The sequence below is a fragment of the Serinus canaria genome, chromosome 3, assembly GCF_022539315.1.
Source record: "Serinus canaria isolate serCan28SL12 chromosome 3, serCan2020, whole genome shotgun sequence".
NCBI lineage: Eukaryota > Metazoa > Chordata > Aves > Passeriformes > Fringillidae > Serinus > Serinus canaria.
This window is the reverse complement of record NC_066316.1, coordinates 58,765,092-58,909,270: the sequence shown is the minus strand read 5'-3', so window position 1 is coordinate 58,909,270 and position 144,179 is coordinate 58,765,092. Positions and strand designations below refer to the sequence as shown.

General features: G+C 38.9%; 2 protein-coding genes across 3 annotated transcripts; one reads left to right on the top strand and one right to left on the bottom strand.

The window, feature by feature from the left end:
* Positions 1-55,906: 55,906 nt before the first annotated feature.
* Positions 55,907-93,529, bottom strand: MED23 (mediator complex subunit 23). 2 transcript variants are annotated; one of them, XM_009095220.4, is made up of 30 exons: positions 93,382-93,529; positions 90,669-90,700; positions 90,478-90,565; positions 89,562-89,686; positions 89,310-89,421; positions 88,442-88,540; positions 87,793-87,894; positions 86,772-86,841; positions 85,093-85,205; positions 83,839-83,934; positions 83,284-83,301; positions 76,648-76,848; positions 75,121-75,264; positions 73,681-73,826; positions 72,867-73,112; positions 72,545-72,687; positions 71,845-72,019; positions 70,016-70,179; positions 68,789-68,913; positions 68,096-68,301; positions 67,004-67,184; positions 65,275-65,445; positions 63,789-64,005; positions 62,737-62,973; positions 61,480-61,645; positions 60,477-60,549; positions 59,132-59,346; positions 58,503-58,623; positions 57,698-57,829; positions 55,907-57,005 (listed from the first exon to the last, which is right to left on the bottom strand). In XM_009095220.4, the coding sequence occupies exons 1-30, from the start codon at positions 93,439-93,441 to the stop codon at positions 56,832-56,834; spliced, it is 4,152 nt and encodes a 1,383-aa protein (XP_009093468.1). In that variant the 5' UTR covers positions 93,442-93,529; the 3' UTR covers positions 55,907-56,831. The 2 variants fall into 2 exon arrangements, with proteins under 2 accessions (XP_009093468.1, XP_009093469.1); XM_009095221.4 differs by lacking the exon at positions 83,284-83,301.
* A 7,008-nt stretch (positions 93,530-100,537) lies between these two features.
* On the top strand, positions 100,538-135,328 carry ENPP3 (ectonucleotide pyrophosphatase/phosphodiesterase 3). Its single transcript, XM_018919892.3, has 25 exons — positions 100,538-101,028; positions 104,083-104,161; positions 106,151-106,273; positions 107,496-107,621; positions 108,705-108,765; positions 110,096-110,193; positions 112,723-112,802; positions 113,354-113,473; positions 114,842-114,951; positions 116,343-116,408; positions 117,262-117,334; positions 117,793-117,901; positions 118,055-118,183; positions 119,555-119,586; positions 122,325-122,452; positions 123,360-123,426; positions 124,858-124,945; positions 125,697-125,866; positions 125,979-126,036; positions 126,792-126,946; positions 129,341-129,476; positions 129,988-130,065; positions 131,384-131,516; positions 133,071-133,227; positions 134,737-135,328. Exons 1-25 carry the CDS (start codon positions 100,912-100,914, stop codon positions 134,908-134,910), a joined length of 2,667 nt encoding a protein of 888 aa, XP_018775437.2. The 5' UTR covers positions 100,538-100,911; the 3' UTR covers positions 134,911-135,328.
* The last annotated feature ends 8,851 nt before the right edge of the window (positions 135,329-144,179 follow it).

Here is a 144,179-nt window from a genome sequence, read left to right as displayed (position 1 = left end):
CTCAGTCAAAGGTGCAGACAATAAAACCCCTCAGTTATCACCATTAGCCACAGTCCTGGTGGTGGTCAAACCCTACTAAAACTTTCTGGGCTTTGTGAGAATTTTTTTATAACCCTCACAGAAACAAACAATAATTTGGCACAAAATCTCCTGAGAAAGAAATTAAAAATCTTCACTCCTGAGGATAGCCAGACACTTCTCACCCACTGGATGCCTCACCCATGGTGAGGGCTGCCTCCTCCCGAGCTGAGTGGGTGAGGGACAGCCCTGGCACAGAGCAGTGCCAAGAACCTTTAGCATCTGCAGAGGGAATACCCATAATTTGATTTCCCATGGAGCCTACACAAACAAAACCCCTAAAAGTAAAGACAAGGGTGAATGATGCTGCAAGTTCTGTCCAAGCTGTCACTGAGGTTCTGTTTGGTCCTAGGGTTAGGGTTGGCAGACAGAAGAATACCAGAAGGCTGCAAAATGATGAAGGCTGGGATTGATGACAGCCAAAGGTTTTGCCCCTTGTGAAGGACAGGATCTGCTTCCTGAACTTAGGAAGATGCTCAGACCAATTTCCTCTTAGGTCTGGAGAGGTCCATGAATGTGTTAGCCTGGGCTTTTCTGTTGTTTGGTTTTGTGCAAGGTGTCTGCACATTGTGGTGGAGCTATGACCACTGGTGGCATTAGGCTTAGAGTAGAACTTGGAAGATATTTCCAGAGAGAGGTGGGGTCTGCTTCTTCTACAGGATAAAGTGAGCGATGCAAAGGTCTGGCAAAGTTTAGGGCCTGAACACTAGTTGTAAAAAAATTCAAAAAGTATACTTGGATATTTTGCACTGACTCCAATGCTTTAGAATAATTTGAACAGAAGTGTGTATCAAGCAGAAAAATAACACATCTGTGTGCTGTGCAGGCTGAACATGACATGGATGTAATTACAACTCTGCACCTGCTGCTCAAGGGATTGTATCAATCTGATATGAGCAGCATTAGAGCAGGTAACAGAGGTGCTCAAGGCACAGAATTTCTAAAGGTGATGCCAGCTCTGCTCTGACCCAAGTGGGTGGGGAGGAGAAGGTGGCCAAATGCAGGGCAAACACCCATGGCCTCCTTGCTTTCCAGGGAGGGTTTTGAGGCACAGGCAGTGTGTGGGCTGTCTAAACTGGTGCTCTCCAAAGCAGGGTGTGCTCACATCAAGGGTGCACAATACAAGCCATGAGGGGGCAGAAAGAAAATGGTTTTTGTGAATTAATTAATTCAATTTTTAAAAAATTACCTTTATTTCATCCTAGTTTTATTTCTGTTGTTATGATATTATACAGTCCTACATTTATTTATACATACGTACATACATACATACATACATACATAATTAAATAAATAAATAAATTAATACTGGAGGGAGGTGCTCAAAATTCTTTTACTGCTCAAGCAAATTAGTTTTGGCCTCCCTGGTCTAATTTCTCATGAACAAATGCTAGGGGAAGGAGAGCCTAAAATCCTGCTTCTCACTTAACTTCAGCCATGCACTAGCAGCTTACATGAGACAAAACCCCATGGTTTTATTTGGGTCCCAGCTTGCTGCACTGGCCACAGATACCACTCTGCTTGTTGTCAAATGGCCTCTGTTCTACTGCATGAGGAAATTTACAAAAGACAAAGAGAGAACAAAATTTTCTGTCTCCTTTAGTTTCCCTATGTTTCTTTCCTGCTTTTTGGTGCAGCCACAGATGGGTGCTACTGGCTGGCTGCTCTGCTCTGTCATATAAACAACCCTGACACCAAACATAAAATGTGATAGCATGGCCAGCATCTGTTATTTTATAACAAACATTCCAGGAATAGGTATGTGACCTGCTGCTGACAAATCCATGATACCCATGACTGGCATTGCACTGGGCCACTGTTTCCATGATTTACACCTTCTGAAAACTCTGCACCAAGTGCTGCAGAGAGCCAAAGGACTTTTTGCCTTTATGACAGAAACAGAGGGAAGACAACAACAACAAACACATGTGAAAACTTAAAAGACATTTGAGAAAAATTATAGCTAACACTGGAGATTAAAAATTGACAAATGTATCGTAGGGAGGAACAGGGCTTTTTTGTTTTACACTGACTGCAGCCACTGGAGCTGCAGCAGGGAAAGCCCTGATGGGACCCGTGAGCCATGGCCAGAGCCTTTGCAAATGAACAGACAGTGCAAAACCAATCAACTTGGCTTTTTATTGTACAGATAACCATGGCCATAGGGCTGCATAATGAAGTGATTCTTGCAGCGTTGCAGCATTTTGTCTTGGCAGCCCTTTCACCATTGTTAGCAATTTCTGCATGTTTTCCTACAGGGATGCTGCAGGGATTAAATCGGTTGTGTGTGGTGTGTCAGTCTGTGTCAGTAATTCCCTACAATTGAGAAAAACTATCTACAGTTTTCTCTTTTTTCTTTTCCATGCATGTCAGCCCAATATATAAGTCTGTGAAATACATCTTACTCAGTTTTTGATGCATGCTCTTTACTTTTCTGCTCTTCAGCAGGTAGAAAATACAAGCACCATTCCAGAAACTGCAGTGAAAGTAAACCAGCTATGACTAGTTCATGAGCTAGCTATGCATTTTTGTACTCCACATTGCATTCCTCATCTCACAACTTGCTGCATGCAAGCATCTCATTTATAATTTTGTTATTAAATGAATCTCCACAAGGAATCTTTCTCATTCTCCCTTTCCCAGCTGATGAAATGCAAACTGCAGTACCTGATTTATAAATTTTATTCTCTCTATGGAGCCAGAAAGCAGTAGTCACACATATGAATCTCAAGACGATTCCTGTCTAGAAAAATTAAATTAAAGCTTTTCAGTTGAAGATGCTTACAGTACAGAAATAGATTGTTTCTAGTCAGCGGGATTAAAGGAAAGAAAAGCTCAGCAAGAATGAAGTTGCATTGCAGAGTTATCTCTATCTAGGCAGCAGACTGTAATTTCCATAAACTAAAGAGAAAATTCTCTTCTCATCACTGCTATTCAGGTCAAAGATTAATTTTTAAATTCCCTTATATTCTCTTTCTTTTCCTTAATTCTCTCCCTGTCTTCTCTTTTGTGCTTTATTTGAGAATCAAAGAACAGTAAAGTGTAGAAAAACAGAGTCAATGATTTTATGGCACATTTAGTTATTTATTTAATAGCATAGTTTTGAAGTGCAAACTTAACAGAGAGGGGGAAATGCCCTTTAACAATGCTACCAATTGCAAGCCATGCTCTGAAAGGATGTTATTTTCTCTTGGTCTCTTAAAATCAATGCATAAGCTGTTTATGACTAAACTGGCTGACCTGTAGACCTCACTAGCTTCTCCTTACTCTCTTGAATTCCTCCCTTGACCCAGCCCTTCCTTTGTGCTCTCAGCTGCTGGAAATTAACTTGTCACTGGCAGTTACAGAAGTCAAGTTCAGCTTTGAGGCAGATAAACTGTGGGATCCAGCTCATTGCACGGCCATGTGAACACTGGTACCAGTTGGAGGGACACCACAACAACATGGGGCCAGTGGCAGGCTGAAAGGTGACTGAGGGAAGATTGAATCACCTCTTTTGACACTAGCCCACTCTTAAATCAGCTTTCAGGGATGGCAGAGCAGAACCTTGAGCCAAGCAATGGGAGTGCAGTTCCCTGCTCCCCTGTCAAAGCACAGCTTGTCCTGGGCTGTTTTCTACTGCATGTTGTAACCGGTGTCTGAGCTATCACAGGCAGTCAATTGTCCTGAATGTGGTAAGAGAAGAAACCACCATTAACGAAACACTGAAACTGCAAAAAATAACTGCCATTCTAGTCTCTGATTTAAAGTCTCAAGATGAGGAAAATTAAAAATAAGGAGTAAAATCCTGGATCTCTTACCAAAGGAGGTAGCAATGCAGAGTCAGGTTTACACTCCTGAAGCAGTGGTATGAACATGGACAGTGTAGGGTATGAAATTCATGGCTTTTCAAAAATCCACTGAGATTAACCAAAAAATGTAGATGAATAATTTTTTTTCCCTGAAGTCACAGGAGGAAGTCCTGGCAAACCAGACTTGTCACTGTCTCCCTTCTCTTTGCAGAGCAGCCATATGACAGGGTATTGTATCCTAGGCTATGCCATCCCCTGGCAGTGAGATACAGCACCCTCCATCACACTGCAGGGGATCCCCAAGACTCCCTGCATTATTTGTTAAAATTATTATTTTTGCCATTTTTATCATTATTTTTTTACCACTACTATTGCTTTTACTGTGATGATTTTTAACATCTCAGTTCTCAGTAAGTAATTAAATAGCATCTTTGCCAATTTCTGAATTTCACTGTCATAGTTCAAAAGAATAAATACAGGAAATGTTCAGTTTCTATTTTTCCATGATAAAAAACAATCTTAAGAAATTGTATACATACCTTCAAGAACAATACCATTGGTAAGGTTATCCAAGCATAGAGAAATGCAGGCAAATGCTCATGCCTTTCCTGTGCTGAGCATGTGATATAACCATATTTTTGATGGAAAAAGTGTTGCAGAATACCTACAGTACATGAATACTCAAAACTTAATTGCACTCCTATGTTTTATCCCAAAAGTATATGCATGTGAACAAATATCAAAATATATAAGATATTAACTGCAATGTTATTGCATCTTTATGCAGAAGGAAGGAGAAATACACATGCATATGTTATGCATATTTTTATTATGCATATTTTCTAAATTCTTGCTCAGTAGTAAATCTATTTATCCACATGCCTTGATATCCAAAAAACTTGTTCAATTAAAATACCATTGGTTTGTCAAGCTGGCACATTTTCAACTAAATGAATAGCAGAGTTTTCGGACTCAGCCTCATTAGCTATAGTACTTTGCACCAAGGAAAAGTAAAAAATGAGAAAACGATCCAAGCAGCCTGCAAGGCTGACTGCTTGTGAGTGCCAGGGTAACCACCACACAGCCTCCTACCCCAGCTCCAGAGCAGCTGAGCTGGGGGCTGCCTCTCTGCCTGCCTCATTCAGGAAGCTGGCAGAGCAAGTCTTTTTCCTTGCACAGCTTTCCATCATGTGGATGAAGACATCCTCCCATTAATGCCATCCCATTTTTGTCATGACACAGTTTTGCACATCTCTCTTTACTATGGGGGGTGTCAGGGCAGCCTGGGAGCTGCTGTGGCCCTGGGAGTTGGGGTGAGCAGCACCCACAGGGACAGGGGAGCCCATGGGGGCTGTCACTCTCATGTACCCATATGCCAGGTCTCAGGGGCCACACTCATTGCAAGCCCTTGGGATAGCAAGAGAAGACTGGTTTTGCTGGCACTGGTGTTCTGTTCAACTAGAAAAATGAAAAGAGAAAAGCAAAATATTACTGCAATAGCAAGAGAAAACATAACCATATTTTATACTAATGAATGCTGGCTGGAAACCCCTTTGCATTTACAAGCAGTTTTTAAACATGTCAGATATTGTATTTCTGTATACTACCTGAATTCTGCACAGTTTTCACACAGTGCTTGCAATGAAATTTTGACAAGGTTATCTGGGTCTTTCTATGCATAATCAGTGGTGATTGACTCACAGCTTCTGGGGGTCTCAAAAATATATACATGACACTTTTTGTAGGTCTTCACTTTAAGCACAGTTACAGACATTTCTGTATGTTTGTATCAGTATGGCTGAAAACTAATGCAAAAAAGACTTTATTCTTATGCTAGATGTTGCCACTATAAAGACATCACACGCTTGTTCTGCAATGAAAAGCAGGACTATATGGCATATTTGTAGGTTAAGCTCTGAGCAAAAAGCCTGTTTGATAGAGCTTTGCACATAGCTGTTGTAAATTCTGTTTTATCCTTGCTAATTTTGTCTCTGCTTTTGACTAAATAATAAATCCCCATTGAGTATCTGAATCCTTAAATGCTGGCAGAACTTGTTGAGTGGAATAGCTACCAGTGTTGTCCATCCTGCCAAAGTGAAAAGCAACTCATTTATGCTGTATAGCTCAAATCCAAGCAAAGCCTCTTCTCCAAAACCTTTCTGAGACCAATTACAGGTATTTGTCAAGCTCAAGCTAATGAAATTTAACAAGACCACATTGTTAATAAGATGCAAATTTGGGCAGAGGTCAGAGAGGTCTGGTCCTATTCCTCACTAACACACATCTCAGGGCAGAAGGAGAAGTGTCCTTTGGGCTGTCTGTGGGGAGACATGGTTGCTTTCTAAGCAAGTCTTCCCTTCTCTGCCCTGTGCAATTCACAGGGAGCCTGGTGCCAGCCCAGCTGTGAGCAATGGGCAAACCCATGGCCTTTCCCCTTCCACACACAAGTTTTCCTTGGCCAACAGCCTTAATCAGGGAGCCCTGGAGTGTAAGCCTGGAGTCAGATTTAGTGCCTTTTAACCAGCAGAGAAAATCTGGCTTCAGCTTTTTTCTTTGCCCCCCCCCCTTCAATTCATCACTGACTTCTTAAGAGCAGCTGGTATTTACTGGTGGAGAACATGTTGGCATTGGTCAGGGAAGGCAGAACAGGCTCAGAAAGAGAAAGAAACACAGGAGGCAGGCAGCATAGATGGAAAAGTAAAGGTTAAGATCGTAAGGAGGAAGATATGAAAGAAGTTATTGTGATGTTTAACTCTGTAACACTATTGACTGTGTTCATTCAGGAGGACATACTGCTATTAAAAGGTTTCTAGTGTTTAGAGGTGTCTCCTGCAGAGCTTTTTTCTTTCTTCCCTCAACAAGCAGTGTGCACATCCTCTTCTCCATGCACAAAAAATTATCTTATGCTTACTAGGCTGACACGAAGCCTTTAGAGCTGCAGTTTTCTCAGGAAGAGTCAGCAGCACCTTCGGTTTTGTGTCTGCAGAGGAGTAGCCTGAGAGAAGAAGCAGCAGCAGGAGAGGCACCCACAAATCTTCTGTAAGCTATCTGCTGGGCCCACTTCGTAGGCTGATGAGTTTTTGAAACAAGGCTTGGTTGTACTGTGGCTCTGGGGTGTCACACAAACAACAGAATGGCGAAGGCTTTGCACCAAGAGGGAGAATTTGGGCTGCACCCCAAGTTCATCCCAAAGGTCCCAGCAGCCTGCAGGTGCCTGTGCTAGTGGGGCTGAGCTCTCCAGAGACTTGGAGAAACTGTCCTGCCCATCTGCCTTGTGAACTTCCTGTGTTTCAGATGCAATAGACAACTTTTTGCAATGTTCCTAATTCCTATTCATTTGTGTACATTTATAAGAAAAAATATACTCAAGAAAATAGGTCACACAAAACTACCCTGCCACTCTTCAGGGCTTTGTTGGTTTTTGCTCAGGACCTGGCAATAAGAGCTGCCTTATCAGCAGGGTGGTACACTGGGCAGAAATGAACATTTCATGTCTTAGCCTGAGCCTGAGTTGATACCTTTCTGCACTGGGCTCATCCTGAACCAACCTCTCCAGGACTGCATTTCTGGAGCAGTGACTGGGCAGCTGGGGTGTACATGACTTTCCTTCATGGAGCCCTGCAAGACTGGGTTACAAAGTGCAGGAGTGTAGGTGCCACCATGAATTCAGAAGCAGCAATACCTGCACTGTCCAGTTTTTTTCCATCATTTTCTTTGGCTTTGGATGGCAGTTTTGAATTCCCATGAATAGCTCAAGCTGGGAGATCAGGTGGAGCAGGCCCTACAAAACTACAATTTCCCCATTTCATATATAGAAAATACCTGAGGTAACATATTGCTCCAAAGCCAGGCTTTTGAATGGCAGTAAACAGCCTGGCACCAAAGTCACACCTGTGTACTCAAGTAAACCCAGTCTGTCACTGCGCCTACGGCGGTCCCAGCACCCTCAATTCTATTTACTGAGTGCTTGTCTGAAAAGGAAATGGAATAAATCTGTCAGTGACAGTCTTAAATTACCTCTCACTGTGTTCTGAGCGAGTGCTGGATGCTGTTTCCTGGTGAAGGAGGTTGTGCAAACCCATACTTTGTCTCTCTTGAAGGAGTCTGGCTGTGGAGCACCCACAGGGCCAACTCCTCACCAACTCACCCACAGCCCCAGCAACCCAGGGTGCTTCCTTCTTCCTCTGCAGACTGCTTTCCAGGAGAAATATTCAGGATAAATGAAATGCATTAGGGAGAATTGCTTGCTTACTGTATGAGACTCTGGTAGGACATGCCCCTTTGACACCTGTGACTGCAGGTCCTGTAGTTACACCTAAGTGCTAAATGGGGCAGCTCAAAGACTGCTGTCATTGAAGCACTTGTTCACCTGGGCTCACTGCCTGGGGGCTGAGAATCACATCTGCTTGCAGATTTGGCTGACAGTGCTGCAGCACAAGTGTTTCATGCCTGGCTCCAACCTCCTTTACATCCTGGATTCTCAACACTTTGCTCTTTCCCTTGTATCACCTACTCTCTGGTGCTGGCACTGCCTTAGTTTTTATGAGTCAAATGGTCAGGGATTCAGAGACAGTGAAGCCAGAAAGGCTACCACGGATATCTACTTTGATCTTCTATAATAGGCCACAGGATTGCTCTGATTCAGTCTTTGCTACACTCAGGCTTTCAGAAAAATCTATTCTGAGCCAAATGCATCATGAACTGGCAAATAGAACAGCGTGTGTGTGTGTGTGTGTGTGTGTGTGAGCACTGACCAGATGCTTTCTGTGCCAGACACCATGAGACACAATCACAGCTGCTCTCCTCTGAGTAAGGACACGACTCAGCACAGCGCTCTGCCCCATTGCTGGGTGTCAGGACACTTATGGACTTGTCATTTCTTTGAGATTTCTACTTTCCCACTGCCTCACCCCAATAATGCTGGTTGTAACCGGATAAACACGCTAAAGATATTTTAAATATGCCTGAGTGGAACTGAAAGATGCATAGACTTTATTATACCTAGGAGAGCATGTGAAAAATACCCTGTATTTGGCCAGCTCGATTTTCCTTCTTTTGTATTTGTTTTCCAGTGTGAAGACTAACTATCATATCTCTCTTCCCCGCGTTTAAAAAGCAAACAGCTCCCTGGCCAGCATACATCTGAGTAAACTAAATAGGTTCAATCTCTTGTTTTCTTTGTTGAGAGACATGTTTTTCAGTCCCTCAGTAATTTCTGTGGTCCCTTCCTGAATCTTCTCCCATTTCATCAACATCTTCCTTGAATTTGTAGGCATCAGATGAGACAAAAATTTCAGCAGCAGCCTTCCTGTGGGTATGACACAAACCCCTCTGTTCCTTTTGCTTTGTACTGTAATAATCAGGATATAGGAAAGACGAGAGCAAGTGGCTTTGCCATCATCCTTCTGAAGCTCATGTTCAGCAGGTGATGTGCCAGGACCTCCAGCCTCCACTACAGCCCTCCCCCCCCAGAGCTCAGCTTGCAGTCTTTTAGAGACATGCTGCCATTACAGGCCACACTCAAATATATACTGTATACTTGTATCTTATTTACTGACAGGTTCATATTGCTCTGTATCAGAGACCTGTTTTCTTCATAATTGATTAGTGCACCTTTTATTTCTTTTAACATTTACAGATGACTGCATTTCTCCAGGTTGTTGCTGAAGAGCTTTAAATGGCATAATGTTAAAAATTTATCTCTGTGGGAAACACTAGAAATGGAACCATGAAAACAAAGGTCCCCATTGCATTTTGAGACCTACCAGTGTATTTTTAATACATTCTGCCTCTTAATCAAAATGCCATGCTGTGGCGCATGATACACCCTGCAGAGTCTGTTACAGCAACCTCAGTTGGATTCTTCGATCAGTCTTGCAGTATTATCAACAGATAACAAACCACTTTTTCCTAATTGCACTTTTTTCAGCATTAAATATACCACTTTAAAAAAAAATTATTAGTTGACTCTTGGATCAGTTATAAAGTATTTTACCTGGATTCATTTCAGGCCATTGAACTTATAATTGATGGACTCTTTTCATTGTCCAGGGAAGATTGGCAAGACATAGCAAATAAATATAAGATATAGCCAACATATATATAATATAACTGATTACCTGGGATTTTTTTTCCACAGGTGCAGCAATAGATGCTTATCCAAGATGTAATGTGACCTTGGCTGGACTGGTGTGTGGAGACATCTGCCTTTTTGTCATCTGGAAGGCTGCTGTGTTTGGTCCAATGCACAGGTCCTTTGCTTTTCCTGGGCTGAAAACTTTAGAAACCAAATGTTTTGATCTCCAAGGTCAGACAGGATTTATCCAGAGGGAAAGGAATGGAGAGAACCTCAGGCCTGATACCAGGAGAGCAGGAAGAGAGTATGCAGGGAGGTTGAGATGCTGCAGAGAGAATGGCTGGGAGCCCCACACTGGCAGCATCACTTTTGGGGTGCCTGTGCAGGACACAAATTCCTCCCATCATGGTCATTGATGAGCATCCATGAGCTCCTGTTCTCTGTGCTTCCAACATTTTTGTGGCAATGTAAAATTCCTGTGTGTATCTCTACACTCTGCTCCTTTTTGTCCACTTTAGTTCCTCATTAACCAGTACTGGAAAGGATAGAAATCACAGCTTGTTGTCCTTCTGCTTCTTACTCTGGTTCAAGAAAAAAGACCTTAACTCTACTGAAGAGTTCAAGTTCTGCTGAGATTTCCTGAAAAAACAAACTTTCTCCCCATGAAGGTCATGGATAGAGGCTGCTGCCTGCCTGAGATTCGTCTGCAAAAACAACAACGTGGCTCTTCTATTTTTACCTTTGGTTTCCTCAAAAGGGATTTGACATACAACACAATTGCAGAAGGGAGGGGGCTCTTAGCTAGAGCCTGAAGCCAAGCACAATGGTTTTGGTGAAGCTGTGAGCCTGTATTTATTTTCATTAACAGAGTGTGGAGTAGAGCTGAAGCTGGTATGCGTGTCTTCAATGCACCTGTCCCTGGCAACATCTCTTGTGCCTCTGATGCTGAAATGAAGGACTGCTATACAAACAGATAGGGGTGTGATTATTTTTTCTGATGAATAAAAAAAATAGAGAATAGAGTTGGTCCTTTATATAGAAAGAATCAAATAAAGTAGCTGAGATAACAAATGTGCCCTTTAGCCCTTCACAGACATGTGGAAAGTAAACTCAGCTCTTTCATTAAAACGATTTGGCAGTAGAACTGGATTTGTTGGGTCCTTGTAGTCACGCCTAAGACCTTGTCCCAGTTTCTTCCTTTCCCCATCTCCCTGCTCCTTTAGTAGGGGCCTGAATAGTTGTACAACAAAGACAGGGATGAAAATCAGATGCATTTTTTTCTAAATAAAGCAGCAATTTAAAATCCCCTACGTGAATGAATAATCCATATGTTTCCTGAATCTTTTATGACATGAATTCCAAAAACCAACTTAAAAAGCTTTCTCTGTTGTTTTGGAACTGGGTCAGAAAACTCTCTCAGGGAATTTTTAATGAGCTAGGCAGCCTCCCAGCTCTGGGTTACTGGTTCAAGCATGAATCAGGTTAGTAGGCAGCAGAATTTGTCACTGCAGCTGAAGAAGCCAGACACACTCCTCGCCCTAGACACCCACGTTGCCATGGGCAATAGTGGCATGATTAGAGCACAAAATCACAGGGAAAAATGGGAAAAGGGTCTAGGATACAAGAGCTGCTGAATCTCCTTTCATTCAACACCTGCCCTTTAACCCATGCCTCAGCTTGGACATTGCCCTCCTGTGTCCTTAGTTTCTTCTAGCACTTTCTCCCCTACCTCCAGCAGTAAAGGGACCATTAACCTCAGCTGGCTCACAGATAATGAAATAACTGCTTTTGTCAAGGGAGACCTTAATACACATAGATGGGCATCCGTTAACAAAAGCTGAAAATATAATTTTTTCTGGAGCTGTGAATCTTCTGGAACTGTTGACAAAATTACCTGTCTTGATGTTGTCTTGACCAGCACAGACAGCCTATTTTTGACTCTTTATCATTGCTCTGTAGATCTTCTATAGACTAACTGTGCCCAAGTTTTTCAGTGTTTTTCTCAATAATTTTACTATGATTGATTCTTTCATTATTTTTTTCCTCCTTTCTTTACCATGCTTACTCTGTCCTTTTAATTTGCCAGCTTTTCCTTCCTAATTTTCCTAATTCTCAAAGGAAGACTGTGCTGCTAGGGTCACATTTCTTTCACCAATTCTGACCATAGCAACTCTTGCTTTCATTCCAGGCTCTCCCTTCAAACTGCTCAAACACTTCTGTTTCCTTCCCGGCTTTCAGACATTGAATGCAACCAGTCCCACTGGTTATCATTCCACAGTTCACCCCCAACGTGTTTTAATAAATATCTCAGCTATCTCATCTTAATGTTCACAGGCTGGGTCCCACAGCCTTCATGTCCCACATGGATGCAGTAAAGGGACCATGGAAAGGACATGGAGATATGAGGAGCTACCCAAGGCACAGCTCTTTAGCAGCTTCCTAGTGCCCTGGCTTCCCTGCCTGGCTTCCCATCTCAGTTCCATCCTCCTTTTTTTCTGGAAAGTGGGGTTCTGCCAAAGGCTGCAGTATGCTGGAATTCGTAGCAATTTGGTACGAGTATTTGAGTCACACCATTGTAATATGCTTTTTCCTCTTTCTCCTATATTCCAGACATGTGTCCTGGTAAAAGCAGAAGAGGAGCACAGGTACTGCGTGAGGCTCTGTCATGAAACAAATGGCCTGCATGGGCTGTGAGTCCTCCTTAAATGTTTCTCCAGCCCTGGCCCTGCTCGGGCAATTAGGAAAGCAAAGGCTCAGACAGGAACACCTATTTTATCCAGTTACACCTTTTTATTGTGAAGGATTGATAAGTACGTAAAATATATCTTTCACAAGTTAGAGGAAAACAATTAAGAATTAAGCTGTGGACACAAAATTATATTTCTTTCGTATGTTCTACAAAATAATAAAAAACACTATTGAATCGCTGAGGCTGCTTCACCAGCATGACCCACAGAAGAGCCTTAAGGAAAAAAGATGGAGCAGAAAGAAGGGAATCGTGGAAATGCATTTGATCAGATCTGTACTTTTTGGTATTTTTAGACATACCTGCAAATACATACAAAGCAGCTCTTAGTGCTGTCCCTCATGCTATCTGACCAAGACACTAATTTTACAGAGTCCTAAAAAAATCAATAGTAAAACTTTCAGACTGTGCTAGACAGGATGGCTATCTGCTCACAAATCTCATTTTCCAGCTGTCCAGCTGGTGGGAATGAGAAGATCACCAAACAAAACAATTTCTGTCAGGTTTAAATACTTCCCTTAGCTGTATTTGTGGAGCTAAGAGAACAGACCAGTTAGCATAGTGGGAAAGTAAAGAACTTCTTTTTTCCAGGATGGAAAAAAAGGTAAGGTGTCTTTCAGACACGACAGCCAGAGGAGTTGCTGCCTTTGGGAGTTAACCCCATCATTAGAAATCACACTCCTCATGCACATTTCACTGGAAACTGTGATTATGCCCTAAATATCCAAACACAACATTTTTCCTATGCTGAAAGAAGGCTGTGAATTACACTGGAAAAATTTTAAAAAGAAAACTACTAATAAGAAATAGAATAGAAATAAGAACAGACAATAACTGGTAGTTTATTTTACTTCCTACTGTCACATGGTATTTACTGAAAAGATTATTTTCTGTACACTGCAGATAATGCCAAAATATGCACTCCTAATGCAGTGACCCGTCTGTATTAAGAAATATGTGTGTTAGTTAGGGTGAAATAGAAAGAGTAAACATCTTCTCACTCCCAGCTAAATCAGTCAGGCATTTAAGATCTTTTGGTGTACCTGAAAAGAGAAAAGCCAAGGTTAGGGTTGGGTGAATTACTCAGAAAATGCCATTTCTGGAAGAAGGAAGGAAGGAAGGGAGGAAGCCCTGAGGAGACAAGCACTAAGGACACTTAAACATAAAGGTGGAGGAAGGCTGTGAAACCTTGACTCCATTTACTTTAGGGAACTGGTTACAATAAATAAGCTATACACCCAGAAGAACAAAATGTTATTTGGACAGGGTCTGGGTATAAACAGATTATTTCTGAAGCTCAACAAGGAACGTATTTGACTGATCTCCCCCTGTGAGGGCCCTTTGGCACCAAACTCAGTGTTATTAAAACTTAGGGGGAAATAACTTATAATAGCTTATTTAGAGATGCAGAAGATGGTTAGTAACAATCAAAAGGCTGTTTGAAGAGACTTGGAAATAGTGCAAGGCTGAAGGAAACTGGCAAGGTCACTGAACCACAGATCTCAGCAGTTGCATCAGGTGATCCTTTTCTTAAGTACTTTGTTTCAAGCCTGGTTAGGTTCAGGACCAATGCAAGTATTGGTCATTCCCTATCAGGCAATTTAAATAAGGGAGAACCATTTACACAGATTACATATATTTGATTTCTATCTCTGTCACAGTTTGACATGTATTTGGCATGCATTTGGCACACATTATGATGTGTTGATGACACATGCTGAAATGCTGTGAGGGAAAGAAACTTCCTGGGGAGTGATTACCCACAAACAATCCTTTGGCAATTTCTCAGAGATATGTGGTGCAATGGAGGACATTGGACTGGTCTTGTATCAAATTTTTAGTTCACATCTGCTTTTCTAACAGAGAGAAGTATATTTCTAGGCAGTAAAGATTAGTATCTCAGGTAAATATTTAATGATAAGAAAGTTTCTTTCCTCTGGTCCGGCTCTCTGGATATGCCGCACAATAGCTCTGTAATACTTAGTTACACAAATGAGCAACTGATGAAACACCATGACTCAGAGGTGGACATATCTCACTGAATTTTGGGTTGCCTGACTTGCTTTTACTTTGAGGGGTTTTTCTTCAGCTTTCTGCAAGCTCCAAATTTCTGTTCCCAGAAAGGACCTTGCAATCTGATACGTACAAGCGATTTGTTCCAGCACTGCTCAGGCTAAATGCACGCATGTTTTGTTGTTTATGTTTCAACAATGGAGGCTTTGTGGTCAGGCATGGCTCCCTGCCACCCAGGAAAGAAAGGACAGAGCGAGCCCAGCGCCGGTGCAGCCGGTGCAGTGTGGGTGAATGCCGCACCAGGCGGCGCTTTCCGGGCACTCCCGGAATGTGTGCCAGGCATCCATACCTGCTGCACCTCTGAATCCATCAATGTGACCTACTGCTGCTCTGAAGGGCAAGTCATGGTGTTTTAAAGAATAGGAGTGGGATAGGAGGAAACTGCATTGACTTTCTCAGAGCAAAATTTTTGTTTAAGGAATTACGGATGACATTTGGGAAATTGTCTGACACTGCCATTGTCACCACTGCTTCCAGTTGCTCTGCAGTCCCTCTGAGGAGGACAGCAGGCTTCAAAACAGGAAGGCAGCTGAGGGACTGTAGCTACAGACAAAGCTGGAGGAGATTAGTCCTGAAAACTCTTCTGTGATCATTCTTCACAGATAATTTTTAACAAGTGTTTGCAGGAGAAAAATATTTTCCTTCTTGGAGCAGAAGGATGGCTTAAGCCATGTAAACTCAGGGAAGGTTTTTCTTTCTTTCTTTCTTTCTTTCTTTTTTTTTTTTTTTATGGTGGAGATTTTCTGGGGGGGAGACAAAGAAAAAGATAACTGATCCCAAAGTTTCTTCTAATATTTTGAGACTGAAACATAAAAATATCAAATGTTAAAACTTTCAGACTGAAACACCAAAAAGCAATCACACTGAGATACAACCCATTAAGTCTGTTCTTCACCTCTCTATTTGCTGTCCATTTTCTCACTTGCCTCAACCCAGGTGTATTCTTGCCCTTCTCCAAGGTGTATAATTACACAAGGATCTTCCTGGGCCTTGGGGTGCAGTACCCACCTCAAAGTATTCAAGTACCATCTTTAACAGCAATTTGAGTTTTATCCCTCACTACTGTGCAGGAATTCAGAGCAGCACTTCTCAGCTTGGATGCTTAGATGCTTTGACCTAGATTCAAGGTAATGGTTATAGATGGCTGGTTCCTGTCTGTATATTCTTGTGACAACACCATCCTCCAGCTTTAGTAACCCTTTTCATGGCTGTATCATGTTGGTATCTCATAGCCATGAATGCACCAAGGTCTTGGTTAATGATAACATGTAGTGAAAATGTATTGTCAGCTTTAAATGTCTGTAGCTGCATAGTAGGAAGGACATTTAGGAATAACTGTTCTCTCAATGCTTTGGGGGTGAGATATCTTTAAATAGACACAAGTAGCTTAAAATACCATATGGTATCTTACAGTGTTATGCTCTACTGTATCAAGATTCGTCCACCTGACAATGAACATTTTTCTCTTCTTACTTTATTTCTGTTTCCTCTTCCAATCTGATGGTTTCACAATTTCCCTTTCTTTTTTCCTCTTTGTATTCCCTCTATCCTTTGTACTTGTGGTAGAAGACGATGAGGAGGTGCCCTTCCAAAATCTCCTTACCAGAACCAAGAGCAACAGCAAAGCTAAAAATTAACAAGCAGCAGATGCAGAGATGAAGGCAGATGGAGAATGAATATAGCAGGAAGCAAACCCAAAAGATCTCTTCAGAGATCGTTAACATACAGAAACCTATTAAACTTTCACTGAAAACCCCAAAAAGAAACAAGAGCAACAAAACGAAGAAACCCCCAAACATACAAAAAATCCAACACCAAATTAAAAACAAACAAACAAGCAAACAAACAAACAAACAAAAACCCCCAAAAAACCAAATGCACATAAAAAACCCCCAACAACACCAAAAAAAAACCACACAACATCAAAAAACCCATCAAATTAAAGAAAACCCCCATGAATAAAATGTCTGTGCCAAGGAAATAAGGACTCTGGATTAGCTATGCAAAGGCTGTGTGATCCATTGAGGTTTCCAGTATTTCACTTAAAATATGGCATTAATTAGCAGTTGTACTCATTAGAAAATGCAAGCAAAACTTGTGCCTAAACACCCAAGCTGCTAATCATCAACAATTCACAGTGAACTCCCCTCTTTTCTGATGCAGAACTGTACACTGAAGATCAAATCAAACACTGGTTGAGAAAGTGAAACATAAGTAGCTCCAACATGCACTAAAGAGCTTCTCTTGCCTCACAACCCATCATCTTTGCCACAACGAGGCAGAAATTTAAAACTGTACCATGACATGCATTGCACCACCTGGGGGGTGCCAGGGGTGTTGCAATCTAGCACAAATGATGACCAGGGGACTCCTTTGGCTTTGAAGTCTGTCACTGGTGTCACACCTTTACTCTGGCTCCAATCCTTCTGGTTTAGGAATTTGTCATGAGAGATCAGAGTTAAAGACATCTTTGCATGAAAACCTGCATGCATTTAATCTGAGAGAGAAGTGTAAAACTGATTATCACTTCACAGTCTTTGAAGATAAATGGGCTCTGTTGTTTTGCTTTTTTTTGTCCTTTTATGACCATTATGAATGTGTCATAGATTTGAAAACACAGTCAGACTGGATCTGACTGAGTAAAAAATCATTTTGACATAAACGGGAATTTTTTCCCCTTGAATCAGTGCCGCAGGATTGGCCTGACATCTGGATCTGTGGGATTTCAGATAGCCCACTTATCTATCCTGCCTTCTTGACAGCTATTTATACCATTTTCTCTTTCTGAAGGATCAGCAGTTTAACTTAGTAGGACATGGGACTGGATTCTGCAAGATGAGCATAAGCCAAAGGGTATCAAAAGGAAACCAACCTAACCCAAACCACAAATGAATGAACCTGAATTCAAAAGCAGTCTCTATATCATCCAAACCAGTCACAAGTACAAAGCTTCTCTGGGATATTCTGAAACAGTGCACCTTTTTGTGGAAAATTTATACATCCTTCTTGACCAAAGCCTATCATTCCTAGGCTTCAAATTGTGGACTCAGATATCTGCAAAGTTTTCTTACTCTGAATTCAAAGGGAATATAACATTACACAGATTTCGGCTTCTGCTCTGACAGTGCCTGAAGAAACATTTTTAGGATTAAATATTACATAAGAAAACAATCCCTATACCTGTCACTGTTACACCACCCATGAGTGACATGCTGCTGACTTCTCTCCCACAGGGAAGCAAATAGCCTATTTATTTAGAGATCTGTTATATGACTCAGTCAATAACTCCTCTGTCTTGTTCCCTTGACTATTCATTAGTTCTAATTAGAAATAAAAGCCCGGAAGATCAAACTGGCTCTGCTCAGTTAGTTTATTGATTACAAAACTTAAGAGAATAATCAATAAAGACATAAATTCATTTCTAGAGACCTAAGGCACTTCATTGCTCCTAAGGGCTCCTGCTCTTTATAGCTGTTCCACACTCCAGACTCAGAGAACTCTATTCCAACATGCTAAATATCCCCTACTTCCTGTTACTGGGATTAATTAAAGGTTGGAGTAGCCCAAGTGATGGTAAAATCAGTGTGCCAAGGACAGCAAAACAGCACCTGACAGCATCTCCTGACTCACTGTGGTGCGGCGAGGACTTATCCCGGTGAGGGATGGGATCACCTCCTGGTCCCTGCACACAGGCTGGCTGAGGGAGCAGCAGGGTCACATCTGTGTCCTCTCTGGGGCACTGGGATGTTTTGGGCAACTCATTCGAGGATTCAGATTTGTCAGAGGCTGAGATTTGAGTGGTGCTGGCAGAACATTCCCCACTTTTGCCTCCTAGCCAAGCCACTGGTCTCAGTTCAGTGAAAGTTTGACATAAATAAAAGAAGCAATCCAGGATCCTGACCCACACTGACAGTGTTTAGTCTAAGTGTGAGAGAATGGGTTTCCTTCTGCATATATCCAGGGAATTCAGAGAAAGTAGGGCTGGATTATTGAAGGCCCCGTTAAAGACTATGTGAAAGACAAGTGTGAAAAATACACAGCATGGGTATGTCAATCCCTTAATTCAAACAAAATGTTCAGCCAGATTCATGTAATACTGACAAGTCAGGAATTTAGGTGGGAAGAGGAAGTGCTTCTGTGAGTATGTCCCTTGTAAATAATTTATCCAGCTAAAAATAACATTAATGATGATGTGGTTTTGTCTTGAAAGCCTGACTATCAGGCTTTAGATTTAAGATTTAAACTTCAAGTAGTCTGGAAATAGCATATTCAGAACCAGGAGTGATGGAAGAAGAGTTCTACATATGAAGCCCTATGTATTACTGGATTAGAGTTTGCTTAAATCAGACAAATGAAATTTTATGCATTTTAAGTAAGCTGTCTTGGCTTTTGATGTTAGCCACCTAAAACATTAGAAAGGTCATCAGTCACATGGTCCATGGGGGTGACCATAATCAACAAATGTCTACTGGTATTGTAACATCTGCCTTTGATAGCTGAAAACATATTTTTAAATGAGGTTTAATTAAAAACATGAAGCCCTTCTACTCTCAGTGTAGTCACTGCCCTTGACAGGAAATTATACCTTTTCAGACAGCAGGCCTTCTGTGCAAGAAGCACATATATATTCTGGTGAGTAACTATAACAGCAAGTAGGACAAAAAAAAGCCTTAAGCCAGAAATAAATTGTCAGGACAACAAATTAGTCTGCTTTGGGTTTGAGGCCTTGAACAGAGAGCATTGCAGGTTTTTTTTACCAGCTTACTTTAGCTGGAATAAGGAGTCTAAAACCAATGAGCTGCAAGTTAGAAGATACAAATCATAGATTAACAAAAATGTAGGCCTGAACTACCAAGCCTCCTCCTTATCAGATATAAATTCCTCCCCAGTGATAAAATTTTACCAATCTTGACAGAGCAAGCAATATTGAAATAAGGTAGTCTAGTTTGATGCACCTTTGTTAAAAACGAAGCCCCATAGTGTTTTCCATACTGACTACTCCTTCACTGTAAGAAATCAGAAAAGAAGGGACTAAACTACATCCATTTATATGAACATGATTTTAATCACCTTATTACTAAATCTATGCAAAATCCAAAGGGCCTGCAGAAGCTCATGTAATTTCAAGCAATCTTGTCCTAAGTTTGTCAGATAGCTTTCAATGATGTCATGAAAGCATGTCTGGGAAAACCACAGTTTCCCTTTTTTATTCTTCTGCAAAATACATTCACTCACAAAGCATAAAGAAGTCCTCCAGGATCAGGAGGTTTCAGGGGAAAAATATGCTGCTACTTCTGCCCTCTTTCCTCTGGCACAGACATGACGTGGGCTACATGCACCTGTATTCCCTGTTTGGCACCTTTGCCAGTGTGTATGGGGGCGGGCAAAGAGGGAACATGAAATGAAGTGTCCTTTAAAAAGCCACCAAGCAGATCTGCTCTTTTCCTTCATCTCTCAAAGAGGAACCAGGACCCTTCATTCTGAGATGGTTTATGGTGTCTGATTTTTGAACATTTACATGAAAAGACAAGGGAAGGGAAGAAAAACAAAGAAAAACATTTCAATGTCAAGGCTTTTTGATAACACAGATGACACGAGGCCTTGCTGAGTGTTAAGCTCAGGATCAAGAAAATTATTGGTTGCTTGAGTTTTCCTGCTAGAAGGACCAGAACATTGCAGTGCACAGGGAGCCCTCCCCCAGCTGCTGGCTTGGCAGGAGAGGGAGCAACACAGCAGCATACCTACACTTCTCAAAAGGCTTGTAATTAAAAAAAAAAAAAAATTAAAGGGGTTGTATATTTCATCCACATGACACCAACACATTCATATGTGTCATATTATATGACACATACTTGGAATATTTACATGACTGATGAGCATAATTATAAGCCAGGCTTTGACAGGAAAATTTATTTTGAGGGTTAGATTTTTTTTGACATAAGAGTTCTTCTGTGCTAGAGATAATTAGTGCTGCCTGCTTTCCCCTTGTTCACAGTAGAATTTTTTCCCATATACAGAGATTAGTCAGAGCTTATAAAAATCCTGTTCAGTTAAACCTAACTAGTAAAGAATGGTAGACCACATGTCAAATAGGAGGCGAAGAGAAAATCAAAATAAAAGCTGATTCTTTTAAATAATCACTTGAAAATCAGTTCTGCATTTTGTTCTCAGTATGAAATAGTACATAATGAATATTGATTTTGATGACTAGTTTTACTATTTTTGCTAGACTAGGAACTGTATTAAATGTTTACCTCTGAATAGGGATGAGCAAACCAGCTTGGCAAAAAATGTGTTTGCTGCTCCGAGCATTCTCTGAATCCCTATTCATTTAGAGGATGAACCCTGACTGCATCCAGACTGAGAGTCTGAACTTCAGCATCCATGGGATCTTCTGGTTTAGTCCTCATATAAACTAGATCCACACCTTTTCTTGCATGGAGGCTTTTCCACTAAGAGTGTGGTATGCTACAAGAAAGCCAGACCCACTGTCTGTCATCTTGAGGGAGTGATAAGTGTGTAAATACATTTTTAGAGACTGAGATGGGATAGTTCTAGTTTCAGCTGCAGTAGTGATGGAGGCATCCCTCCTTTAGCATTATTTTTCTCTATTGCAGTGTTGTGCAGTTTCTCAAAGACAGAAGAGTACAAATATCTCATCCCATCATTACTTTTTTAATGCAATCACTCCCAAATTGTTGCAGTAGATTTTCTGGCTTGTTTCCTTCTGTGCAGACTGGTGGGGCCTGCTTTAGGTTATTCTGCAAACCCCAAAGAGATTGTGACAGAAGACAAGTGTGTGTCAGGAGCATTTCTGCAGGTCCAGATGGGAGTAGGTGCTGCTAGCAGAAACTCTGTGGCAGAGATCAGCAGCAAGATGGGAAATCCAGTGGGAAGGAAGAAAATATGTTCTTTCTTAGTAATTTTAAATAAAGTTGACTTTATGCATATTTAACTTTAATGAGTATGAGTACCAGTTTAATTTGTCTGCAACACCACTAAAACACGTAGTTAGTTCTTATTAAATCATCCGTCTCTCTTTATGGTGTACATCGTCATATGTCATGGAGCAGTACCCTTTACTCTGCCAAAGCACTTTATACTAATCTATATTATACTGACAGGAAGATATTTGGAAGTATATTTGGGGTTTTTTAAAATCAGACTTGACTCTTCATACTTTATGAACTTGACTTGAAATTTGAACATGAGGAATGCCTTCCTTATAACATGGTAAGGCCATTTTAATTTTTTTAAATGAACAGCCAGCAGTATCTGCTCACAGCTGAAGTGTCTCATTAGCATTTTATATATTTACAGCTATTTTCAATTTCTATGACAGAATCTCTTCCAGCTACATCCTATGCAATATCTTCTTGAAGGAAAATCCAAGATCTACTACTGAAGTTGGCATCAGCCCAGACTGATCTTTCTCCTTTCCCTGATGCACAACAGTTCCAACTTCATGGAATTCACTGGTGGATCTCATTATATCCATGTGTAGGAAAACCAAGTAAATGAAGCCAGGCCCAACCTGCAAACAAGCAAAGTAATTCAGGTTCACTCTTCTCCATGTAGGACTCATCCCCAGCCCAAATGCAAGTCTCCAAGCTCTTCCTGCCCCAGAGGGGAGCAAATGAACACATCACCCATGTACACATTTCTTGGAGCATCTCCTGACTCTTCAAAGCAGACTGAAATAAAATCCTGCCTTAGGCCAGTAATAACCACAGTAATTTTTAATCTTTCAAGATTGCTTTTAAAGCAAACTGTAATGTAACAGGGAATTGTGCTACCACAGGACAATTGGGCTGGAAGGGACTGCAGGAGGTCTTTGGCCTGTACTCTCTGAGCAATCTGCACCCCTGCATGACTGTCCTCATGGTGAAAACTGTTTCCAGCATATGTCAATTTTCTCTCAAGCTTCTTAAACCTCATCACTCAGATTGTCTCCAGTTTGAGCAGAAGATGCATGCTCCTGTGTGCCTTCAGCATTTCTACCAAATCCAAATCAAAGATGTGGCAGGGACACCTATTGTTATTTTTTCTGTCATAGGAACCAAGGTGCAGCATGGCAGGTGGAGGCTGGATCATGCCCAGTTCTTTCTCCAGCACAGGTAAGGAATAAGGTTGGTCAGGTTGGGTGCCTCACCCTCTGGACTCTTTGGAGTCCACCAGCATAGATGTAGGTCCTGAAAAGCCAGAGAGCTGAGAAAAGTCTGTGTTGGTGTCTGAGTGGGAGAGATATTTCAGAACAATGCTGCACCCAAAAGGAAAACCAGTAGGTCCAGTTCTGGAGAGATACCAAGTCCATTCACCAGGCACATATTGTTTCTTTCCTGGGGACTGACAGTAAAATGTTTGTTGACACAAGCCTCATATATTGTCAACTCATCCTTGTCAGGTAAGAAAATAAATGAAGTAAACAGAATAAAATCTGACTTGGCCCAGGCACAGGGGTTAACAGTCTTGGCAAACATACAGCAAACAGTGGTGGCATAAAAGACAGAAGAACTGTAGACCTAAATCACTCCTCTAGTGAGACACCTAATTCATCAGCAACGTCAGCCCTAAATCCAGGTGAGGGGAAGAGCACCATCTCCTGAATAACAAAGGCAGTTATTTTCTAACTCTTTCACGGGATCATTGGAAAAGACCACTAAGACCAGTGAGATCAGCCATTAACCCAGCACTGCCAGCCCACCACTAAACCATGTCCCCAAATGCCACATCCATTCTTCTTTGAAATACCGCCAGGGATGGTGACTCACCTTCCTGGGCTGGCTTTTCCAATGCCTGACAATGCTTTCAAGACATCTTTCCTTATATCCAATCAAAGCCTCCCCCAGTGCAATTTGACACCATTTCCTCTTGTCCTGTCACTTGTCACCTGGGAGAGGAGACTGGCCCACAACACATTACACCCTTCTTTCAGACAGTTGTAGAGAATGGCAAGACCTCCCCTGAGGCTCCTTTTCTCCAAGCTAAACAACCCCAGCTCCCTCAGTGACTCCTCATCAGAATTGTCCTCCAGATTTTTTACCAGCTCCATTGCCCTTCTCTGGACTTGCTCCAGCACCTGTCTTGTATTGAGGTTCACAAAACTGGACACTTTCAGTAGAGGTTGCTCGTTCACAGACAAACCAGCAGGTACTGGAGACTGTATGGGGAAGTTACTTAATCTGTATTAAAAATTGGCTGGATTGTGTTAGGAAGAAGAAAGGATTACATCCCTCTCAAATCATTAAGACATTGCTAGAACTCTGACACTCTCAGTAGCCATTGTGTCTGAATCCTGTCTTCCCTCTGCTGTCTTTTACAAAAATCCCAGAACAGTCTGTGTTGAAGGGGACCAGAAGGATTATCAAGTCCAGCTCTTAAGTGAATGGCCTATACAGGGGTCCAAGCTGGTGTTAGTAGCACCATGCTCTAACCAATTGAGCTAATCTCCAGCTAAGCTAACTCATTAAACTTTTAAAATATTTTAAAATAAGAAAAGGCCAAAAGGGGATTTAGTTAAAGATTAATCAATAATACTATTAATGTAATGGATTGTGAGTCAGCCAAGAAATCACTCATCCAATTTGACCTTTCCTACTATTGTAGTAGTGTGCTCTTCCACCTATCATCAATCCTTTGCTCTCCACTTCAATATTCTCTTAGAATAAAATAAGCCTCAGATTTATAATTCTAGACTTTTTTTTTGATCATGAGTTTAGGTTATTTCATAGTTTGTCTTTTTAAAGCACTTGCTAAATTTGCTTGTAATATGAAGCTACAGTAATCCACCATCCTCCCACACTGCAGTCTGTTCTAGCCTACACCACATAAAGACTCCTTTGCTGTCACAGGGTGGGAACTGTGCACTGAAGCACCTAAAATAGATTCAAGAGGAAAAGAAGAGCTAGAAAGAAAAATGGGAAGACACTCTGAGTGTTCTGTTCTGTACACAGCACAAACTGCATGTTCATATCACCATGTTTTTTTGACAAAACTGTCCCTTTTCAAGGAAATTCAGGGTAATCTCACCATTTTGATTCAATTTTTGAAAGACATAACCTTATTAAAGATTAACTTCTAAACTCTGGTCAGCTCAACAAGCACAGTATTACCAGCTCTGGAAAAAGGAATAACAGGTCTCAAACCTGCATGTATGCAGCCATTGTTTTTAAAAAATCTGTGTGTGTCAATTGCACAGTGGAAAGGACCAATCTCCACTACACAACCATTGCTAAAGACAGCATAATCACATAAAACCCCTCACCTGCATGCTTCCTTAGCTTCTGGTACTTCACTAAACATTTAGCAAAATTATTTTGTGACATCTGATTCACTCTCCCCATGATCCAAATGAAATCAATACGTGACATGGTAACATCATTTTTCTTCTTTTACTTGGAAGCAATTTTTAAACTACACTAAGGACTTGCCAAAGAGATGGTTTTGTTAGACTTGCAAATATAAGACACACCAGGAATGAACAGTAGGATTGTATCAGTGTTCTGCTTTTCAGAAACATAACTCATGCAATTTTGTAAGAAGTACAGAAACTCTCAGTTTAAGCTTTATAGGCAAATCAGGAACAAAGCCTAATCAGCTGGTCAGTTCAATGATGTACTGTAAATTAATTTCCCATTTCAAAAAGGCTGACACCAAAAAAAAATCATAATGAAAAAAAAATCATAATGAAAAATCATTAATTCAAAAAACCCATAATGTTATTAGTGATTATGTTTTGTTTTCAACAAAGTATTCCAATTTTAATTTGTCTAACAAGTACACAATATTTTATAAATTATACCAAAATGATGCCAAATGCTCATTTTGAAAGGGGGGAAAATGTGGAGAATCATTTCTATTCTTTCTGTTGAAATTAATGCAGTGCAAGATACTTTCAAGAAATGATTGACTTCTGACAGAGGAGCAACCTTCTTCAGAGGCATCTGGCTGCTATTGCCTCTGATCTCCCTGCTCATGTCCTGCTGGGTAGGATGTATTTCTCACACACAGCAATTCCACTGTCAATGCACTGACTGTTAGGGAAAGTGTTTGTGTGGGCTCAATGCAGTGATGCACAAATCCTTACCCACAAACTGCTGCCAATGGCGCTGGTGGCACACTTTTCTCTGTATTGGACTGACACAATCTCTGCAGCATGGCACTCCAGACATGCCCAGCGGGATCTCTGGAAAAAACAAACCCCTGCAGCTGTACGTGCCTTTGGGCACTTGTGCCATCTGGTGTTGCTGGCTCCAAGCTTGGCTCATACCATTTGATTTTTGAAAGACTGAAATATCAGGTCAGGCTTCTGAATTCCTTGGAAGGAAGTTGAGGGATTCTTATGGACTATGATCTGCAGAAGGCCATGGTGCAGATGTAGACACCTCTTCTGACACCTTCTGTAAAACTGATGAACTGCATTAGACCAGCAGTTCTCCAAGTATCTAATGTGGCACTTTGGTGGTTTTCAGTATTAACATGTGGAGGCAGGAGAATATATAACCTATGCTTTGTAACCTATCATGCTGAAGGAGGATTGCATTCTTCCTGTGGTAAAGGCTCTTAGTCCCTCTGGATTTAACCATTTCCTTAGCCACACTGAACTCTTGCTGGTGTTACTGGTGATATTTGTGGCTAGCAATGACACCCAGCTCACAATGTGGGACTTGGCAAGCAGTTCAGTTCCATCTCAGAGAAGGTAATGGCCCATAGCCTTGATGGCTTCACTCAGAGGACAGGGACAAGCACTTGTGGTATTCTGGTTTCCCCAGCTTGGGAAAGGAGAGTGATAAACTTTGTCCTGTTGAAGCTGACCTTTCTGTGTAGGTATCTGCACCAATTTTCTTCACTTGTGGAAAGCTAAGCAGACCTCTTCCCAGAAAACTTATCTACATGTGTATCTTCCAGATACCTGCAAGGTGCTTACATGCTCTCCATCCTCACAGGAAACTTGAGCTCAGCAGAAGTCCTGATTCTGTGATTGGATAGAGGTAGCACCCCCAGCACAGGGAGAACTGAAACACCCTGGTCTACAAAAGGAAAATAGAAAATAACTCTACAAATGTAAGATAATTTCTAGAAAAACAGAGCAAAGTGCAATTTAATAAGTGAAAAATTGTACACAAGAAAGCAATTGCCCCAGTACAGAGTAGGGGACAATGGTTAGCAGGTGGCCTGCAGAAAACAGTTGATTACAGCCTGAGAGCAAGTTAAAAAATAATCATCATCCTTAGGAAGAAAAAGGAACCTCATCCCAGAATGTAAAAAGGGAGTATCTGTTACCTATAGTAATAAATAATTCCTTTGTTTTACTCAGTACTGGTGAGACCTGACTATAGAACCAATCCCAGTTTTGGTATTTCAGGGAAGCAACTGATCAATGGAAGAAAGTCAGCCAAAGAGCAGCATTCAGGAATTACCAACAGTCTAGAAAGCACAAGCTGCAAAGAAAGTTGGAAGCCATGCGAATTCCTTGTCCTAGATAGTAAAAGAAGCAGAAATGATCTGACACAAGTCATGCTAAGAGAAACACAGTAATTTGCTCACAACACTCCCTACAGAGAAGGCAAGTAGCAAACTGTCTCAAGGAGACAAAAGATCAACATCAGAACATCAAAGGAGAATGGTGAAGCTCTGAAATTCATATGTTAATATTTCTCACTCATATCTATGCTGTGTGCCCTTATTTACAGGCACAGAAGGTCTCTGTAAGAAATTTCTACAGAAGCTTACTGCGAGATTACTTCCCATCCGTTCCACTGGCAGGTGCACTGAAAGATTGATCATGAAGCTAAAGCAAATGGTCATCTGTTTCTGAGGAGTTAGTGCTGCCCTTCACTATGCTACAGAGTGAAGCTTCATCACAGCAAAAAAAAACCTTACAGGACGATGTTTTTCTTACTGTGCACTGCCAGTGCGGATTTTGTTAAATGTGCATCCAAAGACCAGGCAGACACAGGCACATATGGCACCTAACTGCTAATGTTGCCACTCTTCCTAAAGGTGATTGACAAAAACAAGTCAGTGAAGCGAATAAATTGGTTACTGAGTAATGAAAATTAACACCTTTGGAGCCAAAGTCTGGAAAATGAGGGAATGCCTTCACTACTATACCTCTGTGGAAGAGACAGAAATTAATCCATGTGGGCAGAAGTGTATACTAGGTGAGAAAAGGCATATTAAGAGCATCTATTACCCTCTGTTACCACTAAGAGGATGGTAATTGATAGGTACAACAGATACTTTGCTTTAGCATCTTGCCTTTGTCACATGGTCGTAATAAAATAAAATAAAATAAAATAAAATAAAATAAAATAAAATAAAATAAAATAAAATAAAATAAAATATAAAATAAAATAAAATAAAATAAAATAAAGTAAAACCATCTAGAAATACACATTTCAAAATGAGATTGCGTACAACTGAATTTGGTAGTTCAGCTGCCCAGGAACTTGACATTAATCTGTTTTCTAGTGCAGTATTGAGATCTATCTTTTATTGTTCATGAAACAATTCATTCTGGGTGAGCTGGATGCTACTATTTAGTGCGGAGTACTTGCTCTAAAGTACAGATTTCTTCTTCTTCTTGTGTTTCGTCAAGTGTAAAATTCAAGCTGCTTTTTTAGAACAAAAGACTTAACAAAATGGAATGATTTGCTCCTTTAAATGTCCATTGACATGAGTGGAAGTCTTTTGCACCTTCCATAGTATGGCCCTCAACAGGTCTTTGCTTTCCTTTCTGCCAATCCCTCTAACTAAGGTGTTGAATCCTAAAATATGGATCTATTGTAGAGCAGATTTTGAACAGCAGCTCTTTCATACAAACTATTAACAGACAGGGTTGATTGAATATCAATCTTCACCCAGCAGCAGAAGAGTCAAAGCTGCAACAGAATTTTTGACCTCTGAATAAGTCATCACCAAATGATTAAACAAACATTCCCCCTTTCCTTCTATATTGGGAGCATTACCTCCTGATGGAATAATGATCCTAATTGTGATAGCAGCTGTGACAGTTACAGAAAATGGAGGTCACAACGCATCATTGCTAATTCTGCTCCAGTGTCTCTACTCTCAGTTGGAGGTTTTCCTTCATTTCAGAAGATGAGCATCACCCAATGAATAATTATGGCTTTACTACTATTCCCTGCACAGTGAAATGATTTAAACTGAAATCCCTGTGATCATTGTTTCATTTCAGGCTTTTGAACAAAAGCCATCTGAAAGGGCTAGGCAAAAATCCTGGTTACCAAAGGTAATATTTGAATGAAGTAAAATGTCAGCTTATATACAGAGGAGTTCATTCAGATTGTCAGCTAACTACATTTTAAATAATGTCCTCGGAGCACTTAGAGTCAACCTGCTTTTTGAAAACTCCCTTTGTTATTCTATCAAATGAATTTTACATCTTGGAAATGAGTCAGATTTCTGCTTATCTGGAAATAATGTAGCAGAGGTCAACATACTTGAATTAATGTATAACTTATTGTCTCTGACCTCTGAAGCCCTTTTCAGTTCTTTTTGGTGCACCCGCCCAATCAGATTATTTTCAGTCACTGGGTTTTTGTCCAAGCATCAGCCTGGCTGGATCGGGGCTGTCCCTGCAGGTGTCTCTGTGGGCTTCTGGGAAGGGTCAGGCCACGTGATTTTTTCACAGCTGCACAGACTAGAGCAGAACATGTTCCTTTGGCTCATGCAGTCTGTTGTAAGAGATTTTCGACCCTACTCTTCACCGCCAAGATTTCTGCTGAGAAATACATGTTGCCTCTCTTCCATTCTCTGTGAGCATCACTATTTTTGGAAACACAGCTCTGGAGAAGAAGCTCAGATCTCCATGCTGTGTGCTGCAGCCCACATAAAATAGTGTTGTTGTTGGGGGAAGGCAATGTCTGCCTCCAGAGCACACCATTTTGAACTGTCATCTAATTGGATGCATTCTCAGCCATAGAGCACTGGACTTGAAAACACTGAGAAATTTTGAGGACAGTAGGATAATAAAATTAATTAGACACTTAGACATTAACTTGTACTTCAACTAAATCCCTCTGGTCTTGACTCCTCTCTCTCTTACCACTACACTTGTTTGGCTGTCCGTCAATACATGAGATCTGATGATGGGATCATTGTTCACACAACCAGCAACACAGATTTACTTGTGTCCCATCTGGGGACTTTCCTCTTAAGCAGGACAAAAAATACCCCAATGAACCCTCAGCAGACTGGAGCTCAAAAGTGCAGCTCATGCTAATGTGGCTCCACACATCCCTCTCCTTGCCTGTAATGTCTGTGAATGGCATCCTTGCTACAATGAGTAGCCCAAAATCCTAACTCTACTTGAAGCAGGTGATGCCAGGAAATTTTTTTGTATCTAGAAAATTACAATCCAAGAGTCAGAAAAGGTTTTGTAGAACGTAAGAAGGCTCATGGTGGCTGCAGTCAGAAACAGGGATACAGGAGATATTTCAGCTGATGCTAAGGGATGAAAACATGGTTTTCTTGGGCAGGGACTATTGGCTGCAGAGTGGGGAAGACAAGCACCCTTGCTCAAAGAATCATCACAGCTGTGTGCCACGTAGATATATGTCTATATCTATCTATCTATCTATCTATCTATCTATCTATCTATCTATCTATCTATCTATCTATCTGCTGCTGTTCTTGGATCTGCCTCCAGGTTTTGGCCTTTTGGCAAGATGGACCCCACTGGGAAAAGAAAGTAGCCAACAGCTGAGGAGGAGGGAAAGGGATGGGAATGAGGAGTCTCTTTTTCACCATTTCTCCACTGCTGGTTTTGAGCTGTACAAATAAATTTATCATTAAGCTAGTGGTCCCCCACAGAAGTCCCTGGCCTTATCTCTAGCAGAAATGTCTGTATTGCAGATTTCAGGGGTCCCTGGTTGAGCAACAGCTGTTTCACAGACATAAAGAGGAGAACAGGCTGAAATACCTTAAGCTAAATGCACTGACATTTCTGTGAAGTGTGGTCTTGGAGTTATTGACCAGTCAACATAAAAAGGCTTTAAATGTCACTAAATCTATACAGAAAAGCAAAACAGGGTGTTTGTTGGGCATTTGCATTGCACAGAAGAAGTCTGGTTTCTCTTATCACAAGACTGACTGTATCTCTAATTTAAATCAGAAAGACACTGAATCATTAAATAACTGAATCTGAGAGTAATTTGTTCCTAATTTCCACTCAGAGAAAGGTTATCTTTAAAATTAGAGTAGATATCTCAGGGCTGCACCCATCTGAGTTTCAGTACCTCTGAGGATGCACAGCCTCTCTGGCATCTATCCCAGGGATTGACCAAACTTGCTGTGAAACTTCTTTCCTCCTATGTTCAGCAATGATTTTTCTTGTTGTAGCTTGTGTTGGTTATCTCTGTCTTTTCAGCATGCACCTCTAAGAGGAGTATGGCTGTGGGGCTCCTAACACTACCCATGAGGTGGCTGGTTGAAGGGCACAGCTCCCTCCAAAGCCATCTCTTCTCCTGGCTGAACAAGCCCATCTCTCTCAGCCTCCCCTTCTATGTCACATGCTCGTGTGTTCCTGACCCAAACCAAAAACATATATTCCTGTTCCAAACCAAGAGCATGCATCAAGCTCGTGTGTGAGAGCATCTCTCTGTGGTGTGAGCACAAGGGTAATATCAAGGAGGTATTAAACATATGGACAAAGGCTGAACAGAAAGAGAAGAATGGCTTCAGTGTATTCATTCTTCTTAAGGACCCTGATTACTGCCACTACTCCCTTGCAGCAGTAGGGTCAAGCCTGCTTGTTAAAATGTTACTCACCATATTTTACACTCTCTGTTGGCAATTCCTATGTGAACATATATTTTTCCTCCACATTTTGGTTAAGTAAATTATAATTTTAATTCTAAATTAATTCTGAAATACCTTTAGAAGCTTTACCAAGAGTAACACTCCATTTACCGAATAACAAACACAGACACCTAAAAATGGTCCTTATTAAATTTACAGGTACTTCGAGCAGCTGTAGGACCTCAGCCTGTAGGACAGTTTTGTCTCTGTGCAAAAAGGAAACTAATGGATTTGTTTCACATCAATACCTTACTAATGGCCATATCCACAGTCTACTGAAACCAGAACCCTGAGGGTTGCTGGGTGTGGTGGTCTCTGTAGTGGATTGGGCCTCCATCTACTGAAGTCTGAGTAATCTGTTAGAAGATAGAACATCTGAGCCCTCTGAAAGCTGCTTTGATCAAGTCTTTTAATAATCAAACCATCAATATCACCACTTTCTGCTTTCTACTTGACATCTGCACTTCTCATCACCATGACAACATAGCAATGTGACCTATTGTAGACCCTTCTAAAAATTTAGAGCAAAGTATTTTGCTCCATCTCAGCTTGCCAATGCTGATCTAAACCTTTCTAAACAAAGGGAACAGCAAGGCTGCTGTTTGCTAAAGTAAAGTGCAAATACACAGGGTTTCCAGGGATCCTGGTAACCAGAAGTCTGCAACACTTTAAGAAAAAAATGTTAATCAATATGAACTGCTCTCCTGTTCAGTGTAGAACATCAGAGAAGTGATGATGCTTCTTTTTCTTTCACTCTTTAAAATCTCTGCTTTTAGTATTTGAAATTGAGGGGTTTGGTATAAAAAATATTAGGAAACTACTACATTTTGGAAAATATCCATCATTTTAAAAGACAAGCTTGAAATGAAATGATTAATGGATTTTAAATATGATCTAAGTAAAATTATGCAATATATAAAGACTGTTAAATAGATTACTTTCTTCCCTGAAGTCCTATGTGCTATGTAGTACAATTTAAGAAAAATATTCTGGTTATTTATCTATTTATTTATATAATAAACAGGATCAATTCCAAACAAGGAGAGTGATTTCATGGATGTATTAACTGCCTGCTAAAATGTAAATGACCTTCAAAACCTTGATCACCGCAACCTTCCAAGCATCAGCCATTCCTGGGTTTTGACACTCCCTCTAAAAATCTCCTTGGATTCCTGCCTGGGGAATCGAAGCCCCACAAATCCCCCTTCTCAGGCAGATCCCCTCCCTCCTTGCTCCTGCTGTGGCACCTGCTGGGGTTTGTATAATCACTCTGTCACATCTGGTGAACAAGAGCAATTGCACAGCTGGAATCCTGTCCTATTTTTTGCCTTAATCAGTTATAAGAAGTCTCACCTGAGACGGGAAGAACAAGATTATTCTCTTTGGTGTTTACATCATGTTAGAGCCACATCTTCTATGTAGGTGTGGATAACAGTGGTGAGATACTCTGCAGTTTACCAGAGAGCCCCTCAAGCCTTCTGGTTTGAACTGCACCATTTGCATGGAGAGAAGAATTGTAAATGTCACTCATTAGCTATTTTACATCTCCCTTTCTGTACTATCTTGACCTAGATCTTGGATATTCAATCACCCCAGTGAATTCAATCAGAACTTTAATGGCCTAGAGAGAGACATGACTAAAAATTAGATATTGCAATGTCCTGTTGTCCAGGGATATTGTAGGTGCCAACTTCCACTTGGGTTCTTACCCAGAGCTGCTCTTAAAAGCATGATATTGCTGCTTTCTAAAAGGCCCCATGAGGGCCATGTGAACCTGAATGTTGGATCAGACGTGAAAGCCTCAAAAACTTCAGGGAAGATTAGACATAAAACATTCTTTCAACATCCTTGAATCACCAGCCTTTGCAATACCAAGTTATGGAAAACCTCAGAGGCAAGGGAAAAGTCTTAACATTTAATCTGGCACTTCACAGAATCACAGTAAAATTTAGGGTGGAAGTCACCTAGTCCAATCTCCTACACTAAGTTCAGCTAGTTGTCATGCAACTGCAGCACCTGCACTGAGAACAAGATCCTAAGGCAAACTTATCCTGTGCAGTGAAGCCTGGGGATTTCTCAGTGGCTTCCATCCTCACATGGACCAGACATCCAGTTCAGCTGTGTGGGCTCAGAGCTGAAGCATCAAACAGATGCTTGGATGGTCTGTCATTCTAGCATCAGCAATGCTGCTCAAAGGCCCCACCTGGGGAGTCTGCATGAATCCAATCTGCCGTGTTACTCTACTGCCTTTGGAAACCAAGCCTACACAGGCCAGGCCCTAAAAAGACCTCTGCCTGGACTCACTTGCAAACCTCCTTAAAATCAGTATTAAAGTATTAAACTTAGGTCAAAGGTTGGACTTGATGATCTCGTAGGTCTTTTCCAACCTTAGAGTCTATGATTCCATAATAGTGAGTAAAAAAAAATATTTCTATTGAAGATAAATGGGGAAATGGTTGGGCTATCCAATCTTTTACTTTCAGCTCCTGTTTAGTAAAGAAACACAAAATAAAGAAGTTGCAAGCGTCCATCTACACTTTGTTGTTGTTCCCATTTTTCTCTCATTTTTATTTTGTATTGTATTCTCAAATAATATTGTAATATCTCAGTGCTGAGATTTCAGCATGTCTGGATTCACATAGTGTGGTAGTCAATATACAGAGACTTTTGGCTTCTTAAATCTGGACCTAGTGCTGGCCCAGATCCCACTTCTGTTCAGGTGGGCCTTTCTGCAGATGTTAACCCTATGTGCACTGGAGGGGAACACCTTCTCACAGGTGAATGCAGGGTGAGAATGGAAGGCACAGCTTTTCTGTGCCTCAGTGGCTGCCGTGCTTTCCTGTGGGTAGAGCAAGGTATTTCAGCAGCTAGATTAAAAGTGATGATTTCCTTAAAATAGCTGTTTTGAGAGAGACAGGATACCTGGTACAAACAGAGGAGAAAAGTGGGTAGAAATGAGTAATGTCACAGTTTGGCTATCCAGAGCAAGGAACTCTGCCTGATACTAGGAAGCAGAGCAGATCTGTAGGAGTCAAGTGCACTGCACTTCTTTAAGAGCCTGTGAAGAAAAGGCTCAAGGGAGGTGTTCTGGCTGTCTACCACTGCCTGATCTGAGAAGACAGAAGACATGAGAAATTCCTGTTAGGTATTAGTAAAACATTTTTTTGACATGAGGATGGTCCTATACTAGAACAGGGCCCAGAGACAATGGAGAATCTCCATCCTTGGATGATCTGACTGGACACAACCCTTGGAAAAGCTAATCTGACTAGACCTCAAGCAGAAGGTCAGAGTAGAAGGGACCTTAGGAGACGCCTTTCCACCTAAATTATTCTGTGACTTTTCTGAGTCTTTGTTCCAAGACACACAGAGCATGTCAGGGATAAACCTTCTTTCCTTGGTCATGAATTGTTTTGATCCCTTTCCAAGTAACCTGGTCTAGTTGGTGACTCTGCCCATGGCTGGGGAATTGAAACTAGGTGATCTTCAAGGTCCTGTCCAACCCAAACCATTCCATGATTCTATGATTCCTTGATATGCTGAACACACTCCACTTTCAGCGTCCACACATACCAGTGGACGATCTAGACAAGCTTATGCTTTATTTTCTGTGAATATGTTCAGTGGAATCAATCAGAAAAATTTTAATTTCTGAATTTCTGAATTTCTGTGCAGTACTCCTGCAGATAATAGTGGAATGTTGATCCAGACTTTTTGAAGGTTAAAAAAATTAAATTAGATTCCAAGTCTGGATTTCCAAGATGAGACTTGGAGCCTGATAGAGACCTCAATAATTCTAAAATCTGAGTTTATTGTAGTTTTCAATGGCTTTTTGACTGAGGAATTTGTGGAAGTAATTTCCACACAGATATGCTAAATTTGTTGTTGGAACATTGGAACATTATGGATGAACTCCTGGTTATACTCCAATGCCCATTGCCATTTACATGCAGAGGCGTAGGATTTTGCCTCTTTTGCATGTTACTTGTAGGCTCTTATTGGAGGCCTACAGAAAATAAATTATATTGAACATGACTAAACAGTCACACTTTTGAAGTCTGTCCATTGTTCATAAGGCCATGCTGCAAAAATCTGATACAGGAGTAGACATCTGTTCAGAGGAGGCTGATATTCACTTCTCCCACAGCCTGTACCATGAAGGAACCTTTGCACCTGAAATCTTGTGGCTCCTGGTGGTCTCTCTTCAAGCTTATGAGCTGTGCCTGAGCTGATGCAGACACACAAAGCTTCATGTTCTCATCTGTTCCCATTCTAAATTAATGAAGCCTTAATTATACCAGCAGAGGAACAGAAACTATTTTTGAACAAATTAAAATACTCCATCATGTGCTTTGTGCTTTTTTTCTAAGCAATTGGGGTTTTCTTCCCTCCTCATTAATGCTTTTCACTGACGATGCTAATGACTCACTCAGCAACAATGCCATTGCTTTTAGTTAATCATTGAGTTAGCAGCCACTGCCGGTGTCGAAAGGAAACCAACCTCCCCGTCTCCCATTGAGAACAATTCACACTGTGAATGTTAAGCAGTGGAAATATCCACAAAGAAAACCGGTGTTGTATAGTAGCTTTTGCCAGATACTTTCCTCTTGCAGCCATCAAGTCAAACTCAGCCCGAACTATTAATATTTGTTCTCAGTAAGAATAAATTATTCTGCATTTTCTTCTCATCTGTAGAGGGAAACATTAACATAAATAGAAAGGAGTCAACCCCTCGATAAAATGGAAAAAAAAGTTGTCAGTTGAATAATTTCTCTAAAAATTATTTAACGCATGCAAGGAAACAGGCAACAGTAGAAACTTTTGAAGAACTGTGCATTTACATATTGGTATTGTCAAATTTTGACAGCTGGAACTAGGGATAGAGAACTTCACAGAATGACAGAATCACAGAATAACTGGGTTGGAGGAGACCTTTAAGATCATCTAGTCCAATCCATGCCCTAACAAACTAAACCATGCCACTGAGTGCCACACTCAATCGTTTTTTAAACACATCCAGGGTTGGTTACTCCACCACGTCCCCAGGCAGACCATTCCATTACTTTATCACTCTTTCCATAAAAAACTTTTTCCTAATATCCAGCCTATATTTCCCTTGGCAGAGCTTAAGGCTGAGTCCTCTCATTCTGTCAGTTGTTGCCTGGAGGAGACAGACCCCAACCTGACTACAGCCACTTTTCAGGGTGTTGCAGAGAGTGATGAGGTCACCCCTGAATCTCCTTTTCTCCAGGCTAAACACCCCCAGCTCCCTCAGTGTTCCTCACAGGGTTTGTGTTCCCAGCCCCTCATCAGCCTCATTGCCCTCCTCTAGACACACCCACACGTCTCAATGTCCTTCCCAAACTGAGGGGCCAGAACTGGACACAGCACTCAAGGTATGGCCTCACCAGTGCCAAGAACAGGGATGACCTCCCTGCTCCTGCTGGCCACACTATTCCTGATACTGGCCAGGATACCACTGGCCTTCTTGGTCACCAGGGCACACTGCTGGCACATGTCCAGCCAGCTGTGGATCAGAACCCCCAGGTCCCTTTCTGCCTGGGCACTGTCCAGCCAGACTGTCCCCAGCCTGTAGCACTGCAGGAGGTTATTGTGGCCAAAATGCAGGACTCAGCACTTGGACTTATTAAACTTCACCTTATTGGACTCTGCCCATCCATCCAACAGTTCCAGGTCTCTCTGCAGAGCCATCCTACCTTCCAACAGATTGATACACACTCCCAGCTTAGTATCATCTGCAAATTTACTGATGAAAGACTCAATCCCCTCATCCATGTCGTCAATAGAAATCTTGAACAGAACTGGCCCCAGCACAGACCCCTGAGGACACCACTGTGACTGGCCCTAGCTGGATGCAGCACCATTCACCACCACCCTCTGGCCCCGCCATCCAGCCAGTTCTGAACCCAGCAAAGAGTGCCCTGTCCAAGCCACGGGCTGCCAGCTTTTCCAGGAGTGGGAGACTGTGTCTAAACGCCTTGCTGAAGTCCAGGAACCCAACATCCACAGCCTTTCCCACATCCACCAGGCAGGTCACTTGGTTATAGCAGGAGACCAGCGTGGTCAAACACGACCTACCCCTGCTAAACCCAGGCTGGCTAGGTCTGATACCCCAGCCATCCTCTAAGTTCTGTGTGATGACACTCAATATCATTTGCTCCATTACCCTACCAGGTACTGAGGTCAGGCTAATTGGCCTAAAATTACCAGCATCCTCCTTCCCACCCTTTTTGTGAACAGGCATCACGTTGGGCAGCTTCCAGTCATCTGGAACCCCGCCAGTGAGCCAGGACTGTTGGTAAATGATGGAGAGTGGCTTCACCAGCTCATCTGCCAGCTCCCTCATCACCCTGGGGTGGATCCCATCTGGTGCCAAAGCTTTATGAACAAGCAGCTCAGCAGTTCTCTGAGTGCCTCCTCCTGGATAACAGGGCGACCATTCTTCTCCCTGGCACAATCTACTTGATACTCTCAGTTTTTTATTATGGTTTAGGTATCAATTTTTACAATTTAACATTAATAAAGATGAGAAGAATACTGATTTCAGATTACAAAAGGTTTGGGTAACACTGGCAGAATATGGTGAGGACAATTGGCAGTACTGACCCCTTGTCTCACCATCAAGGCAGACAGAGAATATGAAAAAAAACCATGAATCATTGAGGAATGGACTGAATTTTACCATTTGGTTCTCTTTTTATTGTTTCTATAGGTAGATTGGAAAGAAATCATTGATAGCAGGACTCCCATTCAATGCTGCAAGTATAGAGACACCCTGCATCAGGGAGAAAATGAAATGAAGTGCTAGCCAGAACACTGCCCTTGTGTTCCCCAAGCTCTGTGCTGTGCCCTTCAAGGGAAAGGATTAGATGGAGGGGAAGGAAGAGGCATGTTTGGGAGGTTCAGGGCAGGAATCATGGTCTTTGCAATCCCAGACCTCAGAGGTGCCTCAGAGGAAGGACTCCAAGTTGCTCCTCTGGAAGGAGGGCAGAAACACAGTCTGAGAAACACCCTCATATATAGTTACACTCACAATATACAAAAAGAGCTTTTGCTCTTGTAAGAAAGACATGCACAAAAATTTCAGACAAGAGTGTTTCCAGTGTGCTCACAAAGCACATTAGGTATAAATGCTGACTGGTAGTATTTTCCTTTTCTTGTGTTTTCTGAGTCATTTAAAACTGAACCCTAAAATTAGAAAAGTATTTATAGCTTGAAGAGTCAACCTTGCATCCTATATCAGGCTGGATTAATTTCAGTCTCTTCTACTTTGCCCCCATGAATTTGCCATTCTAAGTATAGTGTACAGCTCATTAGTAGTTGAGTGGTTGCATATTTCAGATTTTATTTTAGATTTTACCCTTTATTTCTGTAATTTGGACTCTTTGTGCTGGACTTCTCACATGTGTCTTCTTCCATTAAAATCCCATCTCTGTCCCAGGCTGAGGCAGACAGACAGATTGCCCATGAGTAAGGACTATACTGGAGGGTTCTGAAACTTTTGAGTATGTTTTTAATTCCAATCATTGTCTTCTGCCAGAGCCAGTGGAAAGACTCCCATGGACCAGAGACAACAGACAATCAAAGTTCATCAATAAAGAAGGCAATTTACAACTGATCTCAAGGGTACTGAGTAAACAAATATATTTAGTAATTGTTTGTAAGACAGCCCTATTTATTACTCAGTTCTGTCTGAACTTCCACACAAAATCTTTTTCACTGCTAGCTTTTGTTCTTAATGAAACTTGCAAAACAAAAAATAAAGCAACCAAGGGGATTGTTGACCGAGCATTCACTTGAACAAGCAGTGCCTTTTGAATGGTCTTTAAAAATACATATACGCCCCTTGGGACAAAGCAAGTCTTATACATTATTTGGTACCTTTAGAATAGTCAAAAGTATCTGTTTAGAAAGAAGAGCTACTTTGAGGATTGTGTGGAACACATCAGTCATCAATTCCTTTATCTTTATTGAGATGCAGTGTCTAAGGGAGCATTTGGGCCAGAAAGCTTTATCTCCCTACATGTATCATGTTTCCACCTCACACTTTCAGAGCTACTTGCCTTTGCTGGACCTTATAAACAAAGAGGTGGAATTCTGCCCCTGTGTAGCTTTGCATGAAATGATTGCATGTTCCAGCTCAAACAGGAACTACACCCTCAGAGCATTTGTCATCATCTCCCAAGGAGCCATAAAAGCCTGGTAGCTTTTCTCCACCATCAGACTGTGGTGCAGTTGGTCAGTCAGGCAACCTCTCTCTCTCTCTTTCTCTCTTTCTCTCTCTCATTCAAGGCACAAGCTATGAGTATTAGAACAATAACATAAAAGGTTTCTTCCTGACTTTGGCTTCTGGTGATATGGCTGCTGATGAATACAAACTAGAAAATTCACTACTAATTAACTCTCTAGGTAGCTGCTTGTTATATAACTTGCTCTATTTGTGATCAAAATTATTTAAGGATAAAAATAAGGCTTTTTTTTATATAATTTTTTTAAGCTTGATTGGCAGCAGTGCTGCTGTTGTTCTACTTCTCCGTGTCAAAAGCCAAACAAAGGCCCCCACTGAAAAAATGTTTAATCACACAGGACGTTGTTTGGTGAAATGATCTCACCAGGCAGGTTTAGGAGGGGCTGATCCTGACGGGGGAAAATGCACAGAAACCACTGCTAAAGAATGAGTCTTGTGCAAACAAATGTGTTCAGATAAACTCTTTAGTGTGCTCTCCAGCGCATAGCTAGTAACCATTGATTAGTCCAAGGACACTTGACTTGTTTTTAATGGTCCATTAGTTAAGGGCTGGTGAGAGGAAAGGCTCATGGGGAAGCATGGCAGAGTCAAAGCGCAGGGAGGTTTGACTGAGAGATCCAGAGGGCCAGAAGACCCAAACCAGACTTTTTTGGAATTTTTCAGGAAGGACAAGGAATGAGGGGGGGTCAGGTGTATAAATGCAAGGGCTTAGGTTCACATGTGAACTGCAGAGACTACTGTCCTTCCCCACTCTTTGTAACAAACACCTTTAAATACACCAAAACAAAGATTTCCCTCTCAGATAAAAAAACCTAAACAAGTTGACAATTCATTCAAATAAAACAAAAAATGTTTTGCACAATTAAACTCCTTTCAATTTTGTTTTTAATTTTGCTTCCTTTCTACATCAAAAACTGTTGCTTTGAATGAAACATCAAACCATTGTAGTCCAACATCACTAACATTAAACACTTTGACAATTTCATACCAATATTTTGTTTCCATGTCCCCCTTTTTTATGTTAAAAGATTTTGCAGGTCTATGTTGTGAGTAGAGCAAGTACAAGCAGAACTGACCTATATATATACATATACATATATACAATATATTATATGTATATTTATATTATATTATATTATATTTATATTTATATTTATATTTATATTTATATTTATATTTATATTTATATTTATATTTATATTTATTTATTTATATTTATTTTATTTATATTTATTTAGATATAAATATTTAGATATAAATATATACATGAGTTTTCTGAGGTACTAGTATGCTATAGCACTGAGGGCTATATAAAATTGTATGTGTGTGATGTACAAATAGATTTAGAGGAATTAGACAAAAAATTCATTAGTCATTACTGTACAGGACCCTATAAACACCACTTTCAGCAGCAAATTCTTAAATTGCAGGTTATGTTTTTATAGATATATTATTACATGCATAGAGGTATTAAATAGTGCACATTAAATATCCAATTATAGAATTATTTAAATAGAGATATAAAATATTTTACCAGGATTTCAGTTCTGCTAAGTTAATGATTTTTTTCCCCAGTCTGATAGAAGCCTACATGAAGAACCCTGACTTTGGCCCATCTGTTGGTAGAGGAAACCAACAGAAATGACTTTTGTGATTCTCGCACTGACCTGCTCTATTACCACATAGAAATTTGAAATTTCTCTTGCTCTCAAATAGCTTTTCCATAATCTGCCTTCCACAGCTTTTCTATTGACAGGGAAGTGTTTACAGAAATGGGAAATGTGCAGTGGCATGTAGCAGAAAAGGCTCCTGGTGAAGCCACATCGCATTTGTCAGAGCAAAAGGTGAATGTTCCTGGTTTGTATGAGGAAGATGTATGGCGTGATGGTTAAGCTCACACAGTGTGACCACCCTGAGCATGGCCCTGTGACCTCACAGTGCCATGGGCAGGACTGGGCAATGTGCTCTGTGGTCTCGGACCAGCCTGAAGTGTGGCAGGTCACAGGGATGTGACTAGACATGCCCACAGTGCTTGCTGCATTGCAGGTTTGCCCTCCCTGCTCTTCCACTTGTGACACCATGCTTGGCTGCAAGGAACAGCAGCATGGGCCACCAGCACCAGTCGTGGCTCTTTTTTGGCCTCTCATGCCAGTTCTCTTGGAGCCATCTCACAGTGCTTGTCTTATCTGGGGAGACTGGTGGGCATTGCCTGTACCCCTGCCTGTGCCACTCAGAGACAAGGTCCTGCCTGCTAACAGCTCATTCAGCCTGAGAAACCCTTCAGGCAGACCAGCCAGTGTTCAGGTGACAACAGACTATCCCAGAGAATCTCCAGTGCTCTGCTGGGTTTGCTCTACTCACCATGCTCTCCTGACCCCCAGCCACCACGGGAAAGCTCTCTGTTGAGCAAGAAAACACAGCAGTACATCTTATCTTCCTCTCTGTTTTGTTTTAAACCACACTGAGAAAGAACTACCTTCTGCTTTCCTTTTCATTTCCTTGCAATTCTAATTCCTAATCAAAGGACTCATGAATCCCCCACTGTGCTATCACAGTGTTTATGAGTTGGAAAAATTGTAATAGTCTTTCCCTAGCTGAGAAGTAATGAAGGAACATCTCTGATCTTTATTGCTAAAATAAACCCGAGAAAAGAAACTGGTGAGTATAAAATCTTGCATGTCATATACTTCCTTACCTTAATGTGGGATTTGCATTTGTGCCACAATTTGTCTGCTGTTCAACACATGTGTCTGACTTTTCTCCTTTTTTGGAGGAAAACTGTGAGAACTGTGCTGTTTGAATAAACTCCAGGTTTTCATCTGCAACTTTTGTGAGATTTTAAAAAATTTACTGCTATGCACAAATTTATGATTCTGCACGTTACTGAATACTTGCAACATTTCTACTTTGCTAAAACCAATTCCATATGGGTTTGAAACAGTATGGCATCAAGATTTTTTTATGTCCAGAGGACTACTTGATATAAAGGCCAACACCCAAGACTGGATGAGTGACCTTTGGAATAGATAAAATGAAAACATGACTAAATTGACATCTCTAATTTGCTGGGTTTATATGACAAGGATATAACACCTTGAAAGAACAAGCTTTCTGAGATGGAGCATGTACCCGGTTTCATTCTTCAAAAATACTCTTAGAGAGGCAAAATCCATTTCCTCTGGAAATCAGGCTTTTTATTGAAGTGGCAGCATTATCATTATGGTGAAGGTTGCTATGCCGGCATAAATACCTGGATTTAGTTCCCCCTCTTCTGGAAGCTATAAAAGTTCCTTCTAAATTTCAATTATTGACTTGGTTTCAAGACTCTTAGCTAAAAGCGTGAATAGCAGATGACTATCTCATAGCATTCTCAGTAAGACAAGCAAAGCTTTTGAGAGGTTCTGTGCAGACATCTCGAGGAAAGGGAAATGTCAGAATCTGCATATTTCTACATCTTTGAAGGTCTTGGGTTTTCAAGCACCTAATGCTGCAGTATAGCTGTGCCTAAAAGCCCTGCTGAGGGGAATTAAAGTTCTGCTTTACAAGTTACTGAGAACAGATGCAATAAGAAAGAGAATTTCTGTCCCAGGGAACTGTAGACCTCATAGCTGATGAGACACAATGGACAAACATACTAAATATGTAGGGAATTTGGCCAATGTAAAAAGATCATTTAGTATGAGCACGAATTGCATTTGAAAGATAGTTTAACATCTTACTTGTAAACTGAGGGGAATAGTAAAGCTGAGTATAATATTTCCATGTGACTACTGGGACTTCTAAAGCATCAGTCTGTTATCTGTCTTCCCTCACACACTCCTGAACCTCCACACAACATTCAAATGACACTGCTCAAAACTTTTTCCCCTCCACTGCCTGCTGATAGGAGCAGCTGCAGTTTTGGAAGTTGCAACTTTGGCAAGGTTCTACAGTACTCTGCAAATGAACTCTTCTTCTGAATGTTCAGAAAAGTAATGGAAATGTCTTTGTTATGAAAGGGAGAGGAGGAAAGGGGGAGGAGGAGAGCCGGTAGATTAGAAAGTTTCTCTGCCTTAGAGTTTCTGACAACAAATTCTCATTGATACCTGTTCATAAACAAATGGCAGCAGTGAGATGACAGAGTCTGGGGAAATCAAGTCTCAGCTCTTCATGTGATCAGAAGTGATGCTCTTCAAGTCACTGTAGTCTTGCATAGCTGCATGTGGGAAAACATCAGCTTTACCTGTGTAAGGGGTTGGAGGAAGGAAAGGGAGAAAAAGAAGGGAAAATGGGAAGATAAGTGTCTTAATCCCACCTTTCACTTGAAAGGGTAATTAAGTATTAGGCTTTTTTTTTTTCCCCCAGGGCTCAGCTAGGAAATACTTGCCCAGGAAAAATGCTGGTTTGAGAAACAGGGACAGTGCAACCTAAGGCATGATCCCTGCTACCTCTTCAGCTCATGTGGAGAAATCCTCCCCTGAATTGCTTCTTCACCACGAGTAAACAAGAAGGACTATTTTTATCCATGAAAAGAATCCATGTTATTGTGTTGAAAGAATAGTAGATATCCATGTTTTCCTGTCATGACTCACTTGGCAGCAGCCAGAGCCATCACATTGTCCTCAGCCTGACAGCAGGCAGAGACTACAGAGATATGTTAGCCACAGTCTGCTCATGCTCCCAGTTCATATCTGCCTGCTTGTTCATCCTGTTCACTGGAGTTCTAGCAGTAACACAGAAGTGCTTTTCACAGGAAAAGAAGCTCAATACAGAGCCGAAAAAATTATGAGTGTCCAATTTTTCCTCATTCGTAGCTGTGCTGCTGCTTTACCAGTTTGTAAACAATGAGGTTAAAGAAGCTTAAAAGCACCTTGGCACTGCACATGGAAGGACAAGGACAGTGGAAGGACAAGGACAGCAATCTTGCTGCAAGGTGGAAGAGCCTAACAAGGGGCATCATATATCATCCACTACATGAGCTATGGAGTTGCACCACTCTAACACACCCGCCTGGCTGAGCAAAACAAGCTCTGCTATAAACAAGCTCTCACTTGTGCTCTGGACAAATTCTTTCTGGAGGGGCTTGACTAAGTTAATACAGGGATAAATTTAATTGTTTGGTTGTAGAGAGGTTGTCAACAGTCTTCCCATTAAATACTGTCATTAATTTTTTTGTCTTCTCTCTGTCACCTGGCTGCAGGATGAAAAGGTCAGAAGTGAGGGAGCCATCATGTATCTCCTCTGGCTGAGTGGGGTTTCTTGTTGTGGCCTGAGGCTGGAGAGGGTGGGACATGTCCTGAGGGTGATAAATAGGATTGTGGACAGTGATTTCAGTCAGAAATGTCACTCACTTTGATGAACAAGGGGTGCGTGAAAAATACATAGAAGAAATATGATCCTGTCCTTTGAACACTGATGTCTCTATCTGAAACTTCTTTTTCTACTCTTCTTCCTCAGAGGAAAACAAAACCTACCTTCATCTTGATGGTCATTTTAGATTTTGACCTACCTGAATTGTGGTAGATTCAGTGTGGGGCACTGTTGGATTTTGATGCCTAATATTCCAACAGGGCACTTAAGCATGATTTCAGGAACCACAGACAACTGAAAATTTTCTCTAACAGGCAGAACCAGGGCAGCAGCTGACAGTGGCAGTGGTGACAGCACAGGAGCACAAGTTTGAGAACCTCTGCAGAAGCTAAGGGGACAGTACCAGGCTCAAGGGGAAGGATGCACTTAGCAGTTACTTCATGATTTTTCCTGTTATTTCCTTATGGCCACCTCAGGTCCTGAATTACTGCTATGTACATGAATATTTTACAGTCTCCATGGCCCAGCCAGGATGTAAGGAAGCATCATTTGCCAAGTTTTAACAGTGAATTCCAAAGCTTTGTTTAAGGTCATTTGGGAAGACTCTGTCAGAGAAGGAGAACAAACCTGCAGCTCCTTCCAATACCTCAGCCATGAACCTTGGTTGTCAGCATTTTATACTTTAATTTCTCAAATACTCCCACTCTGTAGTGTTTCATTCTAATGCTTTTTTAACGCTGTCCTACTTTTCTGTCTTTTAGTTTGTCTAATTTCAGGGAAAAATACAGACAACTGATGCCAAGGAAACCTATAAATCATTTTATATAATTTGTAACACTACTGAAAAATCTGTTTGGGATTTATGTCACTGTGAATGAAATGTGCCATTTGCAAGCTGCCTCTTATAATTTATTAAGCATGCTGAAATGTTTGCTAAAACAAGCTTTGTTAGCGTGTCATCTACTGGAGTAGAAGAAATATTTTGCTGACAGATCAAAGAAATTGGATTTTTATTGTCCCCCATCGACTTCAAAGTGTTTTCTTTCTCTGACAGGGTTGACACAGGATGCTACCTCAGAAGCATTGCATATGCTCTAGGGGACCATCTCTGTTTTTAATTCAGACAACAACCCATCCTGCATTTTCCTTGAGTTAACTGAATATTCTACATTCCAACACCTTAATCTGGAAAAAATAAGTTTATAGAAACACAGGTTAAATGTTTAAGGCTAATGTAATGCACACTTGGAAAATTTTAAATCAATCATTTATGCCACATAACCTGCTTTGGACCCTCACTAAATTGCAGGAGCGGCCAAGCAACCCCAGCAGTCAAACCTGGTGACTGAGCTGTGCGTGCCAATTTGAGAAGGGCAAATCCCAGACCCAGATCCCAGTGAAGTGATGACAGGATTTCCCTGGGCTTCACTGAAGCTGGACAGAGGACCCAAAGGAACAGACATCTGATCAATCTCTTCACTTCAAGACTTTCTTTTATGAGCCCAAATGTTGGGGAGGTGCCCAGAGTAAGGGCTGTCCTAGGGGCTGTACTGGTATTTTGGGATACAAAATTAGAAAAGCTTCCTGTGCTAACTTGAACACCCTGCATACAGTTTCCAATGTAAGGCCCAGACCAGGAATGTTCATAAATAAATGTGTTTCACAGCTTGCAGTGCTGCAGCTTCTGCTTTGCACACTGGCTGGAAATGTGCTCAAGCCAACATCTTCTCCAGTGTTAATTCCACACACTGAGAGAAAAAGAGAGTATAATTACAGCACTCTGTTATTTTCATTTTGGTGAAGAGTGGTCATTTTGAAAAGAAGAAAGAGGTGGCCCAAAGTGCCTCTGAGAGACGTTGGGAGCACCATCAATGTGCTCAATAAAACTTTTTGCAGGCTGGAGGTTGGACTGCTGCCACAGCTCGTGTGATGGCACATCTCTCAGAAAGCTATGGAAAATAAGATTAAATAGTGACATTCCTTTCCAGGTGCCAAATGTGTGACTGAGAGAGAAAAAAACCCCAAAGAAATGAATAATTTCTAATAAAGCTTCATGCATTTTTCCAGAATTCTCAAGGGATTTTGATATTTTCTCTGAAAATAATAATGAGAAATTATAGCTAATGCATCTATTATTTTCTTGATTGTTATAACTTCTCTTGTCCTCTTCTAAAGACAGAAAGTGCCAATTCTTCACCAAAGGGTTACTACTTTTTGCAACATGTATACTCAGCTCTTGGCTGATTCCCATGCTCACAGGGGTGACAGCTCAGAGCTGGGGGAGGTTGAATCCAGAGGAAGTTGTGGTTGCTGGCCACTGAGGTTCTGCAGAGGAAAGCTGTGATGACAGCACTGAGAGTGGGAGCATGGAAAAGTGAAGGAAATGGGATAATGCCAGCATGGAGGCTGCGGAAAACCACGAGACTGCATTGCAGTGGCTCATGCATGATAGGGCCACCCTTCATGGGTTGGTCTGGAATCTCTCCAGTTTCTCATGGGGTGAGAGAGGAGAAAGCTCAGGGGTGCAGGATCCAAATGCAGGGGAGCCTGGGGAGGCAGGCATGGAAAGGTGCCACGTGTCCCTGCTCTGCAGAGCTCTCCCCTGGTGTGCCTGCCAGTTGTGCCCCACATCTGGGGCAGAGCTTCGCGCAAACACTGAAGCACAGGAATTTTTCTCTTATATATGGCAATGCTGTGGGGAGGTCATGGAAGTCCTTTGGCCTTGATTTTGTGGATCTTTTCCTACAGAAAGTGCCGAGTGAAAAAATAAAGATAGGAAAATCCCCAAGGAAATCTCAAAGGGAATCTGAAAGCATTGCTAGAGTGCAGGGGTGACAGACTTGTTATCTGTCAAGGGTTATCCATCTTATTAAAGCAAACGCCTAAATCTACTGTAAAATGGAGCTGTTGAGGGGGAAAAGAATAAAAAGAATGAGAGAAAAAGAAACTTGACCTAAATTATAAATAGCAACATGAATCACAATCTGTGAATGCATTTTTCCTTCAAAGATACTCAAGAGGTGCTGTCCAGCATTGTGTGTCATGGAAACACTTATTTCTTAAAATCTGCTAAAGTGGCATTTCAGTCATATGACAGGCTGCAAAAAGACTGAATCCAAGAAAATAGTAGAACAATTGCTGCCCGGCAAAAAAGCTCAAGGACAAGAAAGCAGTAACATGTGCTGCTGGGTTTGTGCTTTTGTTTTTCTTGTGGATAAGAAAAAAACCCACATTCCTTCTTAGAGCAGCTTCACCTCTCTTGCAGGTGTCAAAATGAGTGTCAAGTTGAAGCGGTGAGCTGGAGTAATTGGGGCTCCTCTTTCCAAGGGACAGGCAAACAGCATCTCTGGCTTGTCAGACCAGCCTAGAAACACTTTTGCTCAGAGTGTGTGAGGCTGCAAGTGATTGAGTTGCCCCTGGCTGTGACCTTTCTTCAAGGCTGTTCATTCCTTTTGCACAAAATCTCCCAGAGCTTCATGGAAAATACGGAAAACTCTCAGCCACATTTTGTTATAGTGGGAGGAGAAGGAGTTTTGTAAATATTTCTTTCAGGACTGACATTTTTTGAACTTTCACAATTGTCTTTGCTTTGAACTTAACACAGGGCTTGATTGGGGAAATGGGGGCAGGGCGGGGAATGGGGAAAATGAGAATTTAGTTTTGCCCAGTGTTCAGGACAGTTGGGCACTTCCACAGTATCTCATCTCACTCCTCTCTTCCGGCTTGTTTCTCCAAACCTCAAACCTCAAAGGGGTCAGAAGCAGCTATTAAAATATATAAAACTGACTCTAAACATTAGAGAATTCATTTTTATTAAGAAAAAAGGGGAAGTTAAAATGAAATTACTGTGGTGCCTGTTCTCTCTCATCTGTAGTGTGGGAATTTTACTTATCCTAGTGAATAAAGAGAGTTTATCATTCTCCACTTGAAGAATGGAGACAGACAGCTGTGTGCCACAACATAATAAAATAATCTGATTTGAGGCTGCTTCTTCAGCTAGCTACGGCACATACAGCGCTTCTGACATATTAAATATGAGGCCCACAGGACTCCAGACAGCATCTGGGTGCTGTTCAGGCTTCCCTCAGTTGCTCCTTTAATTCTAGAGGCAGAAGGCTCAGAAAGGCTTTGTAGTGCACTGTCCAAATTCAGCTTGACCTGCAACACGTGAGCCCTCAGCACCCTCTTCCCTCACCTACAGCCAGGCTCCTCTGAGGGACAAGCAGGGCATGGGCCAACAGCCAGGAGGTAGCAGGAGAGGTGAAATCCATCCTGTCCTGTACTTGGGAAGGCTATGATACTTCCAAGGCATCACAAGTTTCAGTCTGAGATCATAGATAGGAAAGAGACAATAAAGACTCTGTTTACAGCTTCTCCTAGAATTTCTCTGGAAAAAATCTGATTCACCAGGCAAGCTCTCATAAGGAAAATGGGCATAAAGCCAAAGAAGAGGAGGTGGCATGGCTGATGTGTGACCTGCACTTCCAAAGCGTGGGCACATGCAGGCTGAGGGACCCATTACCAGTGTGGGCTTGGTCCTCTGCAATTCCACCAGCACCAGTCTGTGCTGTGGCTTAGTTAGATCAGCAATGCACTCACACTTCCTTTCCAACCTCACAGGGCTTCCCCGCACTGTCCCTGCTAAAGCTACTGAGTAGCCCAAACATTCCTTGTCCACACTCAGGATGTAGTTCTCCAGCAGCACCTCCATCCCATGTTGCACCTCCTGCAGCATGGAGGCTGGGAGATACTCCTGAGGCTGGGAGATGCTCAAGATGCTGCTCTCTCTCCAGGCCCTGGTGCTCATCCAGCCTCTCCCACGCCAGATCCCAGACAGGATTCACTCCCAAAACAGAAAAGCAATCTCAGTTTTTACAGAGTAGTTTGCACTGGGGGCACAAATGAATATAATAGGTGGGAGGGGAGGAGCAGAAGATAGTGCTGCAGCTGAACTCTTTTTATCATGTAGTTTAACATGGTTTCACCTACAGAACAATGCTATTTCTGCAGTGGTAGAGAGGACACATTCTCTGACTTTCCTCTTTCTATCTGCAGTCAGAGCACTGCTGCTGCTGAAGAGACTCAGTGCCTGCTGAAAACAGATGAGAATCTGCTCTGCAATCATGCATGGAGTCAATCTACACTCTAATCATTTTATCTTACCTTTTAAAGAAAGATAGCAAAAAAAGAGAGGAATCACTCCTCTCAGGGCCCTTAAAGGCTGGTTCAGCTGGGGCTTGATAATATGAACACACAACAGAAAAGATACTAATGTGATAAGCTCCAGCCTTTCTTCTAAATTACATCTAAGCAGAAACAGAATCAAGGAAGGAAAGAACCTATGAGGATTTTTCTTAGAGAATTTAATCTCTCAACTCTTCAGAAAACATTAACAGTTTTCCATTCCCATGCTCATCTCATCCTCACCTCTTAAGGCCTTTCATCATTTGCCAAACACCTCCATAAATTCATTCAAAAGTATCACACATAGATACTGCTTTTGCAGTACTCACAGAAAAATTTATATTCTAATAGGAAAAACCAACAAAGTTTTTCTTCCTGAAGTATATGATTTTTCTCTTTCTGCACACTGTCATTTATAGGTTGAAAGTTCCCCAGGGCAGCGACTGGCTCTTTCAGGACCTTGTTTTGTGCTCTTGACTTTGACATATTTACTAAATAATTGCATGCCTTGGGTTATAGCTGCAGTGGGAATTGCCACTGAATTTCTCAACTCCTCTCAAATCATACAGATAATGCTATGCTGTCATTTCACACAGAACATGCAAATTTTATTTTATACTTTCAGTAGAAAATAAAACTTTCAGTAGAACTTTACTAATTTTAAATATACCTGCTGTTAATGTCATGACAGATACAGCCTTCAAATCAGCGTGGAACAGGCCACCTCAGTACAAATGTTATGCAGGACTGTCAGAGTGCTTTCTGCCTGCTCATTTTTCACTGTTTGTAGCCACCTATCATCTGTTTATAATGACATGAGACATAACTCATTGACACTTGCATGTCCTCTCCTTGCTTGTTTTGCAGTATTTAACATGACCTAGAGCTCACTAGACATTATGTCCCATCAGCAGGACCATAAAAACATAAAGTATATGAAAGTTGTTTTGTACATGTGAGGAAGGAATAGCACCTGAGGAATAGCACCTGTGACAATGGCTCTTCTGGATGTGCAGGCTGATTTCACTGTAGGCTGAGCTGAGCTAAATCAATAATGGAATCCTACCTTAAATCTGGAACATCAAAGTTTCAATTTCTTTTTAGAACAACAATATGATCAGAGCCTCACACAACATGTAAATGATATACCTAGGAACTATTTAATAGTAGCTTAATAATGGGGTTTGTTCCTTTGCCTGCATGGCCTTCCTCACTCTCTCCTCCTTTATGCAGTATTTTGAAGCCTTTTGATTCAAAGGTGCCTGGGTTGCTTAAGAACTTCCCATGTAGCACTGATGTGGGGGCAATTAGATGGAGGGACTTTTCAGCTTTTTAATTAAAAATTAAACTGTAAAGCAGCCTGGGCCAGCTGAAGCGGGGTTAGGAAAGAACTATAGATCCTCTACCTTTGATGGCTGAGAGGAACCAGCTGTGTTCCTCTCATCGGGACCCAGGATTCTCTCACAGTTCAGGAGAAAAATATTAGAAGGTGCCTGCTTACCTTTGAAACAGCTCACTCCTATTGAATCTGACCTCTGATGCACACATCAAGTCGTAGAGCGGTCTCTGTGTGAAACACTAACGAGGTGAAGGACCAGACCGGAACAGCAACACAGCTCACGAGACCTTATGCAGAACAGATATATGGGGGAGGGAAAGGAAAAAAAAAGTAAGAGAAACCAAGAAAAAAAGATCAACCTCACCTCCTCTGACAAAGACCTTTCTTTAGATGGAAATGATTATAAGAATTATTATATCAATATAAGAAATTCTTCCTTTCAGGAAAGGGAATGAAATCTTGAAATCGGAGGACAGAGTTGAACAAATTCTCCAGAAAGGAGACATGGTCCATCAAAAATGAAATTGAAAAATCCCGAAAATTTAGAATGGAGTGACTACAACCAATTGTACTGAGATGAAATGTGCTGCAGGGAAAAGGACCAAAACTTGCCCAAATTATTCCCTTTGAAATCCCTAAAATCAGGAAAGAAAGGGAAACAAAGAGACAGAAGAGAAACAAAAGAATTGAAATTTCAAATGGAAAAATAAACCAAAACCTGCAACGACATGAAAACAAGAAAAGCCAATGGGATGACCTGAAGTGCAGGAATATGTCCCAGTTGATCCTCATTGAAATCACAAGATCTCATTCCCTTTCCTGAAAGGAAATTCTTCCTTGTTTTGTATTTCAAGTTGCAGGTAGCCAGTATGGAAGAGACATAATAGTATCAGACTTCCTCCATCCCATGACTCTCACAGAGTAGGACTTGAAAGTCTATGAGTGACTGGCTGAAAAAAAAAAATTAGGTCAGGAAAAATTAGAATTCCCTTTTTAGCCACCAGAGGGAGATTTCTTCAAAAAATATAATCTGGTCTTCAACCGTTTCTGTACAATACCATATTCTGAACACTCAGATCTTCCTCGAATCTACCAACATTTTTATCTAAGATTTGTCAATCTTATAGGCCACCTTACACTGCTATCCTTGATGTTTGAACTATGTTTTATTTATCTTCCTCAAAAGCTTGCTGGAGGACCCCAGAGAGATGTAGGATTTGCAAAATCTTCTAAACAAATTCAAAGATTTTTAGTCTTTCAGAATTTTTTTTTAATAAAAGCCAATTACTTGATTCATTCAATGGCTACCAGATTTCATGACCAAAAAAAAAAAAAAAAAAAAAAAAAGCAGAAGAAGGGAAAGTTTGATTTTTAGCATGAAGGCTTTTTAGGAAATAAATGGTAGCATGAAGGCTTTTTAGGAAATAAATGGGTACCTGTGGCTGGCAGGCTGTACCTGAAATCATGCAGCCTTTTCTGAAGGTGAACCAAACAGGGGTAATGTCTCTGCAGATCTAAAAGTTGGTGAATATTTCTGGCTTTCCCTGTGCCTTTGTTCCTTCATCAAATACAAGCACAGTAGGGATTCTTTCTCTGGTTCAGGATCCAGAAAGCTAACATGGAGAGGTTCCCATCCAACCCCACTAGTTATTCACTTGTGCACCTGCTGTTAGCCATAACCAGAGAGATAGTACTGTGCTTCTTAATCCATTCTTATAATCATTGTAAGATTTATCATTGTAATCATAGTATCATTCTTAATCATGATTTGTTTATTGATTATAAAAGTCAAATCCTGAACCTCAGACTTACTTTACTCCTCACTACTCTCAAGTACTTTAAGTTCAGCAGATTGACAAATTTTGCCTGACATATTTTATATTTTAAAACCCAGGCATATGACAGCCATAATCAATAACAAACATATGTCTGAAACGACATTAGAATTTTGTCTTGCTGTGTTAGCACTTTAGAAATTGGTTAGCTGGACTTTAAAGGGCAAGATGTTTAACTCAAATAGCAAGCATCAATAAGAATTGATTTTTAGACCAGTACTGCTGCTAAAAATGGAAATGTAGATTATTGCAGAAGAGATACCTTATTCCAACCGGTGAGGGTTAACACCTTCAGAAACTTAGTGATTTTTGCAGAGAGAAAGTGTGCATGCTGGGGAGAACAGATGGTCTTCCTTTGCATTTTGCAACATATAGAACATGTAAACCCCTAATCCTACTAGGTAAGCAAGGGTCCCAGTTCACAGCACTGTTAGTAGGATGCACAGCCTTTAAGCTCTGGGACAAAAGTTAAAATCGAGTCCAGTACTGATGAAACCCAGGTTTTTCATTGATTTGCCAATGCCAGTTTAGTTGAGGCAAATCCCACCCCCATAGTGCCAAACCAGCGTTCCAAAGTCAGCTTAACTACACATGTGGCAAAGACAAGAGCACAATAAGGGAGCTTTAAATAATTCCAACAGGTTTCAGGATTTGCTGCTGATGAGTTACCCAACTTCCTCAGTACACTCTCTGAAATCCCTGTGACTGAAAACAAGTGCTAGTTTAAATATTAAAAGAGATACTCTGGGTGCTGCATAAAAGCACAAAAACTGTTTCAATATGAAATAAGACAAATCAGGAAGATGCTCAGAAGAACAGTTAGAATGCAGAATAGCAACAAAACACTCTTTCTAGAGGCTTTTCGATTCACATGCTGCAAAAAGTGCTTAAGGAAGAGAAGTCTCACTGCCAACAAAAGTCTGCAAACCCAGAACCAAAATGTTGCTTCTTGAGTCTGCCCAGAAAGCCTTTGGGAAGGCCTGCACAGAACAGTTCACTAGATTTTTGGAGACCAACTATTTGACCAATTTGTTTGTTTTGTTATCAAAATGGAGCTAGAGTGATCTGACTCTGGAAAGGAATACAAGATGAATCAGAATACAACACCAAATCATAGAACTATTAAGGGGTGAAAAGACCTTTAAGATCTTCAAGTCCAACCTTTGACCAAGAACCTCTGTGCTCACCACCAAACCATATCCCCAAGTGCCACATCCATGAGCTTATTAGAACACTTCCAGTGATGGTGATCCCACTTCAGGAGTGTATTTCAGGGCACGAACAACCCTCCAGTGAAGGAATTTTTCCTAATACCAAATTTGAAACTTGAAACCTCTCCTGGCACAACTTGAGACCTGTCTTGTCGCTTGTTACTTGGGAGAAGAGACCAATCCCCACCACACTAAAGCCTCCTTTCCAACAGTTGTAGAGCCATGAGGTCCCCCCTGAGCCTCCTCTTGTCCAAGTTAACAATCCCAGCTCCCTCAGCTGCTCTTTGCAAGACTCCAGACACTTCACCAGCTCCACTGCCCTTCCCTGGACATGCTCCAGCACCTCAATGTCTGTTTTGAGCTGTGGCCTCCCCAGTGCTGAGTACTGCTGACACTGTAGCATCCCCCAGTATCCTGTTGAGGCCTGGGCAGGATACACTACTCCTGATCTAGGCCAGGATGCCATTGGTCTCCTTGGCCACCTGGGCACAGCTGGCTCATGTTCAGCTACTGCACCAGCATCCCTAGGTCCTTTTCTGCAGAGCAGCTTTCCAGCCACTCTGCCCCAGCATGTAGCAGCCATTGTTGTGACCCAAATGCAGGATGTGGCACTTGGCCTTCCTGAATCTCATAGAGTTGGCTTCAGACTATGGATCAAGCCTGTCCAGACCCCTCTGCAGAGCCTTCCCGCCCTCCAGAAGGTCAACATTCCTCCCTAAATTGGTGTTATCTGTGACCTGACTCAGGGTGGCCTCCATCTCTTTGTCCTGATTACTGGTACAGACACCAAGCAGGACTGGCCCCAACAACAAGCCCTGGAGAACACCACTTGTAACAAGCAAGGAGCAGCCTAAGTGTGGTTTTCTGTCAGACTGCAAGTTCATTAAAGAGCACTTAGAGTTACTCAAATTACACTTGGCAGAATTTAGGATCCAAGTTTAAGAACAGCAAAAAAGCAGACTAAAGAACTTCCACTCACCGAGTCACCAACTTCTTTCCATAACTGTTACATTTTTAGAGAGATATATCAGGTCAGACCTGAGTTTATTAACCTGGACTCTATTTGTAACATGTTAAAACTGTCATTAATGCAAAGCTGATAGAGAACCTGGGACATGGAAGTACCTTCACTATGGTCAATCCTTATTTTTAAGGTAATGAGTATGGAAAAGAAATAAATTTAACAATATGGACTTTTAAACTGAGGGTTTTTTTAATTACAAATTTGCCCAAAAAGATGAGTATTTACAAAACATTGAGCCTTTCAATTCTGTTATCAAAACCTGATGAGCCCAGTACAGAGAAACCCCAAAGCAGAATATTATACAAATCCAAAATATAGTAAGATCAGTAAAATTGATGTAATTAATAAAAACCACACCATTTCCCAAACAGAAAAGATCAAATATGAACCAGCACAGCTTGAAGTGAATATGCCGACTGGCAACATATTCATTGGAGACAGCCTCCAGGATGTAATCCAACAGTTTAGTAACTGACACTACATCAAACCCATTGAGGTATGTTTAATGAAATCTATACATACAAAATTTACAAATATTTTCAAAGGTTCATTCTTAGTCTTTGGAAAGATGTCATAATTAACTCAATAAAATTGATGTAATCTCTCTGTCTAGGAGTGTTTCTGTATAAGGGCTTAAACAGTCTTCCCATAAGACAAAAAGGATTTAAATTCTTCTGTTGGATGAAAAAATAGAAATTTTTAATAAGGCAGAACCCAAATTTTAAAAGGCTGTTTTACACACAATGAGTGTCTTTTCATATCACAGGCAGAAAAAAGGAAAAATCCAGATGACTCAAACCAGGATAGGGAGCAGAATATGGTCAACTCTTCATAACTCCATGTATTTGCTTGCAGAGGGTCTTTACTCAATGCTTTCAGAGAAAGACAACTTATCTCTTATCTAGTGCCTAGCATAAATAGCTAAGAAGACTGGCATGCACAGAGCTAGGCAGCTTCATGATGCAAAAGAAATCAAAGCAGAAGTCTGTGTGTGGTTCTCAGTCCAAAGCACCCCAGAATTCAGATGAGATGCTGTTTCCCTTCAGTCAGTAAGAGGAAGCCCTCATACTGAGGTCAGCCCAGCACTTCATTTCACTGGGATACTGGCAAGGCCACGTTGACAGGCACTTGGCTGGGCTGTTGTGCTGGGGACCCATTGCTGAGAGGCTGCTGTGAAACAGCAGCTGGCTCCATTTTGCTGATGTGTGTTATAAAGCGCAGCCGAAGTTTCAAAGCTGGTCTTAAATTACAAATTATCTTCTCAACCTGTTTTGAAAAAAGAAAAAAATGCATTCAATAAAAAACAGGAGTATTTTTACATGCCACTACTGTACACAAACATCACATCAGCACAACAGAAAATGGGAAAAGTTACAGTAAATAGAGGTATTTACATAATTATTTAATTACAAATGCTAACTTTAGGACCTCTTCTGATAACCAATCTTAAAAAACCCCTTCCTGTTGTAAGAGTTGTGCACCAAAGCTTTGTAAAAAGTCACACAACTGACAGTTTTAAAAGTGCATACTGTTATACACTAGAGATAAATTGAGTGAATGATTTTTCACTGAACATGAAGTCTTCCTTTTGTCACATGTCAAGTTACACTACTGAATCAGAAATTAAGTAAAACTTTAAAGAAATAGATTTAAATGAATAAAAGGTATGAAATATCCAATAGCTGTATTTTTAGCAATAGCTCTAAAAATAGTATTTAAAGCAACCTGAAGCTGTATCTTAAATTTCAGACTACATAAATTAATCTTGCAATCTGAGATATCTAATCTAGTCCATCTGAAGCTTTTCCTGTACCAACTTCCTACTTTGTATATAGAGACTAAATCAATTGTTATGCAATTTGTTGTACTGCTACCTATGACAAATAGTTCACAAAAAAGATTAAATTATTATATGGGAAGAAAGGTAACTAAAATATCAATATCTACTGTTTACTTACTTGATCTTTCACACTGTCACCTGTAAACATGTATTTCATATGATACAAGAAATCACAAATGGGATCCATGTAGTTCAGGTGGGAGCTGTACCGATCTGCATTCAGGAGCATTTCATAAAATGCCACTCCAATCTGTTTACATGAACACAAAGAGCAACCCAAATGAAAACAGGTTTTAAAATGCTTTAGATTAGCAATACAATAAATATGTACTGCTTTTTAAGTAGCTGTGATTCCTAACAATTTACTTTCTTACACAAATGAATGGACATCTGTGTCCAAGGTCTAAGCCATCCCATAATGCTTCTCTAAATGATTCTGAAGTTAAGCTCTTCTTTCTAGCAGGGTCTGTGATATCTGACATTTTTCAGCTCATCTCCCTACTGGGGAGCTCCATGACTTTTTTCTTCCCCTAATCTTATCCACACTGATGTGAACGTAAGAAACAGTTCATGTTCCTCCATCCTCACAATTCACCTCTTCACCTCCCAGTCAGTAAGTCTGATGGATATTTTGCAAGTAGTTTGAGAGACAAAGAAAGCATCTATTGCTTTATATTTCTGGGGGTTTACTTCTTTTCTTGCTTAAAAAGAAATGTACTAGGTGTTTTATCCAACAAGATTTCAGTTAACAGGGAAAAGTGAATACCAACTCAGCAACTCAAATCCTTGCAATTACTGTTTAATCCGTATAGAATTTAATTCTGAATATCTATTACAGATTTCTATCCCATTCTGATTCACAAGTTAATTGCAAAGGTAAAATAATCCATACAGTATAAAGCAAACCATGAGCCAGACTTTACCTCTATCATGCACCGTGTCCTCTCCTGCTGGAACCGTTGCAGGAAAGGGCCAACGAGGTGGTAAACGTAGAGCAACTGGAACTCTGTTTTCACAATGGGTATCAAAGCTTCCGTGAGGAACCTGCAGAATGTTAAGACGTGTACTACATCAGCTGTTTGGTTATTTGGGGTTCTTTATTCCTTTCACCTATGCCAAATTCTAGCCAAAACATCACAGTCTCTCTCACAGATTCAGACCTTTATTTCAGGAAAATACCAGTGTGCCTCTGGAAATATGAGCTATTTGAAGTAGGGCAGCTCTAGAATTAAGAATAATATTTACTGTTACAGTTACAGATGCTTTAGGAACATTCTACAGTTCATGCTTTAAGAAAAATTTAAATTAATAAAAGCATAAAAACTAATCTAGATTTAAAAAGGCTTATTAAAGGCAGTCACACCACATGACAACCAGAGTTATGTCAACGGAAGAGGGAGCTGGAAAAAACCTTGTGATCCATCTGGCAAGTCTTAGAGCTCCCCTGTACATACTTATTTGCTGGTATAAGTGCTATAGGTGGAGTTTTGTTATCCACATTATGTGTGGAATTTAAAAGACAAATCACATTATCAAATATCATTGCACCTACTTAGGAATGAGAGAAAGCTGTCCAATGCTGGAATGATGCCAGACTGCATGTGCCAAAGCCAAAGTGTAGCTACAACTCATCTCGGAGTAAGACTGGTGACACGCTGTGAAGTCAAACAGCTGAAATGGGTAACCAACCCACTCTGTCTCTGATGTCAAGCTGGGACTGTTGATGACATTCACAATGCAATCATGGAGAACAATCCAGTATGGCTCCTGGGGAAAAAAACAAAACAACTGAACAAACCTAAAAATTCAGAATTGTTTATAAAAAGAACATCACCTAAGACAATGCTTGCTCAGCTCTTTCTGCTATTATGGCATTTCTAAAAAGTGTATATACAAATATATATGTATATATGAAACTGTTTTAAATGACATATGGTATACAAATGGTAGCTCATAACCATGGCTGATGAAGATGAAAATTAAAGACACACTATACAGAAAACACCCATGTTAGTGGCTATGGCATGCTCAAGGGTGTGGCATTATCAAGACATATCTCATGAATTATTTATTTAATCACCTGATATAAAGGTCTCTAAAAGATGCAAAGACAAGGTAAAAAGCCTTAGTGAAAGAGGTCTGAGATTATCTAGTTTTCTGAGTGAAGGCACAAACAGACCAAAAAATCAAGATGGAAACAGGAAATAAAAAAAAGATACAAAAGACAAAGAAAATAGATGAAGATACAAGGAAATGAAACAGGAAGAGTAAGTAGCATTATAAAAATAATAAGGATTAAATTCATGTTGGCTTCCTTCCAAGAAGAGAAACCATTTTATTGGGGAAGAGAGGTCACAAGCTGTGACACACAGAAGTAACACATATGGCAAGATCAAAATTACTCAGGCAGTCTTTGTCAAGTACCAAGAGTAATGATATTCAGAAATTTAAAGCTTCTACTGATACACAAACTACAGTACTGCAGACATTTCCTTTTACAATCTTAGCCACATCTCATTTACATGGTTTAAGAACTACAGGATGTGAAAGCACAAGCAATAATCAAAAAATAACTTTGTATTAGAACCTTTATAGATCATCCTATTACATAGCTCCAGTTCTCAATACTACAGATTGGCATTTAACTATGTATTTGAACAGGAGTGATTTACATCTTTTCATCCCAGCCTCAAAACATGATAGAAAAACAAAACACCTGGTCAATTTTTCTAAGCTGGAGGAGTAGACTTTTCTCTAACATGCACACAGCCTTGTAAATAGCTTGCAGTGGAATCTACAGATGTTGGCTGTAAGCTTTTACAATGTACTCTAGAAAGATGATAAATGTTTCATGGAAGAGTAATTTTTTTATTTTAAAATACAACATATTGACTCACTGGTAAGGCTGTGATAATCAGTCCAATCGCATTCATCCAAGCCGTGATGTTCTCTCTTGGCACCAGGGGCTGACTAGAGACAAAGAAAAAGAAAACTAAAGCTCTAAAGTACACAACTGCAATTTGTGCTTCTTGTGAATCTACAGACCAGGTGTACTTACACCAAGAATGTTTGTTTACAGAGCAAAAAGATGGTGTAAATACTTTGGGGATGTTGTGTGCAAAACTTTATGCATGTGTGGCTTGCATTAGCAGCAGGTTTCCTTCAAAGGCTTCAAACTTCTTTCCTTCAGCTTTAGTGCCTAAGGGTTGTTTGTCCCTTTATTGACTCCTTACCTTCATATGCCCCAAACAGAGCTAACAATAATATATTACTAAGCCAAATGAGGCTATACCCAAGCAATTCCAGTTTGTCATTGCTCAGTGACATCAACTGAACGGCTTCAAGAATACCGGGTCCTGTCTCTCACTGAAGCTTTTTCAGTGGTTGCTCAAGAAGCAGCTATGCAAATTTAATGCATTGTGACAAAAGGTCAGCCTCGGCACATCACTCTTTCAAAGTACCTCTGATCTACATCACCATCAGGAAGATTCAAAGTCCTGCCAATGATTCCTCTCTCTTTGCACTCAAAGATGCTGAGATATCAACTGTTTTCCTTTCAGCACAGCTAAAAGAATAACAGACTTTCTCCTGGCTTTCCTGTTAAACCAAATGGATAAGAGCTTTGCCTGCATGATGTCTTCCCTCTAATTTTTATGGGCATCATGCCATGTCAACTACTCCTAAAGAACACAATCCACTCCACCACAAGAATCTAACACATTATTTTTCTGCTTGATCCCTGTCACCTTGTTTGTAATCCAAAAATACTTTATATATAAAATGTTACCTATATACACTTACTTATCTTTTTTAGTAAGAAATGTACTATTAGAGACTACCTTAGCAATCTCTAATTATGTATGATATATTGCAGAAAGCCATTTCAGAAAGCCAACATACCTCTTCAGCACAACATTCAGCAGAGCACTGCCCACCTCCTTCCCTGGAACAGCCAGAGCCATGAGCTCTACACAGGTAACATGCAGAGCATGGGCAGCTGGGTTAGGAAACTCATTGAATCTCCAGTCACAGTTTGGAAATGGACCAGGTGATTTACCTGCCATAGGTGGCAATGGTTAAGGAAAAAAAAGCTGCCCCAACACAGACAAGCATAAGCAGCATAGTCATTAAAAATAGATGCATATACCACATAGTAAACTGAACTGAAAATTATTGAAAACAAGTTGAACAATCACATTTCATTAAAAAGAAAGACATACAGAAGTATTAATATAAGATGCTGATAATCATTGAAGGACTGCATGAATACATAGCTATAAATACATTACACACACAAAGCCATGCAGAGGATAAACTTGCCTGATTAAGAGGTGGAAAAAACAACAACCCTCTCATTCACTGTCTGCTTCCAAGAGGATAAAATATAAATAATAGGAATTTTCTATGCTCATATTCAGAAACCATTAATTTGCCTCTCTGTTAGATCTTATAGCAGACTTCTAGGGTGACAGTTTATGCAAAAGGAGCATCTGCTTAGTCTCTGAAAATATTCCACTTTCCCAAACAAGACTTATTTATTTGAAATACATACAGAAAGGTTCTCCGGAGTTAACATTTGCATAAAAGCAGGGGTTTTATAATTTTAGTTTTCTTTGGAGATACCAAATAGACTTGTTTCAAGTTACAAAATTAAGAAAGGAAGTTCAGCAGAAGGAATGAAAGAATTTGTAACACACTGAAGATTGGTCAACTCTTGTAAAGCTGCTCCAGAAAGAAGCCAAAGTCCCAGAAGATTACTATTCTCTAATTTACCAGCTATTTCCACATCTTAAATATGGCACTGCTCTCAATACTTTATTCTCAGTAATACTAATAAATGTAATAGAAAACAGCAATAGTAATCTCATTTTCGAAAAATTCTTTAAAACTCACACTTTGCAAAAAAGCTTTTTTTTTTGACAATCAAAATTCAATTTAGAAAGCATAAACATCAGTAACTGCATTTCTAAGTGATGCTTAAACAGCGAAATATTTATCCAGCTGTACCGTATTCACTTTCACCATATCTTTTTAAGATGCCTGCTAGGGCAGCACATCCCTGTATGGAATATGAAAGAAATGGAAATTCTTATTGTGATGAAATGAAGTTGTAAGACATTGTCACAGCTTACTTAAAGCAAACTTTTAGAAGGATATTGTCTACTAGTCTTCCAATAAGCTTGCAATAGTAAGCATCATCAGGAACCCATGGATTCTCTTCTCGGGGATTCATGGCACATTTGAGGTAAGTATCACTCAGACACCAGCCTGGTGGACGATTATCTTTGAGAGAGCCAATTATGGCATGAACAAGTTTTCTCTTGAGGTTTGTGCGGTCTCTCAAATGCCCCTCATAATAGTGAAGAGTGTTGTACAGGTAGGTCACTGGTCGGTCTGCCAAGGAGAAAGGGAAAACAATAAAAGCCAGAAATAACTGCATCACTATCTGTGGCAAGCAAAACTAAAATCAAGAGCTCTGCAAGACTAAGCTGCATTTATTTAAAAACAGCACATATCAAACTGATTCATGTTCTTTGTTACAACATACTCTACAAAACTGATTTTCCTTTGTCTTGTACATACTTCAGTGCTTGTGCAGAACAAAAAATGTTGAACAAAGAGGGTCAGTATTACTAACAGTTCACAACTAAATGGTAATATTAATATATTTGTAAGAAAACTGACTAAATCATCTCTTCATATACAAGGTATTAGGTAAGAAGAATTCAGGTATGAAGTCACAGTAAAGAAAGACTGCTGTCAATTGTCTGAGCATAAAATAGCAATGACACCTATTAAAGAATTAATATAAAAATGCATTTCTAAAAGTATTCAAGTATCAGGTCAACTTATTAGAATCTTAAGTAAGGATAGAGAGAGGAACTGCTTTTCAATTGTTCCAGTGTTGGTAAGAGAAAGTTTGTTAGGATACAGGTCAAAGTATTTACTACTAAAAGGGAATGGAAAGGAAAGGTGTAAAGGAAGCATGAATTAGCAAGAGATACCTGAATAAAAACAAGTTCACTGTTAGTAAGCTGAAATTCACTAAATAGGAAATGCACTTCTCTGTGTAAAAGTACACAGGGTTTAGAGAACAGGAAAGGAATAAGACACTGCTGTGCTAAAACAGAACGTTATGAATGAAAGAGGTAAAGAGGACATAATGATCACAATAGGAATATATCCGACTGTATTCATGGATAACTTACCGTGGAATTTGTATAAACCTCCCAGATGATCCAATAATGTTTCTAGTGATTTGGACACTGGAAGCAATTCCAGAAATCTATGAATTACAATGTCAAACACTGGCAGAAAGCGCAGGCATACATTTCCAAAATAAATTGGCAAGTACTGGGGCTGGATCTGAACTGGGGGATTCACTTGCTCTGCCAAGCCTTCAAAATACAGCTTTTCAGGGTATTTCTATAAGGAAAGAAACACACCAAAATGAAAATCTCTTTCTTCATAAGTGATGGATTAAACATTCAGCATCTACATTGCTTTAAAAAGACACTTCAGAACCCTCTTTATCACCTTTGAATTCAGTGAAGCTTACTGTAAGCTTACTGAAGAAAATTGAACTCTGAATTAAATAGATTATTAAAACAGTAGATAACTTCTTAAAAAAAAAAAAAACCAAAAAAAAAAAACCAAAAAAAAAAAAAACCAGAACAAAGGGTCACCACCACTCAAAATAGTCATAAGAGAATATTAAGAATCCCAAAGCAAAGCTGAAAGCAGCCAGCGCTGGGGTGTCCTTTGTCATGAACTTGAAGAGAAAACCTAGGGGAAATAAGCACTACTGGAACTTTCTGTATAATATGCTGAATTAGAAGACTAGAAATAGGATGAATGTAATAATTCCCTTGGAAAGAACTGTAGTGTACTCAGATAACAGATGGGTTCTGCAGAGGGCTGAACTTATGTTTTATCTGAGACTGAAATTTCTATATGCCTGAAATTTCTATATGCCAGGTTGGGTGTAGTAACTGTACAGCCACGTCGGAGCACTTCCCAGGCTCATTTGCTTCCCTGCTACCCTTACATTTTTAGTCAGGCACTGTCAAAACATTGTACAGCCAAGTCAGAGGGCTAATATAGACCAAACAGCTCCTGGATCAAACTAGATGGCATGTATTGAGCTACATGACAGCTGGTTTGTATCTGTTCTATCTCACTGTTTATTTTTTTGACAGAACAGCTCATTGGCACATCTTTTTCTAGTCAGCAGGAACCAGTATGTTTACAGGAGCATTAAAATCTCAGCAACTCTCTTCCCGAACACATCAGGCTATCAGGTTCTACTCACACAGAAGATGGAAGAAGTTTTAATAATTAGAAGAACATGTAGGTTTCACTACTGGTATAGTCATAAAACATTAGAAAAAATACCTTCATTCTGTGCACAAAAACTCTGTTTTAAGTGAATTTCAATATAAAGATTTTAAAATTATTTAATTTAGATGAGCAAGAATGAACATCCACCCAATTCCTAAGCTACCCCTATTTTTTAATATTACTGCATTATATTTCCAAAGTCATTACATATGTGATTTATTATTTTCACACTATCCCAAACAAATTATGGCTTATTAGGCAAGTCCAAAAATTGATAACCCTCTCCTGTAAATCATGGCTGATATCAATTCCACAGAAATTATTACAATAAAAGAATATTATTAGCTGTGATACCTTGTGGTAACTCATATGCTTTGTATGCCAGTCATTCTGCAGCCAGTGTTCCGGAGAATTCTCCTTCACAAAATCACTCACTCTGTTTCTGAAATCATTAGGCTTCAGTAAGAGTAATTGGATTATGAAGTAACAAACTTGAGCTTCATTTCCTTCATGACTACGCATAGCCTTGAGTGAAACAGATTAGATAACATGAAATTACAGTTGACACTGCTGTCTGCTCTACAGCCCCAAAACATGACAGCCAAATTTGCTACATCTGCACACAAATTGACACTGAATATATAGTCTTTCAACTCTGTTTTTCAAGCGAAGCCGTAAAAAAAGAGGCAGGTTCAATCCCTATCACATTTTCTGTTCCACGGGCAGGAAGTCTTACAAACTTCCCAGTGATAGCACTTTCTGAAAGAAGTCTAGCTCATTCGTATCTGCCAGTTGTCTTATTGAAAATAACCAATTAAGTGACAATGAAGTTAAGATTACTTTTAACATCTGGCCACTCTGACATGATTGGACTTCAGTCTGAAAACCAAATTAGAATTTAAACAACCAGCTTTACATTAAGATGAGATTTAAAATTAAAGGACAATTACTTAATGCAAATGTAGTTCTCTCTAGGTCCTTGCTTTTCATGTTACCCTATAATATAAAGCAGTACTCACCTGGAGGTGAGTACTGCTTTATATTATAGGGTAACATGAAAAGCAAGAGAATGCCATTTCTGTCTTACTATGATGAAAGATGCTGATTTCTAAGGAAAGAAAGCATACTCAAATGGGTACAAGATTTTCCATATGTTTGTGAATGAATTAATTTCCTATCTACCTTTTAAGGCTGCAGGAACTGCACAACCATACAATCATTTAGGGTAGGAAAGACCTTTAAGATCATTGAATCCAACCATTAATTAAGCAGTGCCACTAAACCATACCCTGAAGTGCCGCACCTACACATCTTTTAAGTATTTTCAAGGATGGTGACTCAACCACATCCCTGGGCAGCATATCCCAACACTTGACAACTCTTTCAGTGAAGGTATTTTTCACAATATCCAATCCAGCAGAGCTTCCTCTTGTCCTATTGTCTGCCACTACTTATGGGAGAAGAGGCCAACCCCCGTGTGGTTACACCCTCCTTTCAGGCAGCTGTAGTGAGCAATAAGGTCTCCCCTGAGCCTCCTTTTCTTCAGGTTATACATCCCCAGCTCCCTCAGCTGCTCCTCACAGGACTTGTGCTCCACACTTTTCACCAGCTCTGCTGCCCTTCCTCTGGACATGCTCAATGTCTTACTTGTGGTCAGGGCCCAGAACTGCCCAGCCTGTAGCACTGCATGGGGCTGTGACTCAAGTGCAGGACCCAGCACCTGGCCTTGCTGACCTTCAGATGACTGGCCTCAGCCCATTGATGCAACCTGTCCACATCCCTCTGCAGAGCCTAAATAACGGCATGGCTCTGAGGTCAGAGAGTCAAACCACCAACGACAACATTTAATAATATCAGTTCAATGACTGCCATTGAATAACCAAGAAATGCTTCCCTGAAGACTCAGAGAACTGTAAGAGCTGGAATTTTATGCGGCTTAAAGAAGTAATCTACTATTTTCTTGATTATTAACTTAGCAAATAGTCACTATTTAAGACCAATTCATTTTTAAGATTGCTCTTAAAAAATGAGTCAGAAAGCAGACTGCATGAACTGTCATCCTATCTTCTGAAGTGATACTTACCAAACAGAGTATCAACCTATCCAGTGTTACAATATTGTATTTCCACACCATGTCATTGAGAATCTCAATACATTTATTGAGCTGCTGTCCTCCTGCAGATGTAGAGAATTCATACACCAAAAAATCTGCAAATGTCCTGACATGTGCCACCAGCGCTCTGGCCCCAATTCTTTCTAACACTCTAGTAGGGAAGAAGAAAAAAAAAAGGCAATAAGAAAAATGTTACAGTTCCTTACACATTCCTAACTGGTCTATTTGATATGAATAAGCAGTTTTTAACACTATTGTCTTAAACAAAAAAAAAGACAAAATTCCCTCCCTTTTATTAAATTACTTAAGTAAATGCCAAAGCAAAGCAAAAACCACCACCTTTAGAGCAGGAGAACTCTTAAGTCAAAATACTACTTAGGAGAAATGCTTCAAGTTCACCAATTTAATCTGTAGTATTCTGCTCAGAACCCATGCTTTACTTATATAATTGTACTTATACACCTCTGAGGACAATCTTTTACAACTCAACTTTATTTTCCCATGCTATGCACTTTAATATAGCCATAGCATTATAAACTATTTCCTCACTGCAGCTAGAGTAACACATGCTATCAGAAACACTGTTTCAGCAGACCTAGGAAGGACTGAAAATAAATAAATCTCTTTTTCACAGCTGGAACTGATGCTATTTCTATCAGAAACAAAACTGAAAAATCAGATGATTACTACTTCTGTAATTAATTTTCATCTTAATATGACCATTTTTTTAAACAAAATATTTGTCCTTCATTCATGTATAAACATTAAGTAAATGAATGCTTTTTGTTTTCTATTTACTCTTTCAGATTGCTTGAAACACTGCTATTACAAGTAAACTGCTTAATTCAAACACTTCACATCCTTGTTTGTTACCAGGAAAAAACTAATCCTAAACACTGCACAATTATTATGGCACGCGAGCTACTACCTAGCTCGACTCTCTTTTTCCATGCTATGCGTGATCCAAATTAATTAAAAGAACAAGCTGTTAATCATGAATTATGTCCTCAGAGCTGAGAACACAGCTGTAATAACTTTGAAATAGCACATTTTTAAGCTCACCTGTAACCAATTTGATTAATGTGATCAGTGTCTAACAACATCTTCCACAGGAGACAAAGGAAAAGCGGGGATGAACCTTGAGCAGAGAAGTGTGTGATTATCTCATTCTCACTGGTCATCGACTTCCACTTCCGGTATTCTTCTTCCACATTTTTCTTCAGATTAAAACGGCTTTCCTGAGGCACATTGTTCTGCTTGAAGAACACCTGAAAAAAGTAGGCTTTGCTGTGACTGAGAGCCTACAGTAAAACATTTGAACAGGGAAATTTTGCCTGATCTAGCACTGTATGGGTTCCTACTTGCTTGTATACAGCCTGCTAGGGAGGGTTGTTATTTCACCGTGTTACCTCAGTGACTGTTTTGTCACTAACAAAGCTACATGACAAACTGCCACAAGAAAAAATGGCTTTTCCAACTTTTTATTTTATTTTTTAATTTTTAAACCATCTGATCTACCTTGCACCAGAAGTATCAGCTGACCCAATCTCAGCTTAGAATACTCTAGGGGAACGTAGCTAACACATTTCTAAAGAAAAAGCAATGTTATAATCATGCTGCATTCTTTAGGGACTTGAGATTAATGCAGTCTAGACAGGGGAAGAATCACATCAACCCACAAAAGGCAAAGGATCTTGATAAGAGAATAAATGCACTGTATTTACAATTGTAAAGTCTTCAGGTTTAAACTATTACCTGCAGTGGAGCTGGAAAACAGCTTAGTGTATGTGATGCCCAGTTATGTGGAGTGAAACTCATGATAGTTTGCAGTATATCCTTGCACCAAGTTCCCTGAATTGAATCAGAGCCTGTGAAAAAGTCTAGAAAAGGAATTGATGGTATTAGAATTACCCCTTTTGTCATCATTTGCTTCAAGGCTTTTCTAGTCCAACACAGTTTCCTTTTTTTGTCCAACTTCTCCCAGCCCCTTTCTTTAACTTTATTTGCTCTATAGAAGATGTTGGATATTACCGTTCTTATGCTATTAACAATAAGAAAATTATTTATAAGCTTTGAGCTAGGAATAAAGCAATTATGATTTTAACATTTTGTATTTAATTTCGTGTAATTTCACTAAAACAAGCTTCTGCTGATTAACTGATTAGACTTTTAGAAAAAAATCCTGAGGAAGATAATGATGGTAAAATTGCCAGATGCCATTTTATACTGCTTCAAAAAGGCTGCTCAGAAGTACCTGCCCCAATTAAGCTGTAGAAATGAAAGCCTCATTCCCCCAAACCTTGGGCTGATTTCATCGAAGGTTGAGAAATGGTTAAAAAAATAAAAAAGAAACCAACACATAGAAGTTCTTTCCCTTTCAAATCACCTCCACCTCCAGTCTTTGTGAATCAGTTGTTCTAACTCTCCAGTGTGTCTGCAGACTAGAACCGTAAAAAAGGAGATAGAAAACATCTCCCTCAAATCTTACAAAAAACCTGATCCATGTCACTGCACACTGTTAAAAACTTCAAAAGACACAATGAAAGCTTCTTTTTTTCTCTTCCCAAGAATAGAAACTCAACATTCAGACTACTTTTTCTTAAATGCAAGCTATAGAGGGGGTGGCTCCTGAATGATCAGCACAGTTGCTGTGAGTATTTCATGCTATTTAAATAGCATGTATCATTAATCAATCCAAGTGTTTAGATTTAAAATAATGAAACTCAAAATAAGACACTAAAAATCTCTAAAACCTAGTCACAGTGTACCCCTGAATAAACTTTTAAAGAATCTCTTATTGTGTCTTCAACAACAGCTTTTTGCTTAAAAACAAGTAGTTGGAAATTAAAATTACACTTTTTTTTCAAAACCAGAAGTGCATGGGATATGTTTTATGACTAGGTCATTACCACAACACTCTTTTGAAAAGCACTTTAGAGAAATAGTTTGACTACAGCTTTTACTGGAATGTATTGCTATTACCTGTCACATGTGTTGCCCTTGCCAGAGTTAAGATCAAAGCCCTGTTGAGTTCTTCTGATTCTGCTGAAAGAACTGATTTTGGATCATTGAGGAACCGTGTAAACTGTGGTTGGACTTCCGAGCTGCCCAAGGCCGTGATTAGCCTTAGAGCAGTACTCTCAACACTGAAAGAAGGAAACAGTCCATTAAGCAAGTAATACTTATGCTGATGCTTCCAGGATTCCAAAAATACCTATTTTTTTCCCTCCATTTGTTTTAAAAATTATGTTCTAAACCTTTTGAAAAAGTTCACTTTTTCTACCGTTTAATAAATTTATCAACTATTTCAGTATCTTATTTTCAAATAAAGCACTCAAAAGTAGATTTAGCAAAAAATCCAAGTTCAGAGACCCTGATAAAGAGCCTTGAGTATCTCCAGTTTAGTGCCCCCTTAAAGAAGAAAACATAAAAAAATATATACAAAACCAAAATAAAAAGGCATGAATAATACATAGGAAGCTTCAAAGCTAACAACCATCTTCAAGTAGACAGCACTAAATTGTCCTTATTAAAGAAATTAGGAAGCTGAGGAAGTATAACTTTTGATTAAAAGCACTTTAATTTCCAGTGCTTTAGTTGGAAGCACTTTTCACACCAGGTAGTTTGAAGTCATTGGAAGGATTTTTATAACATTTGAAATGCCAAAGCCATAGTTTAGTTTATTCTAGTTGCAATGCAGTGCTCATTAAAACTGACTAACATCTGTATTTTACAGACGAAGTGACAAAACAAGATTGAGGTCAATAAAGACATCAAGGCCTTGAATTTAAATTTGTCTTAATGTTTTCTTTATGCTTGGTAAAGGATAAGCAACTAGGCAATTTCAATTTGGACTATGAAATTGAGAAGCCTGATCCAGTGGAAGGTGTACCTCCCCACAGCAAAAGAGCTGGAACTAGATGAACTTTAAGGTCCCTTCCAACCCAAACCATTCTATGAATCTATGAATTTACTGTATAATTAGACTTTCTCTATATGAACTGGTAATAATGAAGTTACTCTGTCTCATATACTCCCACAAGAGTTATTACACTCTAAGAGTCAATGGATACTATTTTCCTCAACTTTTTGACAAGCCCCAGATTCTACATAGAAACTGAATCTCATGCTCTTCAACCTTGTTAACAATAAGGTAAACTCAAAGATTCTGACTGGAATTACCTGCATAACCTCTCTAGACCTTCTCTAACCAGCTTTGCCACCTTTCCTGTATTCAAATTAGCCACTGTTTTAAGCTATCATGACACACACCATAGGAGGGACTCCACTCAGCTTCATGTACAGTCATGTGACATAGCTTTGCAGAAACTCTTTTTCAGATGCAGAGTGAACCAGATTAATCCTATGACCTGACTAAAAATCAAACTTACATAAAAATTAACTGGAACCAATTTAACCCTTGTAATGGAATTAATCTTCCTCTACAGAAGGAAGCAAGCACAGTCTCACTAGCAGACAAGCCAAGCACTGATTGCAAGTAGCAGGCATTGCCCTTTATCTACCATGCAAGAAGCACTTCTTGGATATGACAGTTCTGTCCAAGAACTGTCCTGTGTGCTGACTCATGACACTGCTGCCATGTGTGTGCAAGACACTGCCTCATGCATCTCTGCAGAGCACTACTACAAACATCCAACTCTACTGCTGAAACACACCCTGTTGAGACACCCCAGAACAAGTCAGTCACAGAAGTAAGACTGGGAAGTGCCATTTAAACAGCTCTCATGAAGCTTTCAACAAGAAGAAGAAAGAATCTGAGTTTATGGATAAATATGGCAAACGTCACTCACCAGAGATGAAGCTGGTTCTGATTAGTTTGTGGCACAGCAGCCAAGGAATGAAGATGGCTGAGGAGCTGGACTCTGTAATGAGGCTGGATGTGATGCATCCGATAGCTAAACATTTCCAGCAGAGTATGCAAAATTCCCCATGCATGAGATTTGAACACTGTTGGGAGGAGTTGACCTTATGGAAAAAAAAAATTGCAAGGTAAGCTTTACACCTGACCACACCTTGAAATACAACTACAGAGTACACTGGTTTTATAAGTCACAGACATTTGGTTTGAAAAGTGTATTACCTCCAAAGAGCATATGTGCAAGTGCTGTCTAAAGATGCTCTAAATGTATACAGCTTAATAATCTTTTGAACGAATGCATACAGCAGGCATGCAAATTATTTTAACAAAAGCATTTAGTATCCTGTGTGTCTCAAAGGAACTTTGCTTTATGCTTTTCCACTAAGCATGTTTTTATACAACACAGCACAACTGGAAAGGTCCCAGCCATCAAGTGATGGCATAAAGGGAGAGCAGCATAACTAGTCTGGAATTTACTGCAGCACTAGGACAACTTCCACAGTTTCTTTTATATTAAACTAATTTATACATGCTGCATCATTATATTTTCAGTTTTACTATGATCTCCGGTTGCCATTAAATGAAAATACTACTTAACAGAAAGAAAGGGGGAAAAAGATTTTCTTTCTTACTGATGAAGCCTTTGATGCCCAAGGATTCTATTTCCATATAAACCAACAGGCGACTATAGGTTTCCACAAGAGCAGGAGCCAAGGCCACACTAGATTTTGCATGAGCCAGTTTAATTACCCTTGTAGCTATGCTGTGAATCAGACTGAGGAAAGAGAGAAAGTGTTTCTGAATCAAAAACACAGACCTGAAATTTAACATATTTTTAAAGTAAATTAATAGATCTATATATGACATGTCCAGCCACAGGAAGCCTTTCTGATGATAATTAGCTACATACAGATTTATGTGTTAAAAAGAAAAAGCTAGCTGCATATACTGTACCTCATTTTGGCATGAACTGTGAGTGAGTCCAAGAGGTTCATTGGCAATGGGGTGATAGACCCTGATGCCATGCAATTAGTCCCTGGAAGAGGTGTCCTCATGTTGCCGTTTCCATAAATAGTCTCTACTAGCACACCCATTGGCAAAGTGAAACACTCTGAATTGGTTGAGTAAGCATTGCACAGCAAGGCAATTTTGTAGTCATTCATCTGTAAGCTCTTATTCCTTAAGCTCTGTTGCAAAAACCTGTGTGCCATAAAGATTAAACATTAAGCAGAAAGAATACATGCATTCCAAGAATACAGCTACAACAAGCTCAGTTATAAAACCCATTATAAAATATTAGAAAAAAATCAAAATAGTTATTAATTGCACTACGTCAAAACACCTGCTTCTTATGCCACAGTTTCACTGTGTAACAATTTTTCTACATTGGAGAAAAAACTCAGGAAAAAAACACCGTTAAAAATCAACTTTCCAGATAAAAACTTAACCAATGTACTGCTTATCCACACTTTCCAAACTACAGAGTAACAAAAAAAAATTGTCCATTTAATTTCAGATTCTCTGTCACTAATAAAGACTGATTATTCTGAGATAAAATATATAATTTCTGCTAGCTGGACAACAACATTTCACTTTTTATGAAATATTTTGAGTTTGAGCTCTGTCTTTTTTAATGACTTTGAAGTCACTCTACTGATAACCTTTATACAGCATCCCATCCCACAATACATTCTGAATACAGACTTGGAACTGCCAATTTCATTATGCCTAAATATAAATCAAAACATAACAAAACCCCCACACTCACTCATGGTGAAGCTTAAGAGAATGAGGAATGGGAATCTGCAACTTGGAGTTATCACTATGGGCCTTCCGGTTCAGATGAATCCAAATGCAGGTCATTGCAAAAGCATGAGTTGACTGGGGTTTGTTAATGTCAGGTACAGGAATGTACTAAAGAAAGAACACATGAATGTGATATAACACATGGATTAATGTGCAGAAAAACAACTTAGATAGCCAGATTATCTAAGACCTTGGCAAAAGGAAATTCATGCTTAAGAGTATACAGTTTCCAGACATACATAGTTACAAAGCATATGCTTTTTCTCTCAGCCTCACACACATTATTCAGAAACTAGTTATCTGCTTCAATAGTAGGTATTCAGCGGTTCAATAGTATTTTCTGAAAAATCTGAATTGTTCAGCATCACAGTTAATCCTTAAACATTATTACACTTCTCATGAAAAGGTACAGATACAAGCCAAAATTAAAAAGTTTTGGATCCAGACTTGGCCACAGTACTGCTATTGGAAAAGGAACTCTGGCTCTCCCCTTTTGCCAACATCCACATTTCTTTCCTTTTGATAGTTACTGCTGCACAAACACACTGACAGTGCAAGTGAGACAACACCAATACATCACCAACAGGATAGCAAGGCAGATTCTTTAAGAGCAACATTGTTCAGAGATAACATTTTAAGTGCTTGTGAAACTGAATCTTAAAAATGCTTCCTAGGATTCAGTTTCACAAGCACTTAAAAAGCACTAGTCAAACAAAGACTTTGAATTCGTGTAACTCGGAGCCATCACTACAGCTGAAGTAAGCAGTCCTATTCCTCTTCCTGCATCTGATGCTGACAAAAGCAATTGAAATCTTCTGACACAAATTGTCCTGAAGAATTTCTGTGGGTCAAAACTAATGTAGCAGTGGGGAAAATTTTTACATATGAGTTTGATACATCACACACCTGTAGCTTTGTATCCATTCACCCAAAGTAAAAAGCACTATTATTAGAGTAAGCAATCAGGATTTCACACTGACAGTGTTGTCAGAATTAAAGTTTAAGAACTTTGTCTAAGTGCCCCTTCCTCAGGAACTTTAATTCTAGAGGATGTACAAAGCATGGATATGATTTAATTTGCTCTTGCAGAATGAATTTAAAGTACTATTCTGTTTCAGCCCAGATGTAACAACAGAATTACAGATTATTCCTTTAGAGTCTCCTCAGTGCTTTAATAAACTCTTCAAAACATTAGTCAAACCAAAGCCAAGGAAGAGAGGAGTTAACACAAGTCTTTCTTGCCCCCCAAAACAAACGTGGTTACATGGATTCTCTAATTATGAAACATCTCCTCCCAGCTATGCAGCATGCTGTCCTAACAGTGACTCAAGCATAGCAGTACTGACATATGAAGGTCCCAACCTGAATTAAAAAAAAAAAACTTTTAATATCAGAGACTTACTTCTTTCTCAGGATACAGGAGGTCAAACAGCTTCATAACTGGGAGGAAGTCAGCCAGTGCATTCTTCTGGATGCTGCCAGAGATGAACTGGAGTAGCACCCACATCAGGTGGTCTCTCCCCTTAATGAGACCACGGCCTGCCAACTGTCAAGAACACTCAGTAACAGACAAATACTGCATGCAGAAGAAAAATCACTGCAAAGATTCTCATGAAACTAGAAGGGCAGACTAAAACAGTTTCAGCAGAGAATTTTATAGCAGGACTTAGGCAGAAACATACATCATTTTCAGAAAGAAGGGAAATAGGTACACTAGTTGTAAGACATGAACAGACTCTGTGAGGACCACAACAATTAATGTTAAGACTTAAAATGCATTTAACTCCTGAACACCACTGCTTTGAAAAACTATCAACACTTAAATCTTGGTCTTAAATAGTCACCTTGTAGCCCTGTAGTGAAGTACAGTATTGCCACTGCTAGCATCAGGCCACAGGTTTTATAAACTCCTACTAAGGAAATCCCTGAGCCAGAACAACTTCGGTTTGCTTCATCTGGACTCACCTGGGATTTTTTGTTAATTAACTTCTTTATCTGTAACAGAAACTCTCTAATAACTAATATGCTACTCTTATCTTGCTTGCTGTAGTTTTATACTCAATTTTACAATTGTGTTGTATAATGCCTATTGTTTCAATGGTTCATTAACAGTAACTACAGGAATACAGCCCTGGTAAAATTAATTTCAGGGAAAACAAAGACAGCAGAGAACTACAATCCATCAAAAGTGGAACACAACATGCAGAGTAAATTTTTATGCAACATGGAACTGTAGACAAATGAAGACAGAGCAATGTGTTGTGCACATTGGAAACTGCATCTAAATAGCCACAAGCTGATCCTACAGCAAGGAGAAAACATCCCTACCCTACCATCAACAGCATACAGCTCTCTCAGCAAAGAGCTCTGGAGGACTGGCATCATCACCCTTAGAACTATAACCCTGAGCACCAGAGAAAAGGGAAAATACTAGTATCAGTTCAAATGGAATTATTACTAGGAAGTAATAATAACTTGGGACTGTGATTTCCAGTATCACCATAATTGGACAAATTACCTTTGCTTGAGTAGATTGATTAGACAAACAGCAAGTTCCTACATGGCATGTTTTTTCAGTCCACAAACAGAACAGGGCATTCACTCAGTTCAAAACTTGTTTGTAAACTGGATGCATGCCAACAGCACAGTACTTAGATCTTCTGAATTATGCCAGTTTATCTCTTTATTCTAGCTATTAGCACACTTTGAATCCAAATAAAATGCAACATAGTGTAACTGAATACACTAAAAACCTAGCTCATAGCACTGTAACTTGAGAATTTGACTTCTAGAGAGAACAGTGATTAAAAATTTAATTAATTCTTACACATAAGGTACTTCTTGCAGGGATGAGTGACACTTTTGAAAAAGATACTGTTTTTGCTTTTTAAATCCCTCTTACCATGTGGGAGTGATACAAACAATTTACCTTTTGATGGAGTGACAGGACCATATGAGGAAAACTTGCAAACTGAAAGAGCACAAAGAAAATGAGCTGGCTGGAGAGATGCTGCCACAGAAGCTGACTGGTTCCACCATCATCAAACTTCTCTTCAGTCTCAGACCGTTCCATGGCATACACCACAAGATCCACCAGCTGGTCCTCCAGCACAGGGCAACGTTGCTTGTGCTGTAAGGCAGAGATCAGATACAGTATTCCAAAAGCCTTGCCATTAACTCCAGAACTTGCACAGTTGCAGTTACAGTACAGTATTTTGACAGAAGGCTGGGAAGCATGAGATGAAGTCTGAACTTAAGTTAAGGATAAGCCAGTATATTAAAGCTGCATTATGTTACAGGTCACAATGATTTTTTACATTTTATCATATACTCTATAATTCCCCTACTCAGTTCCAAAACACAGCCCATCAATACACAGATCACATCTGGGGTTTTTTTTTTTCTTCTTTTTTTGCTGTTTCATAGAATATTCAGGCAAAATGTTATTTCTCTGATTCCACACTCACAGAAAACAAAGTCCATTCTTTAAACACACATGTGGGGGTTCTTTTATTTGGTTTGGGGTTTTTTTTGCTGTTTTTTTTTCTCATTCCTTCTTTTCTCCATTAAGTCCATTTCAAAAGTAGGGTTCACCATAAAGAAAATATATCAATTATACCATCAAATTCAGAGAAAGCATCCCAATACATGATGAAGGTATTTTATGACTATTCTCTTTTTCACTCTCATATTGGGTTCACCTACTGCCTGCAAATAGCAGCAGAATTAACATCTGGTTAATACCTCTATAACTAGATGCTGTCCTATTGACATAGCACCACAGGTTACAACATCAAAAAGGCTTGAGAATTAATCACTGCTGTGTTCTACATACTGTAAATAGAACAGAAATTACACATCAGAGTGAGGAGCCCCTTGGATGTTAGACTGCCACAGTCTTCTCACTAAGCTATGCAAACCCAGAAATAATTTAAAATACACACCATCTCTGATGATTTTTAATAATGATCAAATAAGGAATGCATTATATATTCAGAAACATACTGTTAGTACAGATGTATATAAAGTTGGTCCACTATCAGTAATTTGGAACTCAGATTATAAATCTGCAGTTCAACACTACCAAGTATAATGTCACATGTTACAAGATCTTCAGTGCAACAACTTTTTTTTATTATCTTGCATTTGTATTGTTACACTCATTTAATGTACTATAACTAAGAAAAAAAATCCCATGGAGAATTTAACTTGTCACAGAAACTGTTAGCACTTTGGAAATAATCTAACCTGTTTGTTTCAATGCAATCTGTTCTCAGGAATGATCACATGTATTAATTTTTTAATTTGGCCTGATGCCTGTAACATAATGCAGCCTTAAAGAAAAAATTATTACTTATGATACAAAAGAAAAGGAACTGAGCTGCTCAAACACTAATCATGAAAATGCATTATCCCTTTCTAGAGGCAAAAAGGTGTATGTAAAAAAGTTTAAAAAGATCACCCCAAAACTCATAAAACATTTCAGGGATGCCTTAAATGAATTCTTTGACTTACTAGCCAGGCAGCCTAACAAAAGGCTAATATAAAGATATAATAAAAGTAAAGAGAGATGCTGAAAGGAGATGCTTGTTCTACCTTCATTGATGGTACTCTTTAGCTATGAAAAAAAAAGAGATTCTCTTCAATTAAAAATAGAATGCAAGAATTGGAAAAGTTGACAAAATACAGTGAACAGCATCCCCTGTTGCATGCTCTTTGCCAGCTCAAAACTGCAGGAAGCTACAATTCCAGCTGTGCTTTCTTGAAGCATGCTTAACACAAACCTCTAGCTAAGACAGAAAGCACCGATGATACCTTTTCTCCCAGAACGCAATGTCATTATCACAGACCAACCACGGTACAGGTTACAGAGAGCAGTATTGGCACCATCCGTTCAGAACACTTGGGGTCTTTTGTGGCTCGTTTTTCTCCCCCTCCCAAAGCAACTAATTATGAAGCAGAGCAGGGTGCAACAGACAACACTACAGACTAGTTTATAATCCAGCATGCAGAACTATGTACAGGGCTTGAAATTTAATAGTTTGCTAAGCACTGGGTTAATGTCCAAAAACCTAATCACATTAGGTTACATTAATTTGGAATAAAGTTATTCAAAGAATACAACAGGAAAAATAAAATATTACTGTTAAAAAGAGAGCCAGAATTTCCAGTAGGAATTTTTGCTATTCTGAATAATTCTAAGACTGGGAAAAGTTTAAGAGCCAGGAAATTAAAAAAATGAATTCAAGCTTTTATACTAAAAACCACACTTTCATTGTGTTAAAAACAATTTTCTACGAGAAAAATAGCAGTATGTCACATTCGATCCTCATTAATTTAATTTTCTGGCAAATTTTCTTTTCTGTATTTTCAGTGAATATACATTTTTGCAAAGATTTTCTATCTACAGTTTCGGTACTCTTGAAAATAAAATACTGTGTTGCACAGGAATTTGCAGGATTGGGCCCTTGTTTTATTAATTGCTCATAGGTGAAAGAAAGCTCAGTATAAACTGAGATAAATAAAATTAGAGGTGAGATCTGATTACCCTAATAAATAAGTAGGAATTCATGTTTTGGCACACTTTAAGTGAAACAAAAACGAACAATAAAAAACCTCCAAATGCTCTTCTGGATTATGTATGAAAAAAATGTAACTGTCAAGATCACTGTGCTTTTCCCTAAAGTAAACATGACTCTAATTTTCTCAATTTGGTTGTACAAACACATTCTCCATTTTCTTATGAGAATAACATTTAAAGATCTAAAAATAAATAATTTCATTGAAAATATTAAACCATGAAGAAATGGGGGGGGTAGAATGGGGGGTTTCCGTGACAACTTGATGCTAACTTTTCTTGAGGCCAGCCCTCTAATGGATTAAGTGGTATTTCCTTAAGTAGATCAGAGCTTCAGTTGGATGGTGGCTTGTTGTTCCAATTTGGGTTTGAATTTTTAATTCCTTCTTGTTTTGGGATGTCAAGATAGGGTGGGTATCAAAGGGTGGGGCAGAGGCATGGCTAGCATTAGAAGTATTTCCTTAAAGAAAAATATTTTAATGAGTCAGTAAGGCTGGCTAATGGCTATGATAACTTTTCAGTATTTTAAACAAACAACATTTAGTAGATATCTACACTTAAGAAATGGATTCAGAAGACCAAAACACAGAGGCCAAGATTCCTACAAGAGTAAATGGTATCTCCAGAAGTCCAATTCAAAATGCCTAAAGTAGTTAAAACATGACAGAACTACTCCCATATTTCCATGTTCAAAAGCTGTACACTATGAGGACACAAAACCTTAAAAGATTATTGTTTATATTATACCTGATTCTATCATGTATCCCAACTTTGGTAGCCATTCTCAAGTTTCCCTCATTAAAAAAAGACTTTTATACTTATGCAAGGAACATATACTTGAGTGTTCTCAATGCACACCCTTACAACAAGAAATCTATAGAAAATAATCACACCCCTTAAACTAAGTACTTTGCCACATTATCACCAATAAAATTGGACAGTAAAATCCCACCATCAACCAGAATTTTAAAGATAAAAGTGAAAGCCAGTTTTTAAATATTGCATTATGTCATTCCTTTCACTTAACAGCTCTGCTTACAACAGCTTTCCCATGCTAAGTAGCCTGCTTTGTAGCTAGCACAGATTGCAACTACACATTTACCTGCAGAGTAAGGCATAGATAAGATCACTGCTGGTTTAAAAAGTGACCAGCCAAAACTATTTAAAAGAGCAAATAATTAATTCAATAGCTGCTAATTAAACATTTTTACATTACAGAAACAAGACATCTGAAAATTACCTCCTCTCTCAAATATTCCTCACAATAACAGTTTTTGATTGATTAGAGGACTGCAACAAGATCCTAACTGCAACTATGCAAGCAAAAATGGCATTTTATTCTTCATGCAAGTCTGTACATCCAGAGAAGGTAAAGATATAACCCAAAACCTCCAAAGAGAGTTCATGTCCTTAAGACATTACTTTAGTTCCATTTTAAGAAACAACCATAAGATCCCTAAACCAAACCTTAAAGTGGTATCAGTGCACTATGACACTCTGAACTGTTAATAATTTTCCAAAAAACCAAACTGTTATATGGTTCAAAAACTATTTTAAAAATAACTAAGAATTGAAATTGACACCTCAGCTAGCAGGACAATATAAGTTGACATACAATTGTTGAGTCATTTAGGTTGCAAAAAGACCTTTACGATTTCAACTGCAAACCATGATAATATAGAGGATAAAATACAATTTAAATCTCTACTTCCTATAGACCAATTCGAACATATATACAAGGGTATGTACTGTCCCACACAGAAGTACACAGTAGCAAAAACTCAGAGTCCCCAGACACCAACAAAAGAAACATTTTGAAGTCTATATTATTACATTTGGACTTAAAACCATATACTTGATAAGGTTATTGGAAAACCTCATCCCACAAGAAAACTTAGAATCCTGAAAGGAACACATGAATCTATAAACATACAATATTTTACCTTCATTTTTCTCCCTGCAAGGTTAACAGGACAGCTGGATTTGTGTATTTTTTACACAACTCAGAGATGGCTTGAGTGAATGATTTTCTAACACAGATCTGCTTAGTTAAGACTAAACCACAAAATTTCGCTGTTCATCTTCAAGAACTAGGACAAATCTGGCTGAACCATACCTAGATTGTGATGGCAAAAGATTCAAATGAAGGCTCCAATCCTGCAACTGGATCTGTGTAAATAGTTGACAGGGCATACAAGCAACTCCACATAATTAATGATCATAAATAAATAATGATCATTGCGCTGAGGTGTTTCTGTATTTAATCTGAAACAAACTTGGCACTATTTGCATTTCTAAGTGTCTTCTATTATAGTTCAATTTCTGCAGGTTATTTCTCTAATAATAAAATACAACATTATGAGCCATTTCACTGAAAGCATTGATATAGTTACACAATTTCTGAAAAGCATGCTACTATTTTTGTCAGGTGGCTACATTAAAAAATTGAAATGTAACACAAAGGTAATTTGTATCTAAAAACAAGTAAAATTTTAATGTTTTCCACAGTATAATAACGTTTAAATGGAACATATTTCCTGTTCTATACCACTTTACCACCCACCTCTATATCTGTATTTTCAACTCACGTATTTTCAACTTACAAATTTTCAACATCTTTATGCTGGTCTAACTGTAGTAGCACAGCTATAGTTCATGTTCTGTCAGCATTTCCTTTATAAGCTACATTCTTCATGTTTGTTCCTTGGCCATAAAAGTTCATGCCAGGATGAAACTTTGTGTAGGAATTCTTATACTACCAAACAAATTTTAAAAATATAATTTAATACATTTTATTTCTTCAATTACTTTTAGAGGATGGTGAAGTAGGAGTTAAAACCCAGCACTTTTAACATAAATGGTATTTTTTTCCATGAAAGGACAGACCATCCATAGTTAAAAGATTAAAATGGGTTCAACATAATTTTTGTCTGTATCTTGTATTATTTACCAGCTACAAGATGGATAGAGGATTAATTTTGTTTATCAACTCAATGCAAACACAGAAAGACACACAAATACTACTCATTTAAACAGTAAACCTAGCAGCTCAATTCCAAGGTTTAACATTTCAGCTGCTTTAAGTCTCAGGTACAAAAGATCATCATATACAACACAGAGTACTGTTAGCCAAGATGTAGGAATCTGTGCATTCAAAACCATTGTCCCAGTTCAGAAAATGCATTGATGTATTCCTTTACATTGGGAAATGTACACAAGGTTTCAGGATCATGTAAATTTTATAGTCAAGTTACAAACCTGAAAAAAGTTTCTTAAACGGAAACACTGACACAACCTTCACTATAGTATTGCAAACAGCAACGCTATTTTATAAATCTTAAACACTGCCTTTTTAAAGTAGGTGTGGCAATTATTAGTGTAATGAGGGATAAACTACAACACCCATAATTTAAAATTTCAAGTCCACTTTGTTGACTTGCCCAGGTGTTTATTCATTTAAACAAGTAGTCAAAATTTTAAGGAACTACTTTTTATGCAGTATTCTGCACTACTCTCACCTAGATGGGAGAATATTATAATTGCCTGTTGGGAAGTTCTTTACAGAAGCTTCCTAATGATAAGAAATTTTCACTATTAAACATTTCTTTTTTTAAATTATGTATTTACAGCCTTATATTTTTACAATTAAGTCCAGTGGATGGACTTTTTCCACTGGATTAAGGAAAGAAATTTTGAACTAAAAATTTCTCCTCAACTGAAAATTCCAGCAAAGTTGAAGTTACGACTGGTAAGGGAAATGGTAGCAGTCCATTCCAAGAAAAAATTTTAGTATCAAAGGACCACTGACTGTCAGCTTTATGCTATATCTCTTTTACCTCTAGAGAACTGTAGTGAGAATTTGCCCTTGACTAATGGTCCTGCCAATTTCAAGCCCTGACTGTACATGTATTCTCTACCTGGAATCAGTGGCTACAAAGCGGCCAGCGTATCGTTAGTCACAATACAACAGTAAGGTTGTGAACATACCTGAGCAATGTTCAAGGTCTAGAGCATTGGAGGATGGGCAGGACAAGACAGGACAGAACAAAAATAAAGGAAGAAAAAAAGAAAAGACAAAACAGTGACTATGAGGCCAGCCTCAAGGATCCCCAAGTCAGACTAAGCCCCCCCATTCTAAAGTTTCAAAAGAAAAAATGTAACAAAACAAACCCAGCTTCCAACTATTCTAGTACTATAACATTCCAATATAACAGAGTACAACAATGCTTTAAAAATCAACGAACAACAACCAGTCTCCTACTGTCTGTCAAAGGTGAACTTGAGGCTGGCCTTATAGGAAAAAAAAGCAATGCAAAAAAAAATCATATTTTAAATATCTACTTTTCAATTTAACATTCGTAAAGCAATATACAAATGATAGGAATAACAGTGTCCAATTAACCTAATATGATCTCATAAAAAAAAAAAATCACTCTCTGTACCTAAACTGTTTTGCTTAGTTAGCTATAGCAAAGAAAAGAGAAAAAGAATAGTGCAGATTCTATGCAGAATTAAATCACGTGTTATAGCACAGTACAGTACCTGCTTATTCAGACCTAGCATATTGCAGACCATATCCCTTGAATACGGTTGCTCCAGCACATATCTCAACAAAGCAGTCTGTGGCTCAAACAGATCCTTGAAAAAGAAACAAGCAATCACATACAAACATATACTGCCTCAAGATTATTTTTAATACTGAGCTTACATTTATCCGAATAAATAATGTAAGAATGAATGTTTAATTTATGCAGGTATGTATTATCTGGGAAATTGTCTTGCTCTCTGGTAACTAAAAGAAATGGGAAGATAATCATAGTTCTTAAGAAGTGGCAGATTTTATGAGGTCCGAGTCAAAGAACATTCTTCATCCAATAGAAGGATGGTACACTTCTTGGAACAGCCTTGAACTCAAAGGAAGCAAGGTAAGACAACTGAAGAAATGCACCAAAACTCATAAAAATCAGGACTGATGTGAAGAAATCAGATATGAAAAAACTGCTCATTGCATCTTCCCACAGCCTGAATCACTTTATATAAAAATATTATCTGGAGTTGGGTTCAAAACAAACAGAAGGAGCTGATTCCTCATGCAACATTAAGCTGGAATGTAGCACTCATCATCAAATGAATGTTGAGGATACTAAATGCTTAAAGGGGCTCCATAACAGTCTGAACGAGTATTTGGGAGATGAAGGTTTACTAAATACAGAGAAACCACATCTGTGTCAGGAAACACACAAAATTATAATGGCTGTAGATTGTAAGCACTATACCTATCACTAGACATACCGTATTTCCTTTCTAAGACATCTAAGGTATGGGGAATGGGATGCAGGACAACATGGATTTTTGTCCTGATCCTTTAAATTCTTTCAGTACACCACTACTTCACATTCAGAGTTTTAAGTTTAAATATGCAAACTAAGTTTGAATTGTAAATTATCTTTCCTATGGAACAATGAAGAGCACAGAAAAGAAGACATTACTTTCCCATTCTTTTCCATCTAGCCAATTCTCCAATCAATTCTCTGCTCTCACTTGCTCTCTCACATGCCCACAAAGCACATTAAATTATGTCTCATGTTCTTCAACAATCTGGACAGCAGTTATGCCAAACACTACTTTCCAGGTCCTCTGTATATAGCTTGAAATCATTGAAATATAAAACATCTGCACCTTCAAAGTTAGCCTAACTGGAACAGATATTCACAGTTGAAATTTTTCCCTGCTTTAATGACACAGAAATTTTGTTTTACTGAATATAACAGGTTTAACAAGTTTCACAAGGCATACCTTATCATATGGTAAGAGACCTTTCAAAGGAAAACGAAGGGTTGTAGGATCCAGCTTCCATGAGTTACACATGGCACCAGAGTTATTTACCACAGGAAGGAGACTGCAGCGACCTATATGCAATGAAACACAAATTCTCAACCAGTGAAACTGGCCCATTGCCTAATTGTTTTGATGCAAAAACTGGTCTCAGCCACTTTTATGCTCTCCTTAAATTTCCACTGTTTAAAGGTTCTACCACAAGGATTGCTTCAAACTGATTTTATTTTTTAACCAGCTTTCAACTAATAAAATATCTATGCAGTAAAGTCCCCATTAATTCACACTGGGTACCCCAAAAATAAAAGTATTTGCAAACATCAATCTATGAGGACCCTTAGATATTACCGGAATATTGTTCCCCTGCCATTGCTTGGGATTTGATTTTGGCAGACTGACAGTTTCCACAAAGAAAATAGCCTTATAAACCTAAGTATAATCTAGTCTTTCAATTTCCCTTCACTGACCCTTGTGGGCAAGATTGCGTTCAGTAAAGCGATCGAAGACAGTGTGTGTATTCCAGTTAAAAGTCAATGAAAATCCAGTCAATTCAGTCAGCATAGCCCAGTGAGACCAGAACACATGAAGTGTGTTTGGTAGGCTAAATTTACAGTTGTTAGTCAGTGTAGATTAGACAACTAGCCTTTACTTTAGTTGCTTCAACATAAGCACCTGAACTGAGCCCCAAGCAAACCTGTATACCAGCATGCAAATTCAGGTGTCTCAATTTTGACCTCTCTCCAGCTCAAATTCCATTACTTCTATTATCCAAACTGGCCATATTATTATCAGATAAAACAAGAAGTAAATAAATATTTATTTCTTCCCTTCAATTTTATCTATACAGGTTATTTACACATACAACAATTGAAAAAACAAAATGTGATCCCTGTCAGCTATATAAATAAAAGCTATGCCACACTTTCAATACTTATGATGCTTCTGAAACAAAATGCTTTGGAAGCATTACAGATGAATTTACATTTTTAATCTCTGCACTAAAGAACTCCATGACAATAAACCTTGCTCAGAACTAATGCAGCTCTTATTAAACTACTCAAAGCAAATAGAAAACATTTTTATCTTTTGAAGAAAAATGCAGCAGGAATCACATTAAAAAAGCCAAATTCTGACCATCAGATTTCTAACAATAAATGAAGATGAGCATTTCTTTCACAGAAATGTAGAACGTGTACCATCTGAACTAGGAAACATTCACCCAAGAAGCCAGCAACAACAGAGAAGAGGCTGAGCAAATCTCCAATGGAAACTGAAGTCAAAACACTCCAAGACTAACACCCCAGTGGATATGTATTAAGTTGGGCACAGAAAACCTACAATTTCCTTACTCTACTAGTGACCTGCAGTTACAAACCATATGACCATGTAACAACTAGCACAGTTCCACTACCAGCAGGTAGCAAAGAATTATTTTGATCTCATCAGTGAATTTTCTCTGTCAAAACAGAAACTGAAAGGAACCAAGTCTGAGAACAAACTGACAAGGGCAGAGGTACTAGATGAAACATAAGATCTGAATTATTTTGCTTAGCTGATAGAGGTCCCAAGAGGTTCTAAGAAAAAAATAGTTCAAAATAAATTAATTCATGTTAAAGTCATTCATTAAGTCATTGTCTTACCACAAATAGAATTTATTCTTGCTGTAGGTCTGAAGGTATCCACAAAATCTGATACTAAATTACCTAGTAACTGGGTGAGAAGAGGAGAAAAAAATTAGGGTTTAAGTTCCAGACATCAATAAGGAATATTTAAAACTTAAAAATATATACATGTATTGTTTTTAATAAAATATGCAGAAATCTGCCAAAATAACTAGCTCCCTATTTCAAAAAGTTGGAAAAATCATCTGGAACACAAAACCACAAAATGAAAACTGTGGCATTAGAAAGGAGGTGCAGGAAGCACTCTTCCCCTTTTGCACTCATGCAGGAATTTATATAAGAAATGTCTCCCATGCAAACTACATTATTTGAAAGCATAACACTTAGAAACAAGGAAATTTAAACTATAATTTCTGTTCATAACAAATCTCCATCACTGAATAACAATTCCACATAAAAAAATGACCCAAGTTAGTACAATCTACTTTAAATCTTCTCTCAAAAGACAGTAACAATTTTCCCAGTAATACAGCGGAGTTGGGATCTTGCCCTTTTCCAAACACCTAGTTATTTTAGCAGAATGCAAAATTAAAAACTGGATCAATATTACATTATTTTTCTGAAACAATGACAATTTTGACTCCACCAGAGCCCCAAATATCTCTATATAACTGAGTTTAAACATAGAAAAAACTGGTCAACTATTTAAAGTGATTTTTCTTCTCCTGAAGCTATAGAGAAAGCACACAGTGGTAGCTATGCATGACCTGCATTTCCAAACGTATTCAACAACACCAACTCAGTGCTTCAAAAGTTTTGAACATCAGACAGACCACAGATCAAAATTATGTCATAAGTTTCATGCAAGAACACAGGGAGCTGCTGCTGCAGTCACATCAAGCCTGTATCTTCATTTATGTGACAAAACACAAAGCTTACTGTAGAGCAGATTTTAAATTTTCACATGAACTTCGTTTTAAAATATAGGTGCCGTGGGCAACAAAATTCCAGGGTACATTATTTTATATCAAATCATTACCCAGTGGGGAAGTTTTCCTTCAGGATATAGTTTTCTGATTTCTGTAACTGCAAAGTAGGCAGGCAGCAAACAAGCATTTCTTTCCAAGATGTAGGCTACCACCTATAAATAAAAAATACACCAGTGTAAAAGACCCTGGATAGGGTAAATGAATGTGTAATTTGTCTAACAGTCTGAGACAGCCCACTAAAACAGATACAAGAATTAAAATACTTTTTCTTAAGTTGTGCTCTGATAGCAATACTTAAATAATTCTCAAACCTGTTTTTAATTGTACAAGCATAAGTTAGACTGTTTGAGCCTTAAGATCATGCCTCTATGTCTGCCCATAAAGTACAGAAAAAAATACCTATTTTTATTCACTAAGGAAAAACTATTACTCATTATTATATCCTATACATCTTATCTTAAGCAAGTCAAGTATTTGGCCTGACTCTCTTATTAGGGATTTTAACACTTACAACATCCCACAAAAGCACTTTGTTTACTGCATAAACTGCAATTGCAGTAAAGAATTTGAACACAAAGAGTAAGACTTTCCTGTTGAACTATACCAACAATCAGAGCTATCCCAACCATCAGAAACCCACTAATAACAAGAGAATGAGGCCTATCTTCCTCTACAGCGGCATAAAATCCATATAGTTACCTCTCTTGCTGCTAAAAGCTGCTGTACAACAGCTGAGCTCACAGTGTTTGGAATTGTTAGGATTTTCTCTAGGATGACTTTCAGCAGATCACGCACACCCTGAAAGAAAGCACACAAAATTAATGTTCCTAGATATTCCTCATTTCTGATAGAAAGATTACACAATCAATATGGTCAGACAATATTTTGACAGAAAAATTAGTTGTTCCTGCTAAGTGTCAGAAGACAAACTGCTTCTGAGAATATTAATACCGATTACATTAAAATTTAACACTAACTACATTAAATTCCTTATGGAATGTCTCAGTCTTAGGATGCTCCAGAAGAGAAATTAACTGTTGGTATTTTGATGTGCATCCAGAGACATCCAACCTACAAAGCCTTCTGCAGCCTGACCAGAGCACAATGTTGTATTTTGTGTTTTCTGCTCTAACATCATCAACAATGCAGTGAGGTGATTCTCTGCAAGACATGCATGATCTCCTACTCCTTCTGTTGGAGCTGTACCATGCCAAGGACTCAGCTTTCAGGAGCTTTTCCACTGTGTAGCAACAGAGGTAAAGCAGATGACAGAATTCCAGCCTTAATGCTTGGTAGTTTTTATTTTCCAATGTTTACCACTTCTGCAACTGCATTGGGGTTATTTAGCTTGTAACTGAAAATGGAGGAAAGGGAATGTAACAGAAAAGTGTATGAAGAGTTACACTGTAAACACAAAATTATCTCTTAGGGTAAAGTTCAAAAAGATTAAAAGTGCTCACTGAATTTTTTTTTGTAATAAAAGTAGACTTCAAAAAACTGGATGTCTCTTAGATAAAATCACAAAAACAAAGGTAGCAAATAACATGTTTTTGCAAAGAGAAAATACCTTGTAGTCTACACCTCCAATAATCTTCCGAACCAATTTGAATGTTAACGCCCACAGCTGAGTCCTTTCCCACTCAAGTGTATCAGAGTTTATCAGAGATTCACACACCATCCTAGCAGAAGAAGACAATGCAAGAATGAACGGCAGATAATAAGCGCATGTTTCCCAGCAGTAACTGTACGATGTCATTGCAAAAACACCTCCAATATTACATCTTCCATGTAGCTAATCAATTACTCCAACATGGCTCACCTGGGTGGCAAAAGTCCAGTTTCTACCGCCATGGCTAGGCAGTCATAAAGAAAAGAAATTCTTTTAGGACTATGTTGGCTATGTATGAATCTTACGATCCACTGGACACACTGTTCATGGGACTCCTGAAAAAACAACAGAGAGGAGAAAGAATGTATTTACAGGTAGTGAAACAAATTATAAAATTCATATAGTACCCTACTAGGAAAAAAAGAAACTAACACAAGAACAGGACTACAAATCAGTAAAAGTGATCCAGTTGCCCAACCTATAGTTTTTCCTACAAGTCTTTTGATCTTATTTTGATGATGCTCACTTGTCTAGCAGAAGTTGAGGTCAGCTGTCCAGTAGAGGAAGCATCTCCTAGTTTAACTACTGATTTCTATAGTCAACTTTGGTTTTCACAAGTTAGCACAGACTAAAGTAAAATAGAACTGTTATACATTACTTTTTCCCTTTCACAGTTATAATCAAATTCAGTGAAAATAGAGATGAATAGGCCTCCAATTACGGAACAGTGTCTGGAGGTATCTAGCTTTTGAAAGGTGATTTTTCAACTTTTTAACAGTCTTATTTTATTTTTTTCTCTTTTACCTACTTATTCACTTCTACCAAAAATTCTGTAACAAACTACCTTTTATTATTTATTTCTTTACTGTTACACTTCTATTTGCTTTTTTTTATTTGCACTGTACACCAACCTCTGCAGAACAACTATTTAACCTTACAAATCTCCAAATTACCTTTTTTTTCTTGCAAAGTCTTCCTATACTCCTTACTATGCCATGTCTGAAACCAGATTCTGAATGACTGGACAGAGACCTTACTGCTTAAGTGTTTGTCTACTAGAAAAGGTATCTTTATATTAAAAAAGCATATAAAGTACAAAGATGTAAGCGACAAATCAAATGTGAACCTGGGAAAGACTGCTCCAGAACTGTCTAAAAGCTCCCAGGCAGCTGATCAGTTTGGTTCTCTCATCTTCAGGAGTATCCATAAACATCCTAATGCAAACAAGAACATTAGTTACTAGCAGTACCCAGTGAAACAAGTAGAAAAATACATTTACATATAAAACCTTGCAAAATAAAGCAGTATTACACTTACCCAGGAAAAGCTTCTTCAATAACTTCTGTTTTCTGTAAGACAAAAACCCCAAGTGAGCTACTGTTAGAAGGTTTGTATGACTATCATGGCCCCAGGATGAAGCACAAAAGACAAAGTCACATTGTTATGGGACTGTACCAGAGAATGATAGGTGTCTTCTGCTAAATCACATTATTCCAAAGATGAGATTGCTTTGTTTTCATACAGACTGTTTTCAAAACTGTTTTCAAAAGTTGTGGATCCAGATATCCAGATTAAGCCTTGTTTCTTTGTTTTGGGTTGGTTTGGGTTTTTTGGGGTTTTTTTTGTCTTCTTAACACCTAGAGATTAATTCACTTCTCAAAACTGGAGAAGTTGTTTGATTGCATTATTACAGCTTTCTTCTCATCATTTGAAAAATTATTATTTTTGAATTCTGTTAAGTTTTTGCCTCTCTTATGTTCCATGACACTCAGTTACACAAATTAACTAAATACAATTACTTTCTTATCCAAATTTAGATCCCTTGCTTTTTAAATTTTATTGAATAATGTAATAGTCTTGTACTAGGTAAAAAAACTAGAAATGAATATTCAATTTATCTCCTGTAAGACCTTGCTTTATCCCCTCCTCCCCAGCCCTTTTTCGACTTCATTTTGCTCAAAGGCTTCTACATCAGTATTCTAAAACTTCAGCAAATAGGTTCTGGAAAATATTATCCTAAAGACTTTTCTACCTTTTGTAAGAGTTTCGTATTATACTCAGGTGTGATCTATCACTGACCATTATGTATTTTCATTGTCACATTGCCAACATAAAGGCATGTAACTAAATCAACTTTTTGGTGGTTCCTTTTCCATCATTTGGCCCAGAATTGTCTGTTACTGCTACACAAGAAGCAAAGCAGAAGCTGACACTCATCTGATCTGCACAGAAAGTCAGGTAAGGTTTGCTGCTGTCCACCAAGTCCATACCAATGGCAGGGAAAGCAGTAAGTTGCTATTTTATCAGTTATGGCTCCAAAAATACAGAGAAATTTTCTCATTAACTGTTTTGTTAATGTTCCTTACGAATTTTAGGCAAATAACAGCACATAAAAACAGGTCGTGTGACAACACAGGCAAATGACTATGTTAAAAATGCAAAGACAATCTGAACAGCAATGCCAAAATGAGAAATCAGTCACGTGTAGACAACTAATATGCTACAAGCAACTAAACACTACTACACAAAGAAAAGTACAAATTGCATTTTATAATACCAACTTAGAAAGGTTGAAATTCATCACATGAAAATAATTTTCAATTGCTCTGAGACCTACAGATTCTTTGCACTTCAGACATTTCAATCAGCTCCTGTCACCCCAGTGTTTCCAACTGTGAATGTCTTGTATCTACCAAGAAGCTCACTCATTTGTGCTCCACACAAGTGTAATTAATGATGCACTGACTTGGCTTCACAAAGGGAAAGTCCTGTTTAACTAATTTAGTATCTTTCTATCACAAGGTCACCCACCTAGAGAGGACAAAGAGAAGGCAGTGGAAGTACTTCTTCTGGATAATGCTTTTAATACTACCCCTCACAGCATCCTTCTGGACAAGCTTTTGAACTATGGGATAAGGAGGTTCACAGTGTGCTGGGTGAAGAAGTGGCCGGAGGTCAGAGCTCAAATGGGTGCAGTCAGAGAGGCTGCATCTGGCTGGTGATGGGTCACCAGTGGTGCTCCTCTGGGTTCAGTTCCAGAGTTCAATATATTTATAACAGAGCAGGAGGTAAATGCACCATTAGCAAATCTCCTGATGTTACTAAACTGACAGATGCTGTTGACTCTCTTGAGGGATGAGAGGCCTTACAAAGGAATGTGGATAGACTGGAGCACTGAGGAGTCAGTGACACGAAATTCAGCAAATGCCAGATTCTGTACCTGGGACAGAGTAATGCTGGGTACAAGTATCAACTGGGAGAGGAGTGGCTGCAGACGAGCCCTGCAGAAATGGATCTGGGAGTGCTGGTTAGCAGCAGTTCAGTGTGAGCCAGCAGGGAGAGCCAGGAGGGCAAACCCCTTCCAGGGATGCACCTAACCCTGTGTTCAACCATTCAGACAAAAGAGGTGACTATCCCGCTGCACTCAGCTTTGGAACAGCCACACCTCGAGTACTGGGAGCAGTTCTAAGGCCTTGAATGCATCCATGGGTAGGCAGCAAAGCTAGGTAAAGTGCTGGAAGGAATGTCGGAGGGAAAATGGAGGAGAGGAGGCCTTTGGGCTAACTGTGCTTCGTTTCGCAGACAGCATCATGCGTGTGTATTCCCACAATCTGATGATGCCATTATGCTGGCTCGTCTGCTCGGGACATCCATCTTCTCCTAGTCTCCTTCAAAATTCCTTAAACTGTTGATTTTACAGTAATCAGCGCTCTGTAATTCGGTATTGGCCAAGCACGCTGTTTCACGCCCAGTCCTACTCTGCCCAGCTTGGAGGGAGACGGCAGCCCTGAAGGAGCTGTGGAGCCCAGCGGGGGCAGACGGCAGCTCTGAAGGGCCCTTCCCTCACGGCGGGAACAGCGCCAAACACGGCCGGGAACGGCGACGGGGCTCCACCGCCATGAAAACCAAAAGCATCTCTCGCACCTGCTTTTCATCTCCTTCAGGACGGCCCCACCCCAGAGGGAGCACTGCGGGCCGCAGGGACCCGGCAGCGGCCCCGGCAGCGGCGGCGCTCCGGGGACGGACTCACCACCACCTCCTCGAAGATGCTCTGCAGCTGCGTCTCCATGGGCACCATGGGGATCGCCATGGGGACGGCCGGGCCCCGCCGGGCCCTTTGTCAGGCTCAGGCAGCGGCGCCAACCCCTCCTCGTCCCGCCCCGCCGGAAGCTCCGTGCCGAATCCCGCTCCCCGGGCAGCGGCTGCTCGGCCCGGCCGTTCCGGGCGGCGCCTCCCGCAACGCGAGGAAGGCAGCAGCGTCTTAGAACTTGGGAGTCACTTTGTTTTGTTTTTCTTTTTGCAAAAATATTCGCTTAGGCTTCTTTGGTTTTTGAATAATTCATTCTTTGAATAAACTTTTCTTAGAATATTTTGGCGAAATGCTGGTTCTGGTCTTTTCCGGCAAGGGCCCCTTGCGTTTTCATGAGATCCCTCTCTGCAGGGCTGATCTCCAGCCACTACTCTGCCTATTTCTGGTTGCCTCCAGTTCGGTGTAATTACTCTGGAGTTATTAATTCCTGTAGTAAGTCACAGAACAATCTGAAAATGCGTTTATCTAAAGACACCCAGGAGCACAGAATCACGGCACTGCAGAATGGGTCGGGTTGGAAGGAATCACAGTGGATCATCTGCTCCGAGCTCCCTGATCAAGCAGGGCCATCCCAGAGCACATGGCACAGGATTGTATCCAGACAGTTCTTGAGTATCTCCAGTGAGGGAGACTCCACAACCTTTCTGGACAATCTGTCCTGGTGCTTGGTCACCCGCACAGTAAAGTTCTTCCTCGTGTTCAGCTGGAACTTCCCGAGGATCAGTTTGTGCCCATTGCCTCTTGTCCTATTGCTTGGCACCACTGAGAAGAACCTGCCTCCATCTTCTTCTGGCACCCTCCCTTCATATACTGATAAGCCTTGATGAGGTCCCCTCTCAGTCATCTCTTCTTGAAGCTGAAAAGGCTCCCTCAGCTTTTCCTCATAAGAGAGGTGCACCAGTCCTGGAGTCATCCTCTTAGGCCTCCACTGGACCCGCTCCAGGAGCTCCATGTCACTCTTGCCAGAACTGGACAGAGTAAAATGCAATAGTATTTTAAAAAGGATATAATAGTATTACTTTAGAATCACAGAATTAAGGTGGGAAAAGACTTCTAAGAACATCTAATCCAACTGCCAAGCCCATCAGCAAACCATGTCCCCAAGATCTACAGCTATACATTTTTTGAACACTTCCAGGGATGGTGATTCTACAGTTCCCTGATCAGTCTGTTTCAATGCCTAAATACCCTTTCAGTGACAATTTTTTTCCCAATATCCAATCTAAACCTCCCTTGGTGCTACATGAGGCCATTTCCTTTTGTCCTATAACTTGCTACCTGCAAGATGTGGCTGATCTCCACCTGTCCACAGCCTCCTACCTGGCAGAAAGCCTTAAAAATATATATATGCAGAGGTTTTTTATACTAGAAAGAAATGTAAAAACCTGAGTCTAGACAGTTCTAAAATTTTGTGTGTGTTTGATGCTGACGCTGTATTTTCTGAGCTGTCTGTGGATGTTTGGCTGCAAACACCCAGCTAGTGCTGGTAAACAGATACAAACTTATGTCTTCAACAGAAAAATAAAGCTGATCAAATAAAGTTGATCAGACATTGATCCCTGTCTGATCAACTGTCAAGCTGATAACTAATTAACATTTTCAGTCTTGAACTTGAGTTCGAAATAACAGAGTGTACTCATGGGGGAAACACTCACATGGAATTGGGTAGACAGTTACTTGTTTTAAATGTAAACAGCTTTTGTGTAAATAGGCCTGGAAAAATATATAACATAAACAATGAGAAATGTTATAAGTAAATTTAAGAAGTACAACAGAAGACAGTGATACATGGGGCATCAGTGCTTGCACAGCTAGCAGAGATGTGTGTTGTAGCCAACGGGCACAGGATGCTGTGAAGTCAGTGCTTTCTTTTCAGCAATGGGAAATACCTGGTTAGGAAACAAATAATGCTTACATGTGTATTATTTACCTAAGTATACATGCAACAGATGATCATTGAAAACAGAGTGGGTGCAATTGAAGGTCTGCTTGTGCTTGCACATTGTCTTGCTCTTAGAATTGGGTTGCCCTCGGTCTTAACATGAAGTTAAGAACAATTCTGTAAGAATTGCTCTTTATACTCTTCATTGTATGTTAATTTAAAGAGTGTTGCACAACAATCTGACATGCCCATGTGTGTCCCATCAAGACCCAGTTCTTGTCCATTCTGGACAGACCACCTCAGATTTTATTAAAATGACAGTGCAAAGGGTAAGTGTCTACTCAAATTCCATGCCAAGCTCCTAATCCATTCCCACAATGACCCATAAGAGGACTAGTAACTGACCCCAAAAGGAGTTGTTTTACTCATCATAATGTCCTATTATTATTTTGTGGACCAGTCTATTTTTCTTACTTTTTTTCTACCTTACTGCTCTGTCACTCTCCTGGGCTAACAGCCATTCCTATCCAACCCTAATACCAACACACATACCTGTACCAACATACAATCTGTCTACCACTTTGTGCCTAATAGAACTTTACCTTGATTTTAAGTCCTCAGCCAGCATACATTCTAAACAGCACTTAGCATCCAAGCCTAAATCTAGCTGGTTGTATTTAGTAGACAGACTTGGTCAAATCCTAGTTAGGGTCCTGGTTCACAACTTGTCCCAAATATTATAGCAAATTTCAAATTTTAAAACTGAACCACTCAACCATGTAACAGCCTTGAATCCCCAAAGAGGTTCAAATGGTGATTTCTGTCCTGAATAAACATCTTGTCTTACCAGATCTCATTTTAACAAAGCTGAACTACCTATGACCCTACCATTGTGTAGAAGAGTAGTAGAACGAAGGCTCTTGGTCAGGCACAAGAAATTTGAAACATTATGTAGATGATCATGATTAGATTTATAGCTAATACAGTAGCTAAATATTACCAAAGCAGTATACAATATAAGCAGGTTATAATATATAAGCATACTATAACCAGCTTATATTATAACCAGCTAGAAATGTACAGGTTTACAGTCTGTGACCTTACAGAATGTACAGTGGCAAAGTGTCAGAGCACCTGTGGACCTGCTTTAGGATTTTATCTCTTTATCTGACTGGATTTTTCACCTGCCCAAAAGTGAGTGTTCCTCATCTTTAGGCTGGATGTACCCCTCAGGCATCTGTTCCAGGACAGGGGTATCTACCTGGAAGCTGTCTGCAGCCTGGGAGACCAGTTTGCCCAGTTGGTCCAGTCTCCAGCAGTATTTTAAACACTTTTGCAGGCTAATGTGTGCCAAAGTCAGTTGAAATCGTTACCCCTCCCTGTTTCTGAAATTCATCATCATGGGAACATCCTGACAGTTCCTCCTGGAATGCTCACTAGGCGTTCTTATCTTAGCACCATCCTCACTTGGTATTCTTATCTTAGGACAAATCATATTTCCCATCGGACACAATTGTAAAGGAAAGGGGTGTGTATGGGGAAGGGCACACTTGAGGACCTGACTAACTTATCTCAGTCACACTTGGCAGAGAATCTTGTTATTTTGATGGAGCTGGGGGCAATGGGTGCTGGGGCAGGTCAGGCCTAAGCAAAGCTCATCCTGCTTTGCCTAAGGGAGCCAAGTATCCAGGAGGAGAAATAATACAGCTGATTAACCCTAGAGTGACTGCACCTCTGCCAAGGCATGAACCACTATGAAACTCTGTACTGAGTAACAGAGCCACACACCTCACCAAACAAGGCAGAAGAGCAGCATTCTTAGGATGAAGTGACCCTCTTCACCCAGACAAAGAAAAAGCAATGCACTTTTCAAAATTACTGTAAATATCATATTACTTTAGCAAAACCACCTTCAACAAAATAACTATTTTATGCTTGCGGGTGACAAGAAACATTTATGGGAAAAATGGTTAAATTTTGAACTATTTTTTCCTGAGTGAGTGCCATTCACTTTAGAGGAGAGATGACAAATTAGTGTCATGGTGTGTAGAGACTGTCTAGTTCTTCATGGCCATGGAAGACTTGTGGCTTCTTAGCAGTGCAAATTGAAAGTATCCACAACACAGTGCTATTCAGAAATTACTCTTCCCATTTTCCTGACATGCTTGTCAACATGTAAATGGCAGAGATGTCCTGCCTGTGTTCTTTGAAAACTCCTTCCTGAAAATGTCAGATGAACTGAGGACTGCAGTGTAACTAGGTGGGAATGGGTTTTTTCATACCCTCACTCTGCGTTGGTGTAGTGTCAGTCTGTACACAGAACAGTCACTCAAAGTTATGATTTAATAATTGAGAGCAGAAAGGGTAATTATTTCCTTCTTTCTTGTTGTTTTGTCAGTCTTATGTATTGATCATATTGATTGTTTGTTTTTTTAATGTGAATTTTCTTTTGGTAGGGATGAAAATAAGTATTTTTAACATATGAGGCCCTTTATCTTAAAACAGAAAATGTGTGTTCTTGGTTAATATTTATCAAATTTCATAATCAGATTTTATTGGTGAGAAATATTCTGGAATGTTGTAATTCATCATGAGAACAATAAAGTATGTCAAGTTAGAGCAATGATTCGGTAAAAGTAGCAAAATCAGGTATATGAGATCACATCCTGTTCATTGTAGTTGTTGCTGAGCAGTGCTTAAACAGACTGAGAGCCTGCTCTCTGAGTAGCATGGGGTGCACAAGAGGCTGGGAGGGGACACAGCTGGGCATCAGACCCCAGCTGACCAAACAGATACTCCACACCATATGATGCTGTGCTCAGCAATAAAACTTCGGGGGGAAAAAGGAAGGCATAGGGAATGGTCAGAGTGATGGTGTCTGCCTTCCCAAGTAATGATGACTTGTGGTGGAACTCAGCCTTCCTGAAAGTGACCGCACACCTGCCTGCTGATGTGAAGTAGCCATGATGTGATTTTACTTTGCTTATGTGAGTGGCTTTGCTTTACCTATTCAACTGTCTTTGTCTCAACTCACAGGTTTTCTCATTTTTTTAGCTTTCCTGTTCTTCCCTGTTTCCCGCAACAGGGAACAGTGTGAATGGCTGTGTGGGGCTGAGCTGCCTGCTGAGATTAACCCACAAGTGTGCTTTTTGGCACCCAGTGTGGGGCCAGAGGGGTTGAAGATAACGACAGATTTGATAGGAATGCACTCCACTGGATTTACAGCTGTTATAGCTGTTTGAGCTAATTATTGGCAGGCTGCTGCTCTCACCAGAGGACCTGCTTGCTTTGCTCTATATTAGAATGGAGTGATTGTGATTGCCATAGGCTGTGGTGCTTATCATTTCTTTCCTGTGCCTAGGAACATTTTGATAACACCACTGGCCACTTGCCGGGCTGACAGATGACCTGGTCATTGCTGCTGTTCCTGTGCTGCTGTAGGCATGTTGCAACTATAGTCTGAACTCAGGTTCAGGTGAGCTCTGAATAACACCAGGCTGGAGCAGGTAAACCAAAGCGTCTGAGGCTGTTGATATGTCCATGTGGAGCAACTACACCCTGAATAATAGAATCATAGAATCATTTAGATTGGAAAAGTGCTAAGTCCACCAATAAATCATATTCCTAAGCATCACATGTACATGTCTTAAATACCTGCAAGGATGGTGACTCAGCCATGCCCCAGTACTTGACAATACTTTCGAGGAAGAAATTTTTCCTCAGAGCAGCCTAGGGTCTTTTCCTCTTGTCCTGTTACTTGTTACCTGGAAGAAGAGGCCCACCTGGCTACAATCTCCTTTCAGTAGTTGCAGAGAGTGATAAACTTCCTTCCTAAGCCTCCTTTTCTCCAGGTTAAACACCTCCCGCTCCCTCAGCCATTTCTTGTGAGACTTGTGTTCCAGACCCTTCCCAAGCTCCACTGCCCTTCTCTGGACATGCTCCAGCACCTCAGTGTCTTCCTTATAGTGAGGGGCCCAGAACTGGACACGGCACTGGAGGTGTGGCCTCACCAGTGCTGAGTTCAGGTGGAGGATCCCTGCCCCTCTCCTGCTGGCCATTCTATTGCTGATCCCAGCCAGGATGCCACTGGCCTTCTTGGCTACCTGGGCACATGCTGGCTCATATCCAGCTGCAGTCGACCAACACCCTAAGGTCCTCTTCTGCAGAGCAGTTTTCCAACCAGGGGAAAGTCTGCAGCCTGGGAGTAAGTCCATACCAGTATGGTAAGAGGAGGAGTTAATTAAGGAACCAACCTTGTAGCCTACTTCACCAGGGGCCCACGCGTGGAAATTGAAGTGGATACAATGTTTAAGTGTTGTAACTCATTGCTTTAGTTAGATGGTGTATTGGAAGCACTGTGGCAGAAGCCACATGAGCAGAGGGCAAGCCTCACAGCCTACAGGTTTTACCCAACCTGAATAGGTTTTGGCAAGCTGTAGCTCCTCACAACACACCTCCTGTCCTGAACAATCACCCCAAGAGATGGAACCCTGGTCATGGAAGAAGGGAACTCAATTAGCATTTTACATGGGTAAAATATCTCATAGAGTAAGAGAGTGATATCTGTCTGTAAATTAAAGGATGATGATATGTGTGTGTGTGTGTGTGTTTGTGTGTGAGATTAATGGGGATAGTCCTACTGGATAATGTAGGACGTAAGTATAATACAAATTGTATAGAATAAAGAAGTTACTAATTTGGGTTGCAGTGGAGTTAATTTTCTTCATACCAGCTTGTATAGATTCATGCTTTGGATTTTTTTAAAATATAATTATAAACGTTATAAATTTGATTATTATAAGTTGCAGCTCATGTGATGCTCAAATTTGGAATCAGATCAACATCTGAATAGTTACATATTCATCATAGTCCTAGTAGGCTTTGAAGGTACATTTTCATAACAGCCAATCCTTCCAGTAACCACCAAGTTGAAAAACAAATAGATTTTAAATTGTACTTAAACAAAACCTTTTTATTTTTTTATTGAATTTGATTTGGCTGTATACAATTTGCTTTTAATTAGCAAAGTTATAAGCGCTGAAAAAAAAACAGTGTAAAAAGGGGAAAGAAGTTGAGACAAAGATGGATTGAAACTAACAGGGAGAAATCCTCTGATGCTAAATAAGGAAAGCGATCTGAATATATAGGCGTGACACAGAACGCGAAATAAGAAACCGTTCCTTTCATACTGGTTTCGTATACTTAACACTTTCTTTGAGGATAAATTCTCTGGATGACAAGCTTTTAACCAAATAGTTGCGTACTTGAGTATTTTAGCATTTTATTGCTTAGCAACACTTAATTCTAATCTTCACTTAAGTGTTTGCCTAATGCTGTTCTTATCTTGAACACTCAGGTTCTCTGAACACAGATAAATGTTTTTCAGCCTTTGACCTTTCAGAATAGTTTTCCTGCTTGCTTTGGCTTCCTGCAAACCTAACACGGATGCAAAAGCTGAGATCTCATAAAAAGATCTATGAGCAAAGTACTAGAACTCTTGAAGAAAGAGTAGCCTCACACTCGCAGCTAACACAGCTGGGGGGGCTGAGGAAGGCAGGAGACGCAGACGAGTGGCAGATCTCGACAAAATGGAACTTGAAGATGACATAACCAAAGATCACAGAGGATATTCGGAAGAGATATCTTTAAAATCAGAAGAGTATGTGAAGAAAAAAACCGTCTTGAAATTCAAAATCATCTGTGCTGTAAGTAGGTGCTGCTCTTCAGGGCTGCCTCTTTTACAATTCTCAGTTCTGTAGGATTTTTTGAAGTTTCATTGTACCAGTATAATCATTTGTGATAGCTTAGTAACTGGTAGTTATAATTTTACTGCATGAGTGTGTCACTGAAACTGCACTAGCTTCACTGGCACATTTCTAAAGTTCTTCTAGTACTCATGAAGCAATTTTTTTGACTGTCAGTTTTTGTTGTACTTCATTGACCTGACAGTTCTTTTGCATAGTGAAGATATTGCTTCGATACTTTGTTTTAGATATTGTCTCAAAACAGATGTGTTTGTGGCCAAAGCAACCACACTTTCTTTTTGCTTACTTTTGTATCTTTATATTTGTCATTAACAAAACAGAACCTATAGTCAAGTCGTTGGCAAAAAACGACTTGGAAGCAAGGCATGGGAAAAGCCTAATGAAATGTTTTGTACAGTATTGTAAGTCCCACATCTCAAATATCGTGTCAACTCTTCACCTCTTCCCCGAGGCTTTGAGAGCATGCAGCTGCCTTGCAAACAATAAAGTATAGGCTTTTTGTTAAGTTTTTAAAATATTTCATGTATCTTCTGTTCATGACCACAATAGGAACAAGGATTAAGTATGTATATATGTTTGCACAAGCTCTTGCATTTCTAAATTGAAATTTAGAGAAAACTACAAATACTGATTTTAGAAAAACTGCAACTTAGTTTTGAAAACAGCCCTATAAAAAAAAGAGTCAAGCTACTATAGAACTTTTCAGTTCTATGTCATCAGCACAATTTCACATAGTGCAATTTCCTATTTAATGCTGCATTGTGCAAGGATTGCATAAAATATGAGGGAAATACTGGAAATTGTGAAAAAAGAAGATTAAATATCAGGCATATTTTTCCTAAAGTCATCAGTTAAAAATGAGTCATGAAAAAAAAATGTGGGAAAACTGCATAACTATAAAGTAAAGTAAATTATACCTTCAAGAGGTATTTAGAAGAGTGAAGTGAGAAATTTAAGTATCCTAAAAATTATTCATTCTTTCAGATGTACTAGTTTTCAAATGCCTGCTTATGCAAAACTCACAATCTACACATTGGAGGTGTAAATTGTTAATATTCTACACAATTTATGTTTTTTGCTAAATCTAATGCATGAAATACTTTTTTGGCAACTTCTTCCTGAAACTTTAGGCAGAGAATAGGAGTCACACTGTAAGTCCTTCAGCAAACAGAGCATATGCCCTAGAAACAACTTTTCTAAGAATAAGTAGTTGTAATTCTGAATTTAGTCACAGAAGTTAGCTGTGGAAAGCCTGAGGATTTGAATAGGTGCTCCAAAGTTATTTCACCTTAAGAATGAATGTCCCAAAATCAAGGGTGTTTGTGTAAAAGTTATAATAAATGCATCATCTTATTTGTTTACCTGATAGGAATTTTTGGGTCTTACTTCAGCTGTTTTATTACTTGAAGAAGTGGGAATGTTTGTTGCTGTAGTAGCTCTATTTTAATTTGTACTTCGGTTTAGTAGGATCTATTTATTTCAATTACAAATGTGAGTTTTAGTCAAAATGAAGGGTAAAACCACAGTGTCTTTGAGGTGAAAAGTACATGCCCTGGTGATTAGGCTTATCTGTGCTCAGTGAAACCCTTGGCAGTGTTATCCTCCCTTCCCAGAAAGAGTGCCTGCTGGTCTAGCCCATAAGAACACCTTAACACACTTATTCTCAGACCCTGCTGACTGGATGTAGAATTAAACTGCTGCCTTCACACCTGAGGTTTCTCTTCAAGGGACTTCAACATTTCTGCCAGTTTGGGTAATCTTTCCACACATCCTTACTCCATCTGTCTCCCTCATCCAATACCATCTTCTCTCACCAATACCATTTCCACTCCTTTTGAGGTATATCTGTACAAAAACCTGTGAGTAAGTAGCGGGAAGAAAGTAAAGTTGAGAAGGAAAAAATATGAAGTACCTATGGCATTGCTAGTGCTTGGTGTTGCCAGAGAAATAAATCAGTTGTACACCCATACCTGAGAACTGAGCAGCCCTCCCTGCTGCCACACTTCTGCCTAGCACCTGAAAGGCAGGACAGGCAGCAGCAAAGATAATGGATGCATGTGTAGTTGTTCTCAGTTTCTTAGAATTGCTGTAGTCTCAGATAAGAGGCTCCATTACAATCATACTGAGCTTGAGGAGTAATCCTCTCTCATTTCTACTTTATTTTTAACCTTAGTACTTCCAGGAATCGGCTGACTGATTCCTGAAAATGGAAGAAGACAAAAGAAAGCTCTGAGGCAAAAATGGGACATAAACTGGGCTGTTTCATGGTGATTTTTTCTGTGATATGAATTTTCTTTCCTGTGATTATCTTAGTGAAGAGGAAAGTGCATCTATCACAAAATACTCTGAGAAGGTTGCCGCTTTTCACTGCACCTTTCAGCCAGCATGAATTGTCATTTGTCTTTGGCCTGTTGAGCTTCGTGTCTATTGAGCTGATCGAGACTTCCTGAGCTCTTCCCCAGTCTCCCAAATGTTATGCTGCTTTCTGTTAAGGAGCTTCCTTGGGCTGTTAGTCTCCTTCCAATTTCCTCTAACCTTACTAATAAGGTGACTCATTATAAGAAACTGGCATGTGGGTGAAAATTTTACACTTGCAGCCTCAATCCAGCTAAATTTCTTAAGAAATCCTTGTGATCATATCAGGTAAATACAGAAGATAAATAAAAGTGATTGCCTTTATTTGTACAGGCGAAGCCTATGCAAAACGGATAAATACACTGATTACTTCCTACTTTCTTTTCTCCAGCAAAGTTTTTCCCAATTACAACATCAAAACTGGCCATAGGTTAAAAGTGCAGCATTAGGACCTCAGATTCTAAGGTTATAGCTGTTGTCCTCTCCTATCTTCAGGCTCAATTTTTTGATGAAGAACTGCAGTGAAATTATTAGTTCTTAAATCATGCATTCATAGAAATATTAATAAGAGTTAATTTCTAATAAACATAACAATTTATCACAGTTGTGAACGTTGCTTTCCCTGTGTCTGTGTGACAGGTTCTGCTGTGTGCTTTGGTGGTTGTATCCCTGGGATTAGGTTTAGGACTAGGACTCAACCGTGGAAACCAGGAGCAAGGTATGTTTATGATACTTTTAGCATAATTACCAATGATCTGGATCTGGCAAAGGCTTTCAGCAAAGGCTCTTTTGTACTGTAATGTAAAGGATCTGTGAAAAGTTACCACCTGTGAAAATAAGATTCTTGCAAAGTTCTTTTGGGTTCGATTGTATAAAATCAACAATACATTCAAGTACACATTGCGAGTGTGTACTTGAATGAGTACTTGAAAAACCTATCCTAAACCACCAAGTGCCTTGCTGAATCTTTCCAAATGTGTGAAACCCAATTCAGGGCACACTGGAAATTTTATTATGTTATCACTTCCAGAAAATTTGAGATATGTTATCCTATTATATATAATTATATATATAATTATTGCAATTATCCTATTATATATAATTATTACTTAAACAATAGTTCATGAAAGAAATATCATTGGATCATCTTCAGTATATTTGGCATAGTTCAGGAGGCTGATACTAAAACAGATTATGAATATTCTTTGAAACTTTGAGTTTCTGTAAAGCTACAATAAAAAGGGGGTAGTGGCTTGATTCAGTGGAGAGGTTTAGGAAGAAAAGTAATGTTTGATGTAAGGGGTCAGTCTAGGTGAGAACAAACAAATGCAGCACACTGTGAATTAAATAAAACACTTCCTTTAGAATCAAAACAATAGTAGTCCCTTCTGGAGGAGTTCAAGGAAGCACATCCTCATTGCACATTTCTCATTGCTAATCAACACACATTGTACTTGTTTTACGAGTAGCTCATCAAGTCTAAGACCCTTCTGAAGACTTTCAATAGCATGGGCCATAGGAAATAAGATGAAATGGAACCGTAATTAGGTTTTGATAATTTGAAAATTATTTTAACTCTGCATTGTCTCTACAAAGTGGAGTTCAGAGAATGTGGATACAAGGCTTGTCCATGTGGAGGCTGGTGTGGAGCTGCGAGTGAATTTTGGAGATTTAGGGTTTTCTTCAGGCATCCTCAGGAGACCCAGAGCTGTCCCTTCACCCTACTCAAAGGTGTCAGAGCTGTGCTGTGGAATACTTGTCTCAACTTTCAATGCCAGGCCTATCTTTTGGACCCTTTTCTTTGTTTTAATTAGAACAACCCAACCTACAGATTTTTAAGGGACATGATAATGATAAAGTAGCAGAGATATTGTCAGAGTCCTTAGTGCTCCAATAAGCTTTATGGATTGTGTCCAGATGGCTTTTGAATGTCTGCAGGAAAAGAGATTCCCCTGGGCTGTCCCCACCCTGCCCAGAGGCCAAGGGCCACTGCCCCTCTCCAAGCACTGACCCAGCAGCGATGTGTCCAGCTTGCCACAGCCTTGACCTGCCCAGCCATGAGTCCTGCTGAGCCAGTGCCACCCACGGGCCAACAGCCTGGCCTTGACCTGTCCCTGTTGTCACAGAAGTGCCCAGTGCCTGGTGTGGGGCTGCCGGTGTGCTGCCTCACCTGCTCTGCTCCAGGCTGGAGTGGTGGCATGGCTCCTGATTGCTGGTCCCTGCCTAGGTGCCCCTGGGGAGCCCCCATGGCTCTAGTACCCTGCCCTGAGGGAGCTTCTGTCCCGTGCAGGTCTATTACAGAGCATCCAGAGTGGGAATCACTCATCTTTTTTTTCTGTCAGACTGAGAAATGAACAGAGGAGATGCCAGTCTCGCCTTCCTCATGCTGGCAGCATGGGACACCCTGGCATTGCCTCCTGTGCCAGTGGTTCTGCAGAGATCTGTTGCAGAAACAGCCCTGCCCCAGGCTGCGGGCCAGCATGGTCCCAAAAGCTGTCAGACCTTCAGCTGCCAGAGGGATTCCTACAGCCTTGCTTCCACCGTGTTGGCCCATGTGCTGATGACCATATTGGAAAATGGCTGGGGAATCACATTTGGGAAATTATTCAGCACATCTCTCCCTGCAGCCCATATCCATGATCTGTTTAACTGACCTATGTGGGACAGGGTTATCTGAGCACTCAGCCTTGCTTCCTTCCCCCTACAGTCAGCTGCAGACACAAGTGCAGTGAGCCACACAGGAAAGATGTGCCTGGCTGCCAGTGTGACAGCGGCTGCAAGGAACGTCAGGACTGCTGCTGGGACTATGAGGACACCTGTGTGGAGCCAAGTAAGTTCCCCTCCAGGCAGTGCTCACTGGTGTCTATTTTATTTTGAATTTGTTTCTTCACATGACTGGAATAGAAAATGGGTAATTGTCATGTTTATGCAGATACACAGAAATCATGTCACATTTCCTAGGAAGGGAAATGTGACAAAAATCACAAAATCACAGAATAGTTAAGGTTGCAGTGGACCACTGGAGGTAATCTAGTTGAATCTCCCTGCTCAAGCAAGCTCCTAGAGCACACTCCTAAGGGTTGTGTCCAGGTGGCTTTTGAATGTCTCCAGGGAAGAAGATTCCACAACCTCTCTGAGCAACCTTTCCAGTGCTCTTCCACCCTCATAGTAAGGTTATTCTTCCTGTTCAGGTGGATGCAGCAGAGCCAAGCTGCCTCTGTGGGTGGCTAGAGAGCTGTAACTTGATGACCTGGCAGGACACAAAATCTTCCTGCATCTTCTCAAATCAGACCCCTGTATTTTTGTCCTTTATAGATAACCAAAGCACTTGCCATGCGTATTTCATGGCACATACAAGCTGAAGATGACCATGAGCAGGAATAATGGGTTATCTTTAAGCAGGGCCCTTGAAGCAGCCCTGTTGTGCTGGTACCTCTTGCACACACGAAAATAAGGAGGTGTTTCCCAGTCAGTTTTGCTCTCCAGCCTCATGCAGACCTCAGTGGGTGCCTGGGACTGGAGGAGTCCACTTGTCTTCCAGGGGACAGCCTGGTTCTGCATTGAGGCCAAGCTCCTCTCCAGTTACTCTCTCTCCTTTCCCAGCAGCTTCTCTGGTATTTCTTCATCCTTATTGCTTTTTCTGCCCACTTCAGCCCTTGCTTCTCTTTTTTTTTATTTTGCACTCTGCTGGAACTCATGTGCAAAAGCATGAAAACAATGTTTGCTTCTCTTTCTCCTCTGTAAAAGAAATATGATTTTTTTGTTTGTTTTGTTTGCGTTTTTCCCTAGATCTTTTTTTGAGGGAGGTGACTTTGGGGATACCTTCGTAAAATAAATGATTTTATGACTCTGTGTTACTATTCAATGGCCAAAGAAATTGGCTTTTTGCATTGAATGAAATTTTGAGTTTTCTTCTCAGAGCAAACTTCTAAAGCAACTCAAACTACATATAAATAACAATTTGTTTTTCTTTACCTGTTTGAAGGATTTCCATGCAAAAAAGTTCACATGAGGTGAACTGAATCATAGTTTTTTTTCCTTCCAATTTTCAGCCCGATCTTGGAAGTGCACTAATTTCCGTTGTGGTGAGACAAGAATACCTGGAAGTTACTGTTCTTGTTCTGATGACTGCTTGCAGAAAAAAGACTGCTGTGTGAATTACTACAGCATTTGCAAAGGTAAATCAAAATCAAAAAGTTTTACATATAAATTTTTGTATGAAATAGATGCGCAAACATTGAAAATATAAAAGTAGATAAATTTTTTTCTCAAAACCAGAGTCTGACTGGCATTTTGAAAAATTAATGTTTTGAGATGAAGCTTTTGATATTTTTCACTGTGAAAAACAATGTTTCTGCAGAACACTGTGAATTGTGTCATTCCTCAGATAGACAGAATGATTTGGATATTGCAGAGATACACCATGTGGAGGCTTTGGATTATTTCCTTTTTTTCTTTTTTTTTCCCCTTTTCCCCCCCACCCCGAAATAGATGGAGACAATCTGAAGTATATATTGTAGTAGTCATCTCTAATTTAAAATTTCCCATCCTTTTTATTACAAGTCTGGTTTTAGATTGGATTGCTTATGTTTTACTTATTTTTGAATATCTTTGTTCATGGATAATTGTTTCATACTGGCTCCAGCTAAACACATAAAGATTAGTGCAGGTACAATTCAGTTACAGGAATGACCCTTGAGGAGTATGATGGTGACATGGTATCTGTTATCAGAATTCCTTTGTGTTGTGGAAAGGGATAAATCTAAGGCAACTCCTGTAAAATTATAGTTGTTAACTAAATGCAGATTAAAGTTAAAATAAGTTAAACCCCTACATACAGAAAGAAAAGAAGTACTAAAGGGAGCCCTGGGCTTGTCTCTAAGTGTGTCAGTGGTACCCAGAAAAGGAAAAAGGAATAAGGAGCCCCATGTGGACAGGATAGAATTTGAATATTTTTGATTTAAAACGCAATAAAAGGCTAAGCTTTCATAGTGTTTTCTTCTTCATTTTGTTTCTTTGCTTTTCTGTGTAGCATATGTTCTTTGTTTTAGACTTACAGTTGTGAGCACTAGTCCTTTCAAGGTTTGAAAGAATTGGGTTGCACCAAACTGTTTCTAAAGTAAAGGTGTATTTAGATCTAGATTTCTGTTGAAGCAGAAAATATTACAGGAAGAGCTTCAAAAAGATCATCCAGGCAGCTGCTTTGTTTGGTGGTGGTGGTGGGGTTCAGTGCTAACTCAGTATTTTTTTTTTCCTTTTAGGTGAAACATCTTGGGTAGAAGAACCATGTGAGTCAGTTGAAACTCCTCAGTGTCCAGACGGGTAGGATAAAGGAATTTGTCTTATTAGCAAATAAAATCTTTGCAATGGTCAGAAATACTCCAGTATTCTGAAACAGGTTTTCATATTTATGGAGAGTAAGGTCCCTGTCCTGAGGAATATTCTGTAGAAATGGTTTGTGACTAGGAATGTTTGTTCTTTTTAAAATCTTTGTCATTCATTGATCATTTACAGTTTAGAGCAGAGTACAGAAGTTCAAATTCAGATTGAAATTCAGCAAAGACCTGGAAAACCTGTTAGAGTTATCTCAAGGTTCATTTATCACAAATTGTTCATAGTCCATTTTATGTTACCATATTGTATCTTTGACAACACAGATAAGTTACCTTATGCAGTCTGTAATAACAGATAGAATCTGTGATCTGTGATTTCAGTTCTTTAGGCAACAGTGTTATTCAGCGGATTTTTGCTCCAATAATTTGCAGATAGAAAGGTAGCTATGAAAAAAAGATAGCTATGAAGTAGCTGTATATCTACAAATGCTGAAAAAATATTGCTATTTGTGCAGGATTTCAGAATAGCAGGTAGAGGCTAGACAGAAACAACATTTAAAAGTTGTCCTTGAAGAAAGATGAATTAATTTCTGGTTCAGTTATGGTATTTGTGACAATATCCATTATTTTATTTTATTTTACAACCAACTTAGTTTAATTAAAACAGTAAGACCATTAGCATTGTGACTTCTTTGTGGTTCCTGCATGCACCTCCCAAAATAGGTATCAAAGTACACTTTTTAGGTTAACAAATAACTTACTGAGTTAACACAGTTTTGTAGGCTAAAGCTTGGAAAGTAGTGGAGAGGGGCTTTAAGTGCTGTGCACCACATTGAAGTATAGAGATCCATTTAATTTCAGATGCAAATCAGTAAGCTGTTTTATGCAGACTGTTTTTACACAAACTATTGATGCTAGTGTGCTTCTGTGTTTTGGAAAAAACACTGTTAATAAGAACAAACTGGGATAGTGATTACTGCCTGATGTCAATATGTAACTTTTAATAAATATTATGACTGAAATTATCACTTGTATTTTATTCCTCCTCTGGTTTCTTACCAGAAGGATTATTATTATTATTATTATTATTATTATTTTATTATTATTATTATTATTATTATTATTATTATTATTATTATTATTATTATTTGCTCTCAATATTGAACTATTTCTTTATCTCATGCTGTGTTATTCATTCTGGGATGCATATGAATACTCTAGATCCTTCTTATAAAAACTGAATTTATATTGTTAGAAATCTTTATAAGTCATCAACTCTCCAAACTTCTTTATGATGATAAATTTATATTTTCTTGTAGATTTTCTCTCCCACCACTTATCATTTTTTCAATGGATGGGTTTAGAGCAGAATATTTGGAAACATGGAGTTCTTTGCTGCCAAATATTGAAAAACTCAGTAAGTTATCAAGGGTCCTTTGACTGTTTTTTTTCAAAGTCTGCATGCAACCTCTCTGGTACCTTTTGCTGCTGTCATGCATGTGTTGCTCATCAGTAAAAAAATCACAAACCAGGCCTTTCTCATCACTTGTATTTTTCATTATTATATTATATTCTGCCTTGCTTCTTGTGTTTGCTGTGCAAACATGACTTTTTTTTAGCAAGGCCTCTAATATTGGTCAGCAGCTTTTTATTAAATACACAGTTTGAAATATACTTTAAAATACTTCTTAAAACTGAGAAAAAATTCCAGATAAGCCTTCCCTGCACTCTCAGTACTGCAATTAAAAAAAAAAAAAAAAGTAGCTGAATAGCTAAATAGCTGATAAGGAGTGGAACATTGAAGTATAATGCATTGAGTTATGGGGATTTTTTTTTTTTCAAGTCAGATATTTTAAGTATGTTGACATTATTCCAGTAAGGCTCAAGTAACCATTTTCCAGCATTTCTGAATATTGTGAGGAACAGTAAGTTGAAGATCTTTTGCTTGTGCTTTAAAGTGCTCTGAAAAGTGAGAACGTTAGTGAGTGCATATTTGGTTAAAAATTCCTGAATATTTTAGAACTCAGATTCCCAGAGACAAAATGTCTCCATATTTAGTAATTTCTTAGCAGCGATAGTCTAAGTTGACAGTATTTATATCAGTCCTGAGTAGCTTACATTATGTTTCTATTGTGCTCCTTTGAAAATTTCACATGCATGTTATGAAGTACTACATTTTATGGAATAGTTAACAATCTTGTTTGAGGACAATGAGAGTATCCAGAAACCTGAGCTTGAACTAATGTGCAAACCTGACTCCTCTGGCTAATTGTTTATCCTGTGACATTATTCTGACTGGAAGGAACTTGAATCAGTGAAGGAGTCATGAGTGCTGAAGTCAGTAGTCAATTCCAGTCTTTTGAAACAAGGTGAAAAGGGAATGCCAAACTGGCAAAAGGAACGAATACCATTCTGTGTCTATGTACCCAAGAAATTCTTTGAAACAAGAACCAATCTCATTCAGCATTGCTCATATTTGTGGTCAACTTGAGCAATTGTTTATGCACACTCATGCTTATATTTCTCAGAAATCTACAGGAAAGGGAAATTTCTTTCTTTACAGAAGAAAAAATAAAATGTTGATTGGTAGAATGAAATCTTTCCTCTCTATTAACTCCTTTAACCTAGAACTTTCAGAAAAGGTAATCAAGCTTATAGAATAAGTACACTACGAATATAGAACCTTCATTGTGCAAGAGAAATCCATAGAAAATTTTGCCCATTTTCTCATAACTTTCAATTATTCAATTATTCAGCTGTTCTTCAAACACTCTTTTTTAACCCTTTTTTTTCTTCTGTATCACATTCTGTATCACAGTTTTGTTGGAAAAATTCACATTTTCATTGTTTTGATTGCTTAGTTAAAAACAGGTTCTGTTCTTTGGCTGAAATGCTCTACATCAATGAAAAAAGTGTGTTTGAGCATGAATGAAATAATCATCTGCTTACAGCTTAATACAGAACTTTGTCTATGTGAGTGAAATGTAAAAACATTTTTAAGGCATCTCCAAGTCTTCACATATTTGTTTTGTGGGTAAATAAATTGAATCTTACAGTGGATTTAGACATTACAGATGTTTGTGTGCTGAGAACCTTTGATTGATGAAAAATAATGCAATGTTTGGAGATACAGGTAGGACACCTGGGGTGGGATTCACTCCAGGTCAGAACACTTGCATTTAGACATATTCTTGGAGATGTCTGCATGTGAGATGATGATATGCTCATTGAAGTCAGTGCCTTTTTGTTTGGTGTAGTCTGCACAGCACAGTGCAAGAGCCTCAAGGAAAAGTCAGCTCAATGAACAGACAGAGGGTGCCATGGGACAAGTTGTTGCCCTAATCTGTGTTTTTGGTATACTTCAGAGCGCCATGGCCTTCAGCAGCTGTGTCAGGAGAACACAGATCTCAGATCTCGAAGGTGATTTGCATCAAAACTGTCAACTTTCATACAGATATCTTGGACATCAGAGGGCTTCCCAAATGGCACTTGACTACAGTGCTTAAGCAACTGAGTCCTTCCCTGCTTGTCACCAATCAGCTCTGCGGGGTATCTTTTTTGGTCTGACCTCAGGCTTCAGTCTCATTGCATAAGCATGCATAGCTAGGGCGTTCTGGATCTCAGAAGTATCTGAGAAATTTATTTGGATTGGCAGGCGAAAGGATGCAGGAGGAGCATCTGAAGGCCGGACAGGATCATTAAAGACTTCTCAAAGGACTGTAGGCATCTAGGCTTCAGGCAACTGAATTGGGCATCCAGGTCCACTGACTGCCATGGGACAGTAGGCTTAACTCACAAGGAGACACCAGGATTGTATGAGTCTTGTTTTGGAGTGACATTCTTCTATCTAAAGCTTCAGTAACTGATAGTTGTGATTTTTGTTTGTTTTTAAGACTGTTTGTTTTCAATTTAAGAAAATGTATATTAATACCCTGATCTGTTGCAGAAACATGTGGCACACATTCAAAATACATGAGAGCTGTTTACCCCACAAAAACCTTTCCAAACCACTATACTATTGTCACAGTAAGTGAGAATTTTTGGTTTTCCTTTTCATTATCTGGATAACACAGAATGGATTTTGTGTGCCTGTCTTTTTGTGGGACACGGGAACTCATGCTGTAGATATCATAGAGAGATAGAGATGTTGAGATGGTACATACAGCCATGATCTATGTGGCTATACATCCTGCCCTGGCCTGTGAGCTGGTTATTCCTGATCCTTGTCAGTTTAATTGGATATGGGTGAGCATGGGTGAGGACACAGCCTTTTGATGATAGCGTTTGTTAGGGTGGGTTTGGCACCTGACATGCAGCCACATGACATGCAGGGTTCTTAATCTATAGCACATCGTGTTTTAATTGGGCTGGGAAGGAAATATGGGAAAGGGAATTTGATGGGCACGCTGAATTCCTTGGCAGGAAGACGATCCGTGTGAATTCGGAAAGCGTTCTGCTTCTAAGATAAAAAATTTATTTAAAATTTGCAACACTGTAGCAGTGTGCATTGAAACATAGTTTAGGGTCCATTTGATTTCAGGACTAAACATTTTATTTTGTGTATTCTTGTTTTACAGGGATTGTATCCAGAATCTCATGGTATCATTGATAACAACATGTATGATGTAAACTTGAATGCACATTTCTCAATTTCAGGGGAGGAGAAATTCAAACCTGCATGGTGGAAAGGGCAACCAGTAGGTTTGTTTGTCATACAGCGTCTATGTCCAGGGTGGTTTGTGTCTAATCATGAAACAAAACAAAAAGGGAATAAAATAAAAAACTGTGCAATATATTTGCAGAAAGTACTAGATAACCTGTAGGCTTCATATTATAGGCTGCCTACAAAATAGTTTGCTTGTTATGAAAAGTAAAAGAACTCTTAAAATGTTAATTCTGAGACTTAAAATTTTCACTCAATGTGGCAGTTAGTAAAAAAAAAAAATCTGAAATATTTTATCTAGTACTGGAATGGGCTTCTTGACGCAGGCAGCCACAGTAAATTTTCTGTATGATTTGATTTTGAGGTATTTCTTTTTGCTTGTCTTTTGATGACTTGCTGCAAAATGAAATTGGTTTCCAAATTACATCTATTTACACATATCTATTTGCAAATGTCCAGGCATTTAAAAGCAAGGAAGGGAGTAGCAAAGAGCTTAATTTCTGAAAAAAATGTCAATTGTATATAACATATAACACATTTCATAACAACCCTGAATTGTACCTATGGTTAAGATTAATATTAATAATTTCTTAGTAATATTAAGCTCTAAAAAACTCTAAATATATGCAATATGTAGTATCCTTGCTTAATATACATTTATATATGTGTGTCTGTGTCTGTGTGGTAATGTTTATAATATACTCAAATACCCAGATTTTGGTGCTGTTTTTTTTCCTGTAGGATTCTGTCAGGTTTGTAACACAACAAGAGCTGCACTTTTTAGGATTAATATAAATATGCCTGCTTATAAAGAAGTCATACAATTAGAATCTATATCTGAAAAAGAGATATAAAACAAAATGAAACTAATATAACAGAATATTTTAGTTGGAATGGACTTACAGTTATCATCTAGTCCAGCTGTCTGACCAACTCTGGGCTGCCCAAACATTAGATCACATTTTTAAGGGTGTTGTCCAAATGCCTCATAAACACTGACAGGCATAGAGCAGCAACAACCTCATTAGGAAGCCTGTTTCTGTGTTGTATGTGTAATAAAATGTTTTCTAATGCCAAGTCTGAATACCCCTAAGGCAGCTTCTTCCATCTTCATTTTCCTTGCTACAGGAAAAGGGATCACTGGCCACTGGCATTTATGGAAATAACTATGTGTTTTTTTCTATGCTGAGACTATCCAGGAAGTTACAACATCATGGTTTCCATGCCACTAGTTTTTCTTCAGAATGTGCATGTAGGGAACAAAACTTCATATCAGATATGGTTATTAGGTAATTGTGAAAGGGGAAGGAAAAATGCATACTTGCAGCACATATTTCTACTTTTGTGATCTGAAGTCCTCCAGTGTTGACAAAAAATAATTTGTTTGTATCTTTACCCAAAGGTCTGGCTGACAGCAATGTCCCAAAATTTGAAAGCAGGCACCTTCTTTTGGCCAGGCTCTGATGTTCCAATTGGGGGAACATACCCCACCCTGTACAAGATATACAACGGGTAAGATCTGACACAGCTTGTACTAAATTCCTGCAGATTACTCCAAAAATCCAAAACTGCTGTTTGACAGTTGAAAGAAATTAAATACAAGATTTTTAAACAAGTCTGACAGATAAGTGCCATGTCATGTTATCCTGCTTATGCCATGGAATGATCAAAAACACTTGAAAATTTCAGAACCATTCAGGGGTTTCACAATGAGAAAGTCAAAAGGTACTGTATAGTCTGCTCTCCTAGACAGTTTAGGAGTATTAGCCAAATGCAAAACACTAGGAGAGCATCCTGGAAATGATTAGTAGACACTGCTAAGCTGCACCAATGATTGTCATATTTCCATGCATAAAATCAACATATATTATATATGTTTTAGCACTCTAAAAATATTTGCACTTGAGAATAAGCTTACTGATAACCTCTACCCTAAGACAACAAACACAAATTAGGAAGCCATGGCAAGAGGCTACAGTAGACAGAAATTATTGGAGAGAGACTGCTGGATAGGGAAGCAATTGAAAGAAGAGGGGCTCTAAATTTCCTCTGGTCTTGCTTGCATGTTTGATAATGTACACACTCCTGTTGAATCATAGTTCTTGTATGGTTTTTTCTAGTTCATTCAAAGGTTGCACATGTGAAGTACCAATTGCCTTCATAGTTTGTGGCATTATTTTTGTTGGGTTTTTTTGTTGTTGTTTGTTGTTTTTGTTGTTTGTTTGCTTTGCTATGGAAGACATTGGCATTAGTAAATTATTTCTAGATTTTGATGATTGTGATGATTACAGTATACTTAGAAAGATAATCTAAAGCAAGCATAGAACCATAAGTCTCTATAGATAGCAGAATTTGCAGTGATGTGTAGGCTTGGTACTCAGAAAACATCTAAGTACTGTGAGTAACTAACATACAGCTTGTGTATGACTTTGAGGGAAAGCAGAGATATTTAATGGGTGAATTCTCTCATAGGAAACAAAGCATGATCTCACAAAGACTTTGATGGCAATATTACTTACTTTTAAAATATGAAAGTCCAAGGCTTATACATGCTGGAAAGAATAAAAATTATTCTACCTTCTATTTCAGGTTTATTTCCCCAACTTAAAATACCTTTTTTTGGCATGTATTTTTAAATATATGAGTAGTCCCACCAAAACAGGCTTGTGTTTGCAAAATCAGGGTCGTTCTAATTTACCACTTAAAGTGACTTACATTAAATTAAAAATGAGAGAAGTAAAGTTAATTGCTATACTTTGTTAAAATGCATCATTCTTAGTTCCAGATCTGTGACTTTGATAAATGAGTAGAGTATGGACACTTTCTCTGTATCTAGGAAATAGAAGTGCTAGTCAGAAAGCCTTGTTAAATCATTTTTTAAAATTAATTTTTTTTCTTTTCAGTTCAATTCCATATGAAGAGAGAGTTTCAGGAATACTGAAGTGGTTGGATAATGCCCAACCTGAGAGGTAACGCCTTGTAATATCTACCTGCTTTGTGAGACTATAGCTTAGAAAAGTTTCAATGCTTAGCAATTGAAATTTATGTTGATGTTTGTGAAACATGGAATCTTCCTCACCATTTTAAATTATTATTTGCTGAACTTAAGCCTGTTATCATAGCTGTGATAAGACTGGAGGTACAAAAGATTAAAAAGGGAACATATATCTGAACAGGATGTACGAGTTTTATTTGATTGTTCTGTCTTTTTTCTTGGTGCATGTCCTGTAGGAAACATTGATTCAGTTTCTAGTCTAAGTGTGTGGATGAAAGATTTTATATGAAGGCTAATGCCCAAGAAAGGTTAAATACATGAAAGTAATTGCAGTAAGAAATTCAGGATGAAAAGTAAATGTCAGTGTTGATCATGGTGTTAACTTTGTGACGTGTAAAGAAATGAAATATTTTATATGGCAATTTGCTAATAAAATCCTAATGTATTTGCAGTTAGGAGATGCTCTCTAGAGTCTCACTGCTTAGTCAGGAAGAACTCTTTCAGATGGTAGTTCCATTTACATCTCAAAAAAGATTGGTTGCTCTGGTGTCTGAGTGAAATCTGTCAGAGTGACTTCTGATTACCTGTTAAAGACACTGGATATTGTTTCTGAAACTTCAAAGAGCCCATGTTGATTAATTACAAAAATCAGAGGAAGTTGGATGATTATATTTTCTATATGGACTGTTTTCAAGGTTTAAAGAGGTTATTCGTAATTCCTTTAAAAATGTCATTTAATATTGTTTTTTTTCCAAATCAAAGTGTTCTCTTTAGGTGGGGCCTCTAAATTCTCATAATGTTCCATTCTTATTTATTTCTAACTCAAGGCCTGATATCTACACTTTATACATTGAAGAACCAGATTCTTCTGGACATTCATTTGGACCAGTTAGTGCTGGTGTAAGTAGTTTCTATATTTTTCTTATGCTTAATTGCACTAAAAATGGTACTGTAGTATGAACTTAACCAATTTATAGACCTGTAAAGGATAGTAGATGAAAAATTGCCATGACTGTTAGGTGACTTTTTGTTAAGAACTTTTGCTTGTGGTTGAGCCTAATGATATGCTTCCCATACTGTGTGTGAATCAAAAGAACCATTAACCAAACAAACTGGCAGAAAATAATTTCAGATCATACTAATAGAAAAAAATATTAATATTTATATTTAAACTGAACTTTAATTATATTACTATGTGATATTTAGAAGCATGGCCTGGCAAATCCTCAGAGCTCTCTTTTACACTGTACTTCAATGTTTGCTAATTTGTAACCCAAAAGTATTGCATTTTTACTTGCATGAAGGCAGAAAGTTCAGCCTTTAAGGATCTTTGATGTAATCTGTGGTTTATCTCACAGGTAATCAAAGCCTTACAGGCAGCAGATAAAGCAGTGGAGATGCTCATGGATGGACTTAAACAAAGAAACCTGCACAAGTGTGTAAACCTCATTGTTTTAGCTGATCATGGTAATGTATATACTTCTTTTTTCAAGTTAACTTTACTGAGTCACTGTTTTCTTCCTGTGTGAAATATGTGGCCTTAGTAGTGTTAATCCATTTTATAAATCACTTCATCTTCCTTGCCATACGAAAGAGAACTGTTTCTATGTTTCCCTTTAGGGATGGAGAAGACCTTCTGCAAGAAGTTAGAATATATGACTAATTACTTCAAAGAGGTGGATTTCTACCTGTATGCTGGGCCTGCAGCTCGCATTCGAGCAAAGAATGTTCCAAAAGACTATTTTACCTGTAAGTCTGGACCAATCCTGGGATTGAGCAGTCAATGTAGCAAGAAATAAACAAGCAAACAAAAAAACAAATAAGGAAATGTATAATCAGTAGTAATCAGCAGTGTGAGCAGCTTTCTGTTTCCCTTAACTTGGCTTCAACATCCATGGAAGTTGTTTGGGATATTTTTTTTGAAGAATGACCACTTTCGATGAATTAGAAGGTTAGAAAAGATTGTTGCAGACACTAATTTGTATTTTCTTGACATGGAAAGATGAAGTAAAGGTAGTTTGGGTTTTTTTAACTGGAATTCGGGTCTTTCATAAGTGCATTGCTCTTCACAGATTTCTTGTGCAACATTGGCAGAGTCAGTCTTTTTGAAGTAATGAATATTTCTGTGTGTACAAAGTTACAGAGTCTGAACCTTAGCACAGTGGAATCTAAGCCTTGGTTAAGACATTTAGCTAGTGTCTCAAAAGAACAGAAAATTGAAACTATTTGAGCTAACTCTGACTTGAAATAGATACCATGCTATCAGACTGGAAAAAAATCCCAGAACTTTCTGTATTAGGGAAAACAATGGAGATAAAATCATGGAAATGCTCTACCTATTGACTTCAAAGAATTTGTGAAGTATTGTAAAACGGATAGTTATTGCAGGTTGCAAATGAGAGCTGGGATCCCATTGTATTTTTTATTCATATTTTATAATTGTACTTATATTTGAAGGCACAATATTTATATGACATAAAGCAGACTTTCATTGGTTTAAGTCATACATAGGCAGCTGAGGAAAGAATACTAATGTTTTTTTCTGTGTCTCAATCTCAATAAAATTGTTGACTCATTTCCTCTAATAGTCTTAGGTTTTCTGTAGGAATTTTTCTTCCATGAAGTGCTCAGATTTACTTTTTAAGAAAGTTAATCTCAAATGGTTAAACTAGTCTTTCAAAATGTGCAAGGTGAAAATACCAAGATAGACTGAAATTTCCTGTGTGACTGTTGCTGGAAGCAAAATAGAAGACAAGTTCTCCAGGTCCTGTTCAATGTGAAAAAGGTTATACTTCAAACAGGGGCAGATAAGAGAAAAAACCTTGGGTCTGGTAATCTGTCATCTTTAGGTGTAGGCAGTCATCAGCATGGCAGTTTGGAACAGTCTGTCCTGATGTACCCAAAGTTCTAGTGTTCTAGTTACTTCCACAGGCACACTTGCAGGTAATTACCATTGGAAACATAACATTGCTGCCTGTGGAAGGTGATAGCTGCCACTACCTTCACAAGCTAATAAAGAAAACCAACTTTATAGACAAAAAAGCATATTTGAGTTTTTCTCATGAGGCTTTATCCTTCAGCCATTCAAATGTACATTAATTCATCTTTTCTTTTTAACAGTTGACTCGGAAGGAATCGTTAAAAACCTCACAGTGAGTAAATATTCTCATAACTTTTACTCATAGCTATTCTTAATAAGAATCTGAGGAAAAAAACACAGTTTGTAAAGAAAAAGAGACTATGGTGCTAGTTTAAGTAGTGTACTGACTTCACTCTACCTTGGGAGGCAGTTCTGGAAGTTGTTCAAAGATGATGCACAAAGGTTTGCCATAGGAGACCTCTGTTCAGGGAAAATTGTTCTGTACTTCACTTTGAAAGAGAAGAGGATGAGTTCAAGGGCAGAAAATTTGGTATATCTTCATGATAGAAGAGAATACAGCACAGACATGCTTTAGACAATAGGCATCTCTTAGCACTGGAACACAAGTGCTGCACTCAGGCTAGGCTAAAGTAACTTTTCCACACAAGAGATAATGACATTGCAGAGTACATTGCCACAAAATGTTATAGAGGCTGGAAATATAAGTAGGAGGGGGGGATTTTAGACACATTAATGCAGGACAGCACTGTAAGGGCTTTTAGATCTGATCCACAAGGAACATCTGACTTGACTTAAAAAGTCCCTGAAGCCTAGAAGAAACTAAGCAGGTATGAGAAAGAAACTTCATTCAATACTTGGCTTGTTCTTACACACTTTCTCTAAGTGTCTGATTCTAGGAATTTTGGAGATCTGATTTTAAACAGAGTACTAGGCCAGATGGGCCTTTGGCATCAGGCAGTATGACTGTCTTAGGATCTTTTGACATATCACTGAAATAATTGCAGTGCTTTTACATATCCTGCACCACAAAAGGGTTCTGTACTGGTAGTTCTGCCTGGAACTGAGCCATGCTGAATGGATCTAGCACCTGAGGGCAGGTCCAAGCTTGCCTGTCTCCCATATGGACACACTTTGGCAACTGAGTTCTGAAGGATACAAATAAAGAAGTGCAGAACAGAGTGCAAACCAAAGGAAGACCAAACTTATTTCTTTTACTAAAGGGCAATGTGACAGTGCATGGTGCTTTCCTCTTTCCTTATATTTTTTAGACAGATAACTCAGTCTCTGTCACTTTTTTGTAGTGTTCAGGATACACATGTGGGATGAATGTGCTGGCCAAACTCAAAAAATTGTAGGACAGTTGTCTTTCTGTATTTCTTTCCTTTTACAATTTACACTGAGTTAAACATTTAAACTGCTTGCTCTCAGTGTGCTGTCCTAAATTCCCCTTATTTTCTCCATTGCCAGTTTGTTTTCTATTCTGTGACTTGTCCTGTGCTAAGCAGTAGCCAGGGGTTGTGGTACATTTATAAAAATGCTCTCAGTTTGGCAAAATCCTGGGCTCCCAAATGGATATGTTTCCGATAAATCTCCACTAGAGGTCTCCCGTTAACCTGTTGAACTTGCGGGAGTAGGCTCAATGGCTGGGAATAGCTGAAGGAGCTTTCTCTGTGCTACATCCCCCGCCTCGCTCTTTGATGCGGAGTCTGTCGAATCAAAGAGCATTGCTATGAGGGGAATATCACAATCTGCATGTTCTTAACTTCGGTTGAAACTGCTACTGCTAATAGTTACAGAGATGTGACATCTTGTGCCTTATGGGAATGGTCTGGTACCAGGACGTGCCCTCTTTCCTTTCCTCTTCATAAATGGTTGGTGTATTTTGTCCCTGTCAAGTTATTAGAATGAGGGGTTTTTGCAGACAAGGTAGTTGTGTGTTTTATATTTATTGCTAATGAACAGACATAAATCATACGCTGATTTCCTCTATTTTTCCTTTTAATTAGAACTCTTCTTCCGGGCTAGCAAACACACTGAATCCTTATTTTTCATGTTCCTGGATTCCTCTCTTCTTCTTTGATGACTACTGAGGCACAGTTACTCCCATGTCACATGTTAAAGTCTGTATCCTATGCAGAGCATACAGTTTTAGTATTTAGAAGTGAAGATGTCAGATCAGACTCCAAGCATGGTATAGTTTGCACAGCCTGTGTGGTAAAACAGGTCCACTTCCGTGGCCTAACCAGCTTCCTAGCAGCTCTTCCTTCAGCATTTTAGAGATTCTGGGTTATCCCAGTGCTGGATTCCTGATCTGGAGCAACACTTCTGAAACTTTGCCATGATGCTTGCAGCCAGCTGGAATGGCTTCTAATGGCCATATATAGTTAAATCTTTGCAGTATGTCATATGGTTATCATTAGGCTCACAATTCCAAGCTCTTCCATGGCATGCCTGCTAATGCAGCAGTTATATGAACACACTAAATGTGGGTGTGAAAGCTAAGACCTTTAGCTAACAGCTGAGCAATGGACATTTACATGTTCAGGCTTGCAGCTAAAACACTAGACTGTGCTAAATTGTGTGTGCTTGGCTAGCTTTGTTATTTATTGAATGGTAAAGTGACAGAAGGTGGCAAAAATAAACTGCCAAGGAACTTTCTCTTGTGAAGTGTAATCTTACCAACCAGATGCCAATGGCATTAGTACGAAAATACAGACTAAACAGTTCTACTGAGTGTCTTTAAGCCTTAGATGTACTTTTACCACAGCATTTGTGGGCTGGATATACAAATTGTATGTCTATTTACAAAGAGTTCCAAAAAAGTGTCGCTTTTCCTTGCATTGCTTCCGGGGCCGAAAATGACATCTGTGGGCCGTGTGAGAAGCTATCTGTGACTAATGGGCTTTGTGCTTGCATTCCTATCACTAAGATATTTGTGATAATTTTGAATGATGGGTGGTTTTTTGAAACTGAGCGAAACTTGTGACTGGACTCCTTTCTTTCGCACAGTGCCGGAGATCCCCTCAGCACTTCAAGCCCTACCTGACCCCTGACTTGCCCAAACGATTCCACTACGCTAACAACATTCGTATTGATAAAGTTCATCTTTTGGTGGAACGACAGTGGCTGGCTGTGAGGTAACATGATCTGTGTGATTGTCATGCTGTTTTTCTCATCCACTCTCATCCCTTTAATTTCCTTCACAGCTGCTTCATTTCCTGTTTTGCTTTAGACTTCTTACATTTCCATGTCTGTTACAGTTAAAATCATACCATACATAAAAAGGAAACATGGTTGTTTTGGTGAAACCAAATCTCTGTCCAGGACATAAAAAAGAAATGTGCACTGAAAAATCTTATCATCACCCTATTTTAAACTGTGTTCAAATGTTCTTGGGCCTCTGAAAACAGGACACCTGCACTTGACAACTGTGCCTTGAATTGGTATGGGGTGACTATCTCTTAATTTTTCCATGTGTCTTAGCAATGGGTAGATAAAAATAAGTGTTAGTCACCATGTGAGAGTATTCTGTTGTGTTGCTGATTCCATAACGCATCCCCACATTATCCACATCTCTTCATCCTTCAGAATCTATGATGAAAATGCATTGTCTTGTAAGGCAAAATCCCTTACAGTCTTACTTAGTTTATTCCACAGAGGCTAATAGCAGTTCTCCCATTGTAAGCTTTCTGTTAAAATGCCAAAGAATATAACTAGGAATTCTTCCAAAATAGATTGTTCTGCAACCTGTAGCTAGGTAAAGGCCTCAGTTAAAAAATAGCCATTTTTTTCAACTTGCTTTGAAAATATTGTTTCACTGTACACTCATAGCCAGCTAGGATAATTTAATACTGTCCATAGCAATTTCTGTTAGAGGAGAAAGACATCTTCATAAAAATGAATGCTATGATGAGCCATGAATGCTACAATATGATGGCAGAGTCAGTTCTCAAGGAATGATGGCGTCTGTGAGCCACAATGAATGTTACTAAGTCCTTCTATTTGTGTCATTTTTATTTACACTCTGTGATGGTTTCTCCTTAGGGATAAAAGTTACACATTTTGTGATGGAGGTAACCATGGCTATAACAATGAATTCAAAAGTATGGAGGTAAGATGATTTCTATTCTATTCTATTCTATTCTTGCACTTTCTTATATACAAAATCATCATGTGCCAGGAAAATCACCAGAATACAGAACAATGACAGTTTTTGCAGTGAGTTTTTCTTTTCTGGCCACAAGACATGTAAACTGTAAACACATACTAGGTCCAAATATTTGCATTGCCTTTCATCAATGTGGATAAGGCCTGTTTCTTTGGGGTCCTGTAGCAAAAACAGTCTGGGCTTACCTTACCTGCTTGGAGACAGGTAGATTGCAGAAAACCAGGTCTACCATGTTTACCTACTGAATTCTTTGGTTCTTTCATTCTTCCACTGAGGCAATGACCAAAAAATCTCTATAGGCTCTGGGAGTTCATCTGAGCATCTGGAAGCCTGTATGCTCAAATAAACTAAATCTCATTGTCTCTGTTTATCTTACAAGAGTTAATCATATCACCAGAACAAAGAACTAATTAGCTATACTGTGTGTTAATATAGCCTATGTTACAGTTTCATCTCATTTTTACTTCTGGTTACAGTGAAAGTACTTTGAGGTCTTGAGCTTTTGGTGTTTCATGTACTTTCTGTGATGTGAACCTTTAGCTAAGGTCAAGCATGCACTCTAAGTCCCATATTCTGTGCCTAAGAATCAGATCCTTCCAGATCTTTACAACAATGTTAAAACCAAATGTCAGTGATCAGAATTACGCTGAATGTTTGTATGGAAAGAAAAGGTAAATTCTGGTTACCATGGAAACCTTAATAATGGATAACCTTGCACAGGTGCCACAACTGGATTTTTTTTTTTTTTTTTAAGAAAGGAGCAACATTTCATCTTTCTATAATAAATTGAAAATTCCTTTTCTGTTATGGACACATAATATTATTTTAGAACCGATCATTGTCCTGTTAGTCATGTTTCCCATATCTCCTGGCAGGCAGCTCAGGAGTCTCACAAGGCAGTAGAAACTCCTGTGAGTCTGTACACAGTATCAGTGTTCAGCCACAAGGCTTGCAGGCTCCAGAAGGGCTGCCCAGCCCTGCATTGTGCCATTAATGGGTACAGATGCAGGTCTCTGCTGAGTTTGAAATGGGCCTCTGCTGTTCCCTGCTCCTTGCTTTAACCATTGCCATAGACTCCTGAGTGACCCAAAGACTTCAGAGTGCAACAGGTATTTAAAAACACCCCAAAACCAAATGAGATTCATTATATAGTTTAAAATGGGAATTTTTGCTTTGCTTTTTTCTTCAAATTATGTGCAATGGCAGAAAATTGCTTTCCTTACCAGAATAATTCTGTACTTTTAACTTCTGTGACTGTGAAAAGACTGTATTTTGTTCCATTGTCCCAGTTTTTTTAAAATGCAACTGAATTGGTTTTGACGTTGGTTTCCTTTATGTAACTTTTTTTTTATTATTATTACTATTACAATCTAGGCTATATTCTTAGCATATGGCCCAAGCTTTAAAGAGAAAACAGAAGTGGATGCTTTTGAAAACATTGAGGTTTACAACCTTATGTGTGGTGAGTAGAAACAGTCCAGTACTTTTTAAGTTCCAGTATTTTCAAATACCCGTGTTATAACAGCTCAAAGAAGCATAGCTAAAAATTAAGTTAGTTCTTTCAAAACCAAAACACTGAAGCCATGCTCTTAGGCCTTCTTTACACTGCTAAGAAATTGACTTCCAGAAGTTGCTCTGCTTTGAAGGTTTTTTTCTGATTGCAAAAGAATTTCACTAAAGAATCGGAGGGAACCACACCTGCCATATGGGTTTGCTGTCAAACTGATGCCTGTGGAAATGTGGATAAGAATCTTGTAGAGAGTATCTGCTCTTGCTCATAACTTAGGATGGACCACTGCAGTTCCAGCAGTGCACAATTAGGAAACATGAGCCTCAGAAAATATGGATTAAAGCATTACACAAAAATGCAATAGGTTGTTGGATTTCACAATGTGATGCACTTGCAATAACATTTATACTTTGCATTAAACTGTCCAATCTTGTGAATGTTGTGACAATGTATAAAACTGTACCAGCAGTACTCAAATTTATAGTTACTAAATCTTGATGCCGTGGAAGATAGCAAAGAACTTTCAGATCTAGAAAACTGCAAGTTGGTGGGAGTAGTTACTGTAATAGTTTAAATAATGGAATAAGCTATTTCTTCTACCTTTAAAAATTACTAGGAGATTAGTAGATTAGGAAAGATAATAACTTTTTAAAATACTGTTTTAGTCTTAAAATATGTTTACAAATTTCAAATGTTTCAACAGATTTGCTGCGTATAACACCAGCAGAAAACAATGGAACACATGGCAGCTTGAATCACCTCTTAAAGAAACCTTTTTACAATCCTTCACATCCAAAGGAAGTCTCATCTCCCTCTTCATGTCCAGTTTCCAGTCTGACTCCTGCAGATGACCTGGGATGCAATTGCACACAGGTAAATGGGAGTTTCTGGCATCTTTAAATCATCTTTGTCTAGTGTGTTCTGCTTTCTTCATTTTTTTTCTAAACAATGGATTCATTTTGAACAATTCTCTGACTTTTTACAGAGTTCAGTTGAGTCATCAGAAAAGCTAAACGAGAGGTTAAATCTCACCACAGAAGAAAGTGAGTAGCAAAAAATGAAAAAGAGCAGCAGTATTTTAAAATCCACACCTGGTTTTATATTTTATGTCACTGGTTTCAGTGGGAATTTTTGCAACATTAATTACAATTGAAAGTGAAGTATGAAAATCAGGTCAGAAGCATCTTTTAAAAAAAAAAATTCCTTTTCATTTCTTAAAAAATTGCCAAGGGACTCTGTTATAGAAACATGTATATCTAGGAATAGGATCTGAACTCCATTAAAATTTTGGAGAAAACCATTAAGATTTCAATGGTCTTGAAAAAAAATCTGAGCACTTTCAGGCTGTGTTATATAACTCTTGTTCCTTACCCTGTATCCATAACTTTACCTTTCTCTGATTAAAAATTCCCATAGATACTTCTTTCTACTTTTTTTTAATGGCGTTTCTGGAAATTTTGGGAAGCATTGTAATGCCTCCTAGTCAAATAAGATGTAAATTTCACTCCACTGCCAAGATAAATTCAAAATATTTGCATTGGTATGAAATTTCAGAGAAACAAGAGTTTGCAAGTCTGATGTATTTTATTGACTTTTGTGCATTAAACATAATACGAAATCTATTTTCTACATTTTTTATTCTACATATAAGCCTAAAGAACCACATGGCTAGGTTTACTGTTGGATCTATTTGTATTTGCTGAAGTTTTAGTTAACAATTTTTGTCTGCTCTCTTAACCCCTTCTGCCATCCAAAATGTTATAGAAGAATAAATCAATAATTATTATTTAAATTTTAGTAAAGAAGGCAAGCTCATCTCATTTGCCATATGGGAGACCCAAAGTTCTTCAGAAGGAGAAGTTCTACTGCCTCCTTTTCCATCATCAGTATGTGAGTGGATACAGCTACGATATCCAGATGCCACTGTGGACTGCATACACTGTGAATAAGCCTGTAGGTTATCAAATATCTCTACTACTCTTAAATATGGGATCTAGTGGGTTAAAAATGTGGTCCATTCATCAGGAACCCTGTTTAATGGCTGGTGGATGTCATGTGACTAAGGCACTTGTGTCAGAAAAAATGTCTTTGATATCATTTAACTTTTAGCTATCTTAAAATAAAGATTTGAGAAGTGGTAATGACCATTTGTTAGGGACAAAAAAGATACAGGAGCTGCCAGTGAGCTGGTTTTATTAAGCCTGTCCTGTAAAAGGGATATGCTGTCAAGACAATTCTCCATCTCTCCTGTCAGTTCCTGTGGAATAGCAGGCTGTGATTTTCCAAATCAGAAGTTTTTCCAATGAGCACCATGATCTTTTTCCTATTAAATACCCTCTATGCAACTCTACAAGACAGTTTGCACTAGCACATATGTGTTCTTTGCTCTCTGTTACATGATATAATTTCTGAAAAATGTAATTATAGTTGAATGAACCTCTGAGTGTTCAAGGGTATGCGGATCCAGAATAAATTGTTTGAGTTTTCAGGGTCAGTAAACTAATGGACATTCATAGGCTTACTTGCCTTTATAATCTGACCATTTTTCTAAGTTGTATTGTCAGTGATATGTCAAAAGATCACACACTGACTTACCTTGCACAGTAAGCTGACATTATGATTTTTTATTACATGTGCTAATCATGAGGAATAGGCTTCATAAATTATAACACCTGTGGAAGGGCAGAGGGCTAGAGCTAATGCCTTTGATGGAAAGGTTTGGCTGCAATACTTGGGAATGACAGAAAGTTGCTCTTTCTACAGAATTTTTATTGCACCCTGGGTTAATTATGTTTGGATGCATCCTGTGCAATGCTTTACACAATTTGTAATTTGGGGTATATCTCATCATTATGTAGCTATAAAAAAGTGCTTAAATATTAAACTAGGTAAGGCAGGCTGGGCTTTTGCGTGATGTGGGAGTTTTGAAACTGGTTGAATAACATACACTTGCAGATATTAAAAGATGTCAGCATTTTGATTACTTATTACTCAGGAATAAGGAAAATTTAAGATTGAAGGACATTTGTTTTCTCAAGGCTTTATACTCATCTTCCAGAGAGGAAGGCACATTTTCTTGCAAAAAGACAAACATACCTGAAGGGCGCTGCATTTGACATAGGAGACCACAGCAGATGCTTAAATTCTGTTAAGTAATGCAAATAACTCTTGCTTCTTGACATTAATTACTGGCTCATCAAAAAGTAATAAATCACATCAAAAAGGACAATTCATGATGTGATAGGCACAGCCAATTTTTACTTTCAACTGCTTTCTTCAGGAGACACTATGGTTCTTTGACCTGAAATAGAAGGAGCCAAATTGGTGATGAATGATTTTTTTGTTTGTTTGTTTGTTTGTTTGTGTCGTTGGGTTTTTTTGACACATGAACTGCTCAGGAGTCAAAGGAAGACTTCTGTCTTTTATATTTCATTCCATGTGGTAAATATGTTTTCCATTAATATGCAACCTGACCATAATATGGCATCTACTTAAATTCTGATAAAAGTAACTAAAGAAATTAAATCAAGGAGTACAAAGAGGCACTAGAAGAACATATCAGTTCTTTATTTTTTGCTTGGTTTTAATTGATCAAAACAAACAATGTACTGAAAATCAAATTAGATATTTAACTTCTGTTTATAAAGGTATAATGCAAAATATATTCCAGGCTTATCAAAATGAAAATGTTACATATAAATGAGGATGAAAAAAAGAGTTAAACACAAAAAAGCATATTCAGATGGTTTAATGTTATTGTAAAATTGTGAAAAAGTGTGTAGAAAAGGTTATAGAAAACAAAAGTGAAGGTTATAGAAAGAAATAGAGTCATCAGAATCACTTTTGGCCAGATCTTAGCATGTTGACATATTTTGGTGACGTTACTAAAGCCAGTAAAATGTTCTAAATTTACTGTGGATTTCCTTATCTGTAACTGTTCAGCAGCACAAATTCTTATGGAGACTGCATCCTCAGATGCCTAGATGAGGTGATAGTGTCATTTTTATAGACTAGCTGCTTTCCAGGAGGATGTGACATCGAGTTTGTGTTTCCAGAAATATGTAAAAGTGACGAATGAGTCAAATGTGAAATCTGTTTTTGCCTAAGGTGTAACCTTATTTTGCTGCTACCATTTTACACGGTGCATACGGATTTCCCTGAATTACCTAAAAACAGAAGTAGAAGAAAAACAGTACCCAGAAAACATTAGTGTCCATTACTTGCATTGACCTGATTCACTATGAAAATAGGAGAAGATTCAATGAAGTCCATTCTAGAAAGTTAAAACCATACAAAGCACTGGCTTAGCCACAGCCGTGGGTGTAAGATTTTTTTTCCCTTTCACAGGAAAACACATCTCCTCTTCCTCCCACTGCTTCAGACTGTCTGCGGCCTGATGTTAGAATCCCTGCTGCTTGGAGCCAAAATTGTTCTGACTACCCAGAAGGGCTGACCTTGACCCACAGTTTCCTCTATCCTCCCAGTGAGCATGGTTCTTTTTATAGAGACCTTAGAAAGTCTTAATCAGCTGGATGTGGGTTTATGTTTAAACATATACCCAAACACCAAAACAAACTTCTTTGGATCAGCATGTTGGGCAGAAAAAGGTTTCCAGTGTTTGCAGACTGACCAGAAGTAGGGCAGCTGCTACTTGTACCTAAATATTTTTGGTTTAGAATATTTAAGGGTTTTTTTAAAACATGGAACAACTTGAATGTGATGAAAACTGGTTGGAATGATGTAAAGGGTTGGAAGGAAAGGCTGTCCCTCTTCCTCTGTATAAATATTCATTTCCTATTTTCAAATTTGGTAATTATTATTTATTGAGTAGATTTCTTGAACAAATTTGGAGATGTGTTTGCAATAGGATCAAACACTCATGCTCAAATGTAACATGTAATTGAACTACATGTACCTACAATTTATAGTGACATATGATTCAATTGGTCTTTGGATAGTATTCCATTCACTTATATTTTGGTCTCTTTATGTAGACTACAATTCATCTGATCTTGAACTTTATGATGCCTTACTCACCAGCAATATTGTTCCCATGTATAAAGCTTTCAAAGGTAGGTTGCAAAATTTGGATTAACTATGATTAATTTTCTATAATTATTGTTCTAGATTTGATAAAGCTATCACAAAATTTTAAAACATCAACACATGGCCTGCTGTATATCCAGACATTGTGAAAATATACTTAAAACATTTTAGGAGTAGATGTTTGAAAATGCATAGCACAATTATATGGGAGGTTTTTTTCTTTGTGTAGTCTTCTCTGATTTCTCTTTATCTCTGCTTACCTGTTTGCTTTTGAATTTGCTCTTCATCTCTTTTGGGCTATCCTAACATGAAATGTTAGCTATGAAGCTCTCATAAAAATTTCCCTTGGGAAAATGCTCAAGGTGAATGCAAATGGCAGTTTTGCTTTTTTTCAAAATCTGAAGAGAAGACCTCAACAATATTAATCTTGCAACACTATTTCTATAATAGATGTTTTTACTATGCAATAATAAAATGTCTTCCCATCCAGCCTGACACACATTTGTTTGTAATCATTGATAAGAAATTTTCTATAACTGCTTATGATCCTATTTACTCTTAGGCCTAGGCTAATTTTCTTAGAAAATGCATAAAAAGAGGACTTGTGTAAGGAGAAAGTTGGAAAAAACCCGATTATGTAACTACCTTTCTAATACATTCAAACCTCATTTATTCATTCACTCATATTAAAAAACAGAAATCCAGAAGACCTGTCTTTAATCTTCCAAATAAATCACAGATAAAAAATCTAATTTTTCAAGGAAAACAACAAGAAGTTTCTATAGACCATAAGCAACAGCAAAATCAATAGGAGATGCCCTCAATGCACCAAACCCATAAGGGGTTTTTTTGCCATGCCAGTTGTAAATATTTGAATAATCTCACTATCTTATATCCTACAAATTGTATTTTCTTGATTGGCGTCTGTGAATTAAGCCAAATTGTCTAGTGATGAGTTCTCGGCAGTTGGTGCTGAGTATTCCTCTCACAAAACCATTATGTCAGTTCCTACTGTTTGTGACACTGATCAGGCACATCAGCCAGAAATTAGGGACCTCTCAGCTGTAGGTTTGTAGCTTCAGCTTTAGATCAAATCAAATTGCACTACTATTTGCCTTGCAGGACTATAATAGCATTTACAGCACATCTTTCAATGGCAGGTGGGAGTATGTCTCTTCTGATTAAATCCAAATTTTGTGTAACAAAGAGTTGATTTTATGGGCAGTTTAGTTCTGAACTTTTTTTTATTAATCTACAGTGAAAACACAAAAAAGCTATTTTTCTTCAGTGGTGAAATTACTTTAAATTGATACTAATTTTGCATTTATTTTCTTTTTATGACAGACATATGGGACTATTTCCATAATGTGCTTCTTCAGAAGTATGCTAGAGAAAGGAATGGGGTAAATGTTATCAGTGGACCAGTGTTTGATTACAATTATGATGGCCATTTTGATAGCCCTGATGAAATTAAGCAGTAAGTACATGGAAAAGCCAGAAGTTAAACTCTATATGATTTCAACTGTGTTTTCACACAAAACCCCCTATTTTTAAAAAAGACTAAGAAACAAGTATCATGGAGAATGCAGTATTCTCTTTATAATCCCACATCCACTATTACTCATACAACAGGAAGTGCTCTTGCAAACAGATACAGTGCCATGGAAGTTGAAGTCCAAGTAAAGAGTAAAAAAGCTGCACAGTTACATGTGTATCTCTCTCTACATACACAGGTACAGACTAGTAATTAGTCTGTAGTAATTAGTTTCCCAAGATGATGCCTAGATTTTAGATTTTGGGCCTCTGCATCAGAAATGCTAAGAGAATATGACCTTTAAACATGCAGAAGACATGCTTAAGCATGATTTTCTCACTTTGATGTTATGCTCACTCACCTGTTTGTTGTTTCTTCCTATTGTCTCAAACTGATGTATTTCACGAAAGGTCAGATTTGTGTGTTTGCCTTCACTGAATCACATAACTGGAAATGCAAATTGTAACATTCCTGAGAGGTACCTTTGCATAACTATGGCTTACACGGCTTACTGCAACATCTGACATGTTTACACATAAATTATAAAGGCCAATTATTTATGTCAGTGAATAAGGATACAAGGAAATAAAAACAGAAATAGAAAAACTTTAGATTAGGGAAAATACCTTGTGAGACTAAGAGCATTAGAAAGGTGCTGGGAAATCTGCACAGCTGAATGTATCACTGGAGATGTTTTATTCAGGCTAGACTTGACCACATCTGATAAAAATGGTTTGAGAATGGGAAAATCAGCCTGCCACGTAGTAGGAGGGTGGAAGGGAGGAGAGACTACAACTTCCTTCCAAGCAAAATGCTGTAATACCCAGCTGACCACATAATGCTGCCTCCAGTTTGGAATAAGCATGTTTTAGTCAGCATGGTTAGGCAGTCATACAAAGCAGAATAATAATTTCAGTGATAGCATTTTGTTCAATACTGAACAAAAAAGCCTGGGAAACATTCAGCTCTTTATACACAAGAGTGTATAAAGACCATGTTTGCAGAATAGTCAGAAAAGAGCAGCAAAGACATTTTCAACTGAGTATCCTAAACTGGTTTCTACAGCACACAGCCACAAATCACTGTTCTGGCATTTCTCAACGGCAGGGAGTCAGAAGTTAATTTTCTCGTCTCTCTCCTCCAATTCATATGGTTGAAATTCTTCGTATAATGAAGGGCAAATATGATTGTCTATTCTGACTCTTTTAGATGTAGGGATCTCTGACTCTGGCAAAATAGAGTACTGACCATATTAAGCAGTCCTGTTTCAGTGGGACTGCTTGTAGCACACAGAGTAATCCATGTATGTTGGGCTGTTCATAAAATGAATGGTGAGGCTGTGTATCCCATCAGGTACTTTTTTCAATTACAAAAGAAATTTAAGTCATATAGTATTGAAAGATATAGATTGAGATAAAGTCTATAAATTTCTAACTGTATCAGTGGTGTTAATACTTGATATCTCAAAAAATGCCTTAACTAATGTTTGTTTTGTAGGTATGTAAACAACACAAAAATCCCTGTCCCAACCCATTACTATGTGATTCTGACAAGTTGCAAGAACACATCCCATACTCCACTGAACTGTTCAGAATCCTTGGATGTTTTGTCTTTTATCATTCCTCATCGACCTGACAACACTGAAAGCTGTGCTGTAAGTATAGTTCTAAGTTCCTGTGTGCCAATGAACTTTGGGAACTGATTCCCATTGGAATCTAGTCATCCATAGAATCTTTACCAGTCTGTGGAATAACTCATTCCCCATGAGCTGGGAGTGAGCTGAGAGTTAAAGCAATCACCAGAAGAGCAAGGAGCTCCGGGAGAGGTAGCTGAAAACTAATGAGCTGACAGGAAGCAAGGAAGAAGAAAGGAAGGTAGGATAAGTGGATTGGGAAATGGTGTCACCTGAGAAGGGCTGAGAACACAGCACAGGCAACAGGGAGATGAAATATCTTTATGGAAGACTGCAGGATAAACTTACTTCAGAGGACTTTGAGTGTTATTCCCTTCAGTTAATAGAAAATTCCTTCAGCTGCTTATTCCACCTCTATGAGAAATTAGACAGCAGGCATTTGGATGGATGGTCCTGCAGTTAAAATTCATACTTGAATTAAAATAAATCTTTGCTTATGGCTAACAGTGTGAATCTTACGCCTTTTAGCAAACAAAATACATTATCTGAGTGTAATGTGTATTGTTGAGGCAGCTGAGTGCCTATTCCACAAACTCTGGGTTGCAGAAGGTTCCTAAACTCAATGTATATATATTGCACAAGTACAGCTGCACAGACTTGAACTGCTCTTCACAGACAGTTTTTAGTTTGTTTATAACTTTGAACTCATAACTCTAGACTGGTGTAAGCTTGCCCTAATTGGAAACAACTTCTGTGTCTCCCCATTTGTAGTGTGGATAATCCACAACTTCCCAGTGAGATCTTTTTAGTAGTTGAGGGTTGACTAATTATTAGAATGAATTAGTTATTATAGTTTAGAAATTGACTGTAATTTCTAATGCTTAGCAATAAACCTCAAATCTTCTCATTTTATATTCATCATGCTTGGCAGTAACATAAATTTAATGAATCATCTGCCTCAGAAGCAGATATTGTTAATGAAACAGTGAATTACCAGCTGTTGGCAAAACAATCCTTGTAGTGAAAGAACAGAAAATAACATTTTGGATTGATTAGTGGTTGCATTTCCATTGTTTTCCCCGTCTAACCAGCAACTATTCTTGCTGTCCAGCAATCAAGACTGAGCTGCTGTAAGGACTTTTTGTGAGTTGTCAGGTGTCTGTTGCTTGACTGGCCTGAGCAGTGCAGCTGATTTGTGCTGTAACTAAAACTATCCTTACGTGTGTGTTTGAAATGTGGCTCATGAATTTTGTACTTAAAAGTCGCAATTGCCATGTCAGCATCATTCTTCTTGTCTGTCACTTTGGAAGTGGAGAGGTGGGTAGAAGAGACATCCACTTGATTTTGTTTAAATGACACCCCTAAAAGCAAGGCTGTTAAAGATGCTTTGGAAAGCCTGAAAGAAGTTTTACCAACTGGAGGCCTTTAGTCTGTCAGACCAGGTCAAACACTGGCAATTGCACAACACTGCCACCAAACAGCAACAGGGCCTTTTATGTGTTTGAACATTGTTCGTGCTTGTTTCGACAGGAAAATAAGACACTTTCCGAATGGGTTGAAGAAAGAGTTCAGGCTCATTCTGCACGTGTTCGGGATGTGGAGTTGCTAGCTGGGCTTGACTTTTACCAGGAAAGGAATGAATCCGTCTCCGAGATCTTGAGACTAAAGACATTTTTGCCAATATTTGAGACTGAAAGTAACTGATGATCTTTGGAAAAGGGGTCAGTGCTTGGAAGATAGAAAATTTCAGTGATTTCACTTATTGCCTTGCTTAAGTATGTGGGAGTATTTTTCAAATTTGTGTGTTTCAGTCAAGTGTTCTGTGCCAATAAAATTTGAATAAAAATGACACATAAAATTTTCTAAAGTGAATTAAATCATCATTGTTGAGACAGGCTTTCAAAATACAGAGTATATTTTTATTATGTAAAAACTAATATATTATATTACTCTAAAAATACATGAAATATTATATATGATATTATATATATAATAGTAATAGCAGTAATGATTGAAAAAAATGCAAAAGGAACATATTTTATACTACAGAGACACCAGAATTGTAAATTGTATATGAAATGCTTCTACAATGGAGTTGAAAAATAAAACACTTTGAGAGGAGTGTGTGTGTTTTTTCCCTTGTGTTTATCAAAGAGGTTATGGTTCTCAAACACAAGCACATCCTGAAATTTTCTGAATTTCTATTTCTCACCTATAAATTCACATGGAAACATATTCTGACTCACAATAAGTTTGTATGCAGTGCAAGTGATCATCACCTTTGTTTTCCACTTGGGTTAATCCATTATGCTAGTAAAAAGTGACGTGAATGAGCTATATTCTTTTACCCTTCAGAACTCTTAAAACATTCTGAACATGAAGAGGTAAAAAAAATGCTCTACACAGAAGAATTTTATCTTGACATTTACCTGTATTTGCAATGGTTTCCAAATGCCTGGTGATAACAAAATGTTTGCGTCTATTTTTAAATAGTTAAACTTGAGATTAGAGCACAAAATTAGCAATAACATCCAAAAGAGATAGTCGCTCTTTCTGTAGACACTTTGTAAACAGATACTTTGTCACACGGTCTGTACACAAATAATTGCTGAGGACAGGCAAGTAGGACAGACAGTGGAAATGTCCACATTATGCTAATACAAAAATGTCACCCATAATAGAGTGTTGAGATGAGCTATTCCACTACAAATGTTGCTAAGTGCATTTATGAAAAACAGCAGAAAATTGATCATTTGATTTATAGGCAAGTGGGGGCATTTTAAAGAAACATGTCAAAGTGTGTTTCAATCGATAAAACTAACTGTGGACTGAAGGAGCTATGTCTGTTTAAAGAATGAAACTTTAAACTTCCAAGCTTTTCAGCACAAAGAATCCAAAGCCACCACAGGACACTCTATTTCCCAAAGTCCCCAAGATGATCAGCATATGCCCACACACCAGACAGAGTTTAGCAATATCGATCTTAAAATCATGATGTGGGACCAAGCTGAACATAAAGATTTTTATCTCAGTGAAACCATTACACCATCATGGAGCTGCAGTTCACCACCCTACAATGTTTCGACATCTTAAGTCTGCCCACCTAAATCAGAGACTTCTGCCAAACTGCCCCAATTAAGAACATGACTGTTTTTTCACTTTGTGGTAAATCATACCCTAACTCAAGTAAAAAAATCTACATCTCACTGTAGAAGAGTGGGACAAAAGAATAGTGACTAAATGTATAAAATAGATTTGTGTTATTTTACTCTGAAATGCTGAGAAATTCAAAAGTTAAAGTAACAACAAAAAAATAAACATAAAATATTTATTTTAAAAACATAATCCTCCTTTGTTAATCATTCTGCTTTGTCCTGAGATTTAGGAAATTATGCTGTTTCTGGATATTTCAGATTTCAGTTTCCTGGTGGATGTGAGTATTGTTTTACTAAATTGGTAAACCCTTTGTTTCTGTGTTTTGCAGCCAGTTCTGAAACTCCAAAAGCTGCAGTGGAAAGCCACAAATTAATCTGCTGACTGCAAAGCAGACGTTGCCAAGTCTCAGCTCTCTGAGCCACCTTCCATGTGAGAATTAAAAATGTAAATTCTGTAAAACATGATTTTCCATTATTTAAGCTAAGAAAACTGAGTGCTCCTGTAGACATTGAAAATCTGAATTCTGGAGGACCTCACTGCTTGCCTCTCTTATGCTTGGGTCCTTTTAAGTTTTAAAGTATTAGAACCAAACCTCTAAGCAAATATAGAAACTTGGCACTACCTATATCTAGTCTTTTCTCTATAGCAAGGCCGAGTAATAATGAAAGAAACTAGGCAAGGGAAACAGCCTACCCTGCCCCAGAAAAGGCAGAGCAAGGAAAAGCTTAATTGATGTGTTTTTTAGTAAGTGCTACTGTTTCCCTAACACCACACCCTGGCTCTGTGAGACTGTCACCATATAAACCAAACCTTTTTTGTTCACTCAATATTTATTATAGAGACCACTGGCTTTTTGTCAGTACTTCCCTGAAGAAGTTTCAAAGCTGAGTGCAGACATTGAAGTTGCACAGAATATCCTTTACCTTGGACATCCTCCTTTAAGTGTCAATGGATATATATTGAAAAGGCTGTTTTTTAAAATTACCTACCACACTGGTCCTGCAATATTTGCATATAGGATGATGGGATTTTTCATGTGCAATTGTTTGTAAGTACAGATTTTTTTTCTATCCTTACTGTGTCATTTCTGTGCAGTGAGGGAGTTACTACCTCTGGGTGAAAGGCTGTCAATAGGAAGGCAAGCAAATCTATCGTGCCTCTGGTTCCAAAGTCTGGAGAAAAGTGGAGGCTCAGAAGTGTCCTCTTAGAGTAGCACTTGCCTGTCCCACCTGGGGACAGGAGAATTTCCCTGGGGAGGGAGAAGGGAACTCTACTGGCATGACTTTCCTTACCATAGTCTGAAAGTGGCAGGAAATACAAATCCTTCCCAGACCCCGAAGCATGAACCAAAGAACAGGAATGCCTCTGAAGGATGAAAAGTACTTGGTGGAATTCAAATTGGTATGGTCAGGGTCCAGGACTTTGGACAGCTTTGGGTTTGACATAAACCAGACTTAAAGCAGAAGTGCCAAGGACATCAATTGCTTTAATGTACATTAAGGATGCTTGGCAACTGATGTGTCCCATAAACCAACCTGCCCACTGTCCAGGAAGATCAGCCACAGCCTGCTTTGCCTGTAATGGTTGGGAGTTGGAAGGGGAGCAAGTGGTTCCTAATACTGTCTGCAAAGAAGTGCATTTCTCCTGGCCTTACCCTATGTGAGAGAAGCATGGGTGGGAGGAAGAGTACTCTGGCTTTCCAGAGGCTTTCCAAGGAAAGATGAAATTGCAGAGCTTTGTTTGGTGTCTACCTTGCCTCTTATCAGTGAGTCAGATTGCTGCCTAAGAGATGGAACAACTCTCTAAAGGATGTGTGGTTTTGCACAAGATGAGGGACTTTACAGAGTGGTGTTACAAGCCAAGAGGCAGGGCACTAAGACCTTGGGTGCCTGCTCAGCAATGGCAATGCCTCAAAGGTCCAATGTTAAGGTTTGTGCTTTTTCAGAGTGCTATTTGAAGCATTTTATATATTGCTCTGATTTTTTTGTTAGTGGCAGAATACAAGCCTATTATTCTGTGGGCAGGATAAAAGTTTTCTTGTTGTCCTGCAGTTCAGACATGTCAGCCTTTTTTGTATGAGCCACTTAACACTCATCAGCACAGATGAAAGCTGTGTCAGTCAACTGAAGGCACAAAAGAGCATTTGATCAACCAAAAAAAAAAAAAATCCATAACAACTATGGGAACTAACAATCTTTCTGTCCTTCTCTTCATATCACATACAGGTTATAACACAGAATTCTCTCTCAAATCTCAGGAGTAACCAGCTCTCCCAGGTAGGAATGTGGGTTTACAGGGAATTGCTGAGGAAAAGCATTTTGAAAAAGAAAGCCCTGATTGATTTTCAGGCAAGCTAGTGAACGTAATTTCCATCTATTCAGCTGTGCTGGTTTGGGCTTTTTCCTCATTCCTATTTGTTGTCAGGGGAAAAGTTTATTGAATTGTATCTAGCTACCAAAACTACATCTGTGCACACCATTTCTACAATCTCTAGAATATTTGAAGGATACCCCCATCAGCCAAGAATAAAAAATATGGTTTGGAAATGATAGTAAGTTTTAATTTCTCATTAATTTCTCCTTCATTTTAGGCAAAAAGATGCCTTTTCTGCATCTGCAAACACATTTCCATGAAGTAGAATATTCCAAAGAGGTTAGTTTGAAGCCCTCCTTCCCACTCTTCCCTGAGGGGCATTGTAGGCATCTTTTCATCTCACTAGTTAATATTCTTTTTAATTTTTTGTTCAGGTTACAGATGCTGGGTATCTCCCTAGCACCACTAAGCATTACAAATGAGTCTTCAGTTACAAAGAGGAGGTAGATCAGAAAAAAACCCAGTCTGAATGCAGAAAAAACCAGAATATTGAAATTTTTGTTCCTTTGTGTTTTTAAAAGCTTAACTGTAGACCCATGGGAAAGGTGAGTTCAAGATGTTGCTTACTCTAATTCTTTCCACAGAATGAGAAATCTTGCCTCATTTCCTTTACTCAGTTATAAGTTAGATCACATTTTATGTGGTATGCAACTCAGTCTTATGAGTAGTACAAAGTTTTGGAAACAGTTTAGTTACATAGGCTGAGGAAACACATGATACAAGTTCATATTTGTTTCACTAAATTTTTCTTTTGTTTCAGAAAATTTTAATTTGTGAACATTTCCAACAATTTTCAGGTGCTGTTTGGTGTATCAAACTTGCTCTTGGTGGTTTGGCAGCAAATAATTCCCTCCTAGAGGTAGTGTCAGAGAGAGTGACAGCAAACAGGATGCTGTCTGATGGGAAGGGCGATGGCAGGGATGCAAGTTTCTAAAAGGACCTGTAATGTTTCCTTAGGAAAATACGGGCTGTAGTGGGCACAAGGACTGGTCAGTGACTTCTCTTTGTAGTTGACCTGCAATATTGGGTAGAAGAAGAAACCACCCCTCCTGAGGTTTTTTGTGGGGCATGTTACTGGCTGTGTCTAATGTCTAACATCTTTCCCATGGTTCCTGCTCATAATTTTTCTTGCTCTAATGCGTAACTTTGTCTCTTCCCATCCCCGGTTGTGTTTCTCCCCATCACCTGTGGCTCAGTGTGATCTTTGTCTTATCCAGCTGTTGGCATTTGCAAGGAGAGAAGTCTCAACTCCTTCCTCCAACTTGGCCCTTAGCATATGGCTCATGTGCCAACCACACAAACCAACTTCTTAAACCAATAATTTGGAATAAAGCCAGTATGTGAACTAATTTCATGCTCAGTCTTTGGGACTGTGATCACTGCCACCCATGCTTTCTTGGACCAGAAATGATATTCTTTCTGCAACTCAGGATTTTCTGAAAGCTAAGTGGAGAAGTGATGAACTTAGTAATTAAAATCACAGTTTTTGACAAAGGAGTAGAATGAGCTATGGGGAACCCCTAAATAAGCATTTTCCATCACAAAAAAACTTTAACATTTTATGACTTGCATGACATCATAACTGTTCTCTGAGGTACAGATTTAATTTCATGTATTTGTATAAAGACCCTTAGATAGAAAATTTCTGTTGGTCTGAATGACTTGTGTTTGAGAACTTTTAAGTAAACACCATTGCATGAGAAATGCTGCAAAACTGTATGTTACAGAAGTTTATTTATTTTTATTTTAATGTCTTCTTCACAAGCAAATGCTTAAGAGAAATAATCCAGCTGAAATGTTGTCACTGGTACTGCCAACTGTTCTATCCATTATTAAAAGCTACCAAATATTACCAAAAAAGTGCATAAAAGCAATGTGAAATCTTTATATAGAAAAAATAGAATAAAATATTTTTGTATCTTGCATAATAAGCAGCATATATTTCAAAGCAGCAGGGAGAAATTGCTACCTGCTGTTAGTGCAGTTAGGGAAAGTTCCCTATTTCCCAGCTATGAATAACCTAATACAACCATGGGCATAATGCTGCAATATTACTTGACAAATTTGCTAATTGATTGCTGCAAAAAATGGCACCTTTTGAAACACAATTGATGACATGACATAAAATCAAAAGGAAATATGAATAATTCAGGAATCTTATGAAACCCACAGTAGGAAAGATTATATTTTTTCATAGGAATTGATTTTCTGTTTTCTCTTACATGTTTCTCTACTGTGATTAATGCAGAATAACTTCACTGTAAAATAGCACTGAACAAAGTTTTTTCTGGCTGAAGCTTCTGCTTATGAATCACTGAATCCACAGTCTACTGCTTGTCCAACCAAGCTGCACAGCTATTCTGGACAGCTATAGCATGGGATAATGACATATGGGACATGACACATCAGTGTCCTGTTTATGCCCAAGGTTTTTCCTGTGTGGCATCTTGGTTTGTGTACTGAGGTTTGAGGTTAGACTGAAGAAAACTGTGATTTCCTCCTCGTCTCTGATAATCCATATGCTTTTTAACTGCTCAGTGTCCTTTTTGAGCTACTGTCAGCTTGTGCTTGTTCCTTTGAATGTGAATGAGGTGCTCCATGTGCACTGGTGTTTATATGGCCACGGGGGCTTAGCTGCACTGAGGAGCTGTGGTGATGCCCTAATGGCCAAGCAGGGGACAGAAAATAAAGAATGGCATATTTGTTTCTCCAGATATTAATTCAGAATGGTTTCACATGTAGCTACTTATGGGTTTGGCCAACTCAGACCAGAGGGCACAAAGATTGTGTGTAGGCCTGGGATGACCATCAGTGGCAGTGACACTTCCAGTAACAGGGTCTTAGTTATCCTGGAGCCTGTACAGAATGCACAGGGCTTCAGAAAGCTCTTATGTAACAGAAAACTTGCTTCAGATTGAAAAAAGGTGCAACTGCCATTGGTGGAACCTCCTGTCCTAGATTGCCAGTAGCTAAACAACTTGACAAATAGTGATCCACATGGCTTTCAGTGGTGGTTGTTGGAGGTAGAAACAGAGTAGAGCTCATGTAAGGCTGGAAAATACATACTGATTATACATTTTTGTTGGTTTTTAGTACAAGAAAGAGACTCCAAAACATAAGGAAGCCCTGTAATTCCATATAGGTGTGAGGTGATTTCATTTTGAAGCAAAAGCAAAGGAAGGCTCTGATATCATATGGAAAATTAAATCCCTGTATGCCTACCTGCTTTAATCTCTTCACAAACAAGAGATTTTAAAACTTTTTCTTGCTTAGCAAAGCAAACCCAGAACCAGAGAGGCAGTTAAGTACTCTTTCTAGTACTGCTAGAGTGATAGCAGTGTTGAACAGCAGAGAAAGAAAGAAAAAGAGTAGTTTATAATATAGAAAATGTTAGCACCAAATAACAATAACGATACATAAATTTGCTAGCTGTAGATTCCAGCTGGAAATCAGAAGACAGATTCTCACCAGTAGGCTTCTGGAACAGCTATTCCATGAAAATTGCAAGGGTTGAAGAAAAATACTTTAAAGGAAAGAGCTTGGTCAGCCACTGAATCAGCCTGAATTACAGCGTTACCCACGATAGCAAGCAACTGCCTCAGTGACTCACCTGGGCCTGTGTTCTTTGCCTCAGTGAATAATGATTGAGTGAAAGAAAAAAAGGCCTTTTTACTTCAGGAAGGTAATGCAAGACCTGTTTGATTGAGACAGTGATTAATAATGTTTAACAGATTAATTAACACCTCAAGTCCTTGCCAGCCAGTAACTTGAGAAACTTGCCTGTGTTTACCACAATTTAAATAAAAAGCTTCTCTGTGGCCAGGGTTTGTATGAGCACTGCTGGTGCTGCATTTCATCAGTCCTAGCTCTTGCTCTGCTTTGGTTCCTTGTGAATCATATTCCTGAACATGTGGATAGGAAAACCGTATTCCCTACTTGCTTTACTTCCAGCTGTGCTTATGAGGTTGGGAAGAATGGCAGGAGATGTCATACTGGGCCAGAAAATGTCTGTACAAAGTGCTTTTGACTAGCTAGGAGGAAAAGGGCATGGATAGAGTTGGTCAGAAAAAGCTTAATAAAACCTATTTGGGCTTTGGTGGGGTTTTTTTTTGGTGTTGGCTTTTTTTCTTTTTTCTTTTTTCTTTTTTTTTATTTTCTTTTTTTTCTTTTTTTTAATGAATTAGTCAGATCCATGAAATTAAATAATTCTGCAGAGTCTGAATTTGCTTTCAGAAGTGTCCCAATACAGCTGTGTCAGCCAGACAATTTTCAGAACAAGGTTAGATGCCAACACATCATCTCCATGACTTTTTCTTTCAGGCTTCTCCAGAGCTCAAAAACAACCTGGAGTCACTGAATCCTGGCTGAGAGCCATATTGCTGCACGGCCTGCTGAGGTGACAAAATCCAGAGCTGGAGCAGCTTACAGGCATGAACTTGGTGCCAGATTTTGTACAGCTTGAGTCTTAATAACCAACCTGTGACTTGTTTTGTTGTTTTTCTGTCTGATGGGTCCCCACACCTCAAAGATGGCTCTGACCTGGTGCAGAATGTGAGAGGTTTTGAAGTACTAAAAATTCCCTGAGGGCAGGAAATTTTTTCCAGTGCAGCATTTCTGCCATGACTCTCCTCTTCAGCACATCCAAAAATCATGCTGTTGTCCTTGCTTGCTTTGCCAAAATCCTATTCCAACTCCTCATAAGAAAACGATCTATGAATTTTTGTTGGAGCATATATAGAGACTGAGCAAGGCAGCCTGGCTAAAAGGACAGCAGGCACATGATGGAGGATGTGCCCTGCTCAGAAACTTTCATGTCAGAGAAGCTGCCTTGCAGGTCATTTCTATTTATATCTACTGAGAGCAATCAGAAGACAGAGAACTGCAGGAGCCCATAGGCAATTATACATATTAAACATCCGAGATGTGAGATATGATGACTGAGTGACTATAAGGTGACTATCCTAATAGCTTGGTCCCTATACCTTTTTTTATTTTGGATATAGGATGCAGCAGTTCATCACTGGTCATCAGTATCATTATTTGATTAGCGACAGAAAGCTACTTAACTCTTATCCCAGGATGCTTGACCTGCCTTTTTTATCATTTGCAGGGTTCCAGAGTAGTTGAAAAAAAATTCTACCTTTCTGTCCACCTTTCATTTATCTAGGGGATACCCAATGCATAAGATAAGCACCAATTGCTGATATAGAACCTCAGAAAAAAGATCAGAGGCAAATTTTTTTATATGCTTGAGCTGAGGCATAAGGTAAACTGCTAGGATGGGGCTTTGGATATTCATACCATAAAGGGGAAGAATGAGAAGATTTACTGCCTTGTAGCTTTTAACATTAAAAATGTTGGTCCAAATTCTTTTCATGTAAACCACGCAAGGATTCCGCATTTATGTAGCTCATAGGCCACAAGAAAGGCTTACTTGTCCCTGT

Coding starts and splice junctions, on each gene's coding strand:
- MED23 (XM_009095220.4), bottom strand. CDS start 93,441: ATGGCGATCCCCATGGTGCCCATGGAGACGCAGCTGCAGAGCATCTTC. Junction 72,020..72,544: donor GGGCATCAAAGGCTTCATCA/GTAAGAAAGAAA, acceptor TTTTTCCATAAG/GTCAACTCCTCCCAACAGTG. Junction 59,347..60,476: donor TGATTATCACAGCCTTACCA/GTGAGTCAATAT, acceptor TTTTTTCCCCAG/GAGCCATACTGGATTGTTCT.
- ENPP3 (XM_018919892.3), top strand. CDS start 100,912: ATGGAACTTGAAGATGACATAACCAAAGATCACAGAGGATATTCGGAA. Junction 104,162..106,150: donor CCGTGGAAACCAGGAGCAAG/GTATGTTTATGA, acceptor TTCCCCCTACAG/TCAGCTGCAGACACAAGTGC. Junction 108,766..110,095: donor ACTCCTCAGTGTCCAGACGG/GTAGGATAAAGG, acceptor ATTTTCTTGTAG/ATTTTCTCTCCCACCACTTA.